Genomic DNA, 144,179 nt, shown 5'->3' with positions numbered 1-144,179 from the left:
ATGACATTTCAGTGTGATTTGATGTTGGTGTGCTCGTGCCGGTGTGGCAGGGCAAAGAAGGGAGTTATCCATCTTGTCGTGCCTAAGGACCGAGTTGGTGTTACATCTCACCTAACTCCACTATCGTGCAAACCACTCGACCGTTGAATGAGCAACGGCTTAGCATAAATCCCACTAGTTAATTTGATAGCCATCAGGAGAGCTGAGAGCAACGGGTGACTAAGGAAAAGGGGTAAGCCCAGAGTGACTTATGCCCGGTTATACCTAAGTGAACGGTCGATGACCCCTTGGTGCATCCCGTGATGGCTAGTCAGGTTTAGCTAAGGTGGGTAATGGCTATGTTGGGATCTACACCGACACGACGGTGTTCGAGTTGTGGTATCCTACTTGTGGGTAAAGTTGCACACCTCTGCAGAGTTGAAACCTATTCGAATAGTCCGTGCCCACGGTACTGGGCGAGTTACGGTGTGGTCTCACCACTAGTGTTTACTTTGGGATGGGCTGGTGTGAGTTGTTTTGGATTTGTGTCCGGCAGTTGTGCCGTGTGCTACGACGGACGGGGAGTCCGGTAGCAGTTTTAAAACCTGAATTCTGTGTTACTGCAAAAACTGATTTCTAAAAGGTTTTCCGTGAAATAAACCCCTGCATAAGATATCGTTTTTCCGCAAATTAAACCGTAACCTTATCCTTGATTTACCTATGCATATTATTCTGTTATAACCCCCTCCGTGGGTGTGGTTGGACTTGCTGAGTACGTTTGTACTCACCCCACTCTTACTTTTTACAGAAGAAGACCCAGACTTCATACCAGACGACGCTGAGTAGGGTTATCATTCTACACCCAACCTTGCTTGTGGAACCGGCCCTGTCGAAATGCCTCCGCTGTCGCAGTACTCTGAGCCCGTGGTAGACCCTATGTGGTTTGCGGTCTGGTGTTATGTAGTAGTTTGGTTAGTCATTATCATTATCTGTATCGAGTGTCCTCCAAGGTTTGTACGATTTTGAACCATCTGATGTAATAAATGTGGCATCAGTCTCCTGGGACTGATGTTTTGTATCACATTTAAGTCTTCTCTTATGAGGGGACGCTTCAGGTGGTATCAGAGCCGTAGGTTGGCCGTAGGACGTGACCCTAGGAGTGAAACCCCTTTTTTATAAGCCTTTCCCATTAGGTCCAACCCTGTTTAACCTCACAGACCGTTTTTATGCAAAACGGATTCACCTAATCTTTGTTTTTCAGATGGCTGAGGAAGGATGGACCCAGGGCGATTGCCAAGTTGCACCTGGTTTCCCCAGCCTCTTGATCAACGCCCTGGAAAGCCTTGGCGTCACGGAACACCCAAGATACTACAGTAGAGAATACGAGCATCATGGCACTCTCCGCTGCAGGGTGATCCTAGTCATCGCCAGAAGTGACCGCTATCCCGACATCCAGCCATGGCGAGTGACCGCTACAGGGTTTAGGCATCAGGACACCTATCCCTTAGCCGTCAGGAAAGCACTCCGTTACCTGTGCCGGATTTTCGAAGGACACCTCACCCCCACACCAATGAGGTTCTTCCCACCAGCCATCAGAACTCCAGTTTGGGAAGCTCGAATGAGAAGCCTGGAACGGCGCCGCCATGAAGAAGTCCTCCTGTACCAAGTGGCTACCTACCTAGCCTCCTTAGATCAGCTCTTTGACGAACAAGCCATCTTGCTGAGGGAACAGACCCACCGAGCCGAGCAAGCAGAGCTCGCGGTGAGATTGCAACAGATTCGAGTAGTCCAAGCCGAGGCAAGAGCCGCAACCGCGGTCAGCAGTGAAGCAGTTGCTCAGGAGAGCCTCGGGCAAGCCCGGGACCAGCGTATGCAAGAATGGGCTAGTAGTGGAACCCCTGTCCCGGCAATAGGAGAAGACCATGTTCTGCTCGGAACGCCCGTCATAGGATGGGGACCGCTCGTTGGAAACCCACAAGCCCCACCCGAGAACCCTGGAAGGTCTACGGCCGCCACCACAAGAGAAGCCACTACGCAACCCCGGGAAAACGGAGATCTAGAGGACGGCGAGCAAGGACCGCTCATTCCCCTAGAAGACGTGAGTTCTCTCCCGAGGGAGGATCCCACTCAAGCCGATGAGTTTGCCTAAAGTGATAGCGACCGCCGAGGGATGAAGCCGTGTGGTCCGAAGAAGATCTGTGCCCCCTTTTCTTTTAAAGTTGTGTACCCGGACGTGTAGTACGTGTTTGGCCTTGCCCGTGTTGTACCCCTTGCAGTAATGAAGTTGTGTGTGCTTGTTGTTTGCTAGTCTGTGTGCTTGTTAGTCTGTGTGCTATCTGTTTGATGTGAGTGTTTCCTTTTCAAAATTCTTTCAAAAAAAAAATAAAAAAAATAATAAAAAAATAAATTAATACTAACAAGAAAACAACAGATATGTTAATCCTAAACTTGTGCTAGCCCCTCTCAATCTCGGGTCGAAGGACTATTCCAAGTCGAAAAGTTCAAACTAAGAAACTCCAGCATCAAGAAGAATGACCAAGCTTGAAGAATTCCAGAACTCCTTGGAATGGAAATGCACCGAGTTTGGCTGAGAAAAAGAACTCAACATTCATAATGTGTTCTGCAACTCCGATCAAGCCAGTCTCTCCGTTTAAGAATCAGCCGAATCTCGAGGACGAGATTCTTTTAAGGGGGTAGATTTGTAACAGTCCAAAATCTTACACAAATAAAATTCGTCTGAATTCAAAATTTATTTTCAAAATCTAATTTCAAGATTGTTGAGCTCATCTTCTTTTGCATAAAGAAAATTTTCTCCCAAACTTAAATTATCTAATTTCTTTCTAACAACCATCATCAAATCATTTTTCCTCTCTTCCTGACCACCGGGCTCCGCCTGTCATCCTCCTCACTGTTCCCCTCCAGAAACTTCCTCGTACCTGGCGTCCCCTCGCTCGAAGCATCGCCGCGCAGGTAATCGCTCTGCCGTGCTCATCCCGGTGCCTCACCCCCTTCCGCACGGCCTATTCCTCTACTGAGGCGCCAGCATGCAGCATGCACTAATGCATGCCCTATGCCCTGATGCATGCACACTCTCGTTCACTCCAACCCAGCACACATGCATGCAATTAACCCTCTCCGTCGGTGCACACTCACGCATAGTACACAGCAAGCCTGAACTCCTCTTTAATGCCACCTCCATTTCTTTTTCTCCCACGTCACCTTCTTCTTGATTTTTTCTGCTCCAAATCCAAACAAGCTAGCATGCAGCAGCAATCACTCCCTTTCGTTCTCTCTCTCACTCTCTCTCATTCTCTCTCTGTCGGCAGCTCTCTCTGACTCACTCCCCCTCTGTCATGGACAAAAGTCCACGAGGCAGCAGCAGCACAGCACACCAGCTACTCTGATTTTTTTTCCCCACCGCAAGCCACGGAGCTCTTTTGCTCACTGCTCTTCTTCTCTCCACCGAGCAAACCAACAGCTGTTGTTCCTCTCTCACCCATCGCAAGCACAGCAGCGCAGGCAAGCTAGCAGCTGGAAGCCGCCGCCCGCTGCTGCTCTCTCCTCTGTCCTTCCATCCCAGTGAAGCAAGCACCCTGTTCTCTCTTCTCTCCATTGGTTTTCCACGGCAAGCAGCAGCTCTCTCACTTCCTACATGCACACATGCATGCAAACAATTAATTCTCACCTCTCTCTCACTTCTTGTACACATGCATGCACACTCACGCACACATCTCTCACACGTCTTTTCACTCGCTGCACACATGCATGCACACCACAGAAGTGACGGCGAGTAGCAGCAGCTGTATCCTCCACTTCTTCTCCTCCCAAGCCACTGCCTTCTCCTCTTTCCATCGCAAGCCACCAGCAGCCAGCAGGCGAGCAGCATGCCGCCGTGAACCCACCGCCCTGCTGCGCCCGTTGACGCCAGCTCATGCCAACCAAGCTTGCTCTGCTGTTGCACCAAGGTCACCGCGGCACTGTACTCGTTGACATCGAGCTGCAGCCTGCCATGGATGCCGGCAAATATCGCCGCGGCCGGAGAAATATCTCGCTAGAGCACCGCCTTAGCCCGCCTATAAAAGGAGTCGGTGAGCTCGTGGTGAGCACAAGGGAAGCAGAGCTCGAGCTCGGAACAGCCAGCGCCGAGGTCCGCATAGGAATGCCTGAGGTCCTGCCTCCGCCATGCTGTGCCGAGCCAACGATCTTTCTTCCACCCTCCTCTGCTCGCTGCTCTGCTCTTGCGAATGCGTCATGGCCGGAGCCACCGTCACGCCGGGACGCCGTCGTAAGACCAGGCAACAGAGCACCATGCCCTGCCACTTCCCCATGCCACAGCAACGCCACCACTCGCACCGCATCACCGATGAACTCACGCCGCACACCCCCGTACAACGCTGCTGCCGCGCCCACGCTGGTTCGCCTCGGAATCAAGGCCGGGACGCTGCCACCTAGCTGCAGGCCACCCAAGTCGCATTCGCTCAGCCCCACCGGAGCCACGCTGCGGCCGCACGCTAACGAGCTGAGGAGCACCGTGCTCCACCCGCTCGCCGCCGCCGCACAGCACCGCCTTGCCGAAGCCGCTGCCGGGAGCAACCACGGCGTCAACGGCCATGAGCACGAGGAAGCCGAGCCTGTCCTTGCAGCACACTAACGCACCGCAGCCACAGACGCAGGTCCGCCACGACCGAGCACGGAACACGTCCTGACCCGGGCCAAACAGGCACACCCGTTCCATCGTTGCCGATGTCGCGACGCGAGCTAGCTGTAGCTAGTCACCGCGAACGCGAACACACGATTGGCCTTGCCAAGCCTACCTATGGTACCACGGCCGCTCTGCCCCGCGCTTTCGCCGCGGGCGGGCACGTCACGAACCGACCATGCCGGGCACCATGCGCATGCATGCCGCCGGAGGCCGTCGCGGAGGCCGTCGCGCTAGCCACCGTCCTCGCATACCGACGGTGTTCGAGTTGTGGTATCCTACTTGTGGGTAAAGTTGCACACCTCTGCAGAGTTGAAACCTATTCGAATAGTCCGTGCCCACGGTACTGGGCGAGTTACGGTGTGATCTCACCACTAGTGTTTACTTTGGGATGGGCTGGTGTGAGTTGTTTTGGATTTGTGTCCGGCAGTTGTGCCGTGTGCTACGACGGACGGGGAGTCCGGTAGCAGTTTTAAAACCTGAATTCTGTGTTACTGCAAAAACTGATTTCTAAAATGTTTTCCGTGAAATAAATCCCTGCATAAAATGTCGTTTTTCTGCAAATTAAACCGTAACCTTATCCTTGATTTACCTATGCATATTATTCTGTTATAACCCCCTCCGTGGGTGTGGTTGGACTTGCGGAGTACGTTTGTACTCACCCCACTCTTACTTTTTACAGAAGAAGACCCAGACTTCATACCAGACGACGCCGAGTAGGGTTATCGTTCTACACCCAACCTTGCTTGTGGAACCGGCCCTGTCGAAATGCCTCCGCTGTCGCAGTACTCTGAGCCCGTGGTAGACCCTATGTGGTTTGCGGTCTGGTGTTATGTAGTAGTTTGGTTAGTCATTATCATTATCTGTATCGAGTGTCCTCCAAGGTTTGTACGGTTTTGAACCATCTGATGTAATAAATGTGGCATCAGCCTCCTGGGACTGATGTTTTGTATCACATTTAAGTCTTCTCTTATGAGGGGACGCTTCAAACACAAATTCAAATTTGTTATGTGGAAAAATATTTTTAATTATGAATTGTTCCAGTGGAACATAATTTATTTCATTTGTTCCTGTGGAATAAAAAATTAAATTAATTATTTTTTACATATATTTTTGGAACAAGATATTAGAATTGTTGCAATGAAACAATAATTTTTATTTAAAAAACTTGTAGATCAAAATTGTTGATTATGAGTTCTCAAAAAAAATTGTTGATTATGAACAAAAATCTCACATTTATGTTGGAACACATGAGTTGTTCGAATGGAAAATAATTTATTTAATTTGAACATTTAAATTAATTAAATGTGTCTGCAGCCCAAACAAAGATATGTAGTCTACACAACCTCAGAAACTGAAAAGGCTGTGAACTAGAAAAACTCAACATTAGAAAATCATTGATCACCTAATATATACAGTCAATAGAAGCACCTACTAGTAGTATACCATGTTTGTGAGGAATATTTTTTTTCTTTATAAACTAGCGAAGATGTATGTGCCACAGGTACATATTTAATTTTCCTTCCATCAAGCAACAACGTCATTTTTTCTTCCAAAAATAATACACGTCTTTTTTTCTTCCATAAAATAATGATGTCAATTATTATCTTTTCAAAACAAACAAATAACGACACGAATTATGGGTGAGTGCATGTGTAAAGAAAAGTAGAGTGCGCCAAAGGAAAGTAATATACGGGCACAAGAGGTGGGTAGATGAATGTTTGGTGTAAAAAGTATTAGAATTTTGGTGAAAACATTTTCCTTCTATCAATTTTATGGGTCCACCCTTTTTCGTGAAACGTTTGGCCTGACAAGTGGGGCCTCCGTGAGTGGTACGATGGACCTAATCTTCGTGATAAAGGGTTTTAATTGTTTCAACTTTTATAGTATAGATAGTATGTAGTGGTAAACCATATATATTTGGAAGAAGGTAAGAATGCATTTGGCAACAATAGAATAACTCCATATTAAGCATACTTTTAAAATATTAGAAAAGAAGAGTTTTAGAGAGCATGATTATTGTAAATCTTAGTATAAAAGCAACCAGAAGTGAAAAGAAAAGGTAAGTAAGAATAGAATTTAACTTTAGAATTATAATGGTGTAATTGGATTTTAATTTAGATAATTAGTCTATAAAGTATACGTGTTGAACTCAACTTCCACGATATTCGAGATATGTCAGTGGCGGGATCATATACCATTGCTGTCTTTCCTCTATTACCACACGCATCCTAGTGGAAAGAGAAAAGAAAAAAATAAAAGAAATAAAAAGAAAAAGAAAGCAAATCGACCCCATGGTGATTTGGGCCAGAAAAAGAACAAATAGGCCAGAAAATAACAGATGAAGCCCAATAGCTTGCTTCTGCGACCATGCGAATCCCAGTCACGCGCGTGACTGCAAATATTACCGGCGGCAGGGGCCTACTGCCCCCCGGGGAATTCTATTCGTCGCGCGCATTGCTAGAATTCAACCTATCGTAGAAGCATCATACCGCATGACGAGTGGGCCCAGGATCCCCGCACGGCTCAGAGTCCAATCCTTTTCCGCACGGCCCACGAGCATGTTCCAAGTTTCTACCGCTTTCTTCTTTTTTTTATTTTTATTTCATCATCAGCCGCAGCACGCTAGTGCTTGCATTCTCCAAGATGGTCGTATTTTTAGATTTCTGTGCATAATAGTAAGCATTCGAGTTGGAAAAAAATTCATAGCTCACAAAAAATTATCCAAATCAACTTTTGTATCGAACTGTTAGTTTCCTAGAATAACCTTCAAAGTTATACCAAATTTAACTTATATTTGGATGATATTTGTTCTGAAACATTTTTATTTGTTCTAAAATATTTGTTTCAGAACAACTTCTTCTTGTGAGCATTTTGTTTTGTTCTTATAACATTTTGTTTTGTTCTCAAAATATTTTCTATATCTTTTAGAGAATAGTTTTTGCTGAACATTTTCATTTTGTTTCAGAACGATTGCTTGAATTTGTAACATTTGTTCTTCCTAGAGTTAGAATTGTTTCCGCTTTACCATCAAATTGTTTCAACTAAAGAAATATTTAAATATACTCATGTGTGATCTTATTTTAAAGATCTCATCATAATAATGATGTTTAATTTGCTAATCAGTTCATTTATTAGTAACATTTTCGTGTGAATAATTTCTCAGAACAATCTGAAATGCTTGTTCGAAACAAAATTTTTAAACATTCAGAACTTCCCAAAGTGTTTAACAATATTTATTGGGAACTTTTCATGTAAATATTTTTTCAGCACACTCTGAGATGTTCCCAAACATACCTAAAATATTTTAGAACACTCTGAAATGTTTCCAAACAAAGATAAATATTTCAGGCTAAAATGATTCCAGACAAATGGGTTTCAATGATTCAGAATATTTTATTGGGAACCATGGAAACAATTTTCTCAGAACACTCTGAAATGTTTCCAAACATTCAGAACTTTCCAAAGTATTTAACAACATTTATTGGGAACTTTTCGTGTAAACAGTTTTTTTCAGCACACTCTAAGATGTTTTCCAAAACAAATCTAAATTGTTTTCAGAACACTCTGAAATGTTTCCAAACAAATATAAATATTTCAGAACAAATGATTTCAAATAAATGGGAATTCTTTCAATTTCCCAGAACATTATGAATTGTTTCCAAAATATTTATTGGTAATTTTTTCTTTTAGACAATTTTTTCAGAACATTCTTAAGTGTTTAACAACATTTAGAAAAGGATAAAAAAACTTGGAGGTCTTTCTTGAGACATTCTGAATTGCTTTTTCTAAACAAATCATTTCAAAACATTCCAAACTGTTTATTATTGAGAACTTCTCAAGCAAACAATTTTTTAGAACACTTTGAAATATTTCCATACATTTTTTTTGTAACTTTTTGTTTAGCAATTTTTTGGACCAATTTGAAATGTTTTTGAAACATTTGGAACATTTTCTAAAGTGTTCAACATTTAAAAACTCAAGCAAATGCCACTTCTAAAGAAAATGGCAAGCCTAACATCCAATTAGATTAATGGGCCGGGCCCCAGCTACCACTCGTGCGTGTTGGCGCACGCGCCGTGCGACCGCCCGCCCATGCTTCTGCGATGCTATCGCGTGAAGTCGCTTAAAGCGACAAATAGATGCCCCCGGGCGCCCCTGCGGGGTGGTAGGGACCTATATTTGCAAAATATTAGAAATCAACTCTTGCAATATAAAAAAAATATACAAATGACTCTGATACCCACCTCGAGGATGGAAAATACCGACTGTAACGTTAAATCATGTTTCATACAATATCTAATGCGTAATATAAAGAAATAATAATTACAACATTACTTGACTATTGCGACATAGGTCGTAGCGTTCGATTTTTCCTACTTATCAGACACCCTAATCCTAGCGTCCAAACCCGCCTTGCCCCATTATTTTCACTCCGGAAACCAGTCTGAACCAAACTGCGTGCATGTACGAAGTAGTATTTATCAAAGTGAAACCAACTCATAACCTCAAAGCATACTGTTCTCCAAGCAGCAACACCGGCGGATTGTTCTCAGCTAGCAGCAAATTCTCCTATCGCACAGATGGTGGCGGCCCGACGCTGCTCGCCGGTAAATTCCTCGAAAAAAGCTTCCTGCAAACTAGAGGTGGCCCGCATTTAGGGATGGTAAATGGTCTTAATTTTTAGGACGCGGCTAATTTACGGCCGGCAGTAAATCGGACTGGCCATACGGCCGTTCGGACAGTGAGTGTTGCATGCATGTGAGGGACAATGACAGAACCAACAGCGCATGCATGCACATAATTTTGAAGATAAAAATGCTATAGTTTCAATACCGAGCATCGAAATCAAAATCCGATTGCACAGTTGTATTCGTTTCAATAAAAGCTTCAAAACAAGATCTCACACCACTATGTTTTAACGATATAATTTTTTTGAGAGAAAATATTTTTTCGCATATTCTAATTTGCTTATGATGTTTGCAAAAAATGCTCATGGGTTTACATAATGTTGCTTTTGCATGTCCGAGTTCAGTTAAGTGGATATTGGTGTTCATATTGTGAAGATAGAATGTTTAGTGTCAATAGTGGATAATGGTAAACAATTTTGTTAGGTAGGTGAATATTGATCGCATGATCAATAATAGGCAATTTTACAAGATCGATTGAGTATTTTGACTAATTGATTTTGATATTTTTTCATAGTACATAAAGCAACTTATGTGTTTTGAAAAGTATCGTCGAAATATATTCAAGTGGGGTCTTGTTTTGAAGATCTCCTCGAAAGAGATACAGTTGCGCAATCGGAATTTGAATTTGATGTATTATTTAAGAACTACAACTTTTTTAAATTTTGAGGTCGTTTGCACGTGTCATGCCCTGCACGGTGGAGGACTAACATAGACTGCCGTGCAGTAGTGTAAATATGATTTCGGTGGGATAGCTCACGGACATGGCCCCTGATAAATATTGCGCGTCCGATCGAAGATGGACAACAAATTTTGGACGCCGTGCAGTCAAGCAAATTTACGGCCGGTCGCAACAAAGTCCTTACCTAATTTTTAACCTAGATAATCTAAAAGTCGGATACTAAAAGAGTCGGACTCTAATCTTATCAAATTTAAAGATAAAAATATTAAAAACTTATGAAAATCATCGGCTACGCCAGCATCTGTTCAAGAACTACTATATGACATGCCGACGAACTATTTTGCAGGGCAAACATCACCATTGCAGCTAGTACAGCAGAATGCGGCTGGACCGGTCAGACCAGTCCAGTAGACCGGTCAGACCGGTGCGATGGTGGTCAGCCCAGTAACATCTACACCAAACACGTCTACTCTTTGCTTCCTTAGCCGAACCAATAAGACGACAAATTGTGGGCAGCCTTCTCCTTCACAAGAATCTGGTTCTCCACATGAATCGATTTTTGTTAATGTACATAAAAATTCTGCGGGGCATGCACCGATAAGTTCGGTTCAGACGATGGTACAAGATAATCCTATAGAACATCGTCTTACTTCTGTAGCACAAGCATCCACGAGTGGTAGATGCAAAGCCGATCCCGCTAGGTTAAAAGAGGATCCGACTAGTGCGATGAAAACTAAATTCGGTGTGGATATATGTAATTCTATATTATACCAAAAGCCATATCCTGCTGAATTTGATTTAGTTTCTTTTCTTGCTGGTTGGTGTGTTCCTGATTTTGTGAAATTTAGTGGTGATGATAATAGAGCACCTTGGGAGCACATTGACCAATATATCTTACAATTGGGAAAAACTGGTTTTCATGAGGCTTTGCGCATTCGCTTGTTTTCATTATCTTTGACTGGAACCGCTTTTTCTTGGTTTTCTTCATTGGCCCCGAATTCTATTCAATCTTGGAATCAGTTGGAACATAAGTTTCATGATCGTTTTTATAATAGGCACAATGAAGCTAAACTGTCGGATTTGACATCGGTTAGGCAAGGCCAAGATGAGCCTGCTTCGGATTACTTCCGAAGGTTTAAAGATATAAAGAACCGATGTTTCAATTTAACAGTTTCTGAAAAAGAATTGGCTGATTTGGCTTTTGATGGTTTGCGTTCTTATTTGAAAAAAGAACTCGAAGGCTTTGAGTACTACACTATTAATTATTTGCACATAAAAGTTTTGGGTTTAGAATTTAGACTCCAGAGCGCAAAAGATGCCCATAATACTCATCGGTCCATACATGTTGATTGTAAATCTGATTCGGACGATGAGAAAAAGAAAGCTTATGTTGTTGAATTCATATGGCCATCAGATGCTAAGCCATGTTCTTGTTCATCGCTTAAGCCGATTCCAAAGAATCGGCAAGAACAAGCTCGTTTCAGTTTTGATGTTTCTAAGTGTGATCGTATATTTGATGAATTGCTTAGAAGCGGAAACATTAAGTTGTCACATGTCATACCGCCACTTGAGGAGCTAAACCAGCATGCATATTGTAAGTGGCATAATACTTTTTCTCATGCAACTAATGATTGCAATATCTTTCGTCGAAAAATCCAATCGGCCGTTAATGAAGGACGATTGGCAATGCATGAGGTAAAAGATGACAAGGCGTCATTCTCTGTCCATACGATTGATTTGGATAAAGCCAAGGTACTCATTCGGTCGGAACAAGCCGAAGGAGCAAAAGGAAAAAATGTTATCATTGGTGAGCCAAGGTCGAAAAATGTCAATGACAAGGTTCGGGCTAGGGAAGTAACGATGGAGAAGACTCCTGATGGAGAGGAGTCACTGAAGATCATTGTCAAAGCTTCAAGGCCCGGAGGGCAAGAGAGTTCCTCACAAGACACGAGTCGGCCTGCTGCCCAGGCACGACCGGTCAGACCGGTCGCCTCAACCGGTCAGACCGGTCAGGCAAAAAGCCGACCCAGAACTTTCAAGTCTAAGCGCCCAGAAGGAGGTACTCGGAAGGTTAATAAGTCGAAGGTGCAGGGGAGTTCTACAAAGCAGAAGCTCACCTTCGCTCAGCTACTGCACAAGTACACAAAGGCCGTTCCAAAAGATCGGCCACTAAAAAAAAGAACCAAGTTCACCTCCGCGTCAAGGAAAGCTTTCTTCTCCTAGGGAAGAATCCAGCAAGCATAGGGGTGACAGCACTACAGCGTTCCCTCCTCAGAAGATGTTTACTACCACGCCATGGGCGTCACCGGCATTGGGTTTTTCTTGTCCTACATGGGGGCATGAAGGAATTTTGATGTATTGTTATCCGATGCTATACCCACCATCTCACCACAAGGAGGAGGATCACAGAAGGCCTGTGTTCAGCAAGGTTGCACGACTAGTGCATGACCGTTTGAGATCCAACCAATCAGGTTAGAGGCGGCAGCCTGCACCGGTCAGACCGGTCGCCACTGACCGGTCAAACCGGTCTCATCAGAGGCCGCACAAAGCTCATTCTCTGAGACAGGTTTACCGTGTCAAGGAGAAGAAAGAAGAGGTACAACCCACTATTGATCTAGAGAAAACTAAAGCCAATGATGTTCTGCATATTGGCAATATCAAAGTGGTTGTCAATGATGCGGGTACAAGACCGATAGTTTTTGGTAAATCGGTCAATCCTTCTATCCAAAGGCCGATCACGGCTAATGATCGTGAGGCCAGCAGTAGTTCAACATCAAAGTACTTTCAACCAAGATTGTGTCCTCCAGGATTGACTCGTACTCAAAGAAGGAAGCTGCAGCGTCTACGTGCTCAGGTGAAGAAGGAGCAGGAGTTCAAGAGGCTGAGGGACAGACAATTCAACCACTACAGACCAATGGTCCCTCAAGGCAAGGTGTGGAGGGTCAAAGCAGTTGACCAGCCAGCACGACCGGTTGAACCGTCTCAGGCGACCGGTCTGACCGGTTCAAGCAACCGGTCTGACCTCCCAGAGCAACCAGTCAGACTAGTTGAGGTTGCATCAAAGCAGAAAGCCAAATTGGCAACGCCCGTTTCGGTTCCTTGCGATGGAGAAACACCGCTAGCATTCTTGGTACTAGGCAATGAGGAGCTAGTGGGTCATGAGGCTACATCAAAAGCATAGCAATATGGAGCTCGACGACATTTAAGTGCTCGGGGGCAAAATATTAGCAACTGATGATTTACCTCATGAAGTTTCTGTACAACGGATCAGTTTGCAAGGGGCGCTCAAGACTTTGATAATGTTCTTGAAGTGTTGAGTCGGTTGAAATTGTAATATCAACAAATAAAAGCCGAATTAGAAGTTTTCCAATTCGAGCTAAAAAATTGGCAAACTATTTCTAATGAGGTATATCGATGCTCTTACTTTTATTCTTCGGTTAAAGAATGAAACCGAATTTACTTGGGGGGCAGAACAGTAAGAGGTCTTTGGTTTATTTGTCTTCACCATCTGTGCTCATGGCGTCTAGGAGAGGGGTTCCTTTCAGGCTTTATGTGGCTGCTGAAGACAAGGTCATTGGGGCTGTTTTGACTCAAGAAACCGAAGACAAGGAGTATGTCATCACGTATATAAGCCGACGACTTATTGATGCGGGGACAAGATCTATGAGAGGCCAAATCATAGCGGATTTTATTGTTGAATATCGGATTAATGACAAGCATGATTTAAAAGTCGGCTATGTTACTTGCACACCATGGAAGTTGTATTTTGATGGATCGGTTTGTGATGATGGTTAAGGAATTGGTGCTGCTTTTATTTCTCTGAATGGTGCTATTTTTGAGTTCACAAACCGATCAAAAGAGGATTGCACAAATAATCAAGTTGAGTATGAAGCGCTTTTATTTGGCTTGGAATTTCTACAATCTATCGGCGTGAAACATGTTGAAGCCTTTGGTGATTCACTTCTGACGGTGCAGCAAGTATTCAAGGTATGCTAATGATGCAATGAATATTTAAATGCGTATCTTGACAAGTGACTCGATATTATTTCTTCCTTTGATAAATTTGTTATAAGATATATACCAAGGGAAGAGAATGGACAGGCTATTGCTCTGGCTAAGCAGGCATCTGGCTAAGCGATTGTGAAGAAATATTTTCATATTTGAAAGCCGATGCAAGCAAAAGTCGAGTTGCAGGTTCTGGACGAACCGGTTCGACCGGTCGATGCAACCGGTCTGACCGCCCAGACCGGTCTGACCGGTCATGTGACCGGTTTGACTGCCCATACTACTAGAAATACCAATTCGACTATGAAAGGTGACTCATCACTAAAGCCGAAGATCAGGACTGGAGGGTTCATATAATCTCCTATATAAAGATTTTGGTCGTGGTGTAGAAAGAGATATTCGGCGGATAACACTTAAAAACATTTTAGTCGACGATAAGCTCTATCGTTGAATAGCCGAAGATTTATTTCTTAAATTTTTTAGCTCGGATCAGGCCAGGGTTGTTGTGAGCAAAGTTCATGAAGACATTTGTGGTACACATCAATCGGCTCCCAAGGTGAAGTGGTTGTTTAAAAGAGCCTGTTTGTGTTAGTTTACCATGATGTCTGATTATTTCAAGCAGTATAAAGGGGTGTGAAGAATGTCAGCGGTTTGGTGATTTACTATTGGTGCCCGCTGTGTTGATACATCCTATTATCAAATCATGGTCGTTCCGAGGTTGAGAATTGGATTTTATTGTTAAAATTAATCCTCTATCTTCAAAAAGACGTTGCTTCGTGTTAGTTGCTATAGATTATTCTACTAAATGGACCGAAGTGATTCTTTTGAAGAACATGATTCACAGCCGAGATAATTTATACTCAGGCTTATTCTACTTGCACCAGATGACATGGCCATATACACTATTATCATTGAAAGCAAGACATGATTGGTACGTAGGTGCTTCTCGTTGTTCAAGTGTATTTTTGGGCTTGGAGATATGTTTCTTGGTACACAAGCTTTACCAAGAAATAGGGGGGCATTGTTGACACTCAAAATTGGCACGATGAAGGTTTTCTGGACAATATGGGCAGGACCGGTCAGACCTCTCCATTGAACCGGTCAGATCGGTCTAGACAAGTTTGTCAAATTGCAAATTAGACTGCACCATTGCGTAGATCTCGTCGATAGATCAAAATGCATATATAGAACGTCTAATTTGGAGTCTGGATGAGGGAGTTATGCCTCCCGGAAGACCTGCACCCCGGTCAGACCGGTCCAGAGCGGTCAGACCGGTCCAGAGACCGGTCAGACCGGTCTGAAACGCCCAGTCCGAGTTAGGAGTTGTATTTTGACACGGGATTTGATAGGGTTCCGACTCCTAACGGGTACAGACCTCCCCACCCTATATATATGAAGGGCCACGGCCGATTGAGGGTAATCCCAATCGATTCACACATTTATCCTTTACTTTTTCCTCCAAACCCTAATTTTTCCAATCTCATCTGCTGTTCTTCGCTCGTCTCCACGGTGTTCAATGGCGTTCTGAGAGGCCTGCCGACCTCAGAGCAACCCTAGATCCACGAGCTTCGAAGGGGTCCCTCCCGAGCTCGAGGTTTTAGGTTTTTGCGGCGTTCTCCGTAGAACCGGTCTGACCGGTCGCCATAACCGGTCTGACCGGTCTGTGCACAGGGAGCCTGTTGGTGAAGATCGTGTCGACGATCAACGCGCGTTCTAGTGCATTCGAGTGTGTTGGCGCAAATTAGTGTCAACACCCCCACTATAGTTGTTGCACTCGGGAAGCGAAATGCAGCTGCTCCTGGTGTTGATGGGGCGGCGATTGCTGGTTATTGTTATCCTCGACACACAGAGATGGCCAGGCGGGTGCCCATGCCCCGAAATGCAGCGGCTACAGGTGATGAGGGGGCAGCTCGAAATATGGCGGCTGTGGGTGATGAGGGGGCAGCCGGGAATGCGTCGGCTGCGGGTGATGAGGGGGCGGCTCGAAATATGGCGGCTGCAGGTGATGAGGGGGGGGGGGGCAAAGGCAGCGAATTGAATTGGCGATTGGCATGACTCGAGGCAAACGTGGAGGTGGGGGGAATGTGTCTTAAAGGAAGGTGTTGCTGCGGAATCGGAGGAGGCGGTTTCGGCTGTGTGCTCCCAAAGGAAGCCATGGGAGGCAACGCGTCAGGGTGAGGCGGTAGCACTGGAGGGCCGTACTCGTCCGGCCGGTAGGGCGAGCTCTGGGGCGGCGGATGGGGGGGGAGAAGAGGATTTGGCCCCCAGTAGGGGTAGGGGCCACGAGCCTCGGGGCTGGAGGACGCCGGCTCATGGCGACGATCGCCGGTGGCGGGTGGTTAGTGGTTACACGAGGGTTTGGAGAGGCAGTGGCGGATGGTACACGAGGGTTTGGGGTTTGGAGAGCCGGCAGCACGATGAGTTTAGGTTCGGCTTTGGGATCGATATGTTGTGGACTTGTGATGATTCGGCTTTGGATCGTGCATTGGTCATTCCTCGCGTTGTGTCTACTCGGCTCTTGAATGACTAGTAGCAAACATTTCTAACACACGAAATTTCTGTCGTACAGCTAATGCATGAACTTTTTTTTCATAATTTGGAACTAATTTATGAGAGGTAACGTAGAAATTGGGCTTCGTCAAATATTGGTGTGATGTAAAACATGCTTTGACAGGTTCATTGTGATATCTTGCAAATAGTATAGCTCACCGTTCTTAAATCCTTTTTTAAAAATATTATGTTTAGAACAAGCAAATTAGGTAAGGGCGGAGGTAAGGGCTGTCTGGATTACGGCCACAACTCGCCACGCCACGAGTTTGGCGGCCACATCGAGCAAGACTGGTGTTTGGTTGAGGATTTGCTTTTGGCTGCCACAACTTTTTTGCGTTGTAATTCTCGCCAAGTTGTGGCGGCCGATTCACTCGCCGCAGCTAGCCACAACTCCGGTGGCCGTGCCACGGCTCGCGTGGCGAGTCTTGGCCAACATCCAAACAGCCCCGTAATAGTTGATAGCCTGGATTTTTTTTTTGTAATATGGGGGAAAGGACTTGTGGAGGGCATGACAATATTGTCTTCTAATTTGTTAGCTTTGTCTAGTGATATCGCCTCACTAAAATTGTATCTAGATCTCTATGTATTCATCAACCTTTTGCTTATCTCCTCTGGTTTCGCCTAGTTGCGGAGCTTAAAAAATATGAAATTCATTTTGTGCTTTTTCACTTCTTTATTTGCAACCCCGTCTCAAAGCTTTGCAGGCTAGCAGCTAGCTAGAAGCAAATTCGGCCAAGAAAGACATGTTCGGACCAGATGTTTCATGCTTTCTTGCTTTTGCATGAAAAAATTTGCACTCCCTCGCTCTTGTTTCGAAAAAAAAAGACTACACAAACGGCATTACAGCCGGTTTGAAAACCCCTCTTCCTACAGCCGGTTTGGGAGGCGTTTGATTTATAGCGGCTGTAATGCGTGGAGCTTCCATAATAACATGGTATTACAGCCACCAACCGGCTGTATTGCTATTTCGAAAACAGAGCAAAACAAATAATAAATCGGCCAAAAAAATTATACCCGAGTGATCACCATACAATCGGCTATTGAACCATCGAACGAACACATTTTCTCACAAAGAAATGCGAAGTGTGCATGACCTTGAACCATCCAACGAACACATTTTCTCACAAAGAAATGCGAAGTGTGCATGACCGGGATTCAAACCCACGACCACATGACTCACGCGAAGCCTCTTTACCACCGCACCACTTACTCAATTGTAATTGAGAGACGGATATTATTTTTTTATACTAATTTCTATGTATCTTATATGTAATATTTGGATGGCTAAATAATTTTAAATAAAAAACTTGTGAACTACAAAGTTGTAGATCGTGTTGAATACTACAATTTTGATGTGGATTCTAATTTTATTTGAAGTCATTTGATAGATATGATATAGTATTTTAAATATTTATCTACCTAACTGACGGGGTAAAAGTAACTGATACCCCTAATCCACCGTTAAACAATAAGGACCCGAAAGGGCTAAGTTAGGCACGACCCGGCGAATGCGGCCAAAGACGAGCCGAGACAGCTCACTAGTAGCCTCCTCCGCCTCGCCCGACCCCTGAGGGAACGCCTCCCTCAGGCCGGCCCCCGCGGGGAGGCTCTCGCCTCACCCGACCCCTACGGGTGGCTTCTGCCTCGTCTAACCCCCGCGAAAAAATATCGCTATGTCTGACTCCCATGGAGGGGGAGGGTACGAGACCACGTGGCAATCTGACCGCTCCGCAGTACGAAGACCATCATTAGTCAAAAGGAGGCCGACGTGGGCCGACCTGACCAATCGCCCATGCCTCAACACGAGGCCCGGCAGTCACGACGGGACCAGACATGACTGCACCTCACCGACGGGACGAAACACAACCACCCCCTCCTGAGGTCAGCTCTAAGGACGGGGAGACTGTCCTCAGGGACAGAGGGGAAGGACGGCCATCCCCGCTGACATCAGCGCTATCAACGGGGTGCCTGCTGACATCTGTACCGGCGATGGGACGATAGCTACGGCATGCCAGGACTCTTCCCATCCGTCATGATCACTAAGGGCAGAAAACGGGGAAGGATGACTGCCACCAAAGACAGTAGAGGATGTAGGACCGTACCCAGGCTGACAAGATAAGGGAGAGGGGGTCAGCTTGCATCCGACCCTTTCGGCTCCCTCCTTTTTATTTTTCCCTCCTTTTTGTATCCGACCCCCCGGTTCTCCTTGGGACTATAAAGGAACGGGGGTACCCCCATGCAAGGGGACCCCGATCGACCGGGGCAACCGAACTCACACACATACACAGACACATCACCAGGGACTGAGGAAGCCCTCTCGCTCTCTCACCCATTTGTAACCCCTACCGCAAACTTGAGTGCAAGAGCACGAGTGCTCAAACTGGTTGCAGGGACATTCAGCCCGAATTAGTATAAATCCTCGTGTCGAATCCTTGCATTACCATTTGAAGTAGTGACGCACACACAAATTTATTAGCCGGTGATATAGAACACCGATAGTTGGCGCGCCAGGTAGGGGATCTAGCGCGTCACAAAGAGTGAAGCACCTAACAATATCACTAACTCCCATATCAAAATAAGAGAAGAAGTATGGTCACAAGCTAGGAATCTAGGTTAATACAAGCATTTGCGGATATATGGGGAGACATCCTCCAAGACAGTAAATGCAAATCAACATCATAAATGTTGTTAGACACTTTGTGGATTTATTCAAATCCAAAGTCTATGAATGTTTTGCATTCAAAAGCCTAATATATGTGCACGTAAATTAGGCACTGGGTCGTGGAACGCCCTGATTCTATGGTCGTGAGAAATTACATAGGAATTAAAAAGGGTTAATTTCTCATAAGATATATTGATTATGATCAATCAATCATACTAAGACTATAAATTTATCGATATAAACTCCTATTGAAAATTGCTACACACCTTTGACTGGATCCAGACCAAAAGTCCTAGGCAGAGTGTTAACAAACACTCAAATTGGGTCAAATAAAACGGTGACAATTAATGGGAAGTGTTCTCATTTTTGTAACACCCTAATTTAAATTTCAGCATTAAATAATAAATTTAATTGGCTTTATTTAATTTTCAAAGGTTTATTTGCTTAGCCTTGCATTTATTCTAATTTTGTTTCACAAGGAATTAAATTTTTTCTAAGTTTAAACTTGTTTGTGCATTCATGCTGGTGCATAAGTTTTAATTGTTTGAGTGCATAGGAGTTTGAATTCAAATTTGATTTGAATTCATATAGTTAGTGTGAGTTAGTTTGAAAAAGAAAAGGAAATAGAAAAGAAAAAGAAACACAAAACCAAAACCAGCCCAAACCTTCTTCCCTAGCCCAGCCCGTGCCCACTCTCCCGTGCTCGGCCCAGCTAGCAGCCCAGCCGGCCACTCCCTCCTCTCCTCAGCCCGCGACCTCCTCTCCTCGATGCCGGCCCAGTGCGCTCCCCCCACCCCCCCCCCCCCCCCGCGGCCCAACTCCCTACGCGCCCGAGCACAGCTCGGGCCGCCAGGTAAGCGCCTTCTTCCATCTTCCTTTCTTTCTCCCAGCGCCAGAGCAGCTCCGCCCCATTCCGCCCGGCTTCCTCACTGTCCGTGGGCCACCCTGACCCCGTAGGGTCCACAGGCCAGCCTCACCCGAGCTCCTTTCTTCTAGAAGCCGCGTCACCAGAGCCCGGAATCGCGCAAAAGCCGTTGAGCGCGATCCGCTTCCTCCGCGCAGATCACGGTCGTGATCGCCGCTGCTGACCCGCTGGGCACGCACGCCCGAAACCACCGGCCCTGCCTTTAATTGGCCCCGCACACCTCCATGGGCCTTACCACGCCGTTGCCGCCACCACAACCCCAGCGTCCACGCCCCGTCTTGCCGCCGGAGCAGAGCCGCTGCTCCGCCGCGGCCACGCCGCACCACCACATCCCAGCCCCTGCAATCCACCGCAGAAGCTCCGCCGTGCATCCAGGAAGCTTCCCGAGCCCTCTGCCCAGGCCATAGAACCCTCTCTCGCCGGAATCGTGCCCGAGCATCGCCGCCGCAGGTACTCCGATCCTCGAGCAATTGCTCACCGCCGTTGATCCCCGGACCCTCCTGACCCCTAGGCCATCTTCGCAGCTCGACACCGCATTGACCAGTGGGGATCCGGAGACCGGAGGAGCACGCCACCGCCCGGACCGCGAGCTTCGTCCTGGCACCACCGCCAAAACATCGCCGTCGACCCCCTGCGCTGGCCGTATCCTTCGATCCCGACCCTCGGTGAGCACCAGCCCGATCTCCTGTTCCTTTTGCACGTGTTTTCGTAGACCATAGCCCCCTGCAGAGGCCGGAACGGCGCTCACCGCCGCTCCGCCACCGCCTGCGCTGCAGCCTCGCCGTGGCGAGCACGCTGCAGTGCCCCACAGCCCCGCACGAGCCTCCTTTTGTGTTGCCCCTGCACTGAGCACTTTCCACGGGCCTTTTGCGCCCCTTTTCGCGCACTGAAGATCCCCGAACGCGCTGCGCCGGCAAGCTCTGCCGCGTAGAGCCGCTGCCGTAGTCACACCCGGTGCTCAGAGCCTCACCATGCCCCGCTTTTGGCCTAGTGAATCACCCATGTTGCGCTGAGCCTTCCAAACCTGGAGTCCGATCGATTTGACCACTGGGGCACCGAAAACGGTGAAGTCCGGCGAAACCCGAGCCGCGCCGCCGTGCGTTTGGTCACCAGCGACACAGCGCCGCCGCCCCATGCGCGGATCTGATCTTGGCCGTCAGATCTGAGGTGAACGGCCTAGATTAGAACCAGCGTACCATTTTGCGAGACATTTTGCTAAAGAGCCCCTGACTTTTTAGGGAATCAACCTGCGGTCCACCTCAGTTCAAAAGAATTTCCAGAAAGGCCCAATTTTTAATGTTTAGACCCCTACGCTTTTCCCTTTTTGAACCCGCCGTCCAGCCCCTGCGTTTTTACACGCTGACCCCCAGATCTATCCTTTAATTATGTTTTAGTCCCTGGTTTTTGCGCAGAAACCCCTGTAAACCCTGTTTTTCTTACAGTTTAGCCCCTAGATCTTGTTTTAAGCCTAGATTTCGCGTTCTAGCTCCGTTTTAGGTGTTCTTTATGTCCACGCGATCGTTGCAATGTATAGAATAGTTCTAGCTCTATTTTGTTTGTTGTTTTTATGTAATGTTGTACTGTTTCTTAGCTTTTGCCTTGTTTGCATGTTTGTGTATGTGCTGGACTTTGTTTTGGGCGTTGCGATCGTGAGTAGACGTTGAGCAGTCGGAGGAGTATCAGGAGCCACCCTCCGCGGGACACTTCGTGCAGCAGGAGCATTTTGAGGAAGGCAAGTATAATATGAACACCACCTATCACTTTTAAATACATTTTCATACTGCATTTTAATATTATATGCCTATAAGGACTTTCCTAGCCACTTTATATCCTTTATATATATCCTTTGGGTTGCATTTTGGTTAGTTATGCTAGGTGCCGTGCTATAACACACTTGGTCCTTTTTAATTAATTTGATTAATAGTATATGCAACTTAATTCTGAGAGTGGCCCTCTGTGCGGTGTACTTGAGTGGCTCACGTCTCGTTAAAATTATTTTTTCTAGAAACATGGTTTAGGGGGCCAGCACGGTGCTTAGTGCTTGATTGGCCACTCTCCCTAAGAACCGGTTCATAGAGCGACAACCTGGGACAACAGCGCTACCACAAGACTAGAATGGGACGGTCTTGGCTTACTAATTAGGTCTTTTTGGTTTGGAGTAACTTACCTGCGGGGCAAGTGGTGGTAAGCTTCAATGGTCCCTGCTCCTCCGACTTGGTTTGTGCTACGTGCTTATACCCCCATGAGGTGGGCCCCATCGTCACTGATCCAACCCTTCGCGGTTACGCCTTACCAACGAGATTCTTTGTAATGGCCTCATAGTGTGCTTGCTAGCCATCTCACCTAAGGAAGTGTGGTGAACAACTAGCATAGCTCACGACTTGTGGGTAAAGATGTGCAACCTCTACAGAGTGTAAAACTGGTATACTAGCCGTGCTCACGATCATGAGCGGCCCAGATCCTCCTTTTGATTAGTGGGGTTATCTCCTTTTGATTAGGGGGGTTCCCCGGGTGGTTTGGTTCTCAGTAGTATCATAATTTAATTTTGATTAATTACTATGTAACTGGGTTATGGTAATTTCATCAACTTGTAGTAATTAGTTCTAGTAAAATTTTGCCAAGATTAAAAGCTAATGCAGTTGAGTCAGCCAACCTTAGAGCCTCATAGTTTGTGTTATACTTGTTGAGTACAAGTTGTGTACTCACTTTTGCCTACTCTACTCTTTTCCTCTTGTTCTCTTTGGGGACACCCTACTGTTGCTCAGTACCCGGCGACGCGGAGGAGTTCACCCGGAACTACCAAGAGTACGAGGACTTCTAGGCGTTCGTCTCCCAGTCGACGTCCCTGTGGCGCCCATATTCCGAGTTTCGTACTATTTTACGCTTCCGCATATTTGTATCAGACATTTTATCATTAATGTAATAAATAACATTCGTACTCGCTTTATTTTATCTTTTTACGTGATATGTGCTGTGATATACTGTTTATTCTATTGTATATACGTGTGACTTGATCCTGGCACGTATATGATTGCTCGGTTTATGTACTTTTGTAAACCGGGTGTTACAATTTTCAAATAAGAAAATATTATCTACATATCATAATGCTTTTCTTAAAAAAAGTACAGTGGTGAGACAATAGAGCTTGTAGCGCATGGTTTCACGCAGAGACCAGCAATATACCATCAAGGTATGCATGAGAATTTTGTTCCAATATTCAATTCTTGGCAGATCAATTGAATTTGGTAAATTTGGATTTATATGTCCCTAGAGGATTTTGTATGCTAAATCCAAAATAAAAATTGTAACATATACAAGTCACTCTATGATTTGAGATAGTCAAGTTGATTATGGTACAACTGACTAGATGAGTATATTTCATAAAAGAATTACTCTAATTACGATGAATGGATATGTGTAAATAAATTCCAAACGGAATTTTTCATCATCTCAGCACTCAAACAACAAGTATTCATTTATGACAAAATTCAAGATGAAATATATTCAATTAATATTAGACAATCGAATTCATCCACACTTGTGTTCATTCAATGTCTGAACATGGATCAATGCCCATTTAGACCCAGGGATAAGAAACTAAGTGCAAAAGTGCTTTTGTATCATATAAATTGCAACGGGCCAGATATTGCTTTTGTAGATATCTTGCTAGCTCAAATTAGCGCAACTCCAACAAATAACATACAGGTCGGAGTCAGATGAGATATCCACAGATATCTAGATGGCACCAAAAGATCTTGATTTGTTATTATCGAATCAGAACACATCAAAAGTGGGATATCGAGATACTAGATAACTAATCCCTATTTTACCAGAATATAAACTGATACCAAAATACTGAAGTTTCATATGAATCATCAAAATAGATTCTAATGAAAAACTTTGGTTTATCATTCTGAAGTATCAAGTCAGTACATGACTTCTATAAACGATCAAATTATGATTCATTGAATCATTGAACATTATCAATAAATGATAATGGAGCTTGTAAACTTGCTGTGGCAGCCCCGCCCAAATTAATCCGGCTTAAGTGCGCTAACCATCACCGAAACAGTAACTAGGGTTAACACGCACTTAAAACGGAGTAATCCGGCAGTGCTGTCGGGTAAAATCCCGATTAAACCACTTGAAATAGGATCGACAAAGCAGTCCAGAGAATACAACATTCCGCAAATTTTACAGCACAGAGTATGAAATTGAATTATTATTACAAACCAAGTTTGAATTTACAAAAGTATGACAAAGTTCAAGAGTGACGGAAAACGAACGATGGTCTAGTGTCGAAACAAGACGTCATGATGAAGCCCGTAAATGACATCAATCACATCCTCAGATGTACCACTTGAAAAACAATGCCACAAGCAAGGCTGAGTATACTAATACTCAGCAAGGCTTACCCGATTAATGGTATACTTAGCCCTTTATCTAGACATGCAAGGCTTTTGGCTTGAGGGGTTTCGTTTGCGAAAAGCAGTAAGAGTAGATCCTTAATTGCAGGTTTTAGCTTTCAGGTTCTAGTTCAATTAACCATTCTAGGTGAGCATCTATCCAATAGCATACATGGTGAAAACAATTATCTTTCATCAACCAACCAGCCAAATTTACCATCATCATCATCTTCCACTTCTTACTCTATGTGGCAGAAGGGTTAAGCAGTCCCAAACCGTGAGAAGCGGACGATTCGAATCGAATTTGTTAACCTGGCCAGGCAGACCTAACACACACGCATGGGGATCGACGTCTCGCTTCGCCCATGCGCCTTTTCCCTTCAATTCCCGCTGCACGGAACAGGCCCACCGCCCTCGACTACAAGAATCCACGCCACGGTACGGCGCCGGGTCGTGAGCCTTCTTGCACCCGCATGTGGCCGTATGTGAACAACGTTCAAAGACGGTGGGAAGGTATGTTCCGGCCTCGGTGCAATCCAGTACTTAAGCTTACCGATTACCATATTTCTCGGCATGTGGTTAGTACGTTCAAAAGCTTACCCACCACTACCACACACTGCGGCCTTATCCATTTTCACTAAACAGACGGGGTATCACAAGTATCACAACCCCGCCCGTGAGCCTTATAGTTGTAGTATGTAGTAGACATTCAACTCCTATAGTTCTCGCGAGTGACAGGAAATCACTCGACTTCTACCGAACCATTAGCCTAGCCATCTAGCGACCTACACATACTAGTGTTCAAGCATAGGTATCTAAGATTATGCAGCTAAGGTTCCAAGCAACTCCTATAAACTTAAATGCGCAAGTAGATAGGAATAACAATAAGTTGCATAAATTTAAAATAGATAGGACATGCTCCGGGGCTTGCCCGGAATTAACACTAGGTCAGTGTTAGTTAGAGGCTTCTAGAGTTGGGATCGGATTCTTAACGGCGTCTGTGAAATTCACTTGAGCTTCTCCGGGACCTGCTTCGGCTTCAACATCACATCCTTCACGTGGTACATCTATCGTACCTAAATGAAATGCAACAATGCATATGTATGAATGCAAAGTTCCGAGTTGTTTCGCAATTTAGGTTTTATTATTTTTCCTTCACGATGAACTTGTAGTCCAACATGAGGTGAGTTTAGATGTGAAACTTCTTAATTAACATTTCCTGGGCAGTCATTTATAGAGTAGTTATTTAACACAACTTAGTTCATAAAATCAAAGTGGGGTTTTCATTATATACCAAAACATACAAAAGTTATTTCTTCTAACAAAACTAAAGATAACATGCTATGTCCAAAACTATACTTACCCATAGCTCATGGGGTTGAAATTTTGATGCAAGGAGCAAAACTGAAGTACCAACTTACAATAAAATTTTCAGCTATTTTCATGAAGCAGATTAAACATGAATAATAGGTTAAACAACTTTTGCTGGGATAAAGATCTATTTTTACATGACAAAGTAGGAAGTTATTGATTCTCAAAATTGGCATGCATGTTCATCTACTCATAACCAAGCTCTAATAAAACTATGAGATTTTTCTAATGAAGGAAACTAGGGTTTTTGATTTACAAAGTTTATTCATGAATAAAACAAAAGAACAAGTTATACATTACTAAAAATTCTTAATATTTTTCTGTAGAATCTAGAAACAAAGGTAAGACTATAATGAAAATTTCAGCTCAATAAAACTAGTATAGCGTCTTTTGGATTTAAATCTATTTAACATAGGCATAAACCAAAATCTAATGAAACCTATAGCTAGATTTGTCAAAATGTTCTCAACTTTTTACAGTAATCTATTCATCTATGGTGTAGCACACTGCCTAAAAACTAGTCTTAGTTCATGAATACAACAGGACATAAATTTGTGTGCTATTTAATCTAATCTTTATCCTAGATTAAAATAGAATCATAATATGAACATGTGACTGTAACAAAAGTTGTAGGTTTTGATCTAATGATTCCAAAACATTTTAGTTTTAATTTTTATGATTTTTCTACGATTTTATATGGAATTTACAAATTTGCTGTTTTTGAAAACAAAAGAAAAAGGAAACGAACTTTTGCATCTAGGCCCCTGGATTTCTGTTTCTTCTCACGGGAGGTCCTTGGCGGAACTGGACAGAACAGGGGAGGGTCGGGCGGCCGTTTTCTGGCGAGGAGAGGCACCGGAGGTGGGGGCTAGGTTGGGGAAAATGGAGAGGAGTTCGAGCCGCACCTGTAGATGGTCTCGGTGGGGGCTGGGGTGGCCTGTGGCGGGCTGACCGCGGGCGCCGGCGGCCGGCGGCAGCCCTGTGCCACGGCGGCGCCACTCCGGTGAGGGAGGGGCGGCAAGGACTGGTTGGAGAGCTTCGGGGTGGGGTGGGGGACCAATTCCGAGGACTATCTCAGGCGGAGGAGGGTCGGGGAGTGGAGCTCCGCGGCGAGCTGCTCGCGGCGGCGCTAATGGCGGCCATGGGCGGCTCTGGACGTGAGGGGAGTAGGGGTTTGGGGCTCTGGGGAGTGAGGGAGCGAGGGGAGGAGAAGCAAAATCGAAATCGAGTTCGATGGTTGGCTAAAGCGGCCAGGGAGAGCGACGGCGAGGCGCCGACCATCGACGACGGCGTGGGCGGCGTGGCGCGTCGCCAGGCATCGGGGACGCGCGTCGCGCGAAGGAGGTGCTAGAACAAAGTGGTTTTGGGTGAAACCAGGGGCGCTCAAGGTGGAGTGGATGGGGGCGCGGCGCATGGCCGACGGCGCCGGCGTGCGGCGGCCAACGGCGTCACGACGGGAAGACAGAGAAGGGAGATGGAGGTGATGGCAAAGTCGTAAATAACTTGAAGTTCCAAAACTCCAGTTCGTAAACTCTATTTTTCTCCCTATTCCAAAGGTCAAATGAAAAACTTTTGAATATCAAACTTGCTTAAAATTTCGAGATCTACAACTTTCGTTTTAGGCTCTTTTTCATTTGAGGCTTCGTTTGAAAAATAAAATTTAAAACTTGAGAGTATTTGAAAATGTCCTATACGCTTCGAAATTCAAATGTTTCTTCCATTTTTGTGCAGTAACTCGAAAAACTTTGAACACGAAAGTTGTTCGTCTTTTGAAAACCTATAACCTTGGTTTTGGTCAAAAGTTTGTTTGAGCTATATTTTAGAAATTATTTTCAAAGCATATTTATTTAAAATTTTAAAGATTGTTTAAAACCTCGAATTCTATGATTCATTTGACCTGCCATTTTATGTGCAAAATTTCATATACACATAAATACACATACACAGACATTCATGCATGCACATGCATTCATTCAGATACTTCTTGGTTGATTATGCATGATGATAGGTCTAATTTCTCTTGCTTAACATTTTAAAAACCTGGGATGTCACAGCCTAGCCCCCTTAAAAAGAATCTCGTCCCGAGATTCCGAACGAAAGATTTTCAAGGCAAAAGGAGCAGACTAACCATCAAAGCCAGTAGGACCAAGTCACGATAGAGAAGGTTGATGTTAACGATATGATTCTTTGCAGATAAGAATGGAGAACGTAGAGAAAGTTTAAGAAATAAGGTATGGTATAATGAGTGGGAGGGATTAACTGTGCCGCTGTGTGAACTAATCAATTGTTTTTCCACACTAAAAAGTTCCAGGGCTTCAGTTTTTGCAGCAAGAGTCTGTGGATAATATATGCGGACACAATCACCACCAAAGTCGGCTGGAAAGGATCGGTGGACTATTCTAGTACTAACATATAGCAGGATTTTGCAAAGAAGAGAAGATCTAAGTCATGGAAGAATCAATTTCTCAATCTGGTGGTGAATCTAGATAGAAAAGATATCAAGGTGAGTTTTTGCTCAAGGACATTCTTGCTCAAACTGTTGATTAAATTAAACAATATGATGCGAGATGCATGTGCTCGATGACCATGAGAATGATGCATCCTCGAGATGTATGATTGCAACGCTGGTGCAATGAAATGACAAAATGTTTTATACGCAATTGAAATGGTGCTTATGACATGATGCAATTGCCATGTTGCTGGACCAATGATGAAGACATCATGATGCAACGATGATGATGCTCTTGACGTATGCATGTATGAGATACACATGCATGATACACATATGGATAAATTGATGATGCACATAGTGCAATGCGCATACCGTACCTATTTTCCCGCGACTAAATCTCGTTAGCCCTATACACTTGAGTAAGGATCAGAAGTTAGGACACTAATAAGGTTGCATAGAAAGGGATTGCAGTGAGTTACGTCACACATACCTAGACACCAGCGCGCTCCTAGTAGCTCAATCATGTGGCTGCAGCGCACACAAGAGTCTAGGTTCCGTCGCGGCATCAAAATCACGTGGCGAAACATCACCACACGAGAAATCAAGAGTAGCAACCCAATAGTGCCAGCAACAGCAAGATAGGTTAGAGGGAACTGAAGACAACCCATGATGTTATACTCGGACGCATTCTCGTTAAGCAATCTATGGATTCCCGATGACGATGCAATACCATGCATTGACCATTGACATGAAATGATGTGATGCATGATTGTTGCATCTAGAACTGTATTTCAAAAAGTTATTATTATCATGATTTTTTCCAAAATTAACTGAGCAAGAATAAAGGTACAAGTCTTTAAATGTTGGGACCAAGGTAGCCAGCAATATAGATTACAACATCAAGAAAAGATAGACCGGTCATTGAATGATGAATCGAAAGAATTTGTTAATAAAAACCAAGGCTTAGTCACGAAAGGAAAAGCAACAAGAATTTTGTTGGAATAGATTCAAGGCATGGATCAAGGGTTGGATCGATTGACAGGTTAAGATCAACGGTAAAATTCTCGCAAAACCCAAAGCCACTAACTTAAAAAAGACCTTCTCAACTCAAAATCAAACTAGCAGATTATGTCAGTCACACTACTACAACAGAAAACCTAGGAGGTCATTCAGGTAAAAGCAACACTTTTTAGTAAAACACACAACAAGCAAAGCGATTAACCAAACCAAGATATGCCATGATGCATGCACGTTCTATACATCCTCACAAAACGAAACAACTGCCAAATAGCTTTGGACTTATGGGGTTAGCGCCGGTGGCATGGCACAAATTACGTCTCTCCCTATATATAACTATCCGAATGATATTCGTTCTTAACCTATCGCAATCGAGGTTAGCGTACCTGCAGGAAATGAACAGCATAAATACATATATAAATATTCATGACTGGATCCTTCATGCTAGCACTCACGAATGGCCCCCATGTGTCCTACACCACATGGGTAACGCATATGCAGTTGCCCACATATTCACCCATATATTACCGTTCACTATAGAAACGGCAGCCATACAATTTTCCGTCGTATGGCCAACGTTAACATACGTCACCGAGATAGCGTATTCACGAGTTCCTTTACTCCCAATATAATCGACTGATGGTCGGTATATTGGCAGCAGCTCAAGTAGGCCACTGCTTGAGCACAGCATTCGGTTCGCATCACCAACGGGAAGGTCAGACTCTCTCAGCTGACTGAGTATACTTTACTCCCAATATAGTCAATCGATAGTTGGTATATTGGCAGCACCTCAAGTAAGCCACTGCTTGAGGGCAGCGTTCGGCTCGCATCACCGACGGGAAGGTCAGACTCCCTCAGCTGACTGAGGATCCTTACCTTCTTACCTTAGCGTAGGTGCGTCGTTACAGAATTTAAGGGTTGATTGTGCACAAGAGTAAGGTTTAACAGAAATATAAAGTGCTGGAAGTCAGATATAAATAAATCATAAGTTGATAGCCACCTAGTAAAACTCCCATAATTTCCCATAAGGCTTTACGAACTATGCACAATCCTTAACGAACCAACGCATTTGCAAACGCGATTTTTGGTGATCAAGTTTTAAGAGAACATATTTTTAAGGTTTGTTACACTCTCTGAAGTATGCTTTGCAGCTCTGATACCAGCTGTGGCAGCCCCGCCCAAATTAATCCGGCTTAAGTGCGCTAACCATCACCGAAACAGTAACTAGGGTTAACACGCACTTAAAACGGAGTAATCCGGCAGTGCTGTCGGGTAAAATCCCGATTAAACCACTTGAAACAGGATCGACAAAGCAGCCCAGAGAATACAACATTCCGCAAATTTTACAGCACAGAGTATGAAATTGAATTATTATTACAAACCAAGTTTGAATTTACAAAAGTATGACAGAGTTCAAGAGTGACGGAAAACGAACGATGGTCTAGTGTCGAAACAAGATGTCATGATGAAGCCCGTAAATGACATCAATCACATCCTCAGATGTACCACTTGAAAAACAATGCCACAAGCAAGGCTGAGTATACTAATACTCAGCAAGGCTTACTCGATTAATGGTATACTTAGCCCTTTATCTAGACATGCAAGGCTTTTGGCTTGAGGGGTTTCGTTTGCGAAAAGCAGTAAGAGTAGATCCTTAATTGCAGGTTTTAGCTTTCAGGTTCTAGTTCAATTAACCATTCTAGGTGAGCATCTATCCAATAGCATACATGGTGAAAACAATTATCTTTCATCAACCAACCAGCCAAATTTACCATCATCATCATCTTCCACTTCTTACTCTATGTGGCAAAAGGGTTAAGCAGTCCCAAACCATGAGAAGCGGACGATTCGAATCGAATTTGTTAACCTGGCCAGGCAGACCTAACACACACGCATGGGGATCGACGTCTCGCTTCGCCCACGCGGCTTTTCCCTTCAATTCCCGCTGCACGGAACAGGCCCACCTCCCTCGACTACAAGAATCCACGCCACGGTACGGCACCAGGTCGTGAGCCTTCTTGCACCCGCATGTGGCCGCATGAGAACAACGTTCAAAGACGGTGGGAAGGTATGTTCCGGCCTCGGTGCAATCCAGTACTTAAGCTTACCGATTACCATATTTCTCGGCATGTGGTTAGTACGTTCAAAAGCTTAACCACCACTACCACACACTGCGGCCTTATCCATTTTCACTAAACAGACGGGGTATCACAAGTATCACAACCCCGCCCGTGAGCCTTATAGTTGCAGTATGTAGTAGACATTCAACTCCTATAGTTCTCGCGAGTGACAGGAAATCACTCGACTTTTACCGAACCATTAGCCTAGCCATCTAGCGACCTACACATACTAGTGTTCAAGCATAGGTATCTAAGATTATGCAGCTAAGGTTCCAAGCAACTCCTATAACCTTAAATGCGCAAGTAGATAGGAATAACAATAAGTTGCATAAATTTAAAATAGATAGGACACGCTCCGGGGCTTGCCTAGAATTAACACTAGGTCAGTGTTAGTTAGAGGCTTCTAGAGTTGGGATCGGATTCTCAACGGTGTCTGTGAAATTCACTTGAGCTTCTCCAGGACCTGCTTCAGCTTCAACATCACATCCTTCACGTGGTACATTTATCGTACCTAAATGAAATGCAACAATGCATATGTATGAATGCAAAGTTCCGAGTTGTTTCGCAATTTAGGTTTTATTATTTTTCCTTCACGATAAAGTTGTAGTCCAACATGAGGTGAGTTTGGATGTGAAACTTCTTAATTAACATTTCCTGGGCAGTCATTTATAGAGTAGTTATTTAACACAACTTAGTTCATAAAATCAAAGTGGGGTTTTCATTATATACCAAAACATACAAAAGTTATTTCTTCTAACAAAACTAAAGATAACATGCTATGTCCAAAACTATACTTACCCATAGCTCATGGGGTTGAAATTTTGATGCAAGGAGCAAAACTGAAGTACCAACTTACAATAAAATTTTCAGCTATTTTCATGAAGCAGATTAAACATGAATAATAGGTTGAACAACTTTTGCTGGGATAAAGATCTATTTTTACAGGACAAAGTAGGAAGTTATTGACTCTCAAAAATGGCATGCATGTTCATCTACTCAGAACCAAGCTCTAGTAAAATTATGAGATTTTTCTAATGAAGGAAATAGGGTTTTTGATTTACAATGTTTATTCATGAATAAAACAAAAGAACTAGTTATACATTACTAAAAATTCCCAAAAAAATTTTATAGCACCTAGAAACAAAGTTAAGACTTTCATAGAAATTTCAGCTGAAGAAAAATAGTATAGAATCTTGTGGATTTAAATCTATTTAACATAGGCAGAGACCAAAATCTAATGAAACCTATAGCTAGATTTGTCAAAATGTTCTCAAATTTTTACAGTAATCTATTCATCTATGGTGTAGCACACTGTCCAAAAACTAGCCTTAGTTCATGAATACAACAGGAGATACATTTGTGTGCTATTTAATCTAATCTTTATCCTAGATTAAAATAGAAGCATAATATGAACATGTGACTGTAACAAAAGTTGTAGGTTTTGATCTAAGGATTCCAAAACATTTTAGTTTTCATTTTTATGATTTTTCTAATATTTTATATGGAATTTACAAGTTTGCTGTTTTTGAAAGCAAAAGAAAAAGGAAACGAACTTTTGCATCTAGGCCCCTGGATTTCTGTTTCTTCTCACGGGAGGTCCTTGGCGGAACTGGACAGAACAGGGGAGGGTCGGGCGGACGTTTTCCGGCGAGGAGAGGCACCGAAGGTGGGGGCTAGGTTGGGGAAAATGGAGAGGAGTTCGAGCCGCACCTGTAGATGGTCTCGGTGGGGGCTGGGGTGGCCTGTGGCGGGCTGTCCGCGGGCGCCGGCGGCCGGCGGCGGCCCTGTGCCACGGCGGCGCCACTCCGGCGAGAAAGGGGCGGCGAGGACTGGTTGGAGAGCTTCGGGGTGGGGTGGGGGACCGATTCCGAGGACTATCTCGGGCGGAGGAGGGTCGGGGAGTGGAGCTCCGCGGCGAGCTGCTCGCGGCGGCGCTAATGGCGGCCATGGGCGGCTCTGGACGTGAGGGGAGCAGGGGTTTGGGGCTCTGGGAGTGAGGGAGCGAGGGGAGGAGAAGCAAAATCGAAATCGAGTTCGATGGTTGGCTAAAGCGGCCAGGGAGAGCGACGGCGAGGCGCCGACCGTCGACGACGGCGTGGGCGGCGTGGCGCGTCGCCGGACATCGGGGACGCGCGTCGCGCGAAGGAGGTGCCAGAACGGAGTAGTTTTGGGCGAATCTAGGGGCGCGCTAGGTGGAGGGGATGGGGACGCGGCGCGTGGCCGACGGGGCCGGCGTGCGGCGGCCAACGGCGTCACGACGGGAAGACAGAGAAGGGAGATGGAGGTGATGGCAAAGTCGTCAATAACTCGAAGTTCCAAAACTCCAGTTCGTAAACTCTATTTTTCTCCCTATTCCAAAGGTCAAATGTAAAACTTTTGAATATCAAACTTGCTTAAAATTTCGAGATCTACAACTTTCGTTTTAGGCGCTTTTTCATTTGAGGCTTCGTTTGAAAAATAAAATTTAAAACTTGAGTGTATTTGAAAATGTCCTATACGCTTCGAAATTCAAATGTTTCTTCCATTTTTGTGCGGTAACTCGAAAAACTTTGAACACGAAAGTTGTTCGTCTTTTGAAAACCTATAACTTTGGTTTTGGTTAAAAGTTCGTTTGAGCTATATTTTAAAAATTATTTTCAAAGCATATTTATTTAAAATTTGAAAGATTGTTTAAAACCTCGAATTCTATGATTCATTTGACCTGCAATTTTATGTGCAAAATTTCATATACACATAAATACACATACATAGACATTCATGCATGCACATGCATTCATTCAGATGCTTCTTGGTTGATTATGCATGATGATAGGTCTAATTTCTCTTGCTTAACATTTTAAAAACCTGGGATGTCACACTTACAAGCTAAGACAAAGCATAGCCCCAACGAAATTCCATTGGATGTGAATTAATTGATCTTAGCTTTAGCTAAGACAAGACCATTATTGGTTACGCTGACACTGGCTAGATGTCTAATCCCCATAATACTAAACCTTAAATGGGTTTTATAACTTTACATGGTGGAACAACTAAATATTGGAAGTCATAAAAGTTGACTCTTGTAGTTATATCCACGAATCATTGTAAAATAATTACATTATATGAAGCTTCACGTGAATGCATATGGCTTCACAGAATGATCAACCACATATAATAGTCATGTGACATTGGTTCAATCATGAAACCAATAATTATCTATGAAGATAATTCTGCTTGCATTTGTACAAAAGAATGTAGGCTATGGAAAAGGGCAATATCACAAAATACATTGCTCCTAATTATTTTATGGAAAAATAGAAACCTTGCAAACTGAATCATGAGATTTGCAAGGCTCAGGGAGAGATTCTCTCGGAATCATAACCAATACAACCAACCATAATCATTAGATTATATAATTGTACTTTTTTCCTAAATGAGTCTTTTCTATCAAGGTTTTTCTCATACATAGGTTTTAAATGGGACAATATTTTATGTCATATCTCTAATTTTTCCCACCGGGGTTTTTAATGGGATATTCGAGGCATATTATATATATCATATCTTCTATTTTCTCATCAGAGTTTTTAAGAAGATATTCCAGATGTTATTTCTCCTCATACTTTCCCATCGGGTTTTAGGGGAAAATTAGTTCAGATATGATCCACAGATCATAATACATTCAAACTTATTTATGATTTTTCCTTCCAAGATTTTCCTCATATAAATTTGCAATTAATGATATTCCATATCATTTTCTCCTTATATTGTTCCCACTGGGTTTTAAAGGAGTTTTAATAGAGTGGCACCATATCTTATGGAAACCAGACCTCCTATGCAAACTTTGGAAACTACAATCAACACCACAGATCTCCCATCTGACGGCCGCGCAGCATGTCCTGCCCATTTTACACATTAACGCCCGCCAGCCCTAATTGATTTTTGCAGTAACCACCACTAACCACCCCCCTGTTGCGATGCCCTGGGGTGCACTTTCGAAAGAAGCCCCGATGGGTGCCTGTTCATCGTCCCCATCCGTTCGTCCCTAGGAGGTCCCGCCCCTGTCCATGCCGGCCCTAGGGCTCCGCCGGCCTCCAACACCAGTGCCGCCGGCCTCCATCTCCATCAGCGCCGCCGTCCTCCGTTCTGCTAGAGCCGCCGCCCGAGAGCTGCCTCAGCGCTGCCGCCATGGACCAGGCGTCTGCCATGGAGCACGGGGCCTCCCGCAAGGCCATGGATCTGGCGTCTCCCGGTTGATTCTGCTGTGCCCCTGAATGTCTCTGCGAGGCCATGGATTCCATGGAGGCTCGGCTGCACCTCGGAGGCCACACGCATGGACGACGGGCGGCGGCCTCATGCAATGATCGACGAAAGCGACGGGCGAACAAAATGGAGGCTCGGTGGAGACGATGAACAGGCACCCATCGGGACTTCTTTCCAAAGTGCACCCAGGGCATCGAGGGGGGGGGGGAGGTTACTGCAAAATCAATTTGGGCTGGCGGGCATTAATGTGTAAAATGGGCAGGACACACTGAGTGGCCGTCGGATGAGGGATCTGTGGTGTTGATTGTAGTTTCCAAAGTTTGCATAGGAGGTCTGATTTCCATAAGATACAGTGCCTTAATAGAATACCAACACATATATGTCATATCAATATTTTCTCCTATTTTTCCAAAAAGGTTTAAGGAGTTTTTCCATGACATATACATACATCTTCTGATTTTTTCCATAGGGTTTTTAAGGAGTTTTGCGATTAATTACAAGACCAAAGAAGATCAAATTGATTACAAGACCATAAGAAGTACAAATTGATCAGGGTGGAGTGTTATGAAGGAATTAGGATTAGTGAGCAATTTTGTAATTATATAATTAATTAGTGGTTAATGAAATCATTAGGTAGTTACAAACCATGAAGGGGTCATCCCAAAGGGACATGTTCCTTGGACTCTTGTCTCTTGGTCTTGTATATAAGCCACAATCAATCAATGGAAACACTACCATTCACTGTCATTCATTCTCTCTACTTTCATTCTACTTTTACGTTTAACAAGAGGAGAGGAGAGAGAGGGAAACGGACTGTAAGTTTACCGCCGACTTTGACACAAGAATAAAAAAACTTGTGAGAGAGACACGCGGACTATATATTAATGATGAACAAACTAACCACTATACGAGTGGACTAAGAGGTAGACTGTAAGTATCCTTACAGCAGCCAGCTAAATTATTATCCTTGCTCTTAACGCGAGGATCTCATCAGCACAACTACCAATTTGCAGATATTTGTTAGATGTATTCGGTGATTGTTTACGGAATCATGCATATGCATCTCCCCGTGAACAAGTCTAAGCCCGTATGCATCTGGAGGCCAATGAAAGCTGAAACCGACCGTCACGCGTGGCACCAAAGAGCCTGGGTGGGACCCATGGATTCTCCTGCCGTCCCCATTGGCGAAACACCCTTGTTTTGTGGCCACATGAAGCATGAACCAGTCAACTCTTTTGAGCATTTGAGATGGACTGGCTATATATTTGCAGCCTTCGATCCCCAAGTTTAGGAGAGGCAGAAAAGCTTATATGTTAAAATGAAATAAACACAAAAGATAGAAATGATTTTTTTTTGGAAAAAAAGATAGAAAGAGCAATAAAAGAAAAAAATCACAAAAAAATCCGACCTGCCGGATTCGAACCAGCGACCTAAGGATTGAGCTGCAACCACTACAGTCCTCCGCTCTACCAACTGAGCTAAGGTCGGTTTGTGCTCAAAATTGTAAGGTTTTATATATCTACTATATATATTTCGTTCTCGATGAAAAATACCTCATCCGTTCAAGAAAGGTGCCTGCTCCTGTTTCAGGAACCATGGACCATGATACCATGTTTAGGAACGTAACGCAAGTTATTGACGCCCTTGATGTCTCAGGCACATGCGCGGCACACGACATATTCACTTATAGGAAAAATGGAAAGAACTGATCATAAACACACAGTTTGAAGTTTTGAGCAACAGAATCAAAATCAAACCAGTTGTTACCATTTGCTCATATAAGCAATATGCACTCTGCAGTGAGTTCAGGATGCAGCCGTGCAGGGCAACAGGGGCCCATTTTTTGTGCTCTGTTCGGCATCGCACTTGCTACAAAAACTCTGAACAACCATGCAAATGAATGAAACAGTATATTCTTATTTTGATCAGAGCTAAACGTTTCTCCTAAACATCATCGTCGTATACAAGCTCCGACACCAAGCCAGGAACTCAGAGAACTATATCCTCATCATCTTTGCAACGTGCGCTAAGGTGGACAGTGTACATTGTAAGTGCCAGTCAGTCTGCTGCATTGTGCTTTGAGTTGAGGAACAAGCTTCAGCTAAAAAATATTGGATGCACTCACGCACCATCTCTGACAGGGCAAGTTAGGATCTGCAGGACGTGGAGCTCGTGTATCATTTCCCGATGCAAAATTTGCTGAATATGCTGCTCAACACTTCTTCAGAGATGTCCTCTCCACTGATTGTTGCGAGAGCAAGTGCGGCTTCCCTCAAGTCTATGGTCCAAAAGTCCATCGGTAACTGCTCACTGATAGATGATTCTAGCCGTGTGAAAGCTTCTTTAGTCCTCAAGAGCTGCTCGAATTGCCTCTGCATAATATGACGCGAAATGAGCAAGCAGTCAGTGATGTTTCACATCATCACGTGCAACATTTATTAGGGCAATAATACTCAGGGGAGAGCAGTTTGGTAACGTTTTTGAAGTGATGAACACACATAGAATTACCTGGTTTACAGTCCATCGTCGTCCCCCAGAAGGTACATGCTCAATACCCCTGACCTGTATTACAGCACCCTCCAACTCGGAAATGCCTTTACCAGTGACCGCACATGTCTGGACTTGTTTTGTGAAGATGCCACTGAACTTTTCAAACTGTTCTCCACAAACAAATGGTGCACAATCGATCTTGTTTATTACAAGGACCATTGGAACTGAAGAACCTGAGGATTTCTATCTCAAACAAGAAAGCAAAAAAAGAATAATTAATACAATAGTCAACCAAGGAGCAGACTCGAAAGTTCTCAAATGGAAATATGTTAATAGTAGGAGGGAGGGAGGACAATAGCTTTTGTTTTTGGATACTGGGAGTGGGAGGATATAGTTAAGCATACAAGGACAATTGAAAACAAAGCACAAGAAAATGTACCTTATTTATCAAAACATGCTCAATAAGTTTAGTGTCATCTTCAGTCCATCCATCAACTGCACTTATTGCCATTATAATCAGATCAGCTCCCAGTGCAGCAGCCTCAGATCTTTTCACGCCTGTGTAAGATCAGAATTGAATATAGATGTCAAGACTAGGATTATCTTTAACATTAGTCCCTAACTCCTATCGGACACTGAATGCACATTCTAAGAAAAAAACTCACCAATTTTCTCCACAACATCATCAGTCTCTCTTATACCAGCAGTGTCCAAAAGAGTAACAGGGATGCCATGAATCGAGACATTTGCTTCTACCACATCCCGCGTAGTTCCGGCTATTTCAGTAACAATAGCCCTTTCACTCTGCAAGCTAAACATTTAAATTCCAGTATCAACTAATATGGGTGCAATACAAAACAAATTCATCTATACACAACACTCCTTAAGTATACGGTCAGAATTATAGGATTATTTATTTCTTGATAAACTAGGCAACAAGCAGAAATTTTTCTTTGTTCAGTGCAGAACATGTTTAGCACTAGCCTAATTCTCCACACAAATTGCCTGTCATTAGGGTATCTGTAGCTGATTTTGTATAGTCTTTGGCTCTTTGCAAATTCATTGAAGAAAATATTGAATACAATACATTTCATGTTGTTGCCCACATGAAGGTAGAGCGAATAAAAAACATCAGTATTGTTAACATAACGAAAAGACCAACAATACATGCTAGTTCAACATGAAAGAGGGATATCCGGTACATACCTTACTCCAAGCATTAAGGAGGCTTGACTTGCCAACATTTGGGCGGCCAATTATTGCTATCTGCAATATATTTTAAATGCATTTATTTAATCTTCATCATGTTAATTTCTAAAATCTGAACCTTAAGTATTGCCAATATAAAATGAATAAAATACCTGCAGACCAGATTGTAATAGCTTATCATAATTGGAAGTGTCCAATGCATCCTGAACTTCCTGCCTCATACAATTAATTTTGCTGATAAGCATCACCGGGTCCAAGGGAGGCATCTCATCTTCAAAATCTAGACGAGCCTCTATCTCTGTTAGCAACTCAATGCACCTTGATCTCAACGACTTTACTAGAGTAGAAAAGCCTCCCTACATTCAAACATGTCAAATTCAGACCTGCTCTGAAGCATTTAGCTCCTTCATGGAGCCTCCTACTCTGGGCTTCTCAAAGAATGACCTTAAGCTTCCAATACGAAAGGAGTTTATCCCAAGAAGAATCTGTTTCAGCTGCAGCCAATCTGGAATGGCTTAAGCTTCTGGGGTTCCAAGTTTAAGCTCAAAGGCCTGATTTGAAATGCCTATGCCAATGCATACTTAAAGGAAATAGTGCTTCCCCATATTCTACCTCTGTACCGGTGCATCAATATAAGCCCATGAACTAATTACCTGGATGCCAGCCAAAGCTGAGTCTGCTGCAGCTGCTGATTTAGCTGAAATGAGCCTTGACACGTTCTCTGCTTGGGCCAAGTCCAATCTCCCATTCAGAAAGGCACGAAGAGTGAACTCACCTAGAAAGAGGATGCAAATTTGGCGGATTAAAGCATAGCATTTGATTCCAGAAACTAAGAATCCATAATGGACATAAATGATTTGTCTATCCCACAATCGTGGTACAATGCGCAATGGCCATTCAATAGGGGAGAGGATAAGTAGCAACTGACCAGGATCCGCAAGCCTGGCGCCCGCTTCCAAGCAAGCCCTGAGCACGCGGCGCAAGCAGAGGTCGTTGCCATGGCACTGGAGCTCCACCACATCCTCCCGCGTGTACGACCTCGGAGCCAGCATAGGCACCACCAGGACCTTCAGCAACACACCAAGGTTAGTTTGCAGCTAGCACAAGGAGAAGGAGCGAAGCCCAGCTAACGAGAAGCGGGGTCCCGAGCCGCGCCGCCTACCTCATCGATGACGCTGCCGTCCGCGTCGAGCGCGAGTCCGTACTCCACGAAGTGGCTTCGCGGCTGCCACGGAGCCTGCGCCGGCGCCCTCCTGGCGGGCCGGAACACGCGGCCGGCGACGGCGACGGCGTCAGGGCCCGATAGCCGCACGATCCCGACCGCCGCCGGTCCGCCACCGAGGGAGGTGACGATGGACGCGATGGTTCCGGGGGCGCCGCCCCCGCCTCCGCCGCCGTAGTCCTGGCGCGTCTGGTGCGGGTGGAGACGAGCCGGCGTGGGCGAGTGCTCGTCGCCGGGGAGGACGAGGGTGTCCGGGCGCGCGGCCAGAGTCCTGGGGCTGCTAGGGTTCAGAAGGAGGCGGCGGCGGAGGAGGCGGGCCGGGGGCGGGCGCCGCCATGGGAGGAAGAGCGGGAGGAGGCGAGCGGCGGCGCGGGCCATCGGATTGGGATGAGCTGCGAGCCGTTGCGATTGGGGCAGTCCCAACCATGAAACTACTTGATAGTTCTCTAGCTGCCACCTCAACAAGAAACTAGCTTTGGAAACTAAACCACTCAACACAGCAATTTCATAAGTGGGACAGTGTTCAATATTTTATTCAATCTCTGGCGTCTTCTTCCTTTCTCTTCTTTGCATCTCACCGTCGTCCAAGCACGAGCTCACATCCAGAAACCAGTCGGCGGCGACGATGAGACGAAGAAACCAGTCGTTTCCAGGGTTTAAAATTTCGGCGGCATACCGCCGAAATTTCGGTGTTTTTTTCGTTTTCGGTCCGCACCGGCTTTTGGTATACCGGTGTTTTCCGGTATTTTTCGTTTTGAATTTCAAAATTTTAATTTTTTTTATAAATAACCATCAAAAAAATTGGGAAAAAATATGATAAAAAACTAGGGGTTTTTATTAGCTAATATTACTTAAAATTATTCAAATCTAAATTGATTTTGTAGGTAAAATTGATAATTTGGGTTCGTACCCGTTATAGACCCGCTGGTTTTCCGCGCGGGCACCGGTTTTTCGGGACCGGGCACCGGTTTTCCGGGACCGGGCACCTTATCATATAGAAATGCTTGAGTGCTAGGCTGCTAGCTATTTTTAGTTTATAAGCTTACGTGAATGTCTAGCGTATTTACTTACACTATACTTCTTTGCATTATTGTAGTGTATTTCATTTTTTATTTCCCTTTGTGTGCTGGAGTTTCTTATATGTTGTGTATTATAATCTATCAATATAGACATAACTAGGGTAAACTCCGCCAAAATTTTCAATTTTTTTCATAAATACATAATTTTCCCATCATTTTTCAACAATTTCCATCAATTTCCGGTGAAATGCACCGGAATACCGGTATAATACACCGAAATTTCGGCCGGTAAACCGGAATTCCGAAATTTTAAATTTGAAATCCCTTTCCGGTCGGAATTACCGGAAAACCACGAAATTTCGGCCGGTTTACCGTTTTCGCTGCTCACCGAAATTTTGTTTCAAAACGAAAAGGTTAACCCTGGTCGTTTCTCCCCATCCCTAAAACTATCGTTTCTTTGTGTCTCGGTTCGAGAGCCGACATCGTTTCTCAGGTTGAAATCATTTCCTCTCTTTCTTCATTAACTTGGGAGCCACCTCACCAAAAAATCTGACGTGGCTGCTTAATAAATGTCAAGAAATCGTTTCTTAGGGCAGTCCCATCCCTGGTGTCTATAGAATTAATGGAGATGCCAACTCAGCAAAAATCTGTGGTAGGGGAATTAAAGAGATGAGAAGCAAAAATAAGAAAACCGGGTCACATGCAGAAAACTAGCTCGTTCCGTGCACCGAGAGAAAGGAAACCAGCTAAAAGAGCATTGGGGAGGCGCATCGTTTCTTCCTACCCGCGATTTCCTCGCCATCCGGATCCCTTGCGCCCAGGCCTCCGCTCCGCCGCCATGCCCAGCCCGCGCGCTATCTCCTCCCGTGCGCAGCCCTATTTCGTTTTGGCGCACACCCAAATCCTTTCCGCGCCAATATTCCATCCATCTATTTATCTGTAAGTCCTAAATTTTCCCCAATCACTCATCCAGGAAGAAAATCGTCAAAATCCATCCATCCCCAATCCATCATCCCTAAGGAAGGAATTTGTTTTTTTATTATTAGAGAGGCCAATCAAACTAATTTATATAAAAATTAAATTAAAATTCAAAATTTCAATATAAATTTGGGAGCCACAGAGGGGAGGCCCCTCCCCCCCCCCCCCGGTGTACGCCCCTGCCAAGAATGAAGCGGAGGTAAAGTCCGCTCGCCGGTGGAGCTCCAAGAGCCGGCGGCGCTCTAAACGCCGGTGTTTCTCCCACTGCTGGTGCTCCAGTCTTCCATCCTCCGGCCGTCCGTAGTGGTGCTCCAAGAGCAGCCCCTGTTCCAGATGCTAGCATCGATCCAGGAGCTGGCAGTCCTCTAGGCGCTCGTGCTACAGTGACTGGTAGTTCAACATTCCATCTTCCTGGCGCAGGTGATTATCCATTGAGGCCAATAGCATCTCCTGGTAGCTCGAACTGGTACGTACTGCCTTCTCCAAATTACTTGCTTGTCTGAACTATTCTCTTTACTAATTAATGTTGTTAGTTATCTACTATATTAGCTTCTGTGTTGTTCGTGTGTCTCGCTCCTATGGTTTATGTTGTTCGTACAGTGTCTTGCTAGTGTGTTTCTTAGCATATCTTTTATTTCTGAAATTTTGTGTGGGTCTGTGCTTCATTCAGATGCTTATATTCATTATGTTTGGTAATGCCAGCATATCAAATATCCTATTTTTTTGGATGCCTACGAATTAGACTAACTCCCAGTTTTTATATGATTTGGTAATACCTGCATACCACATACTATGGTTTGGAAGCATATTACCACACCTTACTTTTACTATGAATTTCAGGATGTATCCACAAGGTGGTTTCATGAATTTTGTCCAGAGTACTAAGATTCCACCATTTACCCAGTCATATCCATTTGTGAACTATCATAATGGAAGTCAACGGCCAGAAAATTTCCATTTCGTTGGTAGCTCAATGAGTCAGTCAACAATGTCACCTACAGCTGCATGTTCTAAAAGGACCCCATCCCCAACTGGGAGCTCTGCTGTTGATGCTGCACAAATGGCGGGATCACAAGATCAAGAAACAATTGATGTTGTGGATGACGACACCATCCAGCCTGCTAGTTCCAATGGTAGATCAGATGCTAGAACAGATAGGCGATTGAATTGGTCAAACGAAGAAGATATTAGATTGGTAAGTTAATTTTTACAATGATTGAGTTTGTATGCATTTAAAAGTGTTTGCATTTTATTTTAAAAGGTTTGTTCTTCTACTATTTGCAGGTTAGTGCTTGGTTGCACAATTCAATTGATCCAGTTGAGGGAAATGATAAGAAGTCTGATCAATATTGGTACGATGTTACTTCTACTTACAACAGCACCACAAAGTGCGACCGTATGAGAAACCGTAACCAGCTGAAGCTTCGTTGGGAGCGCATTAAGAAACCGGTCACTGAATTCAATGGCTGCTATGCAAGAATCAGTAAAGTACATCAGAGTGGCATGAGTGATGACCAAAAGATGGATCAAGCCTTGCAGTTATATGCCTCTGAACACAGTGACAAGCCTTTCACAATGATGCATGTATGGAGGGTATTACGACATGAGCAGAAGTGGTCTGCGAATGTGAAGAAACTAAACAGTGAAAAGGACAAGAGTGCAACTTCTAACCCTGCTCAGGATGATCCAAAGCAGCGTCCCATTGGGCATAAGAAGGCTAAAGATGAACGCAACAGAAAACGTCCAGCACCGGAGCCTATATCTGCTATTGATCAGAAACTTGACAAGTTCATTGAAGTAAGCAACAAAGCTGAGAACATGGCAGAGGTGCAACAAAGTTTGGAAAATAAGAAGCTAGAAGTGGCCAAGCTTAATCATAAAGCAGCCCAAGAACAAACAAAGAGTAAAATGGTAGACCTTTACAAAGAATTATTGTGTGCTCCCACAACTGATCTTAGTGATGAAGCTTTGGCTGAGAGATCCAAAGCAATGGAGTCTATGAGATTGGCTCTGTTTGATAAAGATAATTGAGGTATGTCTTTTAATTTCTTAATGATTAATTTTTGCAGATAATTGAAAGTCTTTATTATTAGTGTGAACACTAGAAGTCTGAATAAAATGGGTAGTCGAATGGGTTCTGTTTATATTTCAAGTCTGAACATAATGGGTAGTCGAATGGGTTCTGTTTACACAGCAAGTCTGATCATATTTATGTCGTCCACTAACCCATTAGACTTCCCTGGTACATTTATGTGCATATATACCCTCACGGGGACTACCCTCTGCCTTCCTAATTCTTTCTCCTTCTCTCTTCTCTCTTCTATCTTCTCTCTTCCTCACCAATATGTCGCACCAATCTGATAATTAGTTGCCAAGTGATTCCCCTGTGCATGATGACTCTCTTGATGAGGTGAGTAGCATAGATCTGATGGATATGTATCCAATGGATGAGGTGAGCAGCATATTGGAGGATTTTGCTGATCATGTGGCTGCTGAATTGAAGTCAGAAGTTGCATCTTTACAAGACATGAGACCTATCAGGCGGAGTGGTCCAAGGAGGCATATTGATAGGCCTTATGCAGAATCTGAACAGGGGCTCATGAATGATTATTTTGTGGAGAATCCAGTCTACAACGACACAATCTTCCGTAGAAGATTTAGGATGACAAGGCCCCTGTTCTTACGCATCGTTCAAGCCCTCGGTGAGTGGAATGAATATTTAACATTGAGAATGGATGCTCTTAACCACCCAGGGTTATCTCCACTAAAAAAATGCACAGCGGCTATTCGCCAATTGGGAAATGCAGCCCTGCAGACCAACTTGATGAGTACCTAAAGATTGGAGAAAGTACTGGAGTAGAATGCTTGAAGATGTTTGTGAATATGTAGTCCCTCACCTCTCCCCGAAAAACTTTGTAATCCTGCTGAAACTATGGTTTTTATGAGCTCCCAAAAGCTCCTTGAAATATAACATGGTGGGGATCCTCTCCCCCCGTTTCCATCAAAAAAAAAAGATGTTTGTGAAAGGTGTGATCCAGGTGTTTGGTGAAGAGTATTTGCAACGTCCCACTGTACAAGATATTGAACGTTTAGTGCAGATTGGTGAACAGCGTGGGTTCCCTGGAATGTTAGGGAGCATAGATTGCATGCATTGGCATTGGGAAAAATGCCCTGTTGCATGGAAGGGAATGTATACTCGTGGTGATCAAGGAGTTCCTACAGTCATTCTAGAAGCAGTAGCTTCACATGATCGCTGGATATGGCATGCCTTCTTTGGTGTTGCTGGATCCAACAATGATATCTACGTCATTAATCAATCACCTTTGTTTGTCCAGCACCTGAGAGGAGAAGGTCCTCAAGTGCAGTATTATGTCAATGGAAGGCAGTACAACAATGGTTACTACCTTGCAGATGGCATATATCCAGAGTGGGCTGCTTTTGTTAAGTCAATACGCCATCCACAATCAGAAAAACATAAATTATTTGCAGAACATCAAGAAGGTGCAAGGAAGGATGTTGAATGTGCTTTTGGTATTTTACAATCTCGCTTTAGTATTTTGAAACGACCTGCACGTCTATTTGATCAAGGGGATCTTGAGAATATTATTCTAGCTTGTATCATTCTTCACAACATGGTAATCCAGAATGAGAAAGGTTTGGAACCTATTCCTCTTGATTTGAATGAGACACCGAGCACATCTACTGTGCGAGAAGCAACAATCTCTCAAGGACCTAACCCAGAAATGCAAGAAATGATACAAAGAAATGCTACTATTCGTGGCCTGCTCATAGACAACTTCAATCAGACTTGATTGAGCATATCTGGCAGAAGTTTGGGAATTAAAATTAATTAGGTGATTGTACATATATTGTGTTACATATGGCTAGTATACTTATTAAGTTGTAGTTACATGTCAGTCTAGCACTTGACTAAATAAGTTTTCTCATTCTTTTTAATGTGAATCTTCTACATTGTTTTGATATTGACACGTCTATGATTTTTCTTTCTACAGATCAGGTCTTGCCAATTTGATGTTGCTGTGCAGCTGGAGAATCGCTCGTGTCTACCAAAATTCTACCTTTTGATGTCAGCAGACTACCTAAATTATCCTAGCATATAGTGTCATATTATCTGTTATTTCAGTGTCATGATGATTGATGATAGTTTCTATCTAACTTAATTACAATGACACTTAAGCAAATTGCTGACGTGGCACTAGAGTTAATACAGAGAGAGATTGAAAAACAAAGAAACCGTTTCTTCTCTACAACACGGCGTCCTCGCAAGGATCAAGACGAGAAGAAACCAGCAAAATAGCGTTGGGAAGACTCTACTCGTTTCTATCTTCTTCCCTGTGGATCCTGTGCGCCGTCGCGACCTCGCTCCCCCGTGCGCTTTTCTTTGCCCGTGCTGGCTGCTCTGGCATTCGCGGCTGCCACACGCTTGCTACTCCGATGCGGCTCACTGCTCCGACGCTTACTGCTCCGGCGTGCGCATGCTGCTCTGACGCTCACTGCTGCTCCGGCGTGGGTCGCTGCTGCAGGCCACCAGAAACTGCTGAGGCGGCCATGAAGACCAACCTTCTTCGATTTCCTCTGATACTCCACATCAGCGACAACCCTGTAGGAGAATGGAAAGCTCTTGTGATGGAGAATGCGGTGGTGTGACATGCATAACCTGATTTCTAGATTTGGAGGTGGGATGTGGGAGAGCAAGTTGGCAAGGTGCGTGAGGACGATGAGAGAGAAAAAAAAATGAGGGTGCGGAGTGGTCTGACTGCTTGCCACAACTTGATCATGCTTAGTTTTTAATAGATGATGCTTCTCATTAAATGTTAGTACTTATAATAACAACTATAAGAAACTATCCATTGTAGCGGTAGAGTCTAAACTGAAATTTATTTTCATTGGTAACTACACTAGAAACTCTCCATTGGGACTGCCCACTCCGCTGGGTGTGGCCGGAGCCGCCGGCCGGACGTGCATTCAGCTCCAGCTGCAGGTCTCCATCACCGTCGGATCCTAAATCTACGGCTTTTATCCGTAGGGAGATTTAGAAGTAAACAACCGCTGTGGCAACTGTGAACTGTGTTCCAAGTTCAAATGTTGGAACTTTCTAGAATTTCAAGCCATAAAATTTTATAAGGCAATATTTAAGATGATTACTTTCTCCTTTTGTAGACAAAGTCACTACACCTCTTTCCAAGAAAATCTCCAAGCCTTTTTTTTTGGCACAAAAGTTTTAAAGAATATAAACCTCCAAGTCTATAACATTTTGGGTCACATAGTGGAAACATGATTCAGGTCCATCTAAGTTCTAACAGTGCGTTAAGTGGGTTCCTTTTCAAGGAACTACTCTCTTGATACTTTCATAAATCAATGACAAATACGACAAAAAGTTGAAACAAAACAATGGCGCACCAATTAATTGTGTATATATAGTAATTTTTCTTTCTTTTTCTTTCATTTCAAAAACGTACGAGGGACTCGACACTCAAGGGAGTGCCAGCGCTGATTGACGGATCACATTTTGGGTTTGCACATTGATCACAGCATTTAGCTATACATTGACCCGATCTACTTGTCTGTAAGCAGTGTTCAAAAGTCGAAACAACAGAACTACATCAGTTTGAAATGCTATCGCCCGCTTTTGTGTTAAGCAACAGTGGGCACTACCTTCGAAAATGTCCTATGATTTGTGATCTTGTATCATCATTGCATGATGCATATACTAGAATGCAGATGCCTGATGTAAATCCATTTCAATTCAGGGCTCTTGCATCGACTTTGAAGTGCAGAAACGCACGGCGTCAGCAACTGTCAGGAAAATGTGATTGCTTCCGATGTGCTCAGTGAGTTTCGACGACTGGAGCTTCTCAATGACGATGGAGCCAGGATTTGATAGGAGGAGCTGCCACATGCACAAATACACACAATATATCCATTAAAATCAATGCACAGCTAATTTCAATTCTTTCTAACAGCTCCTAACCGGTATTTTCTGTTCTCAGGTTTCTTGTGTAGGATTTTTAGAATGTTCCTCCAATACGATGCTTTGATCTTTTTAAGCGGAGTATCAAGTCCTAAGATTGACTGAAACATTCTTGGAACTACTTTTAATCAAGTGGGTCAATTTTAATATCAGTCTACATACCTGAATGCCTCTCTTCTGAAGATTCTTGTGCAGATCTTCAAGGGCATGGATACCACTTGTATCAATATCTATAACAGCTGTAAGAAACATTTTCATTGGCTTTAATTAATAATCAGTATAATCAGAAGAACTCTCATCATATCACATTAACAGGTGATTCTACTTACGTGACATCTCCACTATCAAGAAATTGATTTTAGACAGTCCCTCTGCCTTGACTTTCTCTTCTTCATCTGTCAACCACCTAAGAATTCTGAAATGGAGCAAATGAAAGTTAATGAGAATACTCAAGCTATACATGAAACATGGTGGGTTTATATTTATACCTCTCCCGGATATAATTGGAGTTGGAGAAATAGATAGCGGAATCAACCCTCACTATTACCACCCCTGGAACATGCCTTGCATCTGGATACTGATCAGTGTTCCTGTAAATTGTGGTGCCTGGAAGGTTTCCGAGCAGTGCAGTCCTTGGTCTTGTTACTTGAAGAAGGATTTTGGCGAATGAGATTGACACCTATGAATATCGAAAATGTCAGGTAAGTTTCACTTATCCCTACAAAGATTGTACAGTGAAGACTGGGATGGGTACTTACAGCAATCAAGAGGCCTATCTCAACAGATTTGAAAACCACACCAAAGAATGCTCCCATGCAGGCGATGAAATCCATTTTATCAACTTTCCAAATGAGAATTGCTGCTTCATAGTCCACAAGACCAATCACAGCAGAAATAATGATTGATCCAAGGATTGCATTTGGCGTATACTTGAACAACGGTGTGATAACCAACAAGGTGAGAAGCACAACCATCGACATAACAACATTAGATACTGGTGTTCGGCACCCAGCCATGAAATTGACCGCAGAACGTGAGAAAGAACCTAGAGAATTGCAGCAAACAGGTTTCAGCACAATATTTTCAGAAATATGAAATATCACTGTAACTCCGTTCAGAAAAGAAGATATAGTCACCTGTTGCGATATAGCAAGACGTCATTGAGCCTACAATGTTCATTGTTCCAAGTGCTACCATCTCCTTGTTTCCATCTAACTGGTAGCCCTTCATGGCAGCAAATGTCCTTCCGATCGCCACGGCTTCCTGATAAGGCACACAAAGATTGATGTGCATTCTGTCTAGAAAACAACATGAAGGACCAAGATGGATTTGCATCGCATACATACCGTCAAACCGATCATGCCACAGACAACACCGATCTTGAAACCTTTTGCAACAAATGGACCGGTGAAATAAATCTTGTGCACAGATGATGGGTTGATGCCCTTCTTGATATTATTCACCTGGGTTCACCAAGTGCCAAAAATGATTCACTACTTAAAATATGATCTATATGAACTGAGTTGTGGGGTTCATATGGTTGTGGTGGTTGAGGTCATGCAAAATTAATTGAGCTACTAACTTGAGTACTTACAATCTGAACACCATGTTTGTCAGCACGGAAAAGATATACAAAAAGGGTAGCAAGAATGACAGAAGTTATAGGAGCAATAGCTGGCACCCAGAAATACTTCTTATTCCTTTTCCCCTGAGTATATGAAATATCATTACTAAGTTATAGTATAGTATTTCCAAAATCTAAGAAATATTGAAACTAAATTCTATGGAAAACATAGGGATGCTCACAATGTACTTCGCAAGCAGAAGAAAAACCAGGAAAGCGAAGCCAATCACAACTGTCTGCCAGTTCCACTGCATGCAAAATAACGCCTTGTCAGATAACTATAGAAGTCAGTCTGATGGTAGTATTTTATTCATACTGTGTTAAGTTCCAGATATGTACCCCATGATGAACCGAACCCCAAACAGACTTCATAACAGAAACTATATCAGTTTCCTTTGTGAAGTTCCTGATTCCCAACACATATTTGAGCTGCTGCAGGGCAATAGTGATTGCTGCTCCCCCCATGAATCCAACAATTGCAGCATGTGACAAGAACTCTATGAGGAATCCTAACCTGAAAAATAGCAATTCTGAAATCGATTGACCTACACGTGTCTTGCTTAAAAGTACTGTGGTATACCTTAGAAACCCCAGGGCTGCTTGGGTAATACCAGCAAAGAAGGTTGCTGTAAAAGCAAGACGCAAGTATTCCTCCTTGTTCTTTTCATGATCAACTTCATTTTGTAGGAGTGAACCTATTAAAAGAGATACAACCGCAACTGGCCCAATTGCTATATCCCTTGAGCTACCCATTGCAGCATATATCAATGGGGGGACGAAGCTGGAGTCTGAAACCATATAACAAAATTAATGACAATAGCATTGATAAACCCATCAGTCAAGAATTTAAATCAAGGTTCATCAATGGAACATCTGAATTGATGAAACTTACAAAGTCCATACTGCGGATCCAGATAAGCAAGCTTTGAGTAGCCAATATCCTATTTAATCCAAGACTAGATGTGAGGCACAATAAGTAGACAATTTATAGTGCTACTAGGTGCAATCAACCTGATACCTGAGGAATGCAGAGACTTGCGATTGTCAATCCGGCAATCAGATCACCTTTGAACTTGTTCAAGTTGTAGGTCCTACCCCAATCAAAGACTGGGAACAAGAACTGCAAACCCATTTTAAACTTTGTTGATCCAGATTGGTCCTTATATTGCTTTAGTGGATTGTCATGGAAGAATGTCTCCCTCAGTGTGTTCGTAAACTCTGTGGTGAGGTTCTTCTGAGGAGGATACCCAACTTTGTACACAGGTGGCGCTTGAGATATATTATAGGAGGGAGGCTGTGTGGAGATGCTGGTTTCATCTGCTGTCGCTCCATCTGGCTTCTGATTAACCATCTTTGGGTAATAAAATAACTCCTAATTAACCTGAAAAATAACTGAATTAAGCTTAGAAATAAGTCAATGGATAAAACAAAGTAAATATTCAAATTGGAACGGAAATTATGTATTGCAAAAAGGAACAATAAAAACTTTGAACAAATTGATGAGGTGCAAAGAATTGCTCAATTGCGTTTAAAAAAAAGAATTGCTCAAAGTCGATCAATCGGCCAGAAATGTTTAGTAAAATTGGAAGAAGAAGAAGAAGAAAAAGATGCCCATAACATTAACGCGCGATGTACTAAGATGAATTGGAGGTATCAATTAAACTTGTATTTTTTTTGGCACAGTTGGTATGGGCAGAGGATGGTAAATCAGCCTACGTGTTCCAAATGGACTGATAACCAGTAGTCTAAGTTAAAAGCAAATATATTGAAATAATTCTATCCAGTTACATGAAGGATGGTCTTTGAGCAATTGACTCAGTCTGAAAAGCCTAGCTTGGTCTTCCCATTTCCAGTAGTACATATCTATAAAATCCAGTACGCAATTGTAAATTGTGAAAGTACCTTTCGAGACAATTAAAATGGTTCCCAACTTTGCCTCCATGTATTTTAAAACAGTGAGGGCAGTAGCGATGGTTGACTGTTTATGTTTGAAAAATCCCAAGTTTCTGGGTGAAAACACTAACAAATGAACAGCTGAGTTAAGCAACGCCGAATCATGACAACCTTAAAATATTGCTAACTGCTCTCCAGGCCAGAGGAGCTGGGAAAATTAAAGAACAGTATGCAGTTTGCAGCGATGGATGAACCAACTTTTTCCCTGAATTATCAACTACCTACTAATATTGTCCATTCTATAACGTTGCAGGGAAAAGTATCAGCACACTCTTGTTTCACGGTTAGGTCCGGTATGAAGCGCGAGGTGCAGAGGCTGTTTCTGACAGTCATGCTAATTCTTCGAACCCCGAACCATGCTGTTATGTTCCCCAGCTGGGGACAAACAGTAGGTGATTAACGGGAGTATGAATTGTGGCAATCGATTATGAAACAACGGTCCACGAGACAAGCAGATACTGTGACGCATGAAGAGGTAGCGGGGCTTCTCTGAACTTGAAGCGGGGCTAAAAATACTGTCTTGCCAAACAGAAAGATGGAGAAGGTTGCAGGAAAATTCGACAAGGGAACCAGCCCGGGAACCCAGAGAAAAACTCGTAAAAATTTCCAAGAGAAAGGATCCCCAAGATCGCAATGAACCGTAGTCCAATCCAAGCACCTCCTGGAAACGAGCGAGATGAACAGAAGACCGCAACGAAGGACGGGGAGGCGCGGATTTTACCTGCCGAGCAATTCGAGGGAGGGAGGCCGTGGGCGCGCGTCGTGCGAGCAAACGGAGCGCCGGCCGCTCAAGCTTCCCACCGGGGCCGCCGCATTTGTCCCCAGGCCGAGGACGCCGCCGGGCCGGGTCGCCGGGCGCGGGCGTGAGCAACGAGGTCGCGCGGGGATCGAGCGCCGCCGGCCGCCGCCGCGTCCGCGGGAAGGGAGAAGTATATATATATATATATATATATATATATATATATATATATATATATATATATATATATATATATAATATACGCTCGGAGAACCTGCAGGATCAAAGGAAAGGTTTTTCCTTGTCGGAATGGAGAGCGGCGATGATCAATTCATTCATGGGAGGAACTTCGCGGAGATTTTGCGCTGCAATTATACCCGAGCGAGCGAGGAAGAAAGGACAGTGGTAGGGAGCGGGTGGTCGTCGTCGAGCGGCAAGCGGCAAGTCCCCGTGGGTCAGTCGATAGACGGAAGGGTCGCTGGCTGGCGGGCCCGGGCTGCTCCAGTGAACTGTTTGGCGAGTCGCCGTGGAATGGTAAGCGCTAAGTAGGGCGGACTTGCGCGCATGTCCCGCTGACATGTGGGTCCGCTGAGGCGTGATAACTGCGGTCACGACGTCAGGTCGCGGTCGCCGCAAGATTTGGCGGTGGAGCGAGGACTCGCGTCCGGGTCGTTCGTTCCCATTGGCATCTAGCCATCGCCGGAGCTCTCAAGCAACCTCTGCTGCCGGACGGAGAGACGACGACGATGACAAACGAATCGGCCCGGCTACTGCCATTGGTCACTGCGTGCGCTGCTTTCTGCCGCTACCACCGATGGCACATCGAGTCATCGACGACGACGACGGCGGGCCTCTCTGTACACGGCACACTTCACCATTAAACATCGCCATTGCCCACAGCATATTTTTTTCCTTTCCAAGATTCAATGCAAGGTAATTCTTAAGCACAAGTTTCCAATTCAAAAATCATGTGGTAAGATTTTGTGCAAACCAACCTTTTCGTGCAACCGTGCAAACTTTTAATTGGGCCACACGATCAACATCCAAGCGGGTGGGCAGGGGGAGTGAGAGGGGATTTGCAAAAATGTGCTTATTAGAGACGGGTAGTTAAGTGTAAAATTACCCAATCCCCAAATGCACATTGGATGTTGATCTTATGGCTCAGATTAAAAGTTTGCACGGTCGCACGAGGAGGTTGATTTGCACTTGATACGTTCCCTAGAACTATTGTTTTCCTTCCTCTGGTATTTGTTGTGAAATTAGCCTTACCTTTCTATCCTGATTTCAAGTTGTTACCAGCTAAAATGGTCCTTTTATGGTCCGTTGTGTTCCAACTACGATCCATATATCTTGCTAGCGATATCCACATATTCTTTCAAAAAAAAAAGAACTATGATCCACATAACTTGCAAACATCCTTAAAAATGTCACGAGTATTTGCCATTATAACAACTTATGCATTTCACTGAGCTTGATGGTTACTTTCTTCGAACAAAAAACCATACTCATATATTTTCAAAATGAAATACATTTAAGTCTTGTGATAAGTAATTTTTTTTTAGCTTTGACAAAAATTTACAAAAAGTTACCAAAATCTACAATATCAAATAAATCCAATATCAATCTTTCAATAGTAGGTGACGTGCTCGACAGCGAGACACCCATGGTTACTTCGTCATCCATGATCTGCCGGCTTAGTCTTTCGGAAGTGTTAATAAATGTAAGGTTAAATGTGTGTATTTATCAGGGAGAGTGTGCGTGCATGTATGTGAGCATCTGCATCTATTTTGTTTGTAAAAAACTAAATTAATGCACTATCGAGACATAGTTTATATAGGTGTTGGTCCTAAGTCAAAGATTTAACTAAATAAAACTAGTTAAAATTAACAGAATTTGATTTAAGATAAAACTAAAACTTATGAACGTAGAGGAAATTAATTAATTCCCCTACCATATGCAGCGGGGCTGGGGTTGGTAATTTTCACCACCACTGTGTGGGGGATATTACCATAGTGACCATAGTCCATATATAGGCAGCGGTGCAGTGTTTTGACAACCGTCAATACTATTTCGAAAAAACTTATGTCGTGGCATCCAAATATCTCATGTGGTTAAAGGAGCCTCGGTCCTGGGCTCGACCGAATATTCTAAGATTTAATGGTATTATACTTTTAGTGTCAGCTGGCATTCCCATTGATAGATAGAGACGTCTGTAGTAATCGACTTCGTCAATCTCGAGAATTTCTTGTGAATAAGATCTCATGCTCTGATGTAAAATGACATAAAGTAGTATTCAGAAAACACAAAGTGTCAACGGATGAGTCACGCAGTGGCGGCCCATGTGGTTGTCCGCAATGGTGCACTTGAAAAACGGCCAATGCATAATACGTAAAATTGAAAACGGCCATAGGTTTTGTCACAGCCCGTGGGTCGTTTGGGCCGGACCGAATGTGCGACACTATAGCAAAAATCTATTGCAGCGTCGCGGGTACTGTAGCAGCGGCAAAGTACTTCCTAGTTAGCCACATACCGGAAACGGAACGAAAGGCAGACCAAGTTAAATAGCCGGTCGCGACACTACTGAAGAAGTGTACGCACCAGCATGTTAGTGTCGGTCAACTAGGGGCCGGCACTAACGTACCTGAACCGTACCGGCTGGCACGTTATTGCCGGCTAGAAACCCCAGCCGGTTCTAACGTGCCATCCCCCAACGGTCAGCATCTAATCCACAACAGTCAGAAGCCATGTTAGTGCCGGCTGAGGAGACTGGCCGGCACTAACATGGCACGGGGCAAGTTAGTGCCGGCTGGTGGGTTTAGCCGGCACTAAACATCCACACTTAGTGCCGGCTAAAGCCACCAGCCGGCACTAACTTGCCCCGTATATACCACCCGCTCCTTCTCCAGCCCGACCAATTCATTTGGCCAAGCTCCTCCTCTCTCCCATGGCGTGTTAGAGGGGAGGTGCTGCCCATTTTCTCCAAAATTTATGAGGATTTCACCCATCCAAGTGCACCAAAGGTTAGTAACTTCTTCCACTCTTCTTTCACGGTATTTTTTTTCGTTTCATGCTTTCTAGCTAAAGAAAATAGTGATTTTAAGGTTGAGGAAAAATGAGCATAATTTTTCGATTTGTTCATTAATTTGAGCAAAGTAGAATTGATTTGTTAATTTTTAGAGAAGATTTAGTAGATAGTTTGACTATGACACATTTAGAGTATTTTTTTTTGAATTATTTCACAGGGACATGTGTATATGTTATTATGCAAAAATTTTAAGGATTTTAAGGATGAGAGAAAATGAGCATGATTTATCAATTTGTTCATTAATTTGAGCAAGGTAGAATTGATTTGTTACTTTTCAGAGAAGGTTTACTATATAGTTTGACTATCACACATTTAGAATGATTTTTTCGAATTATTTCATGGTGACATGTGTATATGTTATTGTGCCAATTTATTTTGCTATTTAGTTTACGTTTACTAGATAGGTGGCCTATGACACATTTACAATTTTTTTTGAATTACTTCATAGTAACTTGTTTTTGGGATAATGAGCAAGATTTTTTTAATTTGTACATAAGTTCCACAAGAAATAAGTTTCGCCGATAGTTTGCATATTCTAGTTTTTTTTGGATAATTTGTGTTGGATGCTAGATAGACGACAAGGCTTGCAACCCGAGAAAAGAGATAAAGGACGCCACTATTTAAAACCTGCCAGCTATAATCTGAGCAAAGAGGAGAAATAAAGTATGTTCGATTGCTTGAACAGTATCAAGGTCCCATTTGGGTACTCCTCAAATATACATGGCATAATAAACGTGAAAGAGAAGAAAATTCAAAACTTGAAGTCCCATGACTGCCACGTCCTGATGACACAATTACTTCCGGTTATACTGAGGGGTGTTCTACCGGAAAATTTGAGATTGACAGTTGTAAAGCTTTGTGCATTCATGAATGAAATTTCGCAGAAAGCAATTAATCCAAATAATCTAATAAAACTTCAGAAAGACATTGTCGAATGTCTTGTCAGCTTCGAGATGGTCTTCCCACATTCCTTCTTCAACATTATGACACACCTTCTAGTTCATATTGTGACAGAAATAACTATCATGTGTCCTATTTTTCTATACAATATGTTCCATTTCGAGAGGTTCATGGCAGTATTGAAGAAGTACGTGCGTAAACGCTCTCGCCCAGAAGGATGCATTGCTAAGGGCTATGGAATAGAGGAGGTCATTGAGTTTTGCGTTGACTATCTTTCTGATCTCAATCCGATTGAGCTCCCCGTGTCACACCATGAGGGGGCGACTAAAGGAAAAAGGCACACTAGAAAATAAATATAATGCGAACATCCTTTGTAGTGAATTCAGCCAAGCAAACTTCACGGTTCTTCAAAATTTATTCAAGGTGGTTCCATATATTGACGAGCACATGAATATTATATGGTCTGAAAATTCACAAAAGAATCTTGCTTAGATTACACGCCAATATATAAAAACTTTTGACGGCTGGTTCAGACGAAAATTATTGGGCAACAACACAGTTGATTAGGAACTTCAATGGGTGGCTGGAGGAGGCGTAACGAAGGACCGGTATGGGATGACCATAGTTGACTTTAAAAAGATTGGATATAAAGATGAACCATTTGTTATAGCCAAGGATGTGACACAAGTGTTCTATGTGAAGGACATGTCGAGCAAACCGAAGAAAAAGTCGGATAAGACGCCTGAAGCAGACAAGGCTGGAAATGCGAATTGATTACATCATTCTATAGGTTACTATTGAAAAGTTTTTTGAATATTTTTGCATAGCTCAAAATGAAATGTTTTCGATTTATTACGAATAACAGAAACATATACACATATAAATCCTATAAGCTGCACATAATTGATAATGATTCCATATTCGTTAATTTACTTCCATTACTATTAAGATATAATTTTTTCTATATTATTTTAATTTTTAAACCTATTACGAATAAATTAATCAATATTAAAAAATTATTGTAAAAGGGAATTGACTGCTTCCCGCCAAATACAACAAGTTAGTGCTGGCTGGTAAAACCAGTCGGTACTAACATTTCACGTTAGTGCCGGCTGATTTTACCAGCCGACACTAATCTGTTCTGCTGACGTCAGAGAGGGCATGTTAGTGCCGGCTGATAAGGCCAGCCGGCACTAACCTTACCACCACCCCCAATAATTCCCCTTCCTTCACACCTCACCAATTTCAGATCGACGTCCCGGCCGCGCCCCTGCTCCCACGCTCACCCGCGTGCGCCGCCGCCGCCGCCGCCGTCCCCAGCTGCGCGTGGGTCCCCGGCCGGCCCTCGCCCCGCGAGCTCTGCCACGCGTCGCGTCATCATCCTGTTCTGCAGTGCCGCACGGCTCGTCGTCCTCGCGTCCCCCGCGCCGCACCGGTGCATCGTCCCCAGCGGCCTCCCCGACACAACGCCTGCCCCTGCCGCCCCGACTCATCGTCCTCGGCCGTCCCCGGCCCTTGAGGTCGTCCCCCGCCGTCCCCTCGAGGTCGTTGGAGGCCAAATCCCGTGAGATTTGTTTGAGGAAATTGTTGCTAGGACATTTGTGGGCAGCTTTGGCTTGATCATCTTTCAAATCTCTCACGGATTCGGCTTGGATTTGGAGTTTTCCCCAAAACCGAGTTCTTCGTAGGGTTTCGGTTGACTCCAAAATTCGTGATGGATGCTTGAGCTTTTCGTGAGATTCTTCGTCGATCCGTTTGTCCTTGGGGCTATGAATCTATGGCTCAAGTTTTGCTTCGATTCATTGTGATTTGGGAAAGTAATTTTGATTCGAAACTTTGCTAGCTCTCATGTTCTTCCCCGTGGATAGGGAGAGCCTCATGGAGGCCACGTCGGGGGCAATCGGCGTGCTCAGCAACACCATCGTGCTCTACCCGCTCGACATGTGCAAGCCCAAGCTCCAGGCCGAGCTCCAAACACACAAGGGCATGCACAAGTACAGGTACGGCGGACCAACCCCCTTCCCTCGCCTCTCTTCCTTCCATGGCATATTTGTTGTTCTGAAATTACATGCGTGCTGCAATGCTTGCTGGATTATCTGTTTCAGAGTTGTGCTTGCTCCATCATTGATGTTCCACATGATTAATGTTGGATTTCTCAAGGGCTTCAGATAGCTCTTTGCTAATTGGTGTTGTCTAGAAAGTTGATCGCCCTAGGATTTCAAGATATGTCAAATAAAATAAACACAATCTATATTGTTGTAGGTGATCAGAGGATGGAAGGATGCAATTTCTTGATAAACTGAACTTGTGTAGCAAGAACGGGCAGAAACAAAAAGGGCGAGAGAGTGCATTACAGGAATATGGATGAATTTCACATCAATGAACACAATTCTTACCGAAATGCTTTTCCATACTAATTTTAGTATATGTCAGTGATCTTTTAAATAGCTACTGAATTTTTTTTAACTCGGGAACGGCGCAGACAAGGGCGGCTCGACCCTGTCCAAGCTTGGCTCCAACTCGATTGCGCAGCTCTACCCCAAGGTCGCCCAATCTATGTCAATTTTCATATTCAGAATTATGTTTCATTCATTAGTCATCCCTGCATTTGTGTTGTCTCTTGGTCTGTGCTCTATAATCTAGGTGGGGGATTGAAATGCCCGCGATCTTCGCCCGGTCAATCTTGATCCTGTCGGACGCAGGGCTTGGGATGGCAATGTTCAGTCTAGGTGTGTGGATATCTGATATCTCATTACTCTATGTTTCTGTAATTCTAATTACTATATGGCTTTATCATGTATGGCTTAATAGCTGCAGGCATAATTGTCTATTATTTCAGGCTTGTTCATGGCATTGCAGCTGCAAATCATTGCCTGTGGGAACAAACTCGCTGCATTTGCGATGGCTGTTCTGTTCCTCATGGGTCCAGCGGTCATGGCTGCTGCTTCCATAGCTGTAGGGCTGCGCGGAGCTCTTCTGCACATAGCCATTGTTCAGGTATACTGCAATCTTGTGTCATAAACTAGGAGAATGTGGTAGTTTCCATCATTGGGCTATATGAGCCCCCAAATTTGTACTGGTTCTTTTATTACTGCCATGATGTTAGTGATCAGCTCCCTAAAACTTATTTTCATTCCCCGGACAATTCCAAGTGGTTATTTATTTATTTATAATCCCCATGCTTTAATATATGAATCTAAGTGGAGGTTTTGCTCTGATGAAGAACTTTTGCTTTATGTGTGCTTATTGGAGTTTGTGTTTCCTGCTATATCAGTTCCTAAATTTGTCAAAATTGCTTTTTGGATGGAAGTAGTTTTCCTTCTGAATATTAATATCCTCTAACTATACATTCGCTTTGTTGCTTCCTGACTTAGGTACTTGCTCGGGGACAGTGAGGGATTTCGTTCAGTTTGTGAATCTGATCAGGTGTTTCTGAATTTGGTTGAATTAATTAGCATGTACAAATTATTTTGAACTTGAACTGTATGGCTTCTGAATTGAATTCAGCATGGCACAGACCAGGAGTGTGCTTCACTTTCTTTGGTGTTTTGTTTACATGATATATATGGAAGCACGCTAAGTATACATATTACATGTGTTATTTTTTGTGCGCGTAGCGTTAGCACGGGCCAACTTACTAGTAATTTGTAATATCTCAAGTACTTTTGAACTCCTAAGTGTTCCATATAGGACGAATATATATATATATATATATATATATATATATATATATATATATATATATATATATATATATATGTAATATTAGTGTGATATGCGATCCTAATATTACTGTGCAATGCAAAGAGTACGAGTACGTAGTCACATAGGTACAAATACGCATAGCAATACGTATAAAAACGAAAAAGAAAAGAAACATAAAGAAGAAAAAAATATTTAGTGCCAGCTAGTTATACCAGCCGGCACCAATCTTGCTGCCAGGCACCGGGCGGGGTCGGGCACGTTAGTGCCGGCTGGTAATTCGAGCCGGCACTAACATGCGCACGTTAGTGCCGGTGAGAATAGCCGGCACTAACGTTTGTCCACGTTAGTGCCGGCCACAGGGACCGGCACTAAGTCGTCCTGTGACCGGCACTGATGTGGCTTTCTCCAGCAGTGCGAGAAGCTAGTAACTCCGGATCGATCCTTTTGCGTGAAGCGAGGACGAAAGCGCAATAGAGTTATTTAGCAGGTGTGGTTTACTCAGTGTAGAGTAGATCTTAGCCGTTATCTCGGGCCGGGTCGTTACAGGTTTCATCATCTCATCTACTTGTCAAGGAAGAATTTTATTCCTTTTACATGAGCATACTCACAAATTAGTTAACTAGCGGTGCAAGTCTGTTACATTAAGTGAAGGAGGAATTTACTACTTTTGCACCAAATAGTGATCGCATTAAGCAATGATAAAAAAAAGACAGTTATAGCATAATAATCTCCCTAGTTTCTTATATAATCTGGAACCTATACAATAATAGAGCCCCATTTTGAGGGTGGAAACTAGAGGACGGTACGTAGTAGCTTAACCTACACCGGTGTCCCAGTTGGTGTCGCGTCATGGCTTGGTCCAAGTAGTGTTTGTTCTAGGTGTAGCTTGCACAACATTTTTCCACGCGCCTGACAGTGTTGTCATGCATTTTGAAAGTTGTTGCCTGGAAGGCGTGGAAGCATGCCATCTCGCTCGTCACGTTCAGACGAAAGACGACCGCGTTGCCAACTGGACGATGGACTTCGCCCCAGGCCAATAGCTACAGAACAGTCAACTATGCATGCACAATAATCTTATTGACACGTCGCGTGGATCGATCGGCATGTCGTTTGCTTCGAAAGGAACGGTCTTGTTGCCGTGCCGAGACGATCGACGACAAGTCTATGGATATATGGATATATTCCCCAGATTGGACAATTGAGTTCGATGCATATATATATATATATATATATATATATATATATATATATATATATATATATATATATATATATATATATATATATATATATATATATATATATATATATATATATATATATATATGAGCCAGTCCTTGTTCTGTGGCGCTACATGTCAAAAGGGCACCGCACAATCATTGAGACTTCTAGCTACTGGTGTGATATATATGGCGAAAAAATCGTACTGTGAGTTGATTTCTGGAGGAGGAATGACCTTCCATTTTGACGAGAACATGCATGGAACGAACAACAAGACTATGGAGTATGGACTTAGGTTTCTTGTTGTGAGATATATCCTCAAGATGCAGGCGGGCCCGTCTGCAGATGCCTGCAGGGCCTCCCGGATCACCTGCCAGCACTCACTAATCACTCTGCAGGAGCCCGCCAATGCACGTCGACAACCTGCGACCTGCCTCCAGCCGGGTTTTGCGGCCAAAATGACGCAGGCTTGCAGACGCCTGCAGACACCTGCGAGCTGAATAGCTGCTGTCTGCTGCATATCTATCAGCCGCCAGCTGCATGCAACGGCTACTCTGATGCATCTCTCCTTTGCTGATTATGTCAGGCTTCTTAATTTGCAAGTCAAATTGCATGCCAGAACAAAACAAGTTAAAACAGAATGAAATAAAAGGGTCCTGAGCCGCTGGCATAAAAGATTGATCTCCCATGCTTTGTCAGTAAAGATGAACATGACTGAAGAAACGTTCAGTGTTCAGAAACAAGTTAAACAACAGAGGGTGCTAATCCCACAGTACCACGCTAAGATAATAAGAACAGGGCACACTCACACAAGACATCCTGCAGCTAATTTTGAACCACCATTATTGGTAACTTTAAGTCTAAGCTCTGAACTATTCATGGAGCTACGATGATATAGTCAGATCAGTGATGATCAAACCACGGCAAGAAGCTATCAAACTAGCTTACGACAAGCTCTACAAGGAACAAATGGGCGACAAGAACTTTGAAGCAGTCCGAGATCTGCTGCCTGCACTTCGGAATATGGAAGAAATTTGTTTATTCATAAACAAAAGCAGCATGGACTCCCTCCTGCAAGTGTAATAACATTTCTCATGAGGTTCAAACATTCAAATATGGACTATAATAACTGCTTGCTATTTAATTTAATGTACCATCACATATATGAAGAAGGTGATGTTCACAATTTGATAAGAGAACAGGACAGGATGAAAAGAGCATGAAATTATTAACACTTCTTTCTTTGCAGGTCAGGATAGCAATAGTATAACAGATATACCAGATATCTGATTAAGAAAAAAGAATATGTACCAGATATTCAAAGCTTGACGCCACAATCTATGACTGAAAAAAATGAAACCCTTCCAAGGAATAGCTGGAAACATGAAGAACATGACAACAGAGATGTTGTAACTTTCCTATGGGTTTGGTCGGGAGATCAACAGAGACATTAGCCTATATTATCCAAAATACTGCTGCAAACTATGCTAAATGTTTCTGAAAGTGAAGGAAAGGCCACGACAAAGACAGCAATGGAAACATGCATATCTGATATCTAGTGCATGGTATACACAGCCTAAACCCGAACCAAACAAAGGAACCTGAACCCGGACCCCAACATCTTCTAGCCTGAACCTGAACAAAGAAATGAACGGAACTAGTGACACTGAATACTAATTGGCTTTTTCCCCCCCAAATGGCTAGATTTTGCAGAGATGTGTTGCACAAAAGGGATTCAGGGTAATTGAATCTGATGCACATGGAACACATTCCCCCTGTACGTCACTGCCTTCTCCTCAACACTAAAGCCCCAGAGATGCCCGTGCAGGTCTAGCACACCCTTCGAAACTTCATTCTTTTTCTTGACGACGACATCTTTGAAACAAAAACTCAACAAAGGAAGGAACTATCCACCGAATCAAAGCCGCTTGATGAGCAGATTTAGGATGCACTCACCTGGTACGGACGCAGTGGCATATCGCAGGCCACAGCACGCGCTCTGCCTCCGTCCTCCGGCGGTGCCGCAGTGGTCGCCCAGCGTTCCGCCTCCCGTGCTCCGCAGCTCTTGCCTCCGTGCGGCCGTGCCCTCCGCAAACGTGGAGACGGCGCCGGTCGCACCCAGTCCTCGGAGATGTGCGCGCTCGCCGGCCACCGGCCGCCCGCCCCCAAAGCCCCTAACCCTAGGCGAGTAGTGAGGCAGCGAGCGGTGGATTGGGTGCTGGACGGACGGACAGTGGGTGAGTCTGCTGATGCTTTGGGCCTGCCGGTGTCTGCGGGCTTCCGCTTTAGCCCAGCAGGCTTCGCAGGCCTCCAAAATGCGGTCACCTGCAGAGGCGGTTTTTTTATTTTTTTATTTTTTATTTTCATTTTTTACAAAAATATATTTTCGATTTGGAAATTTACAGGAATATACCCCGACCGCCTAGCTGCCGGGCGGCCGGGACCTGACCGCCCGGCAGCGGGGCGGCAGGAGCATTTCTGAAATAAAATTTATAAAAAAAATTACGCACAAGTCCCTGGAGGCCGGCCGCCCGGCAGCGGGGCGCCCGGCGCCCCAAGCCGCCCGGCAGCGGGGCGGCCGGCCTCTCTCACACGCCCGCTTCCGTGCATGCCCCACAAATAAAGAATGTGGAAGCCTGTGTGAAGCATGTCATCAGGAGCAGAGAGGACGGAGCGTTGTGGTTTTTTATTCGTTGGGGGCATGGACTGGACCATCGTGGAAGGTTCCCGAGAGAGGTTTGGTTGGCGTTGATGGGCTATCGAAGGGGCAGAGTTGCTGTGCATGAGACATGGCCTCGTACTGCTAATGGGCATGCTGGTTGGAGTCAGCTGTTCATGGGACATGACTTTATATATGCCTGATGGCCATGCTGGGCAGCTCGCCAAGACCATCTCCGCGGCGCCTTTCCAGTGCGCGGTCACCTTGCTGGTCGCGTTGTCCCTGATCATCACGCCGCTGCGCTTCTTGTCGGAGTTGAACGCCTCAACGTGCAACGCCTTGCAGCTCCTCTTCAGCGTGTCGGCGTCCATGCCGAGGTCCGCCACGGCCCAAGACAAAAGTGCTTTCTCCGTTGGGTACACGCTTCCGGTGGTGTTGAGCCCTGCTCCCTGGCGCAGCAAGCTGGCGACGGCGCTGGTGACCTCCACCTGCTTTGGTCGGTCGGAGCCGACCCAGAACTCCGTCACCTTCATCTGGTTCGGCGTGAAAGTGCCCGTCTTGTCGGTGCAGATGGCGGTGACGGAGCCCATGGTCTCGCAGGCCGAGAACGTGCGCACCAGCTAGCGCGTGCTCCTTGACCATCCGCTTCATGGAGAAAGCGAGCGGGAGGCCCTCGGGAATGGCGACCACGATGATGGTGATGGCCTGCTGGAAGATGCCGACTAGCGCGGTTAAGACGCTGTTGAAGGCCGGTGACGTGGTGCCTGTCGAACGTCAGCTTGCCCTGCTCGTCCCTGGTGCTTCCCATGAAGTGGCGCGCGGTGAGCACGGCGAAGACGAGCACTGCGACGGCGATCCCGACCACGCCGATGCTGGATGTGAGGCGCTCCTGGAGCAGCCAGGGCCGGCCGCCCCGTTGCCGGGTGGCCTGGGGCCGGCCGCCCCGCTGCCGGGCGACCGGTCCCCAGGGACTTGTGCGCAATTTTTTCCACGAATTTTTTTTCAAAAATGCCTCTGCCGCCCCGCTGCCGGGCGGGTGGCCCGGCCGCCCGGCCGGGGTATATTCCTGTAAATTTCCAAATCGAAAATTTATTTTTGTAAAAAATGAAAATAAAAAAACCGCCCTGAGGGGGCTTTTTTCATTTTTGTATTAAAAAAACAAAATTTCAAAAATATATGCCGAATAGGGAAATTTTCAAAAATGAGTGTCTGTCGCCCCCTAATGGGCGATAGGGTGCCTGTTGCCCATCCAGTTGGTGACAGGACCTAAATGTAAAAGAATTTACATTTAGGTCCTGGCGCCTAGGGCGCATTAAACAGTGAACTTGTAAAATCGATATAAAATCGTAGAAAAATCAGAAAAAATACAAACTCAACTATTCTGGATTCTATGAAACAAGATCTACAACTTTTGTTACATAAAGTTTTTCATTTGATCAATGTATCTTGCTCTATTTTAAATACTAGTTTAATGCACTTTTATTTAAATCTCAAGATCCATCCTTTGGATGCATGTCATCTTTGGCCAGAGTGTTGAATATGGTGAGCATAGGCTTGTACAAAATTGGTAGGTTCCGAAAATATTTCTAGAATAAGTTTTTAAATTAGATCTTGCAATATGTCTAGTTTAAATGGGTTATTTATCCATGCTGCTATACTGAGTTTTAGAAGCCATAACTTTTACAGTACCATTATTTTATTTCCTAAGAGCTATAAAAAAGTTTGGTAAATTTTAGATAAGCACAACTAGACCAAATAACTTATTTCAGATTTTTCTAGGTACAAGAACTATTTTTCTTGATTTAGTGCATTTACCTTAGTCATAATTCATTTGGTCCAGTTGTGCTTATCTAAAATTTACCAAACTTTTCCTATATCTCTTAGGAAATAAAATAAGGCTACTGTAAAAGTTATGGCTCCTAAAACTCAACATAGCAGCATGGATAAATAACTCATTTAAACTAGATATATTGCAAGATCTAATTTAAAACTTATGCTATGAATGTTTTTTGGGCCTACCAATTTTACACAAGCCTATACTCACCACATGCAACACTCTGGCTAAAGATGACATGCATCCAAAGGATGGATCTTGATATTAAAATAAAAGTGCATTAAAATGGTATTTAAAATAGAGCAAGATACATTGAACAAATGAAAAACTTTATGTAACAAAAGTTGTAGATCTTATTTCATAGAATCCAGAACAGTTGAGTTTGTATTTTTTTCAATTTTTTTACGATTTTATATCTATTTTACAAGTTCACTATTTAATGTGCCCTAGGCATCAAGACCTAAATGTAATTTTTTTTTACATTTAGGTCCTGTCGCCAACTGGATGAGCGACAACCCCCTGTCGCCCATTAGGGGAGCGACAGACACCCATTTTTGAAAAAAAATTCCCTATTCGGCATATATTTTTGAAATTTTATTTTTTAAAATATAAAAATGAAAAAAAGGCTGCAGAGGTCTGCTCACACGTTTTCGCAGGGCGGGCCTAGCGGGCTGGCAGGTCTACCTGCGCTTGCCTGCATCCATATGGAGCTCTCAACTGAACATAAGTACTCGCATTTTACTAAATTTATTATTCCGATATTTAACACCGCTATTTTTCAATAGTAGGTGATATGGCTATCAGCTGGCAGCTGTCAGCACTCAGCAGTAAGACGCCTATGACAGCTTTGTCAATCTCAAGATGTACCGTCTAATTTTTTTCATTTGGAGATTCTTATAGTAGTGTCATTCGTGTGCGTGCACGTGTATTTGTAGAGATAAGTGTGCGTACGCATGGGCAGCATCTATGTTTGCATTGCACATTGGAAGAAGGTAAGCTACAGTTATACCATTTAATCAAATCTATATATGTTAGCATTACGAATAGACTAATTCAGTACTTTACGTGGAATTGGAATACCAGGATCATCATTCATCCAAGTTCTCCTACCTAATACACGCTTGAGTATATTTGTTTCACTTGAATAGTGTTAGTCTGCTAGCATGCTCTCTCTCTGCAGCAGCCCTGCAGAGAGAGTGGTCCAAATTGCTGCATGCCTACCTGGTCCAGGTCCACCACACATGGCAGCAACGTATGTGCAGGCCCAGGGTAAGGCTGCAGGCTCTCTGTTCTTTTTTTTTGCAGCAGGCCCGGAGTAAATAAGCCTGCTTGCGCTAGTTTTGTTTTTGTCTTGGGCCAGAATCGGGCCCAGCCATTTAATTTCCCTGGGAATTAAAGGACCATATCAGACGGTGATCCAGGTGTCGACATGTCATGGAATGCCCTGGCTAGATCTCAGTCACCTAATAACCCGTACATTGCTGCGGAAATTTTTTAAGCAGAAGTTTAAGTTGAAATTTGAAAATAGAAATATTGTATGGAAACATTCTTCTACTAATGTATTATATATGAAAACATATTCATTTTGTTGAGAACGGCTCTTAAATGATTGATGCTCCGTGTAGAAATTTTATAGTGTGGTACTCACAAAGATTAATAATTTTGCATGCATGAATACTATTAGTCACAAAAAATAGAAATATTGTATGGCAACATTCTTTTGCTAATGATATTATATATGAAAACATATTCATTTTGTTGAGAACGGCTCTTAAATGATTGATCATCTGTGTAGAAATTTTGTAGTGTGGTACTCACAAAACCAATAAGTTGCATGCATGGATGCTATTATAGTAACAGCAAATCGGTATAAGAAATAAATAGATGATCTTAGTTGATGGTGATGTGGCGTCTAATGTAGTGGATTCCTATATGACATGGATAGCTCGTATGTTGAGAGAAATAGAATTAATAACTCTTAGTAGGGTGCATCTATATAGATTATATAGATTCGTGGCCTTTGCCTTTCTTCCAGAGCACTCGCACTTCTCTTCTACACAATTGAGTCCATTATCCCGGTTGCCGATTTGTGTGGTGCTTTGCCAAACTGGTAGCAACAATGCATCGCTCGAGTTATCTACGTCACTTCATATAAAGAAGGTAATTGGCTCCAAGTGAACCCAATAAACCGTTTGAACCTAAAAATTCTTTGGCTTCGTTTTGTTTCCGCCGGCTGGCCTGTGCATGCGGCATGCAGCCCACGTTTGGACCATGGAGGTAGTAGTTTTTCTTTCCCAATCTTTCTTCTCTTTTCTTATTCTTCAACTCACTAGTACAGAACTGCCCTTTAGTCCCGGTTGCCAACGGGCATTTATCCCGGTTTTCCAACCGGGATTGAGCATCCGGGACAAATGTGCTTTGTCCATTTGTCCCGGCAGCTCACGACCCGGGACCAATGCTATTTTTCCAAAATAAAAAAAAGAATCTCGCAGGCCCGACCTCGCCCACACGCCGGCTCTCACCTTTCCAAATCTCTCGATGACAAAATCATTCACGAAACCAATCACAATCGAAATCCACAAACAAATCATTCATATAATCTATCCCAAATCATTCACATAATTTCAATCACAGAATCATTGATGAAAAAAGAAAGAAAACAAAGAGGGCTACTATGATTGAATCAATCCCAAACTTCATCTTCTCCACGCACGCCGTAGCCCAGCGCCGCCTCCGCGCGTCGCCGCTCGCCGCGGCCCTACGCCGTGGCCGCCGTGCGCTCCTCGCCAGGTCCCACGCCGCCGTGTCCAGCTCCTCGATGCGGCCCTGTGTCGCCGCCGCGGCCGCTGCTCGCTACGGCCCCGCGTCGCCGCCACCTTGCGCCGCTGGAGCAGCTCGCCGCGACCCGAGCCGCCGCCGCCGCCCGCATGCCTAGCTCGACACGGCCCGAGCCGCCGCCGCCCGCAGGCCTAGCTCGCCGCTAGCTTGTGCCGCGGGCGCACCTCGCTGTGGCCTGATGCGCCACCACTCGCCGCGGCTCGATCCGGCACAGGTCCGGCCGGCCGCGCCCCTCCTTGGCCCGGATCGACCTCATCCCCAAGCTAGAAGAGACAGGGAGAAGATAAGATAGGCAATGAATGGTTGGTTGGCAGAACTCGAGAGGAGAGAGATAAAATAGATGGAGACCAGTCTTTTGTCCCGGTGAATGGCTGGACCCAGGACAGATGCACTTCTTCTGTCCCGGTTGGTGGCTCCAACCGGGACAAAAGGTGCATGTCCCGGTTAGAGCCACCAACCGGGATAAAAAGGGGGTCCTTTTGTCCCGGTTGGTGCCTCCAACCGGGACAAAATGCCTCTGTCCCCTCCATTGGCCCGGCTAGCCGTTGGACCCGGGATAAAAGCTATCTTTTGTCCCGGGCCCAAATGCAGCCAGGACAAATGGTTTGGAACAAAGACATGTTCTGTAGTAGTGACTTTTATCCATTTTTATTTTCTTTTCGTTTTTCTTCTAATCCTGTATATGCGGCAGTTTTTAAATTATTTCCTTTTAATTAATTTTTCTTTTATATTTCTTTCTTAATTTTTCCCTTTTTCTTTCTTTAACTAGTTTCTACTTTTTTTCATAATTTGTATCATTCATCTTGGATCTTTTTAGTTAGAATCTCAACAAATATATATTTGATGCATTTTATATATTCACCATGTTGAACTATTTAGCCGCAGTGAGGAATGACTCACGCTCTATGTGTACTGATTTGATCGTATTGTGGACTTGCATTAAATTTGATTGTACCACTATTTTTGTCATGAAAATATCCTTAGAACAAAACCACACTTAAGCATATTTGAGAAATTATATTTTTTTTCTCTTTTCTCTTTTTTGTTTTGCTTCACATTTCCTTTCCTTTTGTTTTACAAAGCCTTTCATACTATTTTCCCCATTCCATGCTTTCATTCATAACCTTTTCTTTCGACTTTCTTACTTTTTTTCATTTCAGTTTTCTTTTTAACTTTTCCCTCTACTTCCCTATTTTTCGCTATATTTTTTGTATTCCTTTTTTCATTATTAAGTAATTAAGTGAATGAGAGCTTATGCCCCCACCACACTTTATTGCCTATGTATGTTACACTAGCTCGACAATGGCTCCTCCTCCTCTCCGCTGGCAGGCAACGCCTGCCTTGCAGCCAGCAATGTTTCTAGCTCCATGACATTACATCTAACTCACTGTGCCCGACTGTATGCCATGACTTGCAAATTCGACCGTCGATGATCTTGATTGCTAAAGAGAGCACAACCATTACTAATACAAAATTTCCTTGAAAAAAATTCATATACACAGCACCTGATTTTTTTGTGGCAGTTGTATCTATCGGCCATCTTTTGTCTTAGACCTCTGGCCGTGTAATAACTAGTAGCACCACGCTGCCACATCACGACATCATTCATACAGTTTACCGATGTGTACTGCCGCATTAATTCCATGCTCATAACAAGCAGACAACCATGTTAAGTGCTCCACAAAGCAATAGCTTTCCCTTTTATAAATGATCAAATTAAGCAAGTGACCAACAAATGGGGTACATGCCCCCCCACACCCCCCACTTCGTCTATGTTACTGTGTATGTTAGTAGCTCCATGTCATTACCACCTGGCTTTTGACCGACAACCTGCAGTCCACTGGGAATTCTGCGTGAATCATTTTTCTAGCCTACTCTTGTGAGTTTTCTTAACAATTTTTTTAGTTGTTATTATAGTCCCATTTTGTAACTTTTGTTGTAATTTGTCTTGTAAGTTATTTTTACTTTTTGTAAGGGTGAATGCAAAGCCCCTATCGTCCTTTTGGAGAAAAAAATCAACAATGTTTGTTCACCATCAAAATTATTCTCTCCTTCATCATGTGACTGATCGAGGAGCATCAAACCAAGAAAGTGTACTGAGGCATGGAAAGCTAGATAGAGAAGATCGATTCCGGGAGAGGGATGCGTGTGCATCTGCGTGAAGCATTTTCGCATCTTGTGTTTGTTGCGACGTCGCTAGCCGGAGGCCTTGGCGGTAAGGCGGCGTACATATGGCGCTGCATATGCCCTGTGATGTGTACGTGCGTGTACTCTCGCGCGCGCGCCCAACTTGCAGCCACGCCTTGAGCTGTCACCCTAGTAGTACCGTGCAACTTGCAGGCACGAGAGACGTTGTCACGTCCCGTTCGTCCGATAGATGTTTCGTCGTCGACAGCGACGGCACACCACCTGAGCCGATACGATCGTCCTGCATTTCTTAAACCTGGCCCGGTGGTGGCCAGCTCGTCCCTCCGACCGCCCTAATTCCCGAGCTAGCTAGGAATATATGTCTCGTACTCGTAGCGACACCGTCAAATACTAACTCTTCATTAGGACAGACATCCGATCCCCATACAGCTAGCTAGCACCGAGTCATCAGCAATAGTCCTCCTGGTACTCGCATGCACCGGCTGGGCCGTTCCTTACTCGCATGATCAGCATCATCACGCACTGCACGTCACACCGACCATGCGATTAGACCTGCAAATGGGTTAGGTTGAAATGAGTTTTATGGGTTAGATTTCGATATGTAGTGTGTTTGAATTGATTAAAATGGGTTGTATTAGATAATGGAGCGGGGTGGAGCAGATTCTATATGGGATGTGCTGAAATGTATACTTTGTGCAAAACAGCATGGCTATATATCAATGTTGGTCCCGTGTTGAGAGCCGGACAATAAAAATAAAAATCATACGTTCACACCATAAAATTTTATTAAAATTGATTGAAATTTGTTGTAGATGACCCAATACGATTGGCAGCTACTCCATGTAAAATCTTGCGTTCACACTATAATTTTTTATCAAAATTGATAAAAAAATATTAGAGATGACTCGGTATGATTAACAGCTACTATGTGCAAAGTAGTGTTGCTAGAATTATACGTGGGCTCCACATCAAGAGACGGACCCCGGAAATAAAACCTCATGTTGACACTATAAAGTTTTATCGAAATTTATTGGAGATGGCTCAGTTTGACTGGTAGCTACTATGTATAAAGCAGTATGGCTACATTTACATGTGGGCCGCACGTAAAGAGGCGAACCTTAGAAATAAAACTTCGCCCGCATTCACCCTATAAAACTTCATCAAAATTGATTCAAATTTTTTGGAGCTGACTCAGTTTGACTGGCAGCTACTCTGTGCAAAATAGTGTGGCAAGACCCACACTATAATTTTTTTTGAAAAACAGATTCTTATTGGGTTGTTACCATAGTTTGGCTATAGTCTAATACATTATGAGTTAAAATGGCCTTGCTTGGTAACTCCTTAGAAATTCCTAGAGTGGACTTTGACCGCTAATTAGGTGTGTCAAACAAAGGCAGTTTACAAAATCAACTCCACAACTCCTGCTCTATGAACTCTGAAGAATCCAATGAGGCCTTTAACCACGTGATTTGAGGACAGTTACTGTAGCATCACTGTAGCCAATCATCGATTAATTATCGTCATCCAATTCATCGTGAAAAGTTACACCCATCCCTGAAGAGGTTTTGCAAATAGACTTCATTTAGGATTTCATGTGGAGCTTAGAAGACGCATTCTAAGAATTCTAGAATGCAAACCAAACAAGGCTAATGTTTGGGCTGAGTTGGTGTGTGGTGACGACGGTTTGAAGTGGAGTGGGTAATATTAGTTTCTCTCATAAGAATGGATTGGTGTGAATATAGTTTCCAGACCAGCCCATTTGCAGGGCTACGTGCGACCATCAATCGTTTTGTATAATAAGGAGCGTGTATATGTATATATATAGACACGCGCGCGCGGGGACAACCCATGTTGCTGCTTGCGGGCTTGGCCAACTCGACCGTGCCCCTCTATGTTCCCATCGATGATGGATCGATAAACAGACACCCCCTTTTGCTAGCTAGTTGCGTCAATATAATGCATGCCTGAATGATTATTAGCAAGGGCCGCATCGATGAACCCAAAATTTCCATGGCCCTTGTTGCGTGCATAAGCGTGCATAAGTATGTGTGTGTGTGTGTATTTTTGTGCTGTTTCGATGAGTGGCCGGGAGCCCGCGCGAGCACGAGCAGAGCACGATGCCGGCCGTTGTGTGTCACGGGGCGTGCGCAGGATCTCGCGCGAACTGACGAACTGTGTACTAGTATAGTACAAGAAACCAGGCCAAAAGGGAATTGGAGGCGTCTCCAGCCTTGGCTCTTCTTCGCTGCACACTAGCTTCGGATCAGGCCAAACCGCCAAAATAATCCACGCTGGCCGCGCACGTGAAAGCACGGATCCACACGAAACGGACAGGCCAGTAAAATATGCCCCGGGCGCCACCGGGATCGACAGCAGAGCCGCCGTTAGCTCATACAGTGTTCACGTAGAGGAAGTGAATTGATCGAACAGCATGCATGTTGGGTACTCCTAGCTACATAATGATACCCGTGCCGATGGATTATTCAGATATGGATCAGAAGCATATATATACAGTATCTCTTACTGATCACTACTTACTACCATGATGCATGCCGTGGCAGATCTAGGATAATTATTACAAGTAGCTTTCTTCTACCTCTAAATAATTATAACCTCTCTTCGCAGGGTATTTATGTCAAAAAAATTATAGGAGAGATTTAGAAAGGACTTCATGGATCTAGTGGCGGTAGGAGGGGCTGACGCCCCTCCAGACCAACGCCTGATCCGCCCCTGCATGCATGCATGCTCATTTACTAGATAGTATACCAATGCAAACAGAGATCTGCAGAAGCGAGAGCAGTTCGCCGGCATGCGCTGCCTTGTTCATCGTCCTTGGGGCGCAGGCACACACTACGTACGCTCTCCCATCAGATTGATCAGATCATGACGCATGGACGCTTGGTGGGTCGATTACTAACGGGCTCACGGCTGGCACCCCTCTCTCTTCTTGTTCTTTTTCTTCTTCAGCTGATGCATGCATGTAGCTGGAGGATTATTCATCGGGTGGTTAAGTAGTTCATTACCTAGCCTACCTCCTCAAAGATTGGGGGTCCTTAATTTAGTCAAGTAGGCGAGGGCATTTCCATCGCGAAGGATTCAATCCAGCGAGGAGCTCGACCTTCTTGACCTTGGAGATGCTCTCGAGGACGCCGGCCCAGGACCAGGGTTAACGAAACCGGTGGGAACAGGTCCGGTTTGACCGGTTACCGGTCAAACCGGACCGGCCCGGTTACGGTTTGGGCCGGTATCAAACCGGCCCCAATTCAAAATTTAAATTTGAATTCAAAAAAATAAAAATTCTCTAACCGGTCATACCGACCGGTAAAATGGTCAAACCGGCCGGTAAACCGGTCTACCGGCCCCAATTCAAAATTCAAATTTGAATTAAAAAAAATAAAAAATTCCCAAACCGGTCATACCGGTCGGTAAACCGGTCAAACCGGTCGGTAAACCGGCCGGTATACCGGTCGGAACCGGTTGCACATGCGATTTTGAATTTAGATTTGAATTCAACTGGTTTCCGGTCAAACCGGTCCAGTAAACCGCTACCGGAGGACGGCGATTTGACCGGACCGGTCGGATTTAGAAACCCTACCCAGGACACGTGGCCCATCACCGTCACCTTCTTGCTCTCCAGGTTGATGCTGAATGACGTCACCCCTGCATATAGCAGGGTCATCAACATCGTCATCATTACGTCATCATTATCATTATCATCTATTCATAGGCCGTCAGTAAATAAATAGCTGCCACATATTAGTGAGTAATTTATGACTATCACGTATGATGACGACGGCACCGAAATCGTCGCTACCTATTGTTATGTGATCTCTATAGCAATATTACTGCCTGCTTCTTTCGCCGAAAAAGAAACAAAGAAGCCCTTGTTTAGTTGCCTTCAAAATTCTAAAATTTTACAAGATTTTCCATCATATCGAATCTTTGAACGCATACATGAAGTATTAAATATATAGCTAAATAAAATAACTAATTACACAGTTTGTCTGTAATTTGCGAGACGAATCTTTTGAGCCTAGTTAATCCATAATCGAATAATAATTAATAGATACAAACAAAAATACTACAGTACTTTACACCCTAAAGTTTACGCAAAAACAAGGCCGAAATGTTACTGCCTGCCGTGACTACGTTCTCCAGGCAGGTCTAGTTCACCAGGGCGGTGATGTCATGAGCCCCGGCCCGACAGCCACTGCAGGCGAGACGAGCCCTGACGAGGCGCATGCATGCAGCATGCTGCCCTGCACACGCAGCAGCCAGCAGCGACCCTATACATATACTACCATATGATAAGTATAGATTTTTCTTAGGACATAATTTTTTAGAAAAAAATTGTATGCATGAAATACTAAATGAAGTATATTTATAAAATCTTTTTATGAATGAGAGTAGCTTTTCGCGACGAATCTAATGATGATAATTAATTGATGATTGGCTACAGTGATACTACAATAACCATCCTCTAATCAAGCGATAAAAGGTCTCATTAGATTCTTTAGAATTTCTAGCATTTGTAAACTGCTTTTATTTAATACCCTAATTAGCTGTCAAAGTACTTTCTAGAATCTTCTAGTAAGAATCCAAACAGGCCAGTCCGATCCCCCATACAGCAAGCACCGGGCCGTCAGTCCTCCCTCCCTGCTGATATATACATGAACTCGCATGATCAGCATCATCACGCACCGCACGCCACCGACCGTGCGATCATCGATCGATTTTTTTTATAATAAGGAGCTAGCATAGCTCTAGAACTACGGAATTGCACACTCAGTGAGCTGAGTGTGTAATTCATCTTAGCAAATATGTATATAGTCGTTAGTTTCAAGTTTGTCAGACTTTATTTCAAATGGCAGTCGGACTGGAAAACCGATGTGAGTGTTGGAACTCGGTTGTAAAACTTTATATGTCATACTCAGTCTGTAAAAAGTTATATTGAACTATGTTATACTGTACCATCTATGCTCACTTTCGTGTGGGACTACCGGTGTTATTTCGATTAGGTTGTGGGTTGGAACAGACTGTCAAGTTATATTTAATTAAGCTAATGCGCCTGATTTGCTCATTATTGGTTGTTACGCTTAATTAAGCTGGTTTAATTTGGCGGTTCTGTCACATTGACTTAGTTAAATGAAAATGAATACTGCTTTTCATATTTTTCAGGTCCTTAGACAGTTTAGTATATACTTGTACCACTGCACGTATATGAATTGTTCTGACTGAAATATGATGAACAAAATTACATACTTTTTCTCATTTCCATGCCTAAATATTCATATGCAACCATAAAAGATACAACCAAGAATATATAGGGGTTTTACATATATTTTAGTGATTCTAAAGGTTGAGCGCTGTGGGGAAATTTCCCTTCTCATCCACACAGCATATTGAGACACTGCACATCGAGAGAAGAAATTAAAGAGATCTCTCTAGAATACATGACACACATCACTTCCATCCTCCATGTTGTTACCTCGATAGCGAGCTCAAATATAGCGCGGCAACGCCGCACCCAGCTTTTCTAGTCATCACGCACTGCACGCCACCGACCGTGCGATCTTCGATTGATATTTCGTATAATAAGGAGCTAACGTGTGTGTGTCTATATATATATATATATATATATATATATATATATATATATATATATATATATATATATATATATATATATATATATATATATATATATATATAGAGAGACACACACACACACGGACAGCCCAAGTTGCTGCTTGCGGGCTTGGCCAACTCGACCATGCCTCTCTTTGTTCCCATCGACGATGGATCGATCAACAGACACCCCTGGCCTCTAGCTAGCTATTGCGTCAATATAATGCATGCCTGCATGACTAGCAAGGGCCGCATCGATGAACCCAAAATTTTCCGCCCAACCGTACCCTTGTTGCGTGCTTAGCCCTAGCTAGCTTTGTTCCGGCCCGGCCATCAATCGATCAGCTGATCGTCACACACAGTATATGTATATATTTGTGTATTCTTGTGGCGTTTCTATCAGTGGCCGGTAGCCCGCTTGCAGCTTGTCGGCGCGCGGCGACAGTACAGGCCGCGCGAGCAGACACTACACCAAAACGGAAGCGGCCAACAAAGCTCCCCCCATCAGATCGATCAGTTGATCAGGCATGGACGCGTTGTGGGTCCATCACTCACGGCCGGCGACACTGATGACACACACCTGGACCTCGATCATCGATCGCCGGCGGAACGTGCGCCACCATCGCATCGTCTCGTCCGTCCAGAAGAAAGCAAGGGAATGAAGCAGAAAGAAATAAAGCTGACGAGCAAGGAGTATATGTAATAAAGTAAATAAAGTAAGCAGCATGCACACACCGACCCTATAGGTAGCTACACCCAGCAGGTGCTGCGACGACGACGACGACGCACGGTTTCTCCCCAGTTCACCAGTCACCACCACCGTACCACGGCACGCGCATGCATGCCTGCACTGCACCCGATCGCTACGTACTACACCATGACACGCATGCCATTATATGATCTGTCGTTTACTTTTCTATTTCTCCATCCCCAGCCACCAGAGCCTCCTCCCTCGTCTCTCTCTTCGATCTTCTTCAGCTGATGCATGCATGCATGTAGCCGGCGGAGGATTATTCATCAGGCGAGGAGCTCGGCCTTCTTGACCTTGGAGATGCTCTCGAGGACGCCGGCCGGGGACACGTGGCCCATCACCGTCACCTTCTTGCTCTCCAGGTCGATGCTGAACGACGTCACCCCTGCAGCATGCAGCAGTAGCAGGGTCATCAACATCGTCAATGACCATCATCGTCATCTATTCATAGGCCGTCACTATATAAACAGCTGCCACAGTTAGTGAGTAATTTATGACTAGCACGTCATGATGACGACGGCACCGAAATCGTCGCTACCTATTGTTATAATGACCTCTCTAGCAATATTACTGTCTGCGTTTTTTCGCTAAAAAAAGAAACAAAGAATGTTACTGCCTGCCGTGACTACGTTCTCCAGGCAGGTCTAGTTTCCAAGTACAAAATTTGCAGAGCTTTTTTTTCAGTTTTGTTAACCATTTCTCGAAAAATATATATATAATATACTTATATGCTATTCCTCCAACTATAGTTTTTGCAACGAGGTCTCTCTATCTCAATGCGTTTGATATATTCGAGCACACTGATCTCATTGCGTGTACGGCAATCTGAGCGCTATCATATATGAGCACGGGGTGGTTGAGTGAGGGAGAGAGCTTAACATGCATGCTGCAGCAGTCCTCGATCATTCCAGCCCACCCAATCTGCACTCCGAGTGAGTGATCGAGGATCATCATCTACCTAATGTGCTGCTGACCACACCACTTTCGTTCCCTAGCTAATGCTTCGGAAGCATAGAGGTTTTGCGAAGCGGCAATGCCACAAGCAGTGCACTTGGATCCTCCGGCCGCCTAGGCAGGGCGTACGCATGCATGTGCGGTGTGCCGGCCCCGCTCCAGGTCACGCACGGCACTACGCGTTGGCACAAGCGGGTATAGTGGACGACGGTTGGCACGTCGTCTATGCCGGTGGACCGCGTCAAAGTGCTTCCGCCGGCCCGTGACGGCGAATCCGCGCTTCTTTTTTGCACAAACGCCCAACAAACCTTTCCGAATTCGTGGCGCTACTGTACAGTCAGTTACTCCCACTATTGGATGGAGTATCAATAATTTGCTGCTGGTTTATTAGCGCCGTATTCCCTCCGAACAATAAAACTCCCCTGTCTAGATTTGTTTAATGACAACTACGGCCATGTCTAGTTTTCAAAAGTTTTCCTACAGTATCCATCACATCGAATCGTCGGACACATGCATGGAGAATTAAATCCAGTTCAAAATAGCTAATTATATAATTTAACTGTAAATAGTGAGAATGATTTAATCTTTTAAACCTAATCAGTCTATGATGAGATATTAATTGCCAAATAACAACGAAAATGCTACAGTACCAAAACTCAAAAAATTTCGTGAATTAAACAAGGCCGCCATATGATTACTCAAGCTGCATGTAAGTACTAGTATACTGCAAAATTAGATTATATATGGCACTTTGCTTGCTTATCGATGGACTGGAGTAGCGCAAGCATGCATGATATATAGTACCAAGAAATTAAATGAAGTTAAAGTAGAAGGTACGCACCTTCCATTTTGGAGATGTGCTTCCTGACCTTGCCCGCGCAGCCCTGGCAGTGGATGGCCACCTTCATCACCACCACCTGCAATGCAAACGCACCGCGGCGTCAGCAGTAGCAGCCGAGGAGGAATTGAAGCTGCAAATTCACCGCCACCACTTTTCTACAGCAAGCAATGCAAGCAGACGGGTCCGTAGCCAGCGTAGCCAACTCACTGTACATGCGTGATCGATCGATCCGGCGGCGGCCGATGGTCCACTGGAACAGTGGCCTCTGCCGCCGTCTCCAGTCTCTCACTACTCTCTGTCTGCGACGAGGGGGCACGCCATCTGGGTCGGGTTGGAGGCCTCCTGTTTTCACTGTGCAGCGCGAGTCCTTTTTTTTTGGCGGAGGTGTTTATTTTTTTGCATGTAAAAATTTTGCGTTGTAATCTTGCTAATTTTAAGTACTAAATGAAATTTATTTACAAAACTTTTTACATAGATGGATTGTAAATTGCGAGACGAATCTAATGATGCTAATTAATTTATGATTAATCCATAATTAGCGGATGGTTACTGTAGCATCACTATTGCAAATTATAGATTAAATAGGCTCATTAGATTCGTCTCGCGATTTACAGTCCATATATGCAAAAAGTTTTATAAATAGACTTCATTTAGTACTCCATACAGTCTCAATATTTGATGTGATGTTTTTTTTTGGATTTACAGGTAAAGATTTAAACAGGGCCTAAATGCCCTTGCTGTATCCCGCGCCTGTTACGGTTTGACCCCGCCCCGCAATCAATATACTCTCCCACCTCAGACGGATTATTAACTCACTCTCTGCGGTTGCCCAGGAGCACGTAATTCCCGGGCCCCGCTGGGATACTGTCAGCTTTGTTTTCCTTTTTTAATCCCTCCTGCTACTTTTTAATACGTCAAAGAATTCACCTGCCAACGGCGCATGCTTGTGTGTTTTAGTATGGAGTTGGAATACTGGCCACTGGATGTGAATAGAAAAGATGGTTAACTTTTGGTGCTAAATGGTGCTGATCCTCTTTTTTTCTTGACAAGTTAGATGGTGTGGTAATCAGATCACAAAGCAAAGTGTGCTTGTGCTTGTATATATATCAGTATATCACCAGGGAAATTAAGGAATAGCGAGTAACTAGTCGCCAAATTCTTCGAGTAAATGCTGGGGAAACGGTGGCCGAAACCAAATGCTGCTGCAGGTCGTCGGTTACGTTACGTACCTGGAGGACCTGGTCGCCAGGCGCGGCGGCGGCGGCGCGCTTGGCCGCCGCCGCGAGGTCCTTGGCGGGGGCCTCCTTGCTGGGGCTCTTGGTCACCATGGGCAGCGTCACGGCCACGGGCGCCCGGCCGGGGCGCCGCCTCGCCATCTCCACGCGCGGCTTGCACGACGCGGCGCCGGAGACGACGGCGGGCGGAGGAGGAGGGGGCGGCGGCGGCGGAGGGGCCGCCGCCGCGCCCTGGCTGGCCCTGGGCGCCGCGACCCGGCGCGACGCGGACCGGCGGCCGCTGCCATCGGCCGCGGCGCCGCCGAGGCGGGCGTACCTGACGTCGTGCAGGGCGCGGGCGCCGTCGTCCCCGCCGGCGCGCCGGGCCACCACTATGGACCGCGCGTCCCCCGGCACGCAGACCGCCGTCGCCGCCTGCGACCGGCACAGCATCCCGCCCGCCCTCATGTCCGCCCGCCTTCGCTTCAGACTTGATCCGGGCGGCAGAGCGAGGCTTCCGTGCCGGCAACACCTTCCGCGTGCTTGGCTACTAGCAGCACGAGGACTCTAGGAGGATAGGAGGAGAGGCTGGAGTGATTTATACAAGCAGAGAGAGAGAGAGGTGCGGTGCTGACTGCTGACGGAGAGGAGAGGGCCGCTCGGTGGAAGCTTAAAAAGAAGGGAAAATTCGATTCATGCCACCACAACTCTGTGAAATTGGGTGTCATATTGAAAATCATGCCATATTTTCAACATGAGATCCAATTTCAAGAAATTGGAGTGGCATGGATTCAACTGACCCTAAAAAGAAGCGGCGGGAGAGGAGGACGGGACGGCTGCTGCGAGCGACAGGACAAACTCCTCCCAACTATCACATCGAAACATTAAAAATAGCAAATGACTTATACATAGTGTACTAAATATAAATAAATAAAAAAACTAATTGTATAGTTTTGATGTACATTGCGAGATGAATCTTTTGAGCCTAGTTAGGTCATGGTAGAACAATATTTACCACAAACAAACAAAAAGTGATACAGTGTGCTACAGTATTTTTTTCAACGCTATTTTTTTCCAAAGGAACTAAACACAGCCGAGGACAAAAGAGATGAAATCACGGTGGAATTAATGGGAGGGGTTTTGTAACCTCACACACCCTCCCGTCTCTCTCTCCTCCACGCCACCACCTCCCTCTTACACAATTTCAGCAGCAGCTTTCAGCCACCAACCAATTAATAGTATTTTTCTCTCACACTACTCCAGCAGCAACTTCTAACACCAGCACAGTGAACTGGGTGATTATTGCCCGGCGGGCCGGGCCACCAGATGCATCAACGCACGAGAGCAGGCGATGCCTCGCTCACCAACCCCCCCCCCCCCCCCCCTCTGCAGCTCTGTCCGCAGCAGCGACTCGCAATCTATCTGCCGCGGCAGGTGCGCGCCGCGACGACGGCGACAAGGGGGTGGTGCGGCCCGCCTCGATCGGCTCGGCCTCGGCCGGGCACGGATCTGACGTCACCCCTCGCCGAAGCTGGGGCGTGTTTTACCGCGCTACAGGTTGCAGGCCCGCGCTCGCTCGTCTCGTCTGCATTCCGGTTGCAGGCTTGCAGCAGGGGTTTGCACTACACATGTCCACCGGCGGCATGTGACCCCTCTGCTGTATTGGCAAACAGATGCAGCAGATTTGGGGGGTCTCGCCCTGACGCCCTCCACCTCTGGCATTGATCTGTTCTTGCTTGGGATTCTTGTCCTCCGTTCATGACATGCCAAGAATATAATGCTTCCGTTCATGACATTTCAGGCCTCGTGATTTTTTGTTTCAGAAAATCAATGACATGCAACACTAGCCTATATGTAATTTTTAGAGAGTTAATAAACTAGCCTTTTGTAGTTCAAATTCTATGAGGCAATCAAACACACAGAGTAATCCGCGTCTGCAGTTTCATAATAAACTTAGCGATCATATTAAATAAGTGGAAACGGGATCATCCTTATTCCTTATTAGAGATGTACGTATATATAGCTTATCGGAGGAGAAATACATGTAACAAGTTGTCTCTTGGAGGGACGAAAATAGCTCTAAACATACAGCCTGTTCGGCTGGCAGATGAACAGTGCAATGCTGGCATATTACGGCTTATTCTCTCTCACAAAATACTATTTATTCTACCAGCCGAGCACTATTCATCTTATCAGCCAAACAGGCCTATACCAGGCGTCATGGTCCTGTGTTTAGGTTGCCGTGCCACCAGTGGCGGATGCAGGATGAGAGACAAGGGGGGGCTGAAACAATGGATATGTTGATTTGTGTGAAGATTTAATAGTAATTTGAGACTTTTGCTACAGTGATTTATATGTAATTAGGGACTCTTAGGGGGGCTGGAGCCCCCCCGGCCCCCCTTTGGATCCGCCGCTGCATGCCACGACTGCATGCTTCAGTACCCCATGGCGTTAGTTAGAAGAGAGAATTGCCTATTTGACACTACAAATAATGGGGTTTGCCTATTTGACATCCAAACTTAAATTCTGACGTATATGTCCTCAAGTCGAACTTTTATTGCCTATTTTGACACTACCGTGAGTTTGGACACCTAACACCGTTAAGTCCTAGGCGATAAGACTATTTTACCCCTGAAGTGGTTTGAACTATTTGATAAAAATGATTTGTTTGGTCAGCTGTTTATAATGTTTTATCTTCACATTCATGACGGTGCAGCCGAATGGAGAAATTCTGTACTCTACTATATCTGTACACATCATTCGGCCTGCACGTGCCCAGTGAACTCCGGCGGCGCGGCGGCGCACGTCCACGACGGCGTCGCTGCCCCACTGTGGCTCAGCACGCACAGAGTCTGCTTGTCGGCACCGTGGCGCGCGGAGCCGACGACGGCCACACGGCCGTCCCCGAGGGCTGCAACCTCAGCCGCCGCCGCACGCCCGTCCTCCGGCACGCGCGCCACGGCTCGCCACGCGCCGCCCTCGTCTTCATCCCGTGCCACGACATGTCCGGCTAGGAGCATGTACATGACGTTGTCGAACGCCTCGGCAGAGCCGGCAACCGGCCCTGCGCATCCGTCGGGTACCCCCCGAGCGCGACGAACCCGGCGCCGGCGCGGACGCCCCTGGCCTCGCCCCGCTCCCGTGGTATGTCCAGCAGCGCCACCCACGCGTCGTACGCGGCCACCGACCGCAGTGTGACGGAACCGCCAAATTAAAACTCTAAATTGAACGTAATGGTCGTCATTTGAATACATTGGGTGCATTAGCTTAATGGTTTAATTTGACGGTTCTTTTTCAACCCACAGCCTGATCGAAACAACACTGATAGTCCCACACGAAGGCGGGCGCAGATGATATAAGCACGACGAATAATTGAAAATACAACAACGCGACAATAATAGAAATAACCATCACTTTTACAAAAGAGTTCAACTACAATAATTTTACAAACCTGGTTCAAATACAACAATAGTTTACATAATCTACATAAACTAAATAATTTACAAACTATACAATAGGGTAGCCAAGTTCAAATACAAAAGAACCTACAACTACACTAGTGTTCAGCCTCTTCTCAACCGGTCAGACCGGTCGGCATGGGAACTCTATGTAGACACCGGTCAGACTGGTCCCACTGACCGGTCAGACTGGTCTGAATAGACAGAGAGGCTACACACTCAGCCCGCAAGCGTGCAGCCCGCCAACGCCCTAGTCTAGGGGTCTCGCTCATCCACCTTCCACCCCTCTGCACTGCGGCAGATGAACTTGGCACAGCAAGGGCAGAAGTCAATGTCCTGGGCTCCTGAAATAATTTGGATAGCAACAAACCCTAAGCAACTAATACTCAGCAAGACTTACCCGACCAGTGGGTATAATTTAGCTCACATATCTAGACATGCAAGGCTTTTGGCTGGTGGTTATTTTGCAGAAAAGCGACTAAAGTAATTTCTTACTTTCAGTATTTTAGCCCCAGATTCTATACAAAATAACTCTATTCTAATTTTTGCATGTATCAACTATAGCAAATATGGTGGTGTAATCAATAATAATTCAAGGTGTTCATCATCATATGTATATAAATATACTCATCATCTCGTCATAATACTACGATGCGGCGCAGTGATCAAGGTGCTCATATCCGAGAGCGACTGACGGCGAATCGATTCGATTTAACCTTACAAGGTGGACCTAACCAACACGCCACGCAAAAGCCCTGTCGGACCCCAAGCACCAACCTTTCCCCTCCCCGCCTCGAACTACAGGAACCAGCCCAACGACATATAGTCAGCCGAGCCCTACGTGAGACCACCAAAAGTAAACATATGCGACCCCTTTCTCCGCGGCCACTCGACTCGCCCTAGGAGTTGTGTGCGGGTTCCTGTACTTTCGAAGCAAAGCAGTACTCGGCTTACCGGTTTCGACTACCTCCTACTCCCGGTATGCGGTTAGTACAATTCAAACATGATCAGCAGGGACAACAACGGTACAGTCCTTAACCGACTCAGACGGGACTAAGACACCCAGGAACCATGTCCTGCTGCCATACCTACATATCCTCATCATTCCCGTCCGGTCTCAATTCTCCATTCATTACATATTAAATTCAACAACTCATATACTGAAATATTAATATATCTTGTATCTCGCGAGTAACCGGAAATTACTCGACTTCTAATCATCCTATTTCTCGCGAGTGACCAGAGATCACTCGTCTTCTATCGAGAACCATTAAGCATAGCACTTCTATCGTCCTATACATACTAGTATAACTCAAGGGAACCTAGGGATCATGCAACTAGGGTTCCAAATAATTCTTAAATCTAATGCACAAGTAATAGAGACATATTTAGGTATCATAAATTTGAAATAATAGGATGTGCACCGGGGCTTGTCTTGCGTCTGCTCAACACCGGGGTCCACTGGGCCCTGGGCCTGGTTCTCACGCCTCTCCTCCTGCTGGGCCTGCTCTAATGGCTCCGGGGGCTCCACAACCACCTCGTATATCACCTCCTCCGCTGCGGCTGCTACACGTATGCATATGCATATGATATGAGAGAATGCATGCATGACTTGCAAAAATTACAAGTAATCCACAACCAAATTAATTTCTATCCAATTGTGACAACTAACCCTAATTGAACCCTCTCAGCCCTGCTAGCACCGGTCAGACCGGTATATCAAACCGGTCAGACCGGTCTGGCCTGTGTGCGACTCGAGACCAAAAATCCGATGTATCCAGACCTATTCTCGAAGTATCCGGACTCCCAAGTCCGGAGAATCCAGACCTAACTCTGGAATATCTAGATCACCACAAACCCAGAGTATCCGATCCAATGGCCGAACTGTCCGGGCCTCTACCGGTCAGACCGGTCCCTCCGACCGGTCAGACCGGTCCTACCCAGACCAAAAACCTAGGATTCCTTGGCACGGCGAAAATCACCCACAAATTCTTAAACCCTTATAGGCACTAGTCCAGGGATACATTTGGATGTTTTTGACCAGAGGGAACCACCTAAAAACATCTAGAACTTGAGATCGACCATCACAAGCTAAAATACCTTGGGTGAGTGATTCCCCCGCGAAGAACTTGGATCCCCCGCTCCCCAGGGAGGGAGTCGAGGAGAAGAAGCTCCCCCACGCCGGTTTGATCCTTCCTTGGCCTTGGAATCAAGTGGAAAGGGAGGATTTGGGACTTAGGGTTTGGGTGAGAGGGGAGGGAGAGGGAGCTCGGGCTCGAGTTGGCTCTAGTGAGGGTGAGGGAGTTGGTGGGGAGGAAAAGAGAGAGTGATTTAAATGTTGTGGGCCCAACTAGTTGAACCCAGTTCAACCGGACAGACCGGTAGCTCCGACCGGTCAGACCGGTCCGGCCCAAACTGACAGGAAAAATTTTGGGTTTAGTGATTTGTCGTGTGAGTTGAACTAATGACCATGGTTAACTTAATTACCAAGGATTAACACCTGGGTGTTACACGCAGCGCATTCTTCCCCTCATCGTGGCCGCCCGCGACGAACACGCTGCCGCCGACCGCCGCGGACGCAAGAACGACCGTCGTGGTGGCGGCATGTCCGCGCCGCGGCGCCAGAGGCCGGTCACGAAGTCGTACACATGCACCGCATCCTGCGCACCAGCGGCGGCGACAGCGTACTTGCGAGCCGGTCCGGAGCCCGAGAGCGGGGGCCGCGTCTCCGCGAGTGCGAGGAGCGGGCGGGGCCGGCGGAGGCGGTGGTGGAAGGGCGACTCGACCTCCGCCTTCCACCCGCGCGAGACACGGCGCGCCGCAGGAGCTGGTCGAACCCCAGCTGCAGCGGGCACTCCCGGGATAGGTCCTTCGGGAGCCCCGGGATGAGGTTGCCCGTGTGCAATGGCTCTAGCGCCGCCGCAGACGAGGAGACGAGACCGAGACCGAGCGGCACGGTGAAAACAGAGGAGATTTCTTTTCCTCAAAGGGCATTTAGGTCTTCTCCCTTGTCTCATCTATTATTCTAACGGTGATTCCTAACAGAAGCGACGGTAGTGTCAAATAGACAACAAAAAGTGGGCGTGAGGACATGTAGGTCAGAATTTAAGTTTGGATGTCAAATAGGCAAGTTCCATTATTTCTGATGTCAAATAGGCAATTCTCTCTAGTTAGAAAGTTGAAAAATGCAAATTGATTAGAAAACTTCATGGTGAAAGAAAAATAAAAAAGCGGTCCGCTTTGTCTTGGCTTACCGTCTGCATACTAGACGACGACAATGTATACCGAGCTTTGTTAGTACAACTCATCTTAGAAGGGGAATGTAAAATACATTATGTTTCATAATGGACATGCCTAATGGGACCTGCTATTTAACCATGTGCCCAAGCAGCCTTGCTCGAGTTTGAGTTCTCATGGGGCTCCTCATACATTTTTTGTTTTTGACACGAAGGCAATCTACGTAGAAGTCCCCTTGCTACCTAGGTCTCTTCTACTATATGCGTTTAATAGGTGGAAAAGGAATGACTCAAATCTAGAGGTCAGTCAAACACGCCCATAAGGAATTCGCGTCTATGGTTTCAATAATATGAGCCAAACCATTACGACCTACCAACTGTTGGAACAATGTGTTTAATAGGTGGAAAAGAAATGACTCACTACTATATCCTTTTTCTTTGTATGTAGAGATGGACAGATATGTACGAATTCAATTCTTATTAGAGGAGCAATGCATGTTGCTGGTTGTTTCTTGGAGGAAAAGATACTAGCTCTAAACATACCGGCCGTGTGTTATTGCTGTATATCTGTTGACAGCCAAAATTGGCAACTACTGAGGCCGACCGATCTGGGCATTTGTAATCTTAGTCGGTTGAGATTTTTAATATAGAATGCTATTGTAAACCGATTTGGAAGGGGTACGACCTCTCCGGCCTATAAATATAAAGGTTAGGGTTTTTTAACCACAATCGAATCAAATCGATCTATCCTTTCTCAAACCCTAGCTTTTCCAACTCCTTTGCTGTTTTTCACTCGTCTCTACGGCGTTCGAGGGCGTTCTAGGTGGCTTGCCGACTCCAAAACAATCCTAGATCTTCGAGCTCTGACGGGGTCCCTCCTGAGGTTCCAGGTCTTATGTGATCCTCCCTAAAGGACCGGTCTGGCCGGTCGCGCTAGGCAATCTGACAGGTTGGCGCAGGGAGATCGTCGGTGATGATTGTTGTGATCCGGTGCGCTCTAACACTTCGTGTGTTGACCTAAACTGCGTCAACAATATCTTGGTTGCAATGACTACTTCCTTATGTGCCCACGTTGTTCGAAAGTAGAAAAATGCAAATTGATAAGCAAAACTCGATGATGAGAACAAAATACAGTTCTCTTTGTATTGCCTTATTCCCCCCATCCGCATAATAAACGACAATGTGTGCCAAAAGAAAACTTTAGGTTGCCATCTGAAAACTTTAGGTTGCCATCTGTATTCCTACGGGGCCAAGAAAGAGCTAAAGTGCGCCTCACGCACGTCACACACTGTTGAAAGAATTTTATAAAAGAAAGTAAATATATATATGCACACAATCAATTGGTGGAACCTCGTATTTCATATTGTATATTACTGGTATCAGAGCTTGGTTGAGGTTTTCATTACCTTAACCGGTTCGAAAACCACTTGGCGACCATGGCGAGTCTTGGGAAGATCCCGGTGTTTTCCGGCGAGGACTATGCCTACTGGAAGGTTCGCATGAGAGCCTTCTTGTAGAGCATGGGAGCCGAGGTCTGGGATATTACCAAGAATCAGGCTTACGTGGTGCTTGCCGCTCGGGTCACTCCACTTCAAGTGACTGAGCAAGAGGCTAACGCCAGGGCTGTCAATGCCCTATTCGCTGGCGTTTCTCGTGCAGAGTTCTCACGTGTCCAGGGTTTTCAGGAAGCCCACAAGATTTGGATGTGCCTTGAGAACTACCATGAGGGCACACCTCAGGTCAAGGCCAGACTGTTCGAGACTCACCGGCGTGAATACGAGAACTTCACACAGGAGCCGGGTGAGAGCATTGACTTGATGTTTAGTCGCTTTCAATCGATTGTGAACAAAGTCAATGTGAATAGATCTGCTGATGCCCTTAAGTACACAGAGCACGAGAAGGCCCTCAAGTTGCTCTACGCACTTGACCGCTCTATGTGGGATCTCAAGGTGAACACCATCATTGAGTCTGCTGGCTATGAGACTCTGACGGTGAACGAGCTTTTCAACAAGCTCAAGGCCACAGAGGTGGATAACCAGACACGAGCCAAGCTCAATGGTGCCCCTCCTTCCAAGAGCATCACTCTTGTGACTGGCCCAGGTGGATCGAGCTCTAACGCTAACTCTGCTCTTGGCTTTTCTCTTGCCTCTTTGCCTTCTGTTTCAGATGAACAGCTGGAGATGCTGGGCGACGACGACTTGTGCCTCCTCATCAGCAAGTTCCAGCACGTCTACCACAACAGGCAGAGGAAGAAGAACCTCGGGTGCTACAACTGCGGCGATTTGAACCACTTCATCGCCGATTGCCCCAAGAAGTCCGGCGGTGGCCAGAACAACCACTTCGACTACTACCGCTACCGCGACCGCGACGAGGGAAGCTCCAACAAGGAGCGTCGGCGCCACAAGCACCGCAGTCGTGACCGAGGAGGACGCTTCGACAAGGAGTCGCTCAAGAAGCGCTTCCAGTACAAGGCCAAAAAGCGGGAGAAGGCCTTCCTGGCGCAGCTCAGCGACCTCGACAAGAGCTCCGACACCGACCGCTCTTCTTCACCGACCTCCGACGACGACGACAAGAAGAAGAAGAAGCGGGACAAGGAAGCCACCGGCCTTTGCTTGGCGGCCGGTCGGTGCAAGAGTTTCTGCACCATGGTGGGCGAAGCCGATGGTGCACGAGCGTCTTCAGGTGGACATGCTACACCGACGCACGCCGACTCTTCTCCTGGATCTGAGAGTGATTCAGAGGTAAACTCCACAATCGACCTGCTAGATACAGAGGTTAGGGAGTTGTACGCCGCTCTCGACAACCAGAAAAGGCTGCTTAAGGAAGCAGCTAGAGAGCGTAGAAAGCATATCTAGTGAGGATGAGTGCGCTGGCTGCATATCTCACATGAACGATCTTGTTGCTCTCCGTGCCAAGCATGATGAGAACGTCGCGAACTTAGATGTTGCTAAGACTTTGCTTTCTGACGTGTCTCATGAGCTCGCTAAGGCCAAGCATGAACTAGAACTGGTTAAGGACACTCCTATTATTAGCGATGTGCTTGAATGTGATGAGTGTCCTATCTTTAAGTCCGATCTAGCTTCGTTGCAGTCCAAATTTGCTACTGCTATGTGTGAGCTAGAGGACATGAAGTCTAGGCCAGTTTTGCTTAGTGCTTGTAAGCTTTGTCCCACGCTTAGGTCGGAGTTAGATGAGAAGAACGCTTTGATCAAGTCTTTTGGGAAGACTAAGATCGTAGAGTCTAGCCCACCTATTGACTGCTCTGTTTGCCCTGGTTTGATTGCTAATTTAGATAGTCTTGCGGTAGAGAAAGCCAACTTAGAGAATGAGAATACCTATCTTAGGGCGATTCTGAGTTGGGTTTCTAGCAGTGAGCCACAGTTGGGCATGATGATTAAGCAGTTCAAGCGTGGTGATGAGTTTGGGGTCGGTTACACGTACACGAAGTCAGACTTTGACAGGTTGTATGGTAAGATTGGCAAGGCTACTGGAAACACTGCTAGCACGAGCACGCAGCCTACGCTTGTTGACCCCGCGGATGGTGTGCTTAAAGAACCACCGAAAGCACCTCCGCAGAAGCAGGTTTGGGTTCCAAAACCCAATGAGTTGAGGAATCCCCTCGACACACTCCCTGCTGCCGCAGCCCAGGTTGCCCAGAAGAAGGGGGCTGCTCCTCCCCGTCCGCAGGCTAGGCCTCCATCTCCCAAGCGTGAGGTGAGGTACCACTGCGAGTTCTGTGACAGGGAAGGTCACCTGGAGGAGTTTTGCTTCAGGAGGAAGCGGGCTGTGAGGCGAGAGCAGGAGAGACGGAACGCGGACATGTACTCTGCTCGGGTGCATGGTCCTTCTCGGCATGGTGGTAGGCAAGATGCTAGGGCGCGCCGTGTAGGTGGAGGTCAGGGAGACGGTGGTGGTTACCGTGCTCCAGCGGGTGGTCGCTTTGCCGGTCGTGCTCCTGGTCGTTTTCAGTACGGCTATGGACCACGGGACCGAGGCTTTGGAGGAGGTTTTGAGGCTCCACGCTTTCCTCGCGGTGGTGTTCGTCAGTCACGCGGTAGACGGGACGGGGGATAGGCTTTGCCTGGTTTTGCTAACCCTTCCGTAAAGCAAATGGCTCGACACTGGTTTGCTTCTCACTTTGCTAACCCCAGTGTTGAGACATTTGCTCACCCTTTGTCTCACTACTGATGTGCTGGTCGGAGGCTTGGAGAACAGGTGGATCATGGACTTCGGTTGTTCGCACCACATGACCGGAAATGACAAATGGTTCTCCAGCCTCACCCCGATGTGCTCAAAGGAGTACATTGTGTTCGAGGATAATGGAAGAGGAAAGGTACGTGGACTTGGCGCTGTTCGAGTTTCTGATCGCTTTACCCTGAGAGAGGTTGCTTTGGTTTCGAACCTTGGGTTCAATTTGCTTTCTGTTTCACAACTTCTTGATGAGGGGTTTGAGGTTCGCTTCAAGGAGGGCTGTTCGCGTGTTCTCGTTTCCAGAGGAGATTTGGTTTGCCGGATTACACCTCGCGATCGGGTTTTCCTGGTTGACTTCTCTGGAACTCCTCTTGGCCCTTCTCGTTGCTTGTTGGCTTGTCCTTCTTCTGATTTGTGGAAGTGGCATAGGAGACTTGGACATTTGAGCTTCGATCTGTTGTCGAGACTTAGCTCACTTGGCCTGATCCGAGGATTGCCCAAATTGAAGTTTGAAAAGGATCTTGTGTGCTATCCGTGTCACCACGGGAAGATGATTGCTACTTCACATCCACCTGTTAATCAGGTGATGACCTCTCACCCTGGAGAGTTGCTATACATGGACACAGTCGGTCCTTCTAGGGTGATGTCTGCTGGTGGGAAGTGGTACGTTCTTGTGATCGTGGACGACTTTTCTCGCTATTCTTGGGTCTTTTTCATGAGAACCAAGGATGAGGCTTTCGAGTTTGTTCGAGACTTGATCTTGAGGTTGAAAAATGAGCTACCCCAGGCCATGTGTAACACCCTAACTTTAAATTTCTGTATTTATTAATAAATTAATTGGCTTTAGTTAAATTTTCTAAGGTTTATTGTGTTTAGTTGGCATTTAATCTAATTTTTGTTCCTAATTAATTAAAATTTATTATAAGTTTAAATTTTTGTTGCATTCATGCTGGTGCATGGTTTTGTTTTGTTTGTTTGAATAGGAGTTGGAATTCAAATTCATTTGAATTCAGATAGTTTTGGAGTTGAGAGAGAGTGAATAGAAATAGAAAAGAAGAAACCCAGAAAACCCGGCCCAAACCTTTCCCCGCGGCCCATCGGCCTGCCCTTCCTTCTCTGGCGGCCCAAGCACGCGGCCCACTCCTCTCCTCCACGCGCACGAGCCCACGGCCCGACTCGCCAGCCCGCACGCACGGCTGCTTCCGCAGACCCCGCGTCCCCGCCTCAGCCGCTGTGCTCCCGGGCCCACACGCCAGCGCCACTCCCGCTTGCCAGCGCCCACGGAGCGCCCGCCCCTTCTCACTGACCGCCCGGACCCACTCGACAGGGTCATCCCCTTCCCCTCGCCGCGCGCACGCAACGGAAGCCGCGATCCCCGCCCGAGACCTCGCCGGTTTCCTTCTTGAGCGCGCCCGCCCGAGATCCCGGGCGCCCCTCCCCTTTAAACCCACCGAGAACCCCCCTGCTCCCTCCAACCCTAGCCGCCACCCCACGCCGCTCTGCTCCGCCGCGCCTTGCTCCGCCGCACCGCACGCCGGCGCTGCCACGGCCACAACGCCCTGCCGCGCCACCGCTCCTGCCAAGCCCCACCAGAGAATCCGCCCTGAGCCCAGGGTTCACTCCGAGCTCGCTTGCTCCGATTCGAGCCACGACCGTGCCGGAATCGGACCGGACCGCCGCCGGTGAGTTCCTTGGTTTTTCGAGCAATTGCTCGCCGTCGTCGCCCCTCCGGCCATCCTGACCCCTCTAGCATCCCCGCAGGAGCATCCCGAGCCGGACCGCAGGATCCCGAAGCCGGAAGACCACCACACTGCCCTGTCCGCGAGCTCCGCCCTGACCACGCCGCCGGTACTCGTCGCCGACCGCCCCTGGCTGCAGCTCCGGCCGTTTTTTGGCCCTCGGTAAGCACCCTCAGGCCATCCCAAGCCTTTTGCGCCTTTTGCCGTAGCCCGTAGCCCCTGGCGTCGCCCAGAGCACTCGCGCCGGCGAGCCTCCGCCGCGCTGACCCGCCGTCGCCGGTGCACCCTCCGCCACAGACCTCCCCGAGCCCCGTAAAGGCCACGGGTGGATCACGCATGACGCGTAGATCCTCCCCGACCCAAGCATGCTCGATTTTGAGCCCTGGAACGCCAGGACCGCCATCTCCGGCGACTCTGCAGCAGAGCGCCGCCGCGGGAGCGTCGCCTCCGGCGAGCTCCGCCGCCACCCCGCGAGCCCAAGCGCCCTGAACCCTCCGATCTGAGCCCAACGGTCTAGATTAGATCTAGAACCAAGCCGCTTCGAGCCATTAGATCAAGATCTGGCGATCCACATGCGAAGATACCGGTTCGCCTATCCTTTTTGCATAAGAGCCCCTTCCTTTTGTTAATATCAACCCGCGGTCCAGCCTTTTTCAAAACTAATTACGTATAGGTCCTGTTTTTAATGTTTAGGCCCCTGACTTTCCCAGAAATTGAACCCGCCGTCCCTGTCCTTGTGTTTTTGCACGTTAGCCCCTATAGCTACGCTTTATTTACGTTTCAGTCCCTGGTTTTAGCAGAAAGCCCCCTGGAACTTCAGTTTTCTTACAAATAAGCCCCTAGAACTTGTTTTAGGCCTAGTTTACGCGTTTTAGCTCCGTTTTTAGCGTTCTTTATATCCACGCGATCGTTGTAACGCGTAGAATAGTATTAGAGTAGTTTAGTGCGCTGTTTTTATGTATTGATGTACTGTTTCATAGTTTTTGATAATGTTTGCTTGTATGCTTATTTTCGTGCATTGTTTTGGCCATGTGTTCGTGAGTAGACGCTGAGCTACCTGAGGAGCCCCAGTACCAGTACCCGGAGCAGCCGTCTTCGGATCAGTTTGAGCAGCAGCAGGAGCAGTACGAGGAAGGCAAGTATAACATGAACAACCTATCACTTTAAATACAATTTCATACTGCATTTTAATACTGTATGCCTTTAAGGATTTCCTAGCCACTTTATATCCTTTATATATACCTTTGGGTTGCATTTTGGTTAGTTGTGCTAGGTTGCTGCGCTATAACACACTCTGGTCCTTTTAATTAACTTGATTAATGGTTTACTTAAACTTAATTCTGAGAGTGGCCCTCTGTGTGGATGAGTGGCTCACGTCTCGTTAAAAGATGTTTTTTGTAGAAACATGGTTTAGGGGGCCAGCACGGTGCTTACTGCCTGGTTGGCCACTCTCCATAAGGACCGGTTCATAGAGCGACAACCTGGGACAACAGCGCTACCACAAGGCTAGAATGGGATAGACTTGGCGTAATAATTAGATCTTTTTGGTTTGGAGTAACTTACCTGCGGGGCAAGAGTAGTAAGCTTCAATGGTCCCTGCTCCTCCGGCTTGGTCTGTGCTTGGATTGCGCTCCTGTGCTTGTACCCCCGGAGGTGGGCCCCATCGTCGCCGACCTAACTCTCGCGGTTACGCCTTACCAACGAGATTCTTTTTAAAGGCCTCGTAGTGAGTCGCTGGCCATCTCACCTAAGGAAGTGTGATGAACAACTGGCGTAGCTCACGACTTGTGGGTAAAGATGTGCAACCTCTGCAGAGTGTAAAACTGGTATACTAGCCGTGCTCACGGTTATGAGCGGCCCAGATCCTCCTTTTGATTAGTGAAGTTATCTCCTTCCGACGAGGGAGGTGCTTCTCGGGGTTACCTTGGCGGTTTGGTTTTGGTTTGGTCCTCAGTAGTTTCATAATTAATTCTGATTAATTACTATGTAACTGGGTTAATGGTAATTCATCAACTCGTAGTAAATAGCTTCAATAAAATTTTGCCAACACTTAAAAGCTAATGCAGTTGAGTCAGCCAGCCTAGAGCCTCATAGTTTGTGTTATACTTGTTGAGTACAAGTTGTGTACTCACCCTTGCCTCTTCTCTACTTTTTCCTCTTGGCTACGCTACTGCTGCTCAGTTCCTGCCGACTCGAGGGAGTTCGTCCAGCGCTACCAGGACTACGAGGACTTCTAGGTGCTTCGTCTCCCAGTCGACGTCCCTGTGGTGCCCTGCTTCAGCCTCGGAGAGCTTTATCGTATTTTGTACTTCGCTTCCGCTGTATCAGACATTTTGTCATTATTGTAATAAATAACATTCGTATTCGCTTTATTATGTCTTTTTACGTGATATGTGCTATGATATACTGTTCATTCTGTTGTATATACGTGTGACTTGATCCTGGCACGTATATGATTGCTCGGTTTATGTTCTTTTATAAACCGGGTGTTACAGAGTGGTATCAGAGCCATATCGACTGTAGGACGAAGCCTAGATAGAACTGGTCGAGTTTTAGGACTTCTTCTCACCAATCCTTGCCTGCTGAAACTATTTTACTATTATACCCCTTGACTTCTATGGCTTTTTACCCTTCTTGCCTTGATTTCTCTCTCTGAAGAATAGTTTTCGTAGATTTTGGCCTGAATCAGTCATCTGACCACCATGAGTTAGCTAGGTGACCTTTTTATAATAACACGATAGCACGTTCTGCGACGCGTTGTGTTAGTCGAGTCTTTTGCTAAACTCGGCTAAGTTGTGAAAATTGTCTGCTTGTTATTATGCTACATGTTTGATTTGGATTTTTGACTGATTGCATAGCTTAGTAGTTCAAATTTGCTTAAAGAAAATCACTCAGATGTTAAAGTTAACTAATTAATAAAATGAGTTAGATCGTTGGGGGGGTGAAACAGTCAAATCTATCCTGTCTACTTTATCATGGCTGAGTCTTTTTCCGCAAAGAGTTATCATATCCATCCGAGTTTATTCCTGCAATATCCTTACTCGTGAAATCTTTTGTTCAAATCAGATGGTGAACACCAGGAGCACCGGTTCAGGTTCTGGCCAGCAGCAGGGTCAGAACAACCAGGGTACTGGGATCCCGATGCCTCCACCCTTGACTCCGGAGCAGTACTTCCAGCTCCAGATGCAGATGATGGCTACCCTGAACAACACTGTTCAGGCTCTTCAGCACGCTCACACTCAGCCTCCGCCTCCTCCACCGCCGCAGCCTCGCGACAGGCGTGCTGAGTTCCTGAGGGGTCACCCGCCGACGTTCTCTCACACGTCCGACCCTCTTCAGGCTGACGACTGGCTCCGTGCAGTGGAGCGTCAGCTGGACATCGCCCAGTGCGATGACCGTGAGCGCGTCTTGTACGCAGCAGGACAGCTGCGAGGGGCAGCTCTGGACTGGTGGGAGTCCCACCCAGTTCACGACCGCGAGTCTCTCACCTGGCTCCAGTTCAGAGAGCGTTTCCGCAGCCACAACGTCCCCGCGGGCGTTATGAAGATGAAGCAGAAGGAGTTCCTTGCACTGAAGCAGGTAATCCTAAGTATAATCATTCAGCAGTTTCTTTTGAACTAATACCCCTAGTTCTATCCTTATGAATCTTGAGTTAATCTTCCGATATCTATCTGTCTTTGTGAATTCAGGGGACTATGTCGGTCACGGAGTATCGTGATCGCTTTCTTCAGCTGGCACGCTACGCCCCTGCCGAGGTTGCGGATGACCGCAAGAAGCAGGAGCACTTCATGGAGGGTCTGGAGGACTACCTCCAGTACGCGCTGCTCAACCTCCGCTTCGACGACTTCAACCATCTGGTTGACAGTGCGCTCAACACTGAGCGTAAGCACTTGGAGATGGAGGACAAGAAGAGGAAGGTTGTCCCCGTTGCTTCCGGCAGCAACACTCGTCCTCGACTCCAGCAGCCCCAGCAGTACCAGCCTCAGTACCGGCCTCCTCAGCAGTACCAGCAGAGGCCACCGCAGCAGTACCCGCCTCGACAGCAGCAGGCAGGTCAGGGCCCGAGGTTACCAGCACCTCCGGCTCGTGCTCCACCAGCTCCACCGGCACCGCAGGCTCCACGTCCGGCAGCTCCTACCGGACAGCAGGCTCAGGGACCTCCTCGCACCTGCTTTCACTGCGGCCAGCCGGGGCACTACGCCAACGCTTGCCCCCGGAAGGCGCAGGCGGGACAGCAGGGACGCCCAGCTCAGCCCAGGGCGCCAGCACAGGGCAGGGTGAACCACGTGACGGCCGAGTCAGCGGCCGGGGCTCCCAACGTGGTCATTGGTACGTTCATGGTTAATTCATATCCAGCTACAGTGCTTTTTGATACTGGTGCTACGCATTCCTTCATTACTCAGTCTTTTGTCGAGCATCATGGTATTCATACTAGCACATTAAAGAGGTGCCTGTTAGTATCTTCACCGGGAGGACAGTTGAGGTCTCACACTTACTGCCCGAGAGTCAGTATTTCCTTGAGGGGAGTAGAGTTCTGTACTGATCTGATGGTGCTAGACACCAAGGGCATTGATGTCATTCTGGGAATGGAGACTCTGGCCAAATGGGGAGTTCGTATAGATTGTGCTCAGAGGACAGTCTTGCTATCAGCTTCCAGTGGCCAAGAGGTTGTTATCAGTGCAGTAGAGCCTTCTGGATTTCTTCATCAGATGGAGGCTAGACCCACGGACGGTATTCGCGTGGTGTCTGAATTCCCGGATGTCTTTCCGGATGATCTGCCAGGTATGCCGCCTGAACGCGCCATTGAGTTTTGTATTGATCTCTTGCCTGGCACCGCTCCTATTGCAAAGCGGCCCTACCGTATGGCGCCTATAGAGCATGAAGAAGTTAAGAAGACTATTGATGAGTTACTAGCCAAGGGCTATATCCGTCGCAGCTTCTCTCCTTGGGCTTTTCCATTATTGCTGGTAGATAAGAAGGATGGCTCGAAGAGGATGTGTGTGGATTATCGTGAGCTGAATGCAGTCACTATCAAGAACAAGCATCCACTGCCCCGTATTGAGGATCTCTTCGATTTGCTTCGAGGTGCTCGTATATTCTCGAAGATTGATCTTCGTTCGGGATATTTTCAGCTGAGGATCCGTCCTGGGGATATTCCGAAGACGGCATTCACCTGCAAGTACGGGCTATATGAGTATACAGTCATGTCCTTTGGCCTGACTAATGCCCCGGCTTTCTTCATGCACCTGATGAACATGGTTTTCATGGACTATCTGGATGTCTTCGTGGTGATTTTCATTGATGATATTCTGATCTTCTCCAAGACAGAAGAAGAGCATGAGGAGCATCTGAGACTCGTATTGCAGAGATTGAGAGAGCATCAGCTGTATGCCAAGTTCAGCAAGTGCGAGTTCTGGATTGACGAGGTTCCATTCCTCGGTCATGTTATCTCTCAGGGAGGCATTGCTGTTGATCCGAGCAAGGTGAAAGATGTGCTCGAGTGGGAGACACCGCAGACAGTGAAGGAAGTCAGGTCTTTCTTGGGCTTAGCAGGATATTATCGGAGGTTCATCGAGAATTTCTCCAAGATCGCGAAGCCTTTGACTTCTTTGCTAGAGAAGAATGTGGCTTTTGTATGGACTGATGAGCGTCAGATGGCCTTTGATGAGCTGAAGAAAAGGTTGACTACGGCGCCAGTCCTGACTCTGCCAGACCAGACGAAGAGGTTCACGGTATATTGTGATGCTTCGAAGGATGGTCTTGGGTGTGTTCTGATGCAGGAGGGCAGAGTGATAGCTTATGCTTCACGGCAGTTACGCCGGCATGAGCTGAATTATCCTACCCATGATCTTGAGTTAGCCGCAGTTGTGCATGCTCTGAAGATTTGGAGGCATTACTTGTATGGGCAGCGGTGTGATATCTACACTGATCACAAGAGCCTCAAGTATATTTTCACGCAGAATGAGCTGAACATGCGGCAGAGAAGATGGCTAGAGTTGGTTAAGGACTATGATCTGGAGATTCACTATCATCCGGGCAAGGCCAATGTTGTAGCAGATGCTTTGAGCAGAAGGAGTTATGTCAACATGGCCGTTGCTTTCCAGATGCCTCCAGAGTTATGCGAGGAGTTCGAGCAGTTGAGTCTGGGCTTCTTGCATCATACTTCCAGTGCAGCATTTGAGGCAGTACCGACTCTAGAGTCAGAGATCAGGCAGCATCAGAAAGATGATGAGAAGCTGCAGGAGATCCGTGAGTTGCTCAAGAAGGGCAAGGCTCCTCATTTCAGAGAGGATGATCAGGGTACCTTGTGGTACAAGAACCGGATCTGTGTTCCAGATGTGAAGGATCTCCGGAAGTTGATTCTGAGTGAGGCCCATGATACAGCATACTCTATTCATCCGGGCAGCACGAAGATGTATTATGATCTGAAGGAACGTTTCTGGTGGTATGGGATGAAGCGTTCAGTGGCAGAGTACGTGGCTATTTGTGACACCTGTCAGCGTGTCAAGGCTGAGCACCAGAGGCCAGCAGGTCTGTTACAGCCTTTGAAGATTCCAGAGTGGAAATGGGAGGAAATCACTATGGACTTCATTGTTGGATTGCCTCGTACTCAGAAAGGGTACAACTCCATTTGGGTAGTAGTGGATCGATTGACGAAGGTTGCTCACTTCATTCCAGTGAACACTACTTACTCTGGAGCTAGACTTGCAGAGTTGTACATCTCTCGGATTGTCTGCTTGCATGGTGTGCCGAAGAAGATCATATCTGACAGAGGGTCTCAGTTCACTTCTCGGTTCTGGGAGCAGCTCCATGATTCGTTGGATACGAAGCTGCGTTTCAGTACAGCTTATCACCCTCAGACAGATGGGCAGACAGAGAGAACCAACCAAGTGTTGGAGGATATGCTGAGAGCTTGTGCCATCCAGTACGGCACTAGTTGGGATAAGTGCCTGTCATTTGCTGAGTTCTCATATAACAACAGCTATCAGGCCAGTCTGAAGAAGTCTCCCTTTGAGGCATTGTATGGCAGGAAGTGTAGAACTCCTCTCTATTGGGATCAGATTGGTGAAAAGCAGCTCTTTGGCCCTGAGATCATAGATGATGCAGAGCAGATGGTCCAGGCAGTGCGAGAGAATCTGAGGATTGCACAGAGCAGACAAAAGAGCTATGCTGATGGCAAACGGAGAGATCTGACTTTCAGTGTCGGTGATTATGTGTATCTGAAGGTGTCTCCGATGAGAGGAATCCGCAGATTTAATGTCAAAGGGAAGTTAGCACCTCGTTATGTGGGGCCATTCAAGGTGCTAGAGCGGAAAGGCGAAGTTGCTTATCGCCTGGAGTTACCTCTCAGTCTCTCAGGAGTTCATGATGTCTTCCATATATCTCAGCTGAAGAGATGTCTGCGAGTACCCGAGGAGCAGGCACCCCTGGATGGAGTCGATGTCCAGGAGGATCTGACTTATACTGAGCATCCGGTGAAGATTCTGGAGACATCAGAGAGGGTTACTCGGAACAAGCGCATCAAGATGTGCAGAGTTCAGTGGAGTCACCACAGTGAAGCTGAGGCTACATGGGAGCGAGAAGATGAGTTGAAGAAGACATATCCAGATCTCTTTGCTAGCCAGCCCAGCTAAATCTCGGGACGAGATTTCTTTAAGGGGGTAGGGTATGTAACACCCTAACTTTAAATTTCTGTATTTATTAATAAATTAATTGGCTTTAGTTAAATTTTCTAAGGTTTATTGTGTTTAGTTGGCATTTAATCTAATTTTTGTTCCTAATTAATTAAAATTTATTATAAGTTTAAATTTTTGTTGCATTCATGCTGGTGCATGGTTTTGTTTTGTTTGTTTGAATAGGAGTTGGAATTCAAATTCATTTGAATTCAGATAGTTTTGGAGTTGAGAGAGAGTGAATAGAAATAGAAAAGAAGAAACCCAGAAAACCCGGCCCAAACCTTTCCCCGCGGCCCATCGGCCTGCCCTTCCTTCTCTGGCGGCCCAAGCACGCGGCCCACTCCTCTCCTCCACGCGCACGAGCCCACGGCCCGACTCGCCAGCCCGCACGCACGGCTGCTTCCGCAGACCCCGCGTCCCCGCCTCAGCCGCTGTGCTCCCGGGCCCACACGCCAGCGCCACTCCCGCTTGCCAGCGCCCACGGAGCGCCCGCCCCTTCTCACTGACCGCCCGGACCCACTCGACAGGGTCATCCCCTTCCCCTCGCCGCGCGCACGCAACGGAAGCCGCGATCCCCGCCCGAGACCTCGCCGGTTTCCTTCTTGAGCGCGCCCGCCCGAGATCCCGGGCGCCCCTCCCCTTTAAACCCACCGAGAACCCCCCTGCTCCCTCCAACCCTAGCCGCCACCCCACGCCGCTCTGCTCCGCCGCGCCTTGCTCCGCCGCACCGCACGCCGGCGCTGCCACGGCCACAACGCCCTGCCGCGCCACCGCTCCTGCCAAGCCCCACCAGAGAATCCGCCCTGAGCCCAGGGTTCACTCCGAGCTCGCTTGCTCCGATTCGAGCCACGACCGTGCCGGAATCGGACCGGACCGCCGCCGGTGAGTTCCTTGGTTTTTCGAGCAATTGCTCGCCGTCGTCGCCCCTCCGGCCATCCTGACCCCTCTAGCATCCCCGCAGGAGCATCCCGAGCCGGACCGCAGGATCCCGAAGCCGGAAGACCACCACACTGCCCTGTCCGCGAGCTCCGCCCTGACCACGCCGCCGGTACTCGTCGCCGACCGCCCCTGGCTGCAGCTCCGGCCGTTTTTTGGCCCTCGGTAAGCACCCTCAGGCCATCCCAAGCCTTTTGCGCCTTTTGCCGTAGCCCGTAGCCCCTGGCGTCGCCCAGAGCACTCGCGCCGGCGAGCCTCCGCCGCGCTGACCCGCCGTCGCCGGTGCACCCTCCGCCACAGACCTCCCCGAGCCCCGTAAAGGCCACGGGTGGATCACGCATGACGCGTAGATCCTCCCCGACCCAAGCATGCTCGATTTTGAGCCCTGGAACGCCAGGACCGCCATCTCCGGCGACTCTGCAGCAGAGCGCCGCCGCGGGAGCGTCGCCTCCGGCGAGCTCCGCCGCCACCCCGCGAGCCCAAGCGCCCTGAACCCTCCGATCTGAGCCCAACGGTCTAGATTAGATCTAGAACCAAGCCGCTTCGAGCCATTAGATCAAGATCTGGCGATCCACATGCGAAGATACCGGTTCGCCTATCCTTTTTGCATAAGAGCCCCTTCCTTTTGTTAATATCAACCCGCGGTCCAGCCTTTTTCAAAACTAATTACGTATAGGTCCTGTTTTTAATGTTTAGGCCCCTGACTTTCCCAGAAATTGAACCCGCCGTCCCTGTCCTTGTGTTTTTGCACGTTAGCCCCTATAGCTACGCTTTATTTACGTTTCAGTCCCTGGTTTTAGCAGAAAGCCCCCTGGAACTTCAGTTTTCTTACAAATAAGCCCCTAGAACTTGTTTTAGGCCTAGTTTACGCGTTTTAGCTCCGTTTTTAGCGTTCTTTATATCCACGCGATCGTTGTAACGCGTAGAATAGTATTAGAGTAGTTTAGTGCGCTGTTTTTATGTATTGATGTACTGTTTCATAGTTTTTGATAATGTTTGCTTGTATGCTTATTTTCGTGCATTGTTTTGGCCATGTGTTCGTGAGTAGACGCTGAGCTACCTGAGGAGCCCCAGTACCAGTACCCGGAGCAGCCGTCTTCGGATCAGTTTGAGCAGCAGCAGGAGCAGTACGAGGAAGGCAAGTATAACATGAACAACCTATCACTTTAAATACAATTTCATACTGCATTTTAATACTGTATGCCTTTAAGGATTTCCTAGCCACTTTATATCCTTTATATATACCTTTGGGTTGCATTTTGGTTAGTTGTGCTAGGTTGCTGCGCTATAACACACTCTGGTCCTTTTAATTAACTTGATTAATGGTTTACTTAAACTTAATTCTGAGAGTGGCCCTCTGTGTGGATGAGTGGCTCACGTCTCGTTAAAAGATGTTTTTTGTAGAAACATGGTTTAGGGGGCCAGCACGGTGCTTACTGCCTGGTTGGCCACTCTCCATAAGGACCGGTTCATAGAGCGACAACCTGGGACAACAGCGCTACCACAAGGCTAGAATGGGATAGACTTGGCGTAATAATTAGATCTTTTTGGTTTGGAGTAACTTACCTGCGGGGCAAGAGTAGTAAGCTTCAATGGTCCCTGCTCCTCCGGCTTGGTCTGTGCTTGGATTGCGCTCCTGTGCTTGTACCCCCGGAGGTGGGCCCCATCGTCGCCGACCTAACTCTCGCGGTTACGCCTTACCAACGAGATTCTTTTTAAAGGCCTCGTAGTGAGTCGCTGGCCATCTCACCTAAGGAAGTGTGATGAACAACTGGCGTAGCTCACGACTTGTGGGTAAAGATGTGCAACCTCTGCAGAGTGTAAAACTGGTATACTAGCCGTGCTCACGGTTATGAGCGGCCCAGATCCTCCTTTTGATTAGTGAAGTTATCTCCTTCCGACGAGGGAGGTGCTTCTCGGGGTTACCTTGGCGGTTTGGTTTTGGTTTGGTCCTCAGTAGTTTCATAATTAATTCTGATTAATTACTATGTAACTGGGTTAATGGTAATTCATCAACTCGTAGTAAATAGCTTCAATAAAATTTTGCCAACACTTAAAAGCTAATGCAGTTGAGTCAGCCAGCCTAGAGCCTCATAGTTTGTGTTATACTTGTTGAGTACAAGTTGTGTACTCACCCTTGCCTCTTCTCTACTTTTTCCTCTTGGCTACGCTACTGCTGCTCAGTTCCTGCCGACTCGAGGGAGTTCGTCCAGCGCTACCAGGACTACGAGGACTTCTAGGTGCTTCGTCTCCCAGTCGACGTCCCTGTGGTGCCCTGCTTCAGCCTCGGAGAGCTTTATCGTATTTTGTACTTCGCTTCCGCTGTATCAGACATTTTGTCATTATTGTAATAAATAACATTCGTATTCGCTTTATTATGTCTTTTTACGTGATATGTGCTATGATATACTGTTCATTCTGTTGTATATACGTGTGACTTGATCCTGGCACGTATATGATTGCTCGGTTTATGTTCTTTTATAAACCGGGTGTTACACCATGCGAGCGATTCGCAGTGATAATGGCACAGAATTCAAAAATGCTCGTTTTGACGCCTTTTGCAGTGATCAAGGGCTTGAACACCAGTATTCTTCTCCCTACACTCCACAGCAGAATGAAGTTGTAGAGCGGAAGAATCGGACGCTGGTTGAGATGGCGAGGACGATGCTCGATGAGCATAGGACTCCTCGCAAATACTGGGATGAGGCAGTTAACACCACTTGTTATGTGTCCAACCGCATTTTCTTGTGTGCTTTCATGCACAGGACTTCTTATGAGTTGCGGTTTGGACGCCAGCCCCGTGTTGACCATCTCAGAGTTTTCGGTTGCCGGTGCTTTGTGCTAAAAGATGGAAATCTTGATAAATTTGAGTCTCCCTCGTCTGACGGCATTTTTCTCGGTTATGCTTCTCACTCCAGAGCTTACCGTGTGCTGATTATTGATACTAACATCGTCAGAGAGACTTGTGAAGTCACTTTCGACGAGACTGCACCGTGCAATTCTTCTGTCTTTGAAGTTGCAGGAGATGATGAGCTCGGCACCTCCATCTTTGAAGATGAGGAGGAAGAAGCTGTGGAGGGCGACGCTGAGGCTACCATGCGTGCTGTGGACCCAGCCGTCTCTGCCACGAGCTCGGACGATGACGACGGCCCCAACCCGACTATGTCTACTTCCCGGGGGCTGATCGAGGAGGTGACTCAGGCTTCACCAGCTGCACCTGAGGAGGCACCAGCTTTGGTTGAGGAGGAGGCGACTTCGACACGGGAAGCACCGTGACACATTCAGCGTCGCCATCCACCTCAACAGATGCTAGGTGATCTCAACGAGTGAGTCACCAGGTCCAAGATAACAAGTATCGCTGGCTTTGCTCATTCAGCGTTTGTTGCCTCTTTTGAGCCCAAAGATATTAGACACACTCTTTCTGATTCTAATTGGGTCAATGCCATGCATGAGGAACTTGAAAATTTTGAAAGAAACCAAGTTTTGTTTTGGTCGAGCCTCCACCTGCTTGTAATCCCATCGGAACGAAGTGGGTTTTCAAAAACAAGTAGGGTGAGGATGGGTTGGTTGTTCGAAACAAGGCTCGTCTTGTTGACTAGGGGTTTTGCCAAAAAGAGGGTATTGATTTTGAGGAAACTTTTGCCCCTGTTGCTCGTTTGGAAGCTATTCGAATCTTTCTTACATTTGCTGCTTCCAAGGGTTTTAAAGTTTTCCAAATGGACGTTAAATCTGCCTTCTTGAATGGTTTTATTGAAGAAGAGGTTTATGTGAAACAACCCCCTGGTTTCGAAAATCCCAAGTTTCCAAACCGTATTTATAAACTTCAGAAAGCTCTTTACGGTTTGAAGCAGGCGCCTAGAGCTTGGTATGATAGATTGAAAACATTTTTGCTGGCTCAGGGTTTTAAAATGGGATGTGTGGATAAAACTTTGTTCCTCATGCGGTCTGGCACTGATTTTCTATTAGTTCAGATATACGTGGATGATATTATCTTTGGTGGCTCTTCTCACGCTCTTGTTTCTAAGTTTTCTGAGCAGATGTACAAGGAGTTCAAGATGAGCATGATGGGTGAGTTGCAGTTCTTCCTCGGGCTGCAGATCAAGCAAACTCCTCAGGGCACTTTTGTCCATCAAGTCAAGTACACTAGAGACTTGCTGCAGAAGTTCGACATTAGTGACTTGTCTCCTCAGCCGACTCCGATCAGCACATCTACGGCGCTTGATGAGGACTTGGACGGCGAGGCGGTGGACCAGAAGGAGTACAGGAGCATGATCGGCTCTCTCCTGTACCTGAAGGCGACGCGACCGGACATCTAGTTCGGCGTCTGCCTTTGCGCGCGGTATCAGGCTTCGCCATGCACCTCCCACAGGCAGGTGGTGAAACGCATCTTCAGGTATCTGAAATTCACCCCTGAATTTGGTCTTTGGTATTCTACGGATTCTTCTCTAGTCTTGGTGGGCTTTTCTGATGCCGATTTCGGTGGGTGTCGGTTGGATCGCAAGTCGACTTCCGGCACTTGTCAATTTCTCGGTACATCTTTGGTGTCTTGGTCCTCTCGCAAGCAGGCTAGCGTAGTGCTTTCTTCCACAGAAGTTGAGTATGTTGCCGCTGCTAGCTGTTGCTCCCAGATCCTTTGGATGAAGCAAACCTTGCAGGATTATGGTTTGAGTTTCGGTAGGGTTCCCATCTTTGTAGACAACATGTCAGCCATTAGCATTGCAAAGAACCCTGTCCTACACTCCAGAACCAAGCACATAGATACCAGATTCCATTTCCTGCGAGATAATCATGAGAGAGGACACATAGACCTGATCCATGTCCCTTCAGAGAGGCAAACCGCAGATATCCTCACCAAACCGCTAGAGCAGGACACCTTTGCTCGCTTGCGAGGGGAGCTCGGGGTCTGTTACCCCTTTTGATCGCTGACTTTTCTTTGGTAAGCTTTGTAGGTTTTATTTGCTTCTCTTTGGTTTCTAGGTTTGGTAGTTGCATTGTACATATGCATTGTACATGTTTGCATTTTGCATTGTCTCACTTGCACTAGCATTCTTGTATACACTGCTATGATCTTCTTGTGCCTGCTAGTGTGAGTTGATAAATTTGATCATGTATAGCTTGCTCCACTGTGTATGTGACATCATCTGAGTTAAGCTATTTTGATTTTAAAATCTGAAAACATGATCACCCTGTCTTGGCTACTAGCATGTTAGGGCGTGTGGATATGCTTTGCTATCTTATTCATGCTAGTGTAGCCTTTCGTTCAGCAATTCATACTTGAAGTGATCTAAATCTGGTAAAATTGCTTGAACTGTTCTGGAAATGGTTGAAAAGATCCAGGTGGGATTGCGTGTCGCACTGATCGAGCTTTCGGGACGGCTCACTTTGCACTCGTGAGAACCCGGGCAAGGCTGTGCATGACTGAAACGAGTGCTTTAAGCTTCTGATTGTCTTTTGGCATAGGCTTGGCCTCGTTGCTAAGTAAAACATGACAAGCTTTCAACCCCTGGCATTAAGAATTGCTTGATATAAATAAAAAAGGGCGTACCCAGTGCCGTAGGCTTCCCGCACTGTGCGGGGTCTGGGGAAGGGTTGTCTTTAAGCCCCAAGCCTTACCCACACAAATGTGCAGAGGCTGGGGTTCGAACCCGGGACCTTCCGGTTACAGACGTTAGGCTCTACCGCTGCACCAGGCCCGCCCTTCAATTGCTTGATATAAATGTGATTGAAAAATGAATGTTTTGCAACATGCTTTTGGCTGAGTTAGGCTCACCTGTATGAGTATGAGTAGCACTGCTTTCCATTCCCTATTTGTTAGTGCTAGATCATGGGTGATGCTTTTATTTCTCCTAAACTGAACTTGCCTAGCTCTAGACTGATTTGATATACCCTGTTGAGCTAGATGCAGGTCTTGTTTATGGATGCACACATGCTTGTGACTAGATGTTGCTCATATCCTTGTATCCCTGAATGCTTTCACTTACACCTCCTGCATTGCATTCATTGCATAGCATCTGTTCAGGGGGAGTTTCAGCTTCAGGGGGAGCTTTAGGTCTTTTAGACTTGTTGTGTGCATGTGCCAACAAGGGGGAGAATTTTGGGAGAAGTGATCGAACAAGGGGGAGACCTGTTTAATTTTTTTGAAAAACTTGTTGTGCACAGGGTTTTGAGAGTGCATCATTTTGGGAGAGTTGCACTTGTGAGAGAGAGGGAAAAACTTTGCTTGGGGAGTTTCTGCTTTCGTTTTGGCTCCTGGTTTCCTCGTTTTCCCTCTGCTTCTTGCATGACTGCGTCGAGCGTTACCTCTGTCTTTGAGGAGTCATGTTTTGGCTTTTGATTGATTGCGTCGAGCCGTTGCCCTTGTCTTAGGGGATCGATCTCTGCTTGAGTAAGTGACTGTTTCTGCTTTTCTGAGGTTTGTGTCACTTGCTTGAGTTCTTCACTTTCTTGCTTCTCTTTTTATCACTTCTCTGCTTTCAGGTGGTGTGTTGACAATGCACTCATCAAGGGGGAGATTGAGGAATGAGAGTACTCTATCCTGCCTGTGATGAGTGAATTGTCAACCGTGCGGTGTGATCGAGCGCTTGGTCTTTGGATTGCAGGTACACGGGCGTTGATTGTCGACGGGGAGCTACCGTGGAGGTGCTGTGGCCGATGGACCGTACGGTGGACGGTGGTGAAGGGCAGTCGGGACCGGAGCTTGGACCGGGCGGCAGCTGTGGCGTCCACTCCTGGATCGAGGGCACAAGCGGCGACGGAAGGCGGGTTTCTTGGTTTGCACCACAAAACCAAGGAGGTGGACAGCGGTTGAAGACGCCAAGTCGGGGAGGCACGGGCGTCGGTCTCGGGACTGACGGAGGTGACAGGCATCGACGGCGTCTAGGGCCTCGCTGCGGGCGAGTAGGTGACGGGCGTCGGGCGGCGTCTAGGGCCGTCAGAAGGCCGAGACGGGGACGGCGTCTAGGGCCATGACATGGAGGCGGGAATCTTCCCACGCGTGAAGTTTTGGCGGGTTTCTCAAAACCGGCCACCTACCCGGGTTTCGCAGACCCTCCAAAACCGCGGACCGGTACTTCGTCGACGTGGCGGCATCGCAGCAAAGACTTCGAGTCGAAGAAAGAAGCTCCGCCGTCGATCGAGTCTGTACAGCGGGCTGCTGCAGACCCGACCGGTCTGACCGGTCCCCTAGACCGGTCTGGCCGCAGTAGCTGGGTATAAAAACCTCCCACCAGCCCGTGGCTGGTAGAGTCTCTTGAGTCTTTTGCTTTCTCTTCGTTTTTCCTTCTTCCTGCCCCTGCTCTAGGTTAGGGCCAAGGTCTCCAACGCAAAAGAGGGTTAGATTATATCTAATCTCTCCAATCTAGAGGGTGGATGATGGGCGGATGGCTCTAGCTTTGTATAGGTTAATTCCTCTGAAATTCATGAATGAAATCTTGTTGAGATCATCTATGTGTGCTGAGTATTCGTTCTCCCCTTCCTCTCTTGCGTTTTTGGCTTGATTTCTCTCTTTTGGATGATTTGTGTTTAGAGGAATCGAGCCCTTGGATTCGTGTTTTGCGGGACTCTTTGTGACGATTCCTATGCATCTAGCCTAGTGCCAAACCCCCTGGAATCGCGAGTTCACACGAATTGAAGGTTTTGTGTTCTTGAGAAAACCCCAATCCACTTTGATATTTTCCCGAATTCTCGAGTTCCTTCAATCTTTTGGGTGAGATCTCTTGGGGATATGTTCACGGGACCAGTGTGAAGGTATCCTCCTAGTTTCGCTGAATTTGGACTTCGTTTGCTCGAGATTTGCCTTTTGAAGCTTTGATTGCGGGCTGTCTGGAAGGGACCGGTCTGACCGGTCTGGATTTTTGAATTCCATCCCGACCGGTCTGACCGGTCTGTGCTAGCGGTCAGACCGGTCTGACTCAGCAGTGTTGCTGTTTGGGGAGTTTTTCAGTTTTGCTTCCGCGAAGTTTTCTAGGGTGTGTGGCTGCGAGATAGCTTGTCCATAGCTATTCTCACATACCCTAGGTGGAGGGCTTGCGGTGATTTTTGGGATATAGGCCGACGGATCAATTTCGAAAGAAATTTTGATCGGCACCCATTCACCCCCCCTCTGGTCGCCGGTTTCGGTCCCTCAATTACCAGATCGAAGGGAAATGTACATTACCAATGTATTTCATATTGTACAAGCCTAGTGGAGCCTAGTATTTAGAGTATTGTGATGCCCAACAAAGCAACCTTGCTAGAATTTGAATTATCATGGGGCTCCAGTTTCCATTTTTGGCACGAAGTCTGCAACAGCCCTATGTTAATTAACAGAAGAAACATGTCATCATGTGCATCAATAAGCATTAAGCATAATTAGCTCGCACTTAAGGAGAGAATTAAACTTAGGCCAGCCCACTGATTTTGGTAGTGGCGGACAGTCCGCCCCTATACGGCGGACGGTCTGCGACTATGCCACGTGGCTGACCACGGTCAACCTCGGACACATCGACCTTCCCTGCCACATCACCCTCCCGCGGACAGTCCGCGCCACACTCGCGGACAGTCCGCTAGTGCATCCCGAAGCGTGTCATGCGCGCAGAGTCCTGGCGCCACGTCCTCCCTTACCTGTTCAGCACCCTTGCACCAACTCATAAACAACCCACCCCTATACTTTAGGTCCGGCCTCTATACCATAGTCTGGCTTTATTAGTACATGTATCCTGGTGACATTTACACATCATCGCATACATTCATGGCATGCTCAATTCTCAAGCATCATTGCATTCGTGTGGAGACCGTTACGCTGGAGCAAGAGGAGGGTGAGCCAGAGCCCGTGGGAGACGATGCTTCTTTTGAGACTCAAGGCAGGCACCTAAGCATTCTCTTATCCTATATTTTGGATCAATGAAGTTTATTTATATGTGTCTTGATTGCGCATGAGTTACTATGTATATGTACCAATGTCTGCTTAGAACCCATTCAATGCATTACCAACCTTGCTTAGGATATTCCCTCATAGTTGAGTATGGTTGTTAGGAGTCACGAACAATATGCTTAGCCATGCTTAGCTTCGGTATAAGACGAGCGGTGGCAAGGCACCACCACTCGTGAGTTATAGGATGTTTGAATAATTCTAGACTCCTAGATGATGATGAATAAAATGTGAACAACTATGAATTGTGATTTGGACTTGAGCAAGAATGGTAGAGCCATTATGGAATGGAGTCCAAATGGTTAGTCTTGCTTGAGTTGGTTAAGGACCGTCCCTTTGGTCGCCGGTCTCATGAGCACCTTTTAGTACAAACCACATGCTTGATAATGGGAAGGCAAGCCAATTAGCATGAGCCACACCTTGCCTTGATTGGATTCGGTGCGGGTCATGATGGAGTGTGATCGACGGTTTCGGTGCACTTGTCCTTCCCGACCGTTCGCTCATAGTCGGTTGTGTTTGTGTGAACGGTAGAGGTATGATTCAACCCTTACCCTTGGCCATGGGTATGGGCGTTGGGCTTAGCCTCATGTGGGTAAAGTTGTACCCCCTGCAGGGTCTTTAATCTATTGCAATAGCCGCGCTCTCGGACAGTGAGCACGCTCTTTGAGGTTCGCACCATTGTAAAGTTTCGTGATGAGTTCATGGAAGATTGATCTCGAGTTGTATATGATCACTTTACTTATGCAATTGTATTGATGTATGACTTAGAGATTATAGATGCTTGTCTTTTGCTTATCACAACTTGATTAAAGATAGATGCCTTTTTACAAAACAAATTAAATATCATGACCTAACCTTGCTACTAACCAAATGCATTCTCCTTGAGGTCTGGATAAGTCATGCGAGTACCCTTTGTACTCATGGTGCTATCGTTAAGATGATACAGGTGATGCGCAGCCGGAGGCCGTGTTCGGCTACTTCTACCTTGCGGACGGATGTGCGGGTGAGGAGTAGATGGCTGGTGGCTTTGTGAAGGGCACTATCGGCATATAGTGTTTACCTTCTTATTTTGCGATGTATGGAGTGCTAGTAGTAGAACTATCCGCTTCAAAACTCTGAGACTTGATGTACTACACTTTAAACCCTTTTGTAATATTCACTTGTGTGTGGATGTGATTGTGTAATGGTATTGCTGTTGTGCTAGTGGAGTGTGTTTAAATACTGGGCGGTGCTCATGACACATTCCAAGGACTACCGGGGTTGGTTCTCTCTAATCGAGTTGGTCAATGGACGATGACTCGATTAGGCGGGATCAACTTGGGCTGGTTCCTCACAGTGTGGTACCAGAGCTATGGTTGCATTCCATGCATGATTACCACTAAAACTTGATGTGAGGCACACTTAGAAACATAATGGTAATCACTAATAATCAAGTACTTGTAAAAGTTTGATTTTCCTAAGGTTATATTTCTTCTATGGTATATATAACTCGTACCTCTCTTAGAGCTGATTTTTTTATCTTATGGGCTGCACATTAATTATTCCTAATATGTTCACTAACTCATCTTGTCTTGCTCATGATAGATGAATGGAAACTTGGGCCATTTGGTCATGGTGACTCGTGCTGAGGAGGCGGAAGGCTTTCCTCCCCTCCTTGCCGAGATGCTTTGGAGAGGCAACTTCTCGCGGAGGCCGGAGTATTCTGTCTTTGCGAGGGGACTTGGGCCGGGCCTGGTGGACTATGTGGCCACTATGTTCATCCCAAGGCGCTTTGTTGAAGGGGTCGCAGAAGCTCACAACATTTCAGCCCATGGAACCTCAATTGAGATGGCGATTCAAGAAGTGGCATACAAGGCCATGGCAATACTCCACTAAGAAGTGATCGAGTTGGAGCGTTATCCATTAACCCATTTCCCAATTCAAGGACCATTGCAAGGGGTGAATGTGTTTGAGATAGGAATGAACGGTACCACCTTGTATGAAAGGCGTATGTTTGAATTGGTGGCGGCACAAGACTGAAGCCTTCGTTGCATCCGAGCTGAGCTAAGGGAGACAAGACGCTGTTTCAATGGACTACAACGCGCCGTGGAGCCATATGTTCGTATGGGACAAGTACCCCATGGTGTGTTGTACGGATCCAATGACTACACTCCACATGAGGCGGCACCTTTGGAGTTCCGTTTTCCTCAAGTTCAAGGCATATACCTTCCTCAACCCGTTGTGGGGCAAGCACGCATGTCTAATGGGCTGCGTGTGCGCCGCTTTGCCCCCACAACCTTGACTAGGGAGATTATGTTTGGAGGCGAACATGCAGCTCTTACTCATCCGGAGAACCCCGAAGACACCGGATCCCCTCAATACCACCTCTTGGATGATTTCCCACCCTACTTTGCGAGAGGTCCCTATGGTCCATTCTAAAATATTTATGTAATCTTGTGGCGGTTATGAGACTCCTCGAGCTATGTAACTCGTTGTAATGTACCGCCTATTTTATGTAATCGGATAGTTAATTGGTGAGACCGTGTGAGACACTAATTAGCTACGATGCTATGTATTGTATTATTGTTATTTATGTGAACCTCCGTTATCCTAGTTGTGTGGCATATGATTTATGCATATGGTTGCGACATGTCATCATTTATCATCACTCACGCATATGTTTTATGGCACTATATGGCTTACTAAATATTGAACCATGGGTCTCTCATATGAAGAATTCTCTAGTTGCTGTCCAAAATTTCTTGGTTCCATCATTCTTGATCCATCCTCGCTATGATGCCGATCTCTTTATTATTCTCACACATTTGTGGTTGATATATTGTATGGTTTACAATTTCTCCTCGTGCAATTGTATTATATCAATTTTCCTTCTCCCGGTCGCTCACCTCATTTGTCGTTGGCGGCAGGATGGCTCAAGATGAAGGCGCCGGTGGTGATAATAACTTGCCCCCTCCTCCTCCGGTGCACCCCACTCTCTTGGAAATTCTTAGGCGATCGGAGGAGAGCCGGCAAGCTCAAAATCAGATCATTCAAGCTTTGGTGCAAAATATGGGTGGACAAGGTCATGGTGGGCAACGTCAAGGGTATTCCGCTTTCATGGCAACCGACCCTCCTATCTTCCGTGGGTCCAAGGAGCTTTTGGATGCTGATTTTTGACTGCGTGCCATAGAGCAAAAAATTGGTCTTATTCAATGCAATGATCAAGAGAAGCTGAACTTTGCGGCTCATCAACTTCAGAATGCCGCGGAAGCTTGGTGGCATGGATATATGGTACAAGTTGCCGAAGGACACCAAGTAACTTGGGCTGAATTTCGTGAAGCCTTTCGTGACTATCATATTCCCAAGAGTGTGCTCAACATCAAAAGAGATGAATTCCGTAGGTTGCGCCAAGACAACAAGTCCGTGATGGAGTATGTCAACACCTTGAACTATCTTGCTCAATATGCCTTGGAGGATATCAACACGGATGTAAAGAAGCAAGATCGCTTCATGGATGGGTTATCTTTGAAGCTACAATCTCATCTCTCTACCACCGATTTTCAGAATTTCAATGACATGGTTAGCAAGGCAATCAAGGCCGAGTACAAAATTAACGCTCTTGAGAATGAGAACTAGAGGATTGATGTTGAGAACCGCAAGCGGGCTGCTTCTTCTTCTTCAACCGGCGGTGGCTCGCAATGCCCGCGCATGGGGCCACCTCCTCCACCTCCCCGTGCACCGGGTTTCGGAGCCCCTCAAGCTATATGGATGCCACGCCGTCCTCCGACTCCCCAAGGTCAACCTCCTCGTGCTTCAGGGCAGCCGGGAGGCAGTGGTGGAAATGCCTCCCGAGGGCCGTGCTTCAATTGTGGTGGTCAAGGCCACTATTCTAGAGATTGTCCCTCACCAAAGAAGAATGGAGCCGGCAATGCTCCGAATTCTCAAGCTCCTACTCCTCCTCGTCAAACTACCAAGGATGGGCAAAATTCCAAGCGTGGCAAGCTAAACCATATCACGACGGAAGAACCTAAGGATGACGTGCAAGTTCTTGTTGGTATAGTTTCCATCAACTCTAAACCTACTCGGGCATTATTTGATTCCGGTGCATCTCATTCATTCATGAGTAGAAAATTTGCCCTAGAACATAATTTTCGTATCCGAAATATTCCTACTCCATTTGTTATTGATGCTCCCGGAGCCACTTTAGTATCTAAAGAAGTGGTCAATTTAGTTCAACTTGAAGTTTCGGGGCTGATTTTCATGGTAAACTTTGTGGTCCTTGATTTAGAAGACTTGGATGTCATAATTGGGATGAATTGGATGACTAAGCATGATGGGATTATTCGGTGCAACCCTCACTCTATTGAACTTAGGCACCCTTCCGGAAAGCAGGTCTATCTTTATCTTCATGAGAAATTGGGCTCTCAACTTCATGCTCTAAATGCCACCATTGTGCCGGAGTTAGAGGCAATTCCGGTGGTGTGCGAATTTTCAGATGTTTTTCCCGAGGAATTACCGGGGATGCCTCCCGACCGGGAAGTCGAGTTTGTTATTGAGCTACTCCCTGGGACGGCCCTGGTATCTAAAAGACCATATCGTATGCCTCCCAATGAATTAGCCGAATTGTAGAAATAATTGCAAATTCTTCTTGACAAGGGGTTTATTCGTCCGAGTTGGGGATGCCTGGTTCTATTTGTCTCAAAGAAAGATGGTAGCCTAAGGATGTGTGTGGACTATCGACCGTTGAATGAAGTGACTGTGAAGAACAAATATCCTCTTCCTAGGATTGACATTTTATTTGATCAATTAGTTGGTGTTAAATTCTTCTCCAAGATTGATCTTCGTTTGGGGTATCATCAAATCAAAATTCGAGTGGAGGATATTCACAATACGGCTTTCTCTACTCGATATGGACTTTATGAGTACACGGTTATGTCCTTTAGGTTAACCAATGCCCCGACATACTTCATGTACCTCATGAATTCTATCTTCTTTGAAGAGCTTGATGTATTTGTGGTAATTTTCATCGACGACATTCTTATTTTCTCCAAGACTGAGGAAGAGCATGCCGAGCATATTCGCATTGTTCTTCAAAAACTTTGTGATCATCGTCTCTATGCCAAGTTTAGCAAGTGTGAGTTTTGGCTCAAGGAAGTGACTTTTCTTGGGCATATTCTTTCGGAAAATGGTGTAGCTGTGGATCCAAGCAAGGTGAAGGATGTACTTGATTGGAAGAAACCCCAAAATATTAGTGAGATCTGGAGTTTTCTTAGACTTGCGGGTTATTACCGCAGGTTCATTGAAAATTTCTCCAAAATTTCTAAGCCCATGACTGAATTGACGAAGAAGGGTGTAGAATTCAAGTGGACCGATGCGTGTAAAGAATGCTTTTCAAACTCTCAAGACCAAGCTCACTACTGCTCCTGTTCTTGCTCAACCGGACATCACTAAGGGTTTTGATGTATATTGTGATGCATCTAGAATTGGACTTGGTTGCGTTCTTATGCAAGAGGGCCGAGTCATTGCTTATGCTTCACGCAAATTGAAGCATCATGAAGAAAACTATCCTACCCATGATCTCGAACTTGCAGCCGTTGTTCATGCTCTCAAGTTATGGCGTCATTATCTTCTTGGAAATTCTTGCAATATCTATACTGATCATCAAAGTCTCAAGTATATCTTCACTCAAGCGGAACTCAATATGAGGCGAAGAAGGTGGTTGGAATTAATCAAAGATTACAAATTAGAAGTTCATTACCATCTCGGCAAAGCCAATGTGGTTGCCGATGCTTTGAGCCGAAAGGCATGATGCCATTGCTTGTGCACCCGATCCAGAGTTAGCACTCTTTGTGATGATTTCCGAAAGCTAAACCTCTCTATGGTGGAGCATGGGTCACTTGCCTCTTTAGTTATCACTTCCAATCTCATTGATGAAATCAAGAATGCTCAACATGAAGATAAAGGCATGATGAAACTTAGAGCTAGAATCAATGAAGAAAAGCTCAAGTGCTTCAAGCTTGATGATCAAGGAATTCTTTGGTTTGGGAAACATTTGATAGTTCCCAAGAATTTTGAGCTTAGAATGAAAATTCTTGATGAAGCTCATGAATCTAAATTTTCTATCCATCCGGGTAGCAACAAGATGTACCAAGACTTGAAGAAGGAATTTTGGTGGACTCGCATTAAAAGAGAGATTGCAAGATATGTAGCCGAATGTGACGTTTGTCAAAGAGTGAAGGCCGAACATCTCAAGCCAGCCCGAACTCTCCAACCTCTTCCTATCCCTTCTTGGAAGTGGGAGAATATATCCATGGATTTTATTACCGGGCTTCCTCGTACTCTCCATGGGTACAATTCTATTTGGGTCATCATGGATCGTCTCACCAAGTCAGCTCACTTCCTTCCGGTGAAAGATAGATATACCGTGGATAAGTATGCCGAGCTCTATCTCACCAAAATAGTTTGTCTTCATGGAGTTCCAAAAACCATAGTCTCCGATAGAGGTCCTCAATTCTCCGCTCAATTTTGGAAAAGTCTCCATGATGCTATGGGTACCGATCTCACTTTTAGCACTGCTTATAATCCTCAAACCAGTGGGCAAACCGAGCGAGTTAACCAAATTCTTGAAGATATGCTCAGATCATGTGCAATTATTTATGAGAAGAGTTGGGATGAATGTTTGCCCTTTTCTGAATTTTCCTACAAAATAGTTACCAAGCAAGCATTGTGATGTCTCCATTTGAAGCTTTGTATGGGCGGAGTTGTAGAACCCCTCTCAATTGGTCGGAATCCGGAGAGCGAGTATACTTTGGCCCGGACATTGTTATGGAGGCCGAAGAGAAGATGAAAACCATTCAAGAACGACTACGAGCGGCTCAATCTCGCCAAAAGCAATATGCAGACCGTATAAGGCGGGAGTTGTGTTTCAAAGTCGGTGACCATGTCTATCTCAAGGTTACACCTTTCAAAGGCACCCAACGGTTCCAAGAGAAAGGCAAGCTTGCTCCTCGCTATATTGGTCCATTTCGGATTTTGGCAAGGCGTGGGGATGTCGCCTATCAATTGGTATTGCCGCAATCTCTATCAAAAATCCATAATGTATTTCATGTCTCACAATTGAAGAAATACCTAAGAGTTCCTATGGAAGCCACAAATTATGAAGACCTTGATATCCAACCAAATCTTTCCTACAAAGAGTATCCTATCCGAATTCTTGATCGAGCGGAGCGCAAGACTAGAAACAAGACTACCAAATTTGTGAAAGTCCAATGGAGTCGCCATTCCGAGCGTGAAGCGACATGGGAGCAAGAAGATCAATTTCGACAATCCTATCCCGATTTATTCATGAACGAGTAGGTACATTCACAACCCTCCCATTTATCTTACTCAACATCTTCTTAGTGATCCTAAGTTAGTTGTCACAAAATCTAAGGAATTTGTGTTGTTGGATGCTTCATATCTTGAGAAAAACCCACTCCTAACTATGCTGTTTCTGGGCATTTTTCGTGACTCGCGGACGGTCCGCCGTATAAAATTCCAATTCCACCAGAGAGCTTGTTATCTGTGTTTCCCAGCTGAAATCACCTACGGACGGTCCGGTTTTTAACCCCGGATAGTCCGCCGTAGTTTCAAAATTTGTACCATAACCTTCCCAGAAATTTGTTGTTCCGCTAGTTTAGCCAGCGGACAGTCCGCTAACATTGTGCGGACGGTCCGCAGTAGACTCGTCCACTTTTACTCAGAACCAACCCGAAACTTAGTATTTTCAGCCTTTCTACAGCGGACGGTACGCCATTCTAACCTAGACAGTCTGCCGTAGATCAATCCAGGACCCAACTGAGCACACCCCTCTCTGGAAAATTTTCTCCTCTGACCACCGGACGGTCCGCCCGATCATGCGGACAGTCCGCTTTCTCTTTAGGTCCTTAGCCAAATCTCGGGACGAGATTTTTTCAACGGGGGGAGAATTTGTAGCAGCCCTATGTTAATTAACAGAAGAAACATGTCATCATGTGAATCATTAAGCATTAAGCATAATTAGCTCGCACTTAAGGAGAGAATTAAACTTAGGCCAGCACACTGATTTTGGTAGTGGCGGATAGTCCGCCCCTATACGGCGGACGATCCGCGGCTATGCCACGTGGCCGACCACGGTCAACCTCGGACACATCGACCTTCCCTGGCACGTCACGCACCCGCGGACAGTCCACGCCACACTCGCGGACGGTCCACTAGTGCATCCCCGAAGCGTGTCATGCGTGCAGAGTCCTGGCGCTACGTCCCACCCCCGGCCCCACTCGTCAGCCCGACCCTCTAACACCTGGGAGTCTTCTCCCAGCCTTCTCTCTCACTCTCTCTCCCTCCCACTCCCCCAAGCTCTTCTCTCTCTAGCAAAGCCATGGAGGAGCTCCCCTTCCTCCTCCCTTGCCATTGAAGCCCTACCTCGCCGGAGCATCACCAGAGGACGCCGGAGGACGACGCCGACGAACTACACCACCCCAATCTCCTCTTCTTCCTTGGGGAGAAGCTTCCCCAACGAGCTCTTCTTCAACTCCATCTCCTCCCTCAATCTTCAAGTATGGAAGACGACCCCCGAGCTACCCCAAGCCCTCCCCATCGCCTTGAAGCCCTCGCCGGTATTCTACTCGACGCCGGTGAGTGTACCCCCTCTTCGATCCATCCTCATTGCCCAAGGATTTGAAGCCAAGAACTCACCTAGAGCACAAATCACCATTGATGACCTAGAGATTAAAAACTCTAATGCATGTGAGGTTTAGTTACCAAGGTGAACTCCCTAAGCTCTCAGGAACCTCTAGGAACAAACCCCACCCCAAACCATGGCCGGAATCGCCGCCAGCAAGCTCGCTGGTGAGCCTCGGCCGTGTCGCAGACGGTCCGCCCGACATGGCCGGATGGTCCGCCAGATCCCGACCCAGATCAACAGAGCCTCTGCACGATTTCTAGCCTTTCGAAAATTGAGAGGCGGACGGTCCGCCTATCCCACGCGGACAGTCCGTGATTTAGTTAGAGATCATGTTTTTCCCCAACACGGTCCGCGACAGACCTCCGGACGGTCCGCCACTTGGTCCGCCGTTCAGACCGGACGGTCCGCTCCACTAACCCGGACGGTCCGCCCTTACCAGTTCAGCACCCTTGCACCATCTCATAAACAACCCACCCCTGTACTTTAGGTCCGGCCTCTATACCATAGTCTGGCTTTATTAGTACATGTATCCTCGTGACATTTACACATCATCGCATACATTCATGGCATGCTCAATTCTCAAGCATCATTGCATTCGTGCAGAGACCGTGACACCGGATCAAGAGGAGGGTGAGCCAGAGCCCGTGGGAGATGACGCTTCTTTTGAGACTCAAGGCAGGCACCTAAGCATTCTCTTATCCTATATTTTGGATCAATGAAGTTTATTTATATGTGTCTTGATTGCGTATGAGTTACTATGTATATGTACCAATGTCTGCTTAGAACCCATTCGATGCTTTACTAACCTAGCTTAGGATATTCCCTCATAGTTGAGTATGGTTGTTAGGAGTCATGAACAATATGCTTAGCCATGCTTAGCTTCGGTAGAAGACGAGCGGTGGCAAGGCACCACCACTCGCGAGTTATAGGATGTTTGAATAATTCTACACTCCTAAATGATGATGAATAAAATGTGAACAACTACGAATTGTGATTCGGACTTGAGCAAGAATGGTAGAGCCATGATGGAATGGAGTCCAAATGGTTAGTCTTGCTTGAGTTGGTTAAGGACCATTCCTTTGGTCGCTGGTCTCTTGAGCATATTTTAGTACAAACCACATACTTGATAATGGGAAGGCAAGCCAATTAGCATGAGTCACACCTTATCTTGATCGGATTTGGTGCGGGTTGTGATGAATTGTGATCGACGGTTTCGGTGCACTTGTCCTTCCCGACCATTCGCTCATAGTCGGTTGTGTTTGTGTGAACGGTAGAGGTATAATTCAACCCTTACCCTTGGCCGTGGGTATGGGCGTTGGGCTTAGCCTCATGTGGGTAAAATTGTACCCCCCTGTAGGGTCTTTAATCTATTGCAATAGCCGCGCTCTCGGACAGTGAGCACGCTCTTTGAGGTTCGCACCATTGTAAAGTTTCGTGATGAGTTCATGGAAGATTGATCTCGAGTTGTATATGATCACTTTACTTATGCAATTGTATTGATGTATGACTTAGAGATTATAGATGCTTGTCTTTTGCTTATCACAACTTGATTAAAGATAGATGCATTTTTGCAGAACAAATTAAATGCCATGACCTAACCTTGCTACTGACCAAATACATTCTCCTTGAGGTCGGGATATATATACCCATGTTGGATAAGTCCTGCGAGTACCCTTTGTACTCATGGTGCTATCGTTAAGATGATGCAGGTGATGCGCAGCCGGAGGCCGTGTTCGGCTACTTCTACCTCGCAGACGGAGGTGCGGGTGAGGAGTAGATGGCCGGTAGCTTTGTGAAGGGCACTATCGGCATATAGTGTTTACCTTCTTATTTTGCGATGTATGGAGTGCTAGTAGTAGAACTATCCGCTGCAAAACTCTGAGACTTGATGTATTACACTTTAAACCCTTTTGTAATATTCACTTGTGTGTGGATGTGATTGTGTAATGGTATTGCTGTTGTGCTAGTGGAGTGTGTTTAAATCCTGGGCGGTGCTCATGACACATTCCAAGGACTACCGGGGTTGGTTCTCTCTAATCGAGTTGGTCAATAGACGATGACTCGATTAGACGGGATCAACTTGGGCTGGTTCCTCACAAAGTCTCTACATGTAGAACCATTCGCCACCTACCTTATCCTGCTATTGGTGACCCCTCACTTTAACTTCCACCGGCAAAGGGCATGCGCTCTGTGCCCATTTTCTATAAGAAATCGTTAAACACCAAAATTTCTGTACTTAGGTTTTTAGATAAAAGATATTGCATATAAAAAACTTTTGAAAAAATATAAATGAACTCTTTCAAAATCATTTAAAAATTCCAGTGACACATCTTTCTATCTGTTTAATGAAGATGTAAATAGTTTCAATTATTAAAAGTATTAAGAATACTTTAATGAAAAGGATCAAATTTTTCTAGAAGAACTTGTTCATGAATTTAACTGTTCTTAAAATTTCCTTAGAATAGTTTTTGGAAAAATTATTAGTAAAGATTATTCAAAAGAATATAAGGCCGAGGAAACTTCTTTCATAGGGTGTGTTGGAAAGAAAATTAAATAGCCAGACATAGTATAAAGTTTAAACCTAAAATTTTTTGTAAAAGATCCCTTACAACAATGCCATCTTACTAACATATTGCCCTCATATATTTGTACAATTATATGGTATGGTGCATTTTTACAAAAAACGTGAAGGTATGAAACAAAAAAGTAGAAGTTCATTATATAAATTATTTCCTGCTATATATTTTTTATTTTTATTTCAGAATTGGACGACATGGATAGATAGAGAGGCGTGTATGTATTTATAGCTTGTATTAAAAGTAATTCCTTTTATTTATCACCGGCATTTCCATTTGACATTGTAATAGGTAGTTCGGATCCCGTCTAGCTAGCTATATACAAAGTGAAAATCTAGTTTACACCGTCAAATTCTCATAAAAATCTGATTTTCATCCTTCAACTACAAAATCGGATAATGAGGGCCACCCAACCGTCGATTCCGGATAAATTTGGCCCTTACGGTGGTTTCAAAGATGGTTTTGTATTTTTTAGAAGTTAAAAAATTCTAGTTGGATCTAGAGAATCAATATTAATTCATTTTAAATTAGAAAAATATGAAATGAGTTCCAAAATTTTCTAAAAATGTAACCTATCTATTATTGATCTATTTGAATCTTATTTATTTAAAAATAATAGGCCTAAGCACAAGCAAAAATATGCTAGGAATATGAAAAAAATTGAATCCTAATACTAAGAAGTAGAGAGCCTATAGATAAGTTATATTTTAGAAAAATTTTAGTACTTCATATTTTTCTAACTTAAAATAAATCACTTATAATTTTTTAGTATAAATTAAAATATTTAATTTTTACAAAATGAAAACCCACTTTTGAAACCACCTAAGGGCTAAATTTCCAAGAAGCTAAATTGGCAATCGCGCGCTACTGCGCCTCCTAGCGCACGACGCGATAGCCGCGCAGCTGTATCTCCACCCACCCATGTGACCACATACTACCTACGTATTCCATTTTTTTTTCATTTCTATTTCTCCCTACTACGCGATGCAAGTGCTATCATATTTTTCCCTTTTCAGGTGTTCTCTTTTTACGTTCTATTATGTGTTGAAGTTCTCTTGACAACTTTCTTTTATAAAAATCGTACTAAAGAAGTATACTGAGAATTGTACTCAAAAGTTGTATGATGAATTTCGTGCGTAAAAAGTTGCATGATGAACTTGTGTGTAAAATAATTCTACGAGAAATCTTCCCGATAAAGATAACATTCTACAAGTTATGCTAAAAAATTATGCTCCATAAGTATCTGAAAAAATCTATGCATTAAAATTGTATAGATTGTAAAAGTTAGGCTAAAAAATTATTTTTCAAAGAGTTGTTAAGAAATAACGTTACGTGAAAGTTGTATGTATTGTAAAATTATGATGCAAATTTATCTCTTGAATGACGTGTGTGATAAGTTATACATAAAAATTACAATTTAGAAATTATAATTTTCTAGAGAAAATTGTAGAGAAAAAACATTTCCAAAAATAGAAATAATGCTGTTGTCCGAAATCACGCGCCTGGAAACCATCCTGGCGCGCGCGTGCTGATTAGTTGGCCCCCTAAATTTCCCCGGTTTTGGTTCTTGAATGCCCTATATTAATTATCCGATTTTATAGTTGAGGTTGAAAATCAAATTTTTGTGATAGTTTGAGAGTGTAAATTAGACCTTTTCTCATGCATATATAAAGCTGGACGTGCACGAGTCGTGATTGGTTTTTTACATGTATTACTATGCACCGTCCCATTCACGTCGGCTTGATTTGACCACATGATCCACGAGCTCGTCGGGCGTTTTTGGGAACCATGCATTTTGTTTGAGTCCTGACGAGAAGCACGTACGGAAGACGAGTGTAGATGTAGGATCGATGCAATGCAATGCAAGCACGACCCCGTTCATATCGCTACAGGCAATCAATGCAATCCACTGTCGGCCTAGCCAATAAGCCAACCTGGTCGGCTGCTCGCGGCACGGCCGTCATATTTCTCTAGCTCGATCGTTCGCCGATGCACATGATCGATCGCTGCATGCAAGCACGTACGCATTCATCTCTGCGTGCATCCGTTGTTCTGAACTTGAAGATCCATGACCATGATCGAGATGTGGTCAGATCGATCATAATACGAAATCGATCAGATCAGATCTAGGCACCTCGAATACGTACGTACGTACTCACGTGTCCCCGTACGTGTACTCTCGCTGCTACCTAGCTAGATCTAGATAGATCCTAGATACTACGACTACCACTACTACTAGCTAGGTCGATGGAGGGAGCTACGATGGGTCACGCCTAACCCTAGCTCTCAAGCTCTGTAACTCTGTACTACTGTATATTGCGTACCCTCTGTACGTACGTACTAGTAATATAATAACTCTGTGTACTACTGTATATCGCGTACCCTCTGTACGTACGTACTAGTAGTATAACACACAGATCCAGTGGATATAAACAACAAGCTGCTATATGCCTATATCTACACGTGCAGAGAGAGAGAGAGAGAGACAGACAGAGAGAGAAGAAATAAGAACTAAGGGCGGCGACGAGGGTACACAAAAGCAGTAAATAATTAAGAGAAAGCGATGATCGAATAGCTAGGCACTGTCGACAATGCAACGAACTACCGGCCGGGCCGCGGCGTACCAGATCGACCTGCCCTCCTTCGTTTGACCACGACGTCTCACGCATAGTAATAACTGAGCCTGCGCACCGCGGAGAAGAGCTCTGTTCTCCTGTTGTCGCTCTGCACGCAGATTGCTAGCTACCTTCAATTCGTAATAATGGGGATACACTGTTAAGTGCATGCACGCATGTTTCCCCAAGCCACCAGTTGCCGTCTTAGATCATCGCCTCGCCGTGCGTGCTCGAAGCGCAGGTCGTCGATCAGCTCGTCGCGAGGTCGAGCTTGCCATTAACGCCGCTAGCTGCTGGCACCTCGCAGGCGAGGTAGTAAATGCTGCAGTCTCCGATCCATGCATCTCTCTCTCTCTCTGTGTGTGTGCATGATCTGCAATCTGCATGCATGCACGCACGCAGCAGCTGCTACTACGCCCACTTTGCATGTACGAGCGAGTGTGAGGTCAGATGGCATGCATGCAGCAGGAGCCGCGATGGTGACGGAGGAGAGCTAGGCCAGGCCTGGCCTGGCTCCCCACTCCTCAGGGGCCGGGCCACCCGCGAGCTGAGGGATTAATGGCGGCCGGCCGGGCCGCGAGCTCAGAGCTCGTCGTTCCCCCGGCAGGGCATTCACTCGCAACTGTGCGCCAAGCTAGATTTCCTTTCTTCCACAGGCCCCGGCTCCTTGTGGGCGAAGTGTGCGTGACCACTGACCACTCTAGCTACGGTGGATCGCGGATCCCGTCGGCTACGCCCTACGACCGGACGGAAGGGTTCAACAAGGACGTACGGACGCGCGTAGATACCTAGGGACCCCAGAGTTGAAGACTTCAGGCCTGCGGCGGGTACAAGTATGTATATACAAAACACGTTTACTTAATTAGCTAGCTATTGTTGGGTTGATCTCCATCAGTTGGCCCAACGGCTATCTGGGCCTTTGACTCGCGCTCTGATCGGGAGCGCCCAGCCCAATGCAAGACTGGTGGGCCCCCGTCGCGCAGTGCAATAAATAGGAGGTGGGGGCCAGTGGTGCGACGAATGAGATTCGCTACCGCCACTGTTCCATCGTTCCAACCCTAGACCGATCGAGAGGGCACTGTAGGCGACGGGAAGCTCCACCAGCGTCAGCTGCTGCACCACACCGCCATCGACTACGCCATCATGACGCCGGCGCCCCTACACAGCGACGTCCCCGACCGTGACGCCACTGCACTGTGTCTTCGCCGCCGCCGTCATCCTCGACTACTCCGGAGGACTTCCACGACAGCGCTGTGAAACTCGGCAAGATTTTCCCCTCTGTAGAGCCTCTCCCACTCGATCTACTACTAGGCGATCCAAAGTATCCTAACAGCTAGTAAATCCTTGCATTGGGGCCATAATGCACCTAGCATTATAGGTTGAATATATATTAGGGCAGATCAAGAATTAGTAAAAAGCAATTCCAAGTAAAAGTATGGTAACAGAGATGAGCACCTTGATCGATCTATACCTACGTTATTATGGCATTCTTCTATTCCCTTCATTTCAAAATTCAAATTACAGCGTCCTAAGTTAAACTACTCTAGCTTCAACCAAAGGTTTTTTAAAAACATATTAACATCTACATATATCGCACCAAAACATATAGATTCACAATAGAGATATATTTTCGTGGTGGATAAATATAAATTATTGAGCTATAATAATTTGATACAGCAGACTGGAGTGCATGCATGCTAGATCAGAGCGAAGTCTCACCCCCATGCATGATCAGGCTCAGCTCCGCCCCGGCCAAGCAGGTACAAGCAGAGAGTGTGTATATAAGGGCTCGAGCACTACTGCAGAAAACGTTTGTAGGGGCGGGTAGAATGACATTTTTAGGGGCGGGCGCGCGACCCGTCCCTGTCTCCCGCAGCTAGAAATCGAGTTTTACAGGGGCGGGTAGAGGGCCCGCCCCTGAAAATCAATTTCCAAGGGCGGGCCATGGCACCAACCGCCCCTGGAAAGCCTTTTTCACGAGCGGCCAACCCCGTGAGCCGCCCCTGAAAATGATTTTTCCAGGGGCGGCTGACGCCATCACCCGCCCCTGGAAATTCTTTTACAGGGGCGGCTCAAAGCATGAGCCGCCCCTGAAATTCAATTCCCGCCAAGCCAAAATTTGGAATTCCATTCAAATTTCTATTTCCCGCCAATTTATTGTAATATGTTTCCCTCTGTATTTAATTATTTTATTTTTTTATTTTCCGCCCATTTTCACCTGTAAAGCAATTGCACCATTCGATTCAGGTTTTCAAAATTCTATTTCTGTTTTATTTAAATTTGTGTTTCCCGCCAATTCTATTTCGATTCCGGATTTTTTTGATCGATGATGAATATATTTCGTAAACATTACTAATTACAAATCCAACATAAAATCATATAAAAGTACCATTACATGCATCATTAGATTACATCCATCATAAAAGTGCGTAGAGTACAGACATCATTTACATTGAGAAACGCTAGTAGAGTCGGCCGAAGTTCTTGATTTTCCCACTGACGGAGGCTTGCATATTTTGGGTCGAGTGATAATTCATGCTCAGGGTGAACAAATTCTCCACCTATATGGACCACTTCATGCAAAATGAAGCGACATAAATCATTGACTATAAAAAGAAGTTGTTGCTCATGGAGTGGACCATTTTGGAGTGGCCGTTGATCCTGAAAATAAGAAATCCATTCCAAAATTACAATATGCAAACACTTACAATATGCAGTTATGCATCTATCCTAGCAAAGAGTAGATGCTTACCAGTTCGGGATCTTTTGTGTACCTCCCGAACTCCCTCACGTGCTCGCACACGTAGTATCCACAGTACATAGAACCTGCAGATTGCTTGTGGCATAGATAGTGTGTGCGCATCACCATATTTTTTTCCCTATGGGGGGGGGTGTTCTCCTCCTTTGAGCACGTAGTGCCTGTAAGACCTGTTTTTTTAAAAAAGAAAAGAAATAAGTAGTTATTTATGTATGCAAGATTCATAATAAAGTCGAAGTATAGGATAACGATTTTGCTAACATGTTGAGGATGCCCTCGGATTCCTTAAAAGTGTTCGGATCGAAATCAGTGGAGTCAAATACTAGCATACGTCCATGCTTTGGCTTGATCATAAATATAATCCAATGATTTCTGCAAAAATATCATATATGATTTCTTAGTCAGATATTCGAAGGAAGTGCATTTTATACCAAATCATTGAGACTACACTTACCGAAAGTTATATGGTGCCCATGTGACATCTCTGTCTTGCCATTCTTGAAACTGATGCGATATGTACGTAGCAACTATGTTAATGATTTTTCTATGTTCCTGCTTCCGCACTTCATTAATTTCCTTGCGTGATTTACAATTTTAAAAATCATCGTGGTCGTCATCCCAAAACATTGGCCCTTTATGGCGCTTCTCGGCAATAGCTAACGGGTCAAGGAACGCGACCTTCCTACCTACCTTATCCGCTTGTCATTGCATCATACTGTTGAACGAAATATCACAACTAATTAGATATGTATGCATATATAAGTATAGACCATTGCATATAAGATATGAATTTGGATGCGACACTTACATGCACCAGAATCTGATCATTTCTATGTTAATTTCTTTGAGGTGGAACATTTCTTGGATGTCTTCAAAATCGAACACGATATCAGTGATACTCACAGTTCGTAATCCGAAAAGCCCAAAGGCTTGTGAGGTGAAGTCTACATGCCCTTCTATACCAAGTGTGCATCCTTTTCATAAAACCTGGACAGTCTTGCAACAAAGAGTGGGGTAGAAAATCTTTACCATACTCGAATTTTTTAGGGCAATCCGGTAAATCTGCTATGTCATCGACCCCAATTTTCCTAATGAAGTCGTGGTCAGTGCGGGACTCGGAAACGCCCGGTCGTCTGGTGGCACTAGAATCTGAAACATTTTTTGACTTTTCCCGTGCCTTATCCGTTGACTTTTCCTTTAACCTTTGCTTGGTGTTTGCGGCGTGCCATTTATTTACAATATCTAAGTCCTCCGTCTGTTATGACCGTATAACTCGATGGACAGGGAACCCAAGTATTTGTTGTTGTTGTTGTGGTTGGTGAGCCAGTGCCGTGTGCGCTCGTGGTGGTGATGATTGAGCTGCTGGGGCCGGTGAAGGTGGAGCTGGTGGTGGTGGTGAAGCTTGAGTTGCTGGGGGCGGTGAAGCTGGAGACGGTGGCGGCAATGTCCAAGCCGGTGGCGGCGATGCTAGAGCCGGCGGCGGCGAGGCTGCAACCAGCGGCGGCGAGGCTGCAGCCGGTGGCGGCGATGCTGTAGTTCATGGTGACGGGGCCGCCGCTACATAATCTAGAGCCGGTCGAGTCTGATGTGCCAGCCCTTCTAGTGAAACAAGGAGTACGATATCACATTTGTGCCATAGAATGGTGATGCCAATGCACTCTCGAAGCGTGGTCCTCCCATCCAAAGTAGGGATGTCTATCTCGTTGTCCTCGTAGCTTGTTTTCAGTAGCTCCTGCACTCGCACGCATGCATATAGGGGCGGGATTGGTTTTCCATCAAATAAACCCGCCACAGGATCCACGTGCGCCTTGGCAACTTCCCTCGTCTTTCCAGCTCTGCCTATTGGATAGAGCAGCATGCATGGAGTAGTATTTGTGATGCAATCAACCGGATATGGTTGTGCTGTGGTTGAGGCAACACTGCTCTGAGCACAGGCCGTATTCGCTGGGGCCACTACCGGAGGGGGCATCATCACCATCTGGTCGGATTGTTGCTGCCCCAATTGCAACAGATTCATCCATATTTGCCCTGATTGCTGCTCTGCTAAATGTAAAAACATTTCCTTAAACTTTGATTCCACTGCTTTCTCGGCCGCTTGTATCATCTCTTCCTTGTAGCGGTCATGCCTCTTGTAGGTAGAGCGGTCCTCCTCGAATCCATCCCTAAAGGTCAACTTTGAGGACACGACTCTGATGCGGCCTCCGTGCTCTTTGGTCCCAATGGCTGTACTAAGCACGTCCTTGTCTCTCTTGACGCTGAACTTTCCTTGTTTCTGAAGCTCGGTAAGTTCGTACATTTTTTGTGCGACGGCTTTAGTCTCGGGTTTGTCAAAATGTGGCTTGCCTTCCACTATCTTAGGCTTCCTGGCTTGAAGCCAAAATGCCGCACGCTCAGTAAGGCCTTCAAAAGGGTCTGGTTGCCCTGCGGCTATTGCAGCCTCTTTCACGGCGCCATTGATCGGCCTTCCTTTGGTATCCACCTGGGCCAAGATGGACTTTATGTACATTGCTCGTTGCCTGCTCAGTATTTTTCTTACTTAGCGCTAGATATTGTTCGGTGCTCTTTTGCCGAACAAACTTTTCCCATTGTGTTTGAGTGATTTCCCCATAATCCGCAAATGGTGTTCGGCCAGTTTTGACATACTTAGTGTTGAGTTCGCCCTTCCACCGGCGGAAACTCTCACCCAGCATCTTCCTAGCATAATGCCTCACCGTATCTTGAGTTCCTCTTGGCAAAATAAATGTTTGCCTCGACATCTGCCACATCGCCTCCTTCCTTTCCTCAGGAACTGTTGGCCAATCGGGGATCGTTGGATCCAGAACCATCTTTGTCCTTATTATTGAACCGATTGTGTTCCTAAACTTTGCGCAGACCTCTGGAGGCTCTATGGGCTCGCCTGCAGCACTAATTACGTTGACCACCCATTGGCCTTCGGGGTATTTGTTTCTTCCACGCTGACCCCGTTTCCTTTTATTCTGGCTGCCAGAGGAAGTTGTTTGAGGTTCTGGACCAGAGCTTTCATTGCCTTCAAGTTGTTCCTCTGTTACGTTTGCACGTTGGCCTCGACGTCTACTTCTTCCTGTCGCAGCATCCTACATGGAACGTACCCGAATTCATCAACTTATTACGCGTATTTCTTGAAAATGTATAATAAATGCTAGGATACATTTATAAACATATATATATAGAAATTATTTCTTAGAGTAATAAATAACTATATAAATACATTTGCTAACATATATATATAAATTATTTATAGGACTACTAAATAATATATTAGCTAAAATGTAAAAAACAAACCTAGGGGGCGGCGCGGGCTCGGCAGAGCGGCTCGGCGGCGGAGAGGTCAGCGCGGTGGGGGGCTCGGCGGCGCGGGCTCGGCGGAGGAGGACGGCGCGGCTCGGTGGCAGACGAGGATGGCGCGGCGGGGGGGGGGGGGAGGGGGGCTCGGCGGCGCGGGCTCGGCACAGGAGGACGGCTCGGCTCGGCGGCGAAGAGGACGACGCAGCTCGACGGTGGAGGAGGGCTGGCCGGCGACGGCGTAGATCCAGGTGGTGGAGGAGGGCTCAGCGGCGGAGAGGCCAGTGCGGAGCGGCGGCGGAGGGATCGCGGGAGAGAGCGGCGGCACGGCGGATCGAACAGGGCGGTGGTGGCAGCGTAAATCCAACTCGCGGAGAGCTCGAGGACGCGGCAGATAGGGGAGGGCGCACGGAGAGCTCGAAGACACGGCGGCGGCATGCGGAGGAGGAGGACGGCGGCGGCGCGGGCTCGGGTCCAAATTTTGGCAGCTTGGCGGCGTCCGTTTGCTCTGTCCGCGAAAGTGGCTAAGTCCTGGGACGCCACTGTATTATATAGGGTTTCGATTTCCAGGGGCGGATGACGCCACCACCTGCCCCTGGAAATGCTCTGTAGGGGCTTGTGATGGCGTCACCCGACCCTGGAAACGAGGGGCGGGTGGTGGCGTCACTCGCCCCTATAGAGCATTTGCCACCACCCGCCCCTGGAAATCTTTTTTAATTTTCTCTGAAAATAGTTTTATATCCAAATCAATAGCAAATCTCATCCAAAAAATATGAAAATTTAACCCTAGCATTATTGACACAAATAATACAAAAAGAAAAATATGTGAACAGTCTTTTGACAATATATTATAGTTTGTAGTGTATAAATCACATTGTAGGCCTCTCACTACTATAACTTCAAGCTAATCTTTGAGATTTTCACATCCTCATGGAAAATATACACTGAAATAACACTTTTATATTTTTTTTGTGTTCTACTGGTCATAGCAATAATAGGGTTAAATTTTCAAGTTTTTTTTGATCTGTTTTGCTATTTTTAAGGAAATAATTGAATTTTTTGAAGAAAATTGAGAATTATTACTAGTGGCGAGTGGTGGTGTCACCCGCCCCTAGAAATGCCTTAGCAAGGGTGGGTGGTGGGGTCACCCGCCCCTAGTAATATATTTCTAGGGGTGGGTTTCTTTATAACTCGCCCCTGGAAATCTTTTTCAGTTTTTTTCTGAAAATAGTTTTATGTCCAAATGAGTAGCAAATCTCATCCAAAAAATATGAAAATTTAACCCTAGCATTATTGACATAAATAAAACAAAATAAAAATATGTGAACAGTCTTTTGATAATATATTATAGTTTGTAGTGTATAAATCACATTGTAGGCCTATCACTACTATAACTTCAAGCCAACATTGAGATTTTCACATCCTCATGGAAAATATACACTGAAATAACACTTTCATATTTTTTTCGTGTTCTACTAGTCATAACAATAATAGGGTTAAATTTTCATGTTTTTTTGATCTGTTTTGCTATTTTTAAGAAAATAATTGAATTTTTTTTAAAAAATTGAGAATTATTACTAGAGGCGGGTGGTGGTGTCACTCGCCCCTAGAAACGCCTTAGCAAGGGCGGGTGGTGGGGTCACCCACCCCTGAAAATCGTCAGCATATTATATACACGAAAATGCCGCACGTAGGCACATCCAGAATAGATCTCGAAGCCGCCACCTCCCCGTGTGCCGTCGCCACCACTGTCGCCGCCGTCCCCCCCCTCCCCGCCGCGCCACCACCTCCCCCCCTGCGCGCCCCTAGCCGCCATCTTGCAGGTACGTGTTATATTTTGTTTTTTTTATTATTTCCATTTATAAATGGAAAGTATACTTAGTTAGTGATTTATTAATTTAGTTAGTAATTTATATATTGATATGTATATATTGATGCATATATATTGATCCAGGTACGAGTTACATTGATGCATATAATTTAGTTAGTGATTTATATTTTGATGTAAATATATTGATGCACATATAATTTAGTCAGTGATTTAGTAAATAAATACACATGTTTGAGGAGCGTATCGATATGGCAAGTGGTGGCTTTGGTCATGGTATGCCGCGTCAGGATTACGACCCGCCCCAGGCTCATAATCCTGGCATCACTTTCAACAGAGTCAATAGGACTAGACCAAGGCGATGTTCTCAACAGAACAATCCAGCTCCAGGCATAGTAAGAATCATTTCTTTGTCTATAATCCACAATATTTGATCTCAATAAAAAAATTATTAGTGTTTATTTACATTGCCTCTAATGCAGCGTATCGATTTGTTTAAATGGCTTAATGAGGTTCTACAATACCTAGGTGGTTCACCTCTTCAGGTGGTAACCATAGAACGCCAACAATTCAAGAAAATGACAATCTCTTTCCAGATACCATCAAGACAAGATGTAGGTACCATGATTCAAATAGTGGCTAGTGGGAAAGAATCAACAGTTCAGATGACTTATGAAAGAAGAGCCATAGAAGCCTGCCTTTTGGAACTTCAGAATTATGGTTATCTGATTCTAGATTTGTCATGGTTCAAAATCAAAGCACTTCAACAGAATCACCAAGATATTGTTTCTCTCTATGAGACTGTTTCACAAGAAAATCTATATGACATAGTAAGTGAATTATGTTATTTTCAAAAATTATGATAGTTTCTTTGATTGCGCAAAGCAGTTAATTATATTTGCATTCCATCTTTGCAGGATATATTTGGTAACACTTTTACGGCAATGAACTTAGAAGAAATTTTATGTCAAGCCGTTGAGAAGTTGGGTTATTATTCGACAGAGTCCGGACCAGCATATACAAGGGAAGGGCTCTACCAGAGTTATGAGTTTCGAACTACGCCAGATCCTACCGCGGAACCAATGATCACCGTCTACGACAAAGCACTTCCTCGTAGAAGCGAAGCAAAGGACAGTTGTCTTATCCGTGCATTGATTTTCATTGACGATGCCCTGGGGTACAAGATTGGTGATCTTAACTATGTTCAGTACCTGTTGCTTCGGAATAATATTCCTTAGATGATGTAGTAGGCATCCAATTGAACTTTTGCAACATGTATTCGCTATGAGTTTTCATGCATGTATTCTGTCGCTAGGTAATGTAGGCTATGAATTTGTTAAGTCTACTATCTCTAAGTGTGAGTTTCTGAGATTGATATTTTTCTTGTTCTAGGTTGTATTAAATTTGAAAAAAATAACAAAACTTTTTTAAAAATCAGGGAGAAAAATACATCAACAAATAGTTCATTAACAGGTCTGGTATTCAGAATACAAGAGAAAAATACGATTACACGCAATCCGATTTTAAATAACTACTGATTTAACCGGTTACAATTCTCGATTCGCCATCCTTGTGTGCCCATGGCTTGTCATCTTTTCTTAAACTTTCTTCTATAATCTTCATCTTTTGGGGTAGGTCTGTGAAGAGGTTCATTTCATTGAACTAATTATAATCTTCCACATTGTTGATACCATCAACCCCGATGATATCTTATTTTCCTAGGACAACAACATGATTTCTTTTCTTTGCGGGGTCAGCTACATACAGAACCTGTGCGACCTGTGAAGCAAGTACTCATGGATCATCTTTGTAACCAATATTATTGAGGTCAACAATCGTGAGTCCATAGCCATCCACCTCAACACCTCTAGGGTGTTTGACCCAACGACAACGAAAAACTAGAATTTGTATATTGAAACCATAGTGCACTTCCCATGTATTATCTATGACGCCATAGTAAGTTATACTTTGGTCTGTTCTCTCGTCCAAGGCTTCAATGCGGACACCACTATTCTAGAATACAGTCTTCTTATCCTTTACGGCAGTATAAAATAAATATCCATTAATATCGTACCCTTGCCACGATGTGACCTGGCTTGATGGGCCTGCTGCTAATCTTTTAAACATTTGTTCTTCCACGGTCTCCCCATCTGGTAGATCCAGGCCCTTCAACCATGCAGTTAATCAACGCTTGTGCTCTCTCATGATCCAATCATCCGAGCGGTCATTAGATTCGTCTCGAATTATGCTCAAGTGTTCATTAAGTAAAGGTGTTATTATCGCGAGATGCTGCAAGATGCTATAATGTGCTTGTTGTACTCCTTTAAAATTCTAGTCAATAAATGTTTTCCTCCCAACAGTCCAAACCCCTTCCAACCTCCCAAAAAAGTGTGGAACGGGAAAACAAATAGATATTTTATCATTTAGGTAATCAAGGCAACACTCGATTACTTTCTTAGTACTATATCCCTCGATCATGGAACCCTCAGGGTAAGCACGATTTAGTACGTACCGGTTTAGAATGGACAAAAAACGCTCGTACGTCCACATTTCGTGAAGGTAAAGTGGGCCAAGTGCACATATCTGGTCGACCATGTGAATCATTAAGTGCTCTGTTATATCAAAAAAACCAGGAGGGAAGCACATATCGAGTTGTGCCATAGTCTCCGCAATAAATTCTTGGAGATCATTCAATTCATCTTCGTTGATCACCTTTTGAGAAATTTTATTGAAGAAATAACACATCCGAGTGATTACCATCTTCATGAATACTGGCTTGATCGCTCTTGTTGCAATAGGGAGGAACACCGTTAGCAAAGCATGACAATCATGGCAGTTATAGCCGCATAGCGATAGAGCTTTCATGGAGACTAGTTTCTTTATGTTGGATGAAAAACGAATTGGGACTCTGACCCCCGTAAGCTCTCACACATTGCCTTCTTCTCATCATGCGTCAAGTTGTAGGAAGCCGGGGGAAGTTCTTATCTTCCATTTCCTTTATCTATAGGGTGAAGATCCTCCCTTATCTTCATGGCTACTAGGTCTTGACGTGACTTTAAGGTATCCTTTGTCTTTGCTGATGTGTCCAGAAGGAGCCCAATCGTGTTACCAAACACATTCTTCTTCAGGTGCATACCATCGATTGCATGGCGGACTTCAAGATCACCCCAATAAGACAAGTACTTGTAGAAGATGGGCTGTTTCTTAAATGGTACGCCTTCGATTGGCGCCTTATCTCTATTTTTCTTCTTTCCATCTTTTGTCACCTTCCCATAGCTAACCTGGATGGTCCTCACCATTCTGAAAATATAGTGCCTGTCTATTTTTGCTGGAGCAGAATGTAATTTAGCCTTGCCATCAAAAAGGTGTAGAACTTCTTACTTCGGTATCGATGTCCTTCCACCAAGAAGCGTCTGTGGCCAAGGTAAACTAACTTTCTAGAACCTTCCAAGAAAGATAATACGGTCTCATCCACGCAGACCATGCATCCTGTCCTACCTTTGAATTGTCCCGAAAGGACAAATAGAGCCTGGTAATCATGGATGGTGGTGAAGATAATAGCTCTTAGATTAAAGGTCTGTCCTGTGAAGCCGTCAAACATATCGATACCCTCCTTCCAAAGAGTTTCCATCTCTTGCATCAGAGGCTCAAGGAAAACATCAATATCGATGCCAGGATGCTTGGGTCCTTGTATAAGGATGGACAATAGAAGATATTTTCTCTTCTGTCACAACTATGTAGGCAAGTTGTACATCGTCAAGATCACCGGCCAAGTGCTGTGAGTGCTAGTCCTGTCACCAAATGAATTCATTCCGTCCGTACTCAATGCAAACCTAACGTTCCTTGGGTCCTTTCCAAATTCCAGATAATACTGCTCATCGATTTCTTCCACTGCCGAGCATCAGCTGGATGTCGAAGCTTTCCATCGCCTTTCTTGCGCTTATCTGAATCCCACCAGTGCATCAGCTCAGCATCCTTTGGGTTGGAGAAGAAACGTCTTAGACGGTCGGCAACCGGGAGGTACCACATAACCATCGCCGGAATTCGCCTCTGCTTCTCAGAGATGCCTAAAGTAGTATCTGGTGCCTCTGCAACACTATTCGCAGCACCCTTCCTCTTCCTTTTGTTCCTGCCTCCAGGACCTTGATTATCGCCGCCACAATAACCAGCATTGTTTTTGTACCTATTTGCAGAACATACAGCGTATTTGTCCAAGTCTTTGAAAGCATCCCCACGATACAAAATATAATGATTCGGGCATGCATGAATTCTTTCCACACCCATTGTGAATGGGCTGACAAGCTTCTTTGCTCGATATGTGTTCGCAGGCACTTTATTTGGCTTCGGAAGCAACCAGGCCAACATACCCAGGAGATCATTGAAACTAATGTCTGACCAGCTGTGCTTAGCCTTTAGGGTCAACAGCTTAAGTACAAAACGAAGAATGGTCTAGTGTTTCGGACATCCTTTAGGCCGCTCATATATATTTTCCTCTGCTAATTTCTTCACCGTCTCAAAGTTTTCTAACCCCTTAGCACTACCAACCAACAGCTCTGCTTTAGTGTGACGCAACAACTGGCTCAGAAAATCACCATCATCAAGTTCATCGCTATTATTATCACTGCCAAGATCTATTGGACTCCCGTCGACACCATCAAAATGACCACCACCAAGACCTTCATCCTCACAGCCAGCATCATCAAAGGCATTAAACAATATATTAAACTCGAGCTCTTGCATTATTTCATCGATTGATTTCTCTCTCTGAGGTTGTTCTTCTTCACCATGTTTATTCCAGATCATATAGTTGTCTACAAAACCACTAATCAACACATGCGATCTAATTATAGTTGTGTCGCTGAATGCTCTCAGATTTTAGTAGGTTTTGCATGGGCAATGTATTATCTGTGTCTTCTCAATTCTTGCATGATTTTCCGCAGCTTGAATGAATTTATTAACTTCTCCATGGAAATATGCATCCATCCTTCGTGCTTTGTACATCCAAGTTCTATCCATCTCTAAACACCAATGATAGAAAAACAATACATGATTCAAACGAATTAAAACAAGCTCTTAAATAATTTGTGAAATATATGCCAAGTAAATCTACACATAATAATAAAGTCAATTTACTATGTCATCCGATATAATAATAAATATTTGAACAAGGGTTAATCCTAGGGTTAAAGTCTTATGTTTTCTGAAAGTATTTTGTTATTCTTTCGGATTTCACATAATTTCAAACAAGAGAAATAATAATTCGTGTGAAAACATAGGATGAAAAAATTATCTTGTATGTCTATAAATATAAGAGGGAAATCATATCATTTTCTCTCTCCTCTATAATTTTTGGAAATATGTCCACATCTACATGAGGCTAAAACTTAAAGATTGGGCCCAAATAATTATCTAATCATGTGCTCCAACTAAAATAGCCTAGATTTATCCAAAATGTTAAAGCAATTCGTGGCTTAAATGTTAAATCCATCTAATTTAGATCTACATCTAGCTAGTGGAATGAAAGCACAATTTGACCATTAAATTTAACCCAAAATCTTAGAAAAAACATAGATTTAGGTGGTGCTACTTACCTCCTAGAGCCTCCAACTTCAAGGAAATCGAGTTTAAAATCTCCCCCCTATTTATGATGCATGGAAAATTCGGACAGCACCTCCCCCGAGACAGCACTGTTCTGTCGGGAGGAGGAAGATGGTAAGTGCCCAGATATTTATGGCGCTTTTTAGGGGCGGGTGGCATTACCAGCTGCCCCTACAAATAGTTTTCCAGGGGTGGCTGGTGCCACCAGCCGCCCCTGAAAATGAGTCGCATTTCTAGGGGCGGCTGATGGCACCGGCCGCCTCTGAAAATCATATCTTTAGGGGCGGGTGACGGCACAACCCGCCCCTAAAGATGTATTTCTAGGGGCGGGTGGAAAGCTACAGTACCCAGCTCCTGTTGTAGGAGCGGGGTACATTTGCAGCCTCCTCTGAAAAAAAAACGGGGCGTCCCTAGAAATCATTTCTGTAGTGGCGGAGGAAAGGTTGGAAATGGCTGGTCCCGGCGTGGGGCACTTTTATTTGCCATATATATTATCTTTTTGGTATGAAATTTTTTGTTTTCAGCCACAGCCTGAAAAGTTGCTGCCTCAAATCAACGAGCCATCGAGTGCTACAAAAAGCCCCTATAGCTACTAGCTAAAAGCCTGGCCCAAAGAGAGCGAAAGATAGTCCATGAAAGGCAACGACGGATCCAACAAAAAGCTAGCGTCGCTATTTGAATATAGTGCAAGAGAAAAACTTTGCAAGTGCCGAGGTAGTCTGTCGTATCTACGGTCTCCTTCGAGAAGAAATAACCCGGCGTTGCACTTTATACTTTTGTATGTACGTGCTAGTTTTGTCATACGGAATGGGTACATGATGTGTGCCTTTTCATTTGTCTACATGCACTTATAGTTGGTGTTGTTTGACTTTTTTTAGAATTTGTGGGCACATAAGTTCACAATGCTAAACAGAGAGTGCGTGTGGGACTGATCTGCAACTTGGGCATGCAGCCTCTGGTGCTGTGCTTGGCACCTTGGAGGCTTAGCTTGGACCCATTTAGGAACGAGAGCTTTGTTACAATGATTGTAAAGTACCAATGGGTACTTTCAGATACTTTTACCTTGAATTTCTTTTCTAGCCGTTGATCAATAGAAGGTATTTACAAAAATAAAATAAAATAATTATTCGATCTCACTTTTTGGTACTTGGTCCCACATTTTTACCATCAGATACTTTCTACCTAGACTATCGTACGATTCTGTCAGATGGACGACTCTTATTTTTTTCAATCATTGTAAAAATTCTCTAGGAATGAGCCTGTTCAATTAAAATTTGTAGTACGTGAATGAACCCACGATGGTTTTTCAAACCAAACAGCTCGTCAGGTTTGAGCTCCATTAATTGCCAGCTCGGCGCGCCACAGTGGCTTTTGAAACTCTCACCAGGGGCAGGCTTCCCACTAGCCCATTGCTTGTGGGTGGCTCAGGCAAGAAAAGCTTGCATGCTCAGCAGAGCAGGAAGCCAGAGACCTGTGACATTATGACCAACGGCAGACATATATACACATGGCATTTTCCTGCTGACGGCTAGATAGCTTACACGCACTATATGCTGCCCCAGTGCCCTTTGTTTTTGGAGAAAAAAAAGGGATGCAGGTTAGGAGATCGATCGATCAGATGAGATCTTGGTTCGCCTTCCTTTTCCTCTGCCCTAGTGCCCTACATGCATGCAAGCATGCTGATGACGCGCTAGCTTCCGATCGAGACGCGAACAAAACGCAGAATCTTGGGCGCTGGCCGGGGCAGGCAGCAAGGAGTGGGAAAAGCTGGTCAGGTTTTTTTTCTTCCCAAAAATTTCCTCTGGCCAGGCCAGCAGCCACAACAAAACCTGGCCTACAAGTTCCGCTCCATGATTTACTCCAGCTATATATATTTTTCAACGACAAAAAAAGAAGAGAGAGAGAGAGATCAGATCGGGGAGAGAGAGAGAGAGTCTTGCATGAGGCCTTTTGTCGTGAAGTGTGAACATTAATTTGATGCCTGAACGTACGTACCTTGGGTACAAAATCACACGATCTTTGGGCGATCACCGCTCTCACGTACATGTTCATGCTGCCCAAATCACCTTGGGAGGGCACGTGGTCGAGTACAGTACACTAGCATACTCCCCTTGGATACTACTGTGCGTGCTGTGCACGGCCACATGGCATCCGTACACGTAAAGGCCGCGCCACAAATGTCGGCAGGACACCGTTGCCCGGTTTTGACCTTTCGCTCCAGAGTGTTAGTTGGTCGCCGTTCCTGCTCGACGTAGCGAGTGCTGGCAGCAGCGCGCGTGCAGTGCATGGTCGACGCCCGGCGTGATGACGAGCGTACGTAGCTGCCTTAATTAGGGTTCTCCGCGCACCATCATCCATCGGCGCCGTCGTCCTCCAGGTCCACACGAGCATGATCCGATGCACGCGAGGCACGGAGATCCCCTCCCTCGATCGGGCCCCTGCGCGGCCCGCACGCCGCCCGATGGTCCACCGGCCGGGAGGCCGGGCCGGGCGCGAGCGGTAACGTGGACCCCCTCCCCTTCCGGGGCCCACCGCTCGGTGTGCAACTACTACTGGTATCAACTTTCTTGCTAGTCGCGTCGCGTGCGTGCGTGCGTGCGTGCAGGCCGGCAGGGGCGCCGATCGATCACAGGGAGGGGGAGGTGAGGTGCAGTGGCGGCCAACCAACCGGAGCGCGTGCGCGGTGGCTGGCAGGCCCCGGCCGGCACCCCACGAATCCACCACCTTTTTCTCAGGAGCACTCGATCGCCTGCTGGCCGCACCAAGCAGCTTCGTCTGTGCGTTGCCTTACGTTACTTCACCGGGAGAGGAGATGGATCCATCCATGCATGCTGCCATCATTCTGCGCCGAGTTTAAATCTGGCTAGCCTGCAACCTCAGCTCGCAGTTAAATACTACTGCGTAAAAAGAATGGCAGTTTGGCAGCATGCAGGGCAGGGCTGCCTTTGCCTTGACTTGAGCTCGCGGTATTAAATTCGGCACTGCATGCCTGCACTGCGACGCCAAGGGGCAGAGCTCCATCGCTGCATCATCCATGGTGTAAGCAGTTTCACAAGCATGCGGCCAGATCAGGCCGCATCAGAGCAGAGAAGGGACGCTGCCGCGTGGATCGATCGATCAGTCCCTGCTCTGTTCTTTAGATTAAATTCATCATCTAAGATTAAAATTAAATTCTTGGAAGAAAGTCGTGATAAGTTCTAAATGGAAAAAAAAAGATGTGCACCAGGGCAGTACAGTTATATCTAGTTCCAACTCGAAGTTGGACTGTATTAAACTATTTTAAAAAAAAAACACCTTTAAATTATGTACTCTAATTTAATTCACTTAGAATACATTTGTTGCACGCAAACTACATTGTTTTATTGTTAAAATCTATTCATACTCGTCTAAGTTTTAAGAGCATGATTGTAATCAAGTAATCCTGTAAATAATCGTTATGTCTTTTTTGAGAAAATGTTAAACAACGTCCGCAGTTGGAGATCGATAGGCTGTAACGGTCATATTAAATAGGTCTGATCAGATTTAAAGGTAACTCTTAATCAACTATCAGAATCCATATAGAAGCGTACAAATAAATATCCTCATTTTTAGTCAGAATATTCAAGATATCTTTACAGGCAAAGTTGGAGGAAGCTAATTATATTTAGGTTGCAATCTAAAAGATAATTTAGCACGGCGAACAAATTAGTGTACAAAATGAACAAAACCGCTCCACATATGAATAAATAATTCCACATGGAGGAACAAATAAATTTATATTGTGAACATGTATTCATGCATGCGAACAAATAAAGCTATAAAAGTGAACAAAATGGCTCCACACATAAACAAATTGTTCTGCATGATGAACAGATGTTCACATCCAAAAATATTAGATCACACGATAATATAAATATACCACCACATAAATTTTTACAATGATGAGACAATCCTAACTGTAATTTGGAAAAATAAATTTTAACTAAAATAACAACATAATGTAATTTATCAAGTAAATATAAATTATTTCCATCATCAAGAAAATAAGTCTAGAACAAATAAGTACACATCACGAACAATAATACATTTACACTAATACAGTCGTGAGGAACACAAGGAGTATCAATAGAAGATTAGGAAACAAGATTTTATAAATCTATTAATGCTAAAAGTAAAGATATATAAATCAATGAAATCTTAAAATAAATGAAAATTAAAGGAACAAAGAAATAAAATAGAAAAGTGGAACAAAAGGAGAAGAAAATAAAATGAAAGGGAAATTGAAACAAATTTTACGGAGAAGATTAAAGTATAATAGAAACAATATTGCAATTTGAAGAAATAATATTGACAAGAAAATTAGAAGGAGAAAAGAAAAGAAAACAGAAATGAAAAGAAAAGAAATAAAAAATGAAAGAAAACAAAAGGAAAGGTGGGAAAACAACATGTGAGTTGTAACTGGGCTGCATCCTACCTCGGTCAAGGATGCGGCATCCTTCTTGGGCTCAATTTCCATCACTGACCCATACTGGATAGTCTTCAGACGATATTAGCACAATCATCACGCGAGCGATATAGTCTCCCCAACTTAGCCAGCCACATCGCATGCTGTGCAGGTTACACAATCTTGTGTGCTGGACAGCTGGAGCCATGAAAAAAGAATTAGATACCACAATTGACACATTAGATGCTCCTAAGGCAAATGGTATGTGTTTGATTTGGGGTTCAAATGTGATGAGCCAGGTATATCCCTATTTTTTAGATTTTGTTGAATCCATATCGTGCTTTGTTGAGGGAAAAGATTCAGCCCAGTCTTTTATTTGGTACAAAGGATGAAGTGAGATGGCATGGATGGCAAGTTAACACCGTTATTACTACTAGGTGTGGGTCATACCTATCGTCAGAGGTACTGTTCTTCTTCCTCGGTCCCTACTTGCTTTGTTGCGCCACTCCCCGCTCCCCGCTGGCTCGCTAGCCTCTAATCATGCAGCCTTGCCGTCCAACCCCAAATCATGCCACCCCACTACTCCCACTGCCCCACCTTGCTTACATACCGCTTCCGCCAGCCACCACTGCCCCAACCATATATAGCATGACATCGGCATGGCGCCGCCCTATAAGGAACATGGCCCTATAAGGCCATTGTTTGTGATTTTAGTGATTGAGTCACAACATGATCGTGGGACTAATAATTTTGTCAAGAGAATATTTTTAGGTCCCAAAGATGAAGTAAAAAGGCCTAGCAATGCAAAGCACGAAGAAAGAACTCAAAGAAATGCTGAATTGGACGAGTTCAGCATAAATGAGATGGAGTTAAGCATAATCTTGTAGAGCATTTTACAATCTTTCCATATAGTACAAGATCATAAAAATCGGAGTTCGGAGTAAAAAGTTAAGACCAAAATATGAGAAAGCTGATTTCTGTGTGACACCAGTTAAACCGATGCCATATCATATGTTATTCTGATGGTCAAAATTTGGTCAAATGAGATGGATTTTAGCCGAATCTTGTAGTGCATTTCACAAACTTTCCATAGAGTATAAGATCATCGAAATTGGAGTTTGGAGTAAAAAGTTATGACCAAATTACGAAGTACCTTGAAGCTGTATCCTGTAACCACCGGTTAAACCGATGATAACAAAAAGGACTTCGGTGCAATGCACCGTACTATTTACCAGAGAGTATGTTTTTGGCTCCAAAAAGTGTCTATAGCACCGGCTAAACTGATGCTATCATCAGATAAACCGGTGGTAGCATATTTCAGCTGCATAACTTGTCAGAAAGGGTCAACATCTAGTTCAAACTATTAGTGATTGGTTAAACCGATGACTATGCATCGGTTAAATCGATGCTTACGCAGAAATGCCCCCAACGGCTACAAACGGCTACTTCGAGTTT

General features: G+C 45.4%; 5 protein-coding genes, 1 long non-coding RNA gene, 1 other non-coding gene and 1 pseudogene across 11 annotated transcripts; 2 read left to right on the top strand and 6 right to left on the bottom strand.

Moving 5' to 3' along the window:
• Window positions 1-37,197: 37,197 nt before the first annotated feature.
• TRNAY-GUA lies at window positions 37,198-37,283 on the bottom strand. Its single transcript is given in 2 exon segments — window positions 37,198-37,233; window positions 37,247-37,283. It is a non-coding gene; the product is annotated as a tRNA-Tyr (tRNA).
• A 254-nt stretch (window positions 37,284-37,537) lies between these two features.
• Window positions 37,538-41,285, bottom strand: LOC120679561 (tRNA modification GTPase MnmE-like). The gene is made up of 9 exons (XM_039961170.1): window positions 40,657-41,285; window positions 40,423-40,561; window positions 40,148-40,269; window positions 39,647-39,850; window positions 39,492-39,551; window positions 38,951-39,089; window positions 38,725-38,843; window positions 38,304-38,528; window positions 37,538-38,167 (listed from the first exon to the last, which is right to left on the bottom strand). Exons 1-9 carry the CDS (start codon window positions 41,092-41,094, stop codon window positions 37,973-37,975), a joined length of 1,641 nt encoding a protein of 546 aa, XP_039817104.1. The 5' UTR covers window positions 41,095-41,285; the 3' UTR covers window positions 37,538-37,972.
• A 1,148-nt stretch (window positions 41,286-42,433) lies between these two features.
• Window positions 42,434-46,963, top strand: LOC120679856 (glutathione S-transferase T3-like). Of its 2 annotated transcripts, XR_005677362.1 has the most exons (5): window positions 42,442-43,179; window positions 43,554-43,908; window positions 43,998-44,745; window positions 46,049-46,567; window positions 46,727-46,963. XR_005677362.1 is itself a non-coding variant. In XM_039961521.1 (4 exons), the coding sequence occupies exons 2-3, from the start codon at window positions 43,555-43,557 to the stop codon at window positions 44,742-44,744; spliced, it is 1,101 nt and encodes a 366-aa protein (XP_039817455.1). In that variant the 5' UTR covers window positions 42,434-43,179; window position 43,554; the 3' UTR covers window position 44,745; window positions 46,727-46,963. The 2 variants fall into 2 exon arrangements, 1 of the variants encoding a protein (XP_039817455.1); XM_039961521.1 differs by lacking the exon at window positions 46,049-46,567 and having other exon boundaries at window positions 42,434-43,179.
• A 1,163-nt stretch (window positions 46,964-48,126) lies between these two features.
• Window positions 48,127-53,224, bottom strand: LOC120678808 (sulfate transporter 1.2-like). Of its 2 annotated transcripts, none has more exons than XM_039960188.1 (14): window positions 53,004-53,224; window positions 51,348-51,710; window positions 51,222-51,270; window positions 50,910-51,117; window positions 50,669-50,843; window positions 50,512-50,577; window positions 50,300-50,413; window positions 50,052-50,168; window positions 49,842-49,968; window positions 49,464-49,750; window positions 49,194-49,384; window positions 49,035-49,120; window positions 48,868-48,944; window positions 48,127-48,624 (listed from the first exon to the last, which is right to left on the bottom strand). In XM_039960188.1, the coding sequence occupies exons 2-14, from the start codon at window positions 51,678-51,680 to the stop codon at window positions 48,481-48,483; spliced, it is 1,974 nt and encodes a 657-aa protein (XP_039816122.1). In that variant the 5' UTR covers window positions 51,681-51,710; window positions 53,004-53,224; the 3' UTR covers window positions 48,127-48,480. The 2 variants fall into 2 exon arrangements, with proteins under 2 accessions (XP_039816122.1, XP_039816123.1); XM_039960189.1 differs by having other exon boundaries at window positions 48,151-48,624; window positions 51,348-51,721.
• A 4,994-nt stretch (window positions 53,225-58,218) lies between these two features.
• Window positions 58,219-60,678, top strand: LOC120679432. 3 transcript variants are annotated; one of them, XR_005677181.1, is made up of 6 exons: window positions 58,221-58,526; window positions 58,875-59,006; window positions 59,269-59,550; window positions 59,650-59,735; window positions 59,846-60,003; window positions 60,381-60,678. It is a non-coding gene; the product is annotated as an uncharacterized LOC120679432 (long non-coding RNA). The 3 variants fall into 3 exon arrangements; XR_005677180.1 differs by having other exon boundaries at window positions 58,219-58,526; window positions 59,269-59,735; XR_005677182.1 differs by having other exon boundaries at window positions 58,373-58,550; window positions 59,269-59,735.
• A 1,900-nt stretch (window positions 60,679-62,578) lies between these two features.
• LOC120678103 (calcium-transporting ATPase 12, plasma membrane-type-like) lies at window positions 62,579-65,181 on the bottom strand. The gene is made up of 4 exons (XM_039959264.1): window positions 64,791-65,181; window positions 63,889-64,257; window positions 63,244-63,307; window positions 62,579-63,003 (listed from the first exon to the last, which is right to left on the bottom strand). The coding sequence occupies exons 1-4, from the start codon at window positions 65,179-65,181 to the stop codon at window positions 62,889-62,891; spliced, it is 939 nt and encodes a 312-aa protein (XP_039815198.1). The 3' UTR covers window positions 62,579-62,888.
• A 12,532-nt stretch (window positions 65,182-77,713) lies between these two features.
• LOC120679797 (protein SODIUM POTASSIUM ROOT DEFECTIVE 2-like) lies at window positions 77,714-81,435 on the bottom strand. Its single transcript, XM_039961452.1, has 3 exons — window positions 80,815-81,435; window positions 79,586-79,661; window positions 77,714-78,175 (listed from the first exon to the last, which is right to left on the bottom strand). Exons 1-3 carry the CDS (start codon window positions 81,265-81,267, stop codon window positions 78,057-78,059), a joined length of 648 nt encoding a protein of 215 aa, XP_039817386.1. The 5' UTR covers window positions 81,268-81,435; the 3' UTR covers window positions 77,714-78,056.
• A 2,043-nt stretch (window positions 81,436-83,478) lies between these two features.
• On the bottom strand, window positions 83,479-129,116 carry LOC120678102 (annotated as a pseudogene).
• Between the last annotated feature and the right edge of the window lie 15,063 nt (window positions 129,117-144,179).

Source organism: Panicum virgatum, chromosome 6N, assembly GCF_016808335.1.
Source record: "Panicum virgatum strain AP13 chromosome 6N, P.virgatum_v5, whole genome shotgun sequence".
Lineage (NCBI taxonomy): Eukaryota > Viridiplantae > Streptophyta > Magnoliopsida > Poales > Poaceae > Panicum > Panicum virgatum.
Note: the sequence above shows the minus strand (reverse complement) of the source record. Positions and strands in the feature narration are given on the sequence as shown.

Bases quoted from the DNA above. Each gene is read 5' to 3' on its own strand.
- LOC120679561 (XM_039961170.1), bottom strand. From the start codon at position 41,094: ATGGCCCGCGCCGCCGCTCGCCTCCTCCCGCTCTTCCTCCCATGGCGG. The intron at 39,851-40,147 runs GTAATTAGTTCA...GTTTGAATGTAG, and splicing joins CAGCTTTGGCTGGCATCCAG to GGAGGCTTTTCTACTCTAGT. The intron at 39,552-39,646 runs GTATTTTATTCA...AATATATTGCAG, and splicing joins TATTACAATCTGGTCTGCAG to ATAGCAATAATTGGCCGCCC.
- LOC120679856 (XM_039961521.1), top strand. From the start codon at position 43,555: ATGTATCCACAAGGTGGTTTCATGAATTTTGTCCAGAGTACTAAGATT. The intron at 43,909-43,997 runs GTAAGTTAATTT...TACTATTTGCAG, and splicing joins ACGAAGAAGATATTAGATTG to GTTAGTGCTTGGTTGCACAA.
- LOC120678808 (XM_039960188.1), bottom strand. From the start codon at position 51,680: ATGGTTAATCAGAAGCCAGATGGAGCGACAGCAGATGAAACCAGCATC. The intron at 50,578-50,668 runs GTACATATCTGG...TTTTGCATGCAG, and splicing joins GGGGTTCGGTTCATCATGGG to TGGAACTGGCAGACAGTTGT. The intron at 49,751-49,841 runs GTGACTATATCT...GCAATTCTCTAG, and splicing joins GTCTTGCTATATCGCAACAG to GTTCTTTCTCACGTTCTGCG.
- LOC120678103 (XM_039959264.1), bottom strand. From the start codon at position 65,181: ATGGGCTCCGTCACCGCCATCTGCACCGACAAGACGGGCACTTTCACG. The intron at 64,258-64,790 runs GCATATATAAAG...CCGCCTCTGCAG, and splicing joins CTGCCCAGCATGGCCATCAG to GTGACCGCATTTTGGAGGCC. The intron at 63,004-63,243 runs GTACATATTCTT...TTACACTTGCAG, and splicing joins CGTCAAGCTTTGAATATCTG to GAGGGAGTCCATGCTGCTTT.
- LOC120679797 (XM_039961452.1), bottom strand. From the start codon at position 81,267: ATGAGGGCGGGCGGGATGCTGTGCCGGTCGCAGGCGGCGACGGCGGTC. The intron at 79,662-80,814 runs GTACGTAACGTA...TTTGCATTGCAG, and splicing joins CTGGCGACCAGGTCCTCCAG to GTGGTGGTGATGAAGGTGGC. The intron at 78,176-79,585 runs GTGCGTACCTTC...TGCATGCTGCAG, and splicing joins GCACATCTCCAAAATGGAAG to GGGTGACGTCGTTCAGCATC.